Source organism: Sorex fumeus, unplaced genomic scaffold (genome assembly GCF_029834395.1).
Source record: "Sorex fumeus unplaced genomic scaffold, SorFum_2.1 ptg000028l, whole genome shotgun sequence".
Taxonomy (NCBI): domain Eukaryota; kingdom Metazoa; phylum Chordata; class Mammalia; order Eulipotyphla; family Soricidae; genus Sorex; species Sorex fumeus.
Window position 1 is genome coordinate 3,074,372 of NW_026606085.1, and position 132,843 is coordinate 3,207,214.

The window sequence follows — 132,843 nt, forward strand, 5'->3', positions numbered from 1 at the left end:
TTTCATTTTTATGGGTTTGGATGAGAGGGGCAGAAGCATACCTTGCAATACTCAGGTGAGTACACTCGTGATGGGTGTGGTGTTGGAATTACTTGCATGGGAAACCACCATTAACAGTATTGAATGTGAACATAAATAATTTTTAATAAGAATGGAAAAAAGAAATATGTAATTCAAAAAGGTATATATAGAAATCAGTTTTGCATCCCAAAATAAGAACACAAACACACTTGAGTTGGTCATGTGCTCAATATCTTTTTTTGGCAAAGTATATTATCAGTACAAGTCTAGTCAAAGCTATCCTCACTTTCATTACTGTCATAGGATTCTTCTCTAAATATGAATTTTTTAATGTTGTGATAAAGATTTGCCAAGGCCAGGGTTATGCATTTTCTGGAGTCAATTAAGTTATGTAATTAAAGGCCTCAACAACTAAGACATTTACAGGGCTTCTCTCCAATATGTTGACTAAACTCACGCTATGATGAAAGACTTTACTACATTCAATAAATTACATGGCTTCTCCCATGAGTAGACTCTGATGTAGAAAAAGATGTGGGCCTGGGGAAAGCCTTTCCTAGAGTCATAGTATTCAAAAGTCTTCTCTTCTGACATGAAGTGTCTGGACTGTAAAGACTGAATTACATCTGGGGCTGGAGGATTAGCACAGCGGGTAGGGCATTTGCCTTGCATGCGGCCAACCTGGGTTCGATTCCCAGCATCCCATATGGTCCCCTGAGCACCGCCAGGGGTAATTCCTGACTGCAGAGCCAGGAGTAACCCCTATGCATAACCAGGTGTGACCAAAAAAAAGGGAAAAAAAGACTGGATTACATCTAAATGTTTCCCACGCTCTTAATTAATAGATCTTTTCCAGTGTGAGCTTGTTGGTGACTGATGAGACCTACATTGTAGCTGAAGTTCTTTACACACTCTGTATACTTCCATGGGACTCAACCAAATGAATTTGCTGATTCTGAGCAATATATAAACTACTCCAGAAAGTTTTCCACATTTATTACATTCCTGTAGCATTTCTCCACTGTGAATTCTCTTGTATTGAACATGTTAATTACTACATAAAAAGTTTCACACATTACTTATATTCATAAAGATTTTTAAACTATGAATTCAATATCCAATAAATTCTAATTGCCCTTTGGAACTTCTCTGGTATTCATTATACTTATATCATTTTTCTCCAGTAAGAATTAGATATTACGTAAAAAAATTTTTTTGGTTTTGTTATCAAGGGGAGGAGGAGTGGAAGGCAGCACAAACCTGAGGTGCACAAGGCCTATTCCAAGCTCTGTGCTCAAGAGTAACCCAAGGTATTGCTCAGGTTACGCACCTAATATGTGGGTAGCCTGCGTGCAAGGTAAGTGGTCTTTCCTCCGGTAATATCTTCCCGGCCCCGTATGGCATATAAACTTTTTGTCACATGGCTCACATTTTCACTAGCCCCTTGGTCAAGATTTTTAAATTCAGGGTCAGAGAGACAGTACAAGAGGCAAAGGCATTACCTTACATGTGGTTGTGGCTGCAGCAAATGATTTGACGCTGGTGGTGGGAGGTATCCACTGGTGGAGGGGTGGGTGTTTGATCACTGTGTGACGGAAACCCAATCATGAACAGCTTTATAATGGTCTAGCTCAGTGAGAGTCAATAAAAATTAGATAATAAAATTAATTTGAGGCAGGAAAAAAGAAACAGTGATTTGAATACATGTATTGCATATGGTCCCACAGAGTCAGGTGTTCACTGCCAGGTGTCAACACCACACCACCTAGGGGGAGAAAAATTAATTGACAAAACTATTTTGGTGGAGAGGGTGGGGAAATGAGCACATGTTCGTTATTGAAGGAATGCAAATTGGCACAAATTCCTTGGAGGGAAAAATTTATCTAAATAAAAAATATGTACAACCTTCAAGTAATTTCACTTCTAAGATTTTATTGTGTGTAAAACTACAAGTATGCAAGGTTATTTATTGTAAATTATTCATAATAGCAAGTGATTAATAGCAATCTATATCAATTCATATGTAGTCATTAGACAAATAGATCTATTAAATGCAGCCATGAGAAATGTCTTTATGAACCAGTATGGAAGAATCTTTATTTTACCTTATTGCAATAATTTTTTTTTGATTTTTATTAGTGAAACACCATGAGGTACAGTTGTAGACTTACAAATTTTTGTGCTTGGGTTTCAATTATACAATGATCAAATGCCCATCCCTCCACCAGTGCCCATTTTCCACCACCACGGGTCCCAGTATCCCTCCCACCCCCCATTCCCCCATCCCACCCTGAGTATGGAAGAATCTTAAAAATAGAAACAAACTAAAAAAATTTTTTTTAAAAATAGAAGCAAACTTCACAATAGTGTTTATTGAACACTGCCAACTGCATAACAAAAAAAAAAACAGAGGAAGGAAAAGTCCACTTATTTGGTTGAATATACATGGACTGTCATTAGAAGGTATGCTGTCTTTAGAGAGGAAAACAGTACTAATAATCTTTGTCATTTTGGTTTTTTATACTACAAAATTATTTACTTTGAAAAATCAAAAATTAATTCATGGAATATTGAAAAGAGATCAATGAAGAATCATGAGTTTGGGCAGGTAAAATTGTTTCAATAGAGCAAGAAAGTTCAGAGAATGCATTATTTAAAACTATAATTTGGCAGCTGGAAAGATAATACAGGAGGAAAGAGGTAAGGCACTTGCCTTGCATGCAACTAACCAGGTTTTATCTCCAGCACACCACCATATTTCTCTTGAGCCTGCCAGGAGTGATCCCTGAGCACAGAGCCAAAAATAAGGCCTGAGCACCAGCAGGCATAACCTAGAAACCTGCACTGGGGCCAGAGATACAGTACAAGGGTTAAGGTATTTGCCTTGAATGTAGTAACCCCATGTTAACTCCCAACTCGACGTACAATTTTATGAGCACCACCAGGGTCACTTGTATACTGAGCCAGGAATAGCCCCTGAGTACCACTGTATGAGGCCCGAAGCCCCCAAATAAATAAAATGCAATCTGGAAGCTGTAGATCCGACTCAAGTGATAGAGCACTTGCCTCATGTGTGAAGCCCTGAATTTGACCCCTAACACTACATAGGGTAGTTACCACACCGGAGGGTATGGCTCTGTTGGCCTCCTTCATTAGAGAACATAGATCATAAGGCAAAGCATCGCCTCTCAATTTGATATGACAGGAGAACATAGAAAATCACAACACACTGGAGCAGATACCTGCATGGGTTTCTCAAGTTCCCATCCATTCTCAGGACAGGAAAACCTGAATTGAAATTGACAATTACTGGAGGCAGTTCTGAGAATGGGCAAAGCTGAGAGTTAAAAGTTCCCAAGAGGCCTGAACAATAGCATATTGTGCAGAGCTCTCTAGTCTTGCACAAGATCAACCTGCTACATGGAGTGTGCAAGCTCTGGCATACAGCCTAGTGTAAGGAAGTACTGTAATTTAAGGTTAGAGCCCTAAACTAAAAACTCTTAAGCGTCAAAACCATAAAGTGCAATCCCCAGTGTGAACATGTGTGAGCAATACAGCCACTCATGAAGAACACTACAACCAGGATGTGACCAAGTACCGAAACCAAGAGAGTGTGACATCCCACCCCCACCCAGCAGGCATATAGCAAATACCATCACCAAATGTGTGAGTATTGCAACTGAGTATGTGACCCCACTTATCATAACAAAGGGAAGAAAGAGGGGCTAGAATCTTTGAGCTATGGGGGAGGGGGGAGCAATAATTGTATTTCATTTTGACCACAGTGTTTCCGTGCTATTCCTGAATGGTATTGAAGACATTTCTAGCTAAAGACCGCTACACATCCTGTTTCCTTTTCCTAGAATGTTTTCCAGTGATTGTATAGCTCTCAACCCCTTCATGTCTTACTCGGAAGTCTGAACAGTCTGGCTAATATTTCTACAACCCACCTTCCTGCTTTCATACCCCGTATGTCTCCTTTTTCTGCTTTATTTTTCCTCAACAGTAATCACTATATATTTCAAGGCTGGAGAAACTGTACAGCTGATAAGGCACTTGCCTTGTATGCGGCTGATCTGGGTTCAATCCCCAGAATCCCATATGATCCCCTGAGTAATTCCTGAGAGGCAGGAGTAGCTCCTAAGCATCCCCAGGTGTGGCCCAAAATTACATGTGTGTGTACATACATACATACCAAATGTATGTCTGGTGCATTCAAGGCATGCATTTTATTGTTTTACTATTGAACCACATCCCTGGACCAAATAACTTTTTTTGGTGGGGGATATGTACATACATACATATACTTAAAAAAAATTTATAATTCTTTAAATTTTATTTTCATAAGGTTGTTCACTTTGATTAGATCCAATATTTCCACACCAATCCCACCACCATTACACCTTCCCACCACCATTATTTCAAATTTTCCCATCACCATTCAAGCCTGCCTGCCACAGGCAGATGTTAGTTTATTGTTTATTATGAATATCATGAGCAACTGCAAAGCCTCGAGAGCAGCCACGCACGCCTGGAATTCTAAAATTGTAAATGACTGGGGTCTGGAGACATCTTCATCGGGAGCTAATCCATTATGAGATTCGTTTGTGAGTCTCTAGATCAAGCTTTAATGCGCTTAAATGGTGCCCAGAGGTAGTTCGTGGGTGTAACAGCCAGGACCCCAAAGGGGCTGAGAGATGGGAAAGGAAGGTCCGTCCCCACCGCCACCATGTGGCCTGGAGTCTTCAGTCCCTGGTCCCAAGTACCTGGGTTCTGGACGTTTGTGGCCACCAGGGGTTCTTCTGGAGTGAGTGGAGAGAGGACACCTGCTCCATCTGAGGTATCTCAGTGAATTCGGCTCTGCACGGAGTCCGGAGAAATTTCTGGCAAGCGGCTGTCTTCTGAGATTCACTGCTGTATCTCACATCTGTCACTGTCACTGTCCTCCCGTTGTTCACCGATTTGCTCGAGCGGGCCCAGTAACGTCTCATTGTGACACTTGTTACTGTGTTTGGCATATCGAATACGTCACAGGGAGCTTGCCAGGCTCTGCCATGCGGGCAAGATACTCTCGGTAGCTTGCCAGGCTCTCCCAGAGGGACGGAGGAATCAAACTCAGGTCGGCCATGTTGGCTGTGTGCAAGGCAAACGCCCTACCGCTGTGCTATCACTCCAGCCTCTCACGTACATATACTTTTTAATTTACTTGTCTTTATTTTTGTTGTTTGTTCTTTCTCTTTCCAGTGCCAGGGTCTGGTGCATTCAAGGCATGCATTTTACTGTTTTACTATTGAACCACATCCCTGGACCAAATAACTTTTTGGTGGGGGAACCTACCATGGATCATACTCAGGATCTCATATATGCAAGATAAATCCTCTGTAGCTGAGACACATCCCAGCCCTGTTTTATTCATTTCATTATAGGTTTGTTGTTCATTTCTTCCCAAGAAAAATTGTTGCCTTTTTTTTTTCACTGTTATCCGAGGACCTAGAAGCATACTCTCTATTACACACTGTTATAAAGGATGAGTCTGCAGTGACGTGTAGAACTGAGTTGAGTACCAGGGAAGAGACAAATAAGAGTAATGTCTTCCTTGCCTGGTGGGTGATGGGGGTAGGGATAACAGACTAAGTAAAGGCCAAACATTGAGGAGCTCACATATCAAATAGAGCAGTACAGTGCCAAAATAATAAAAGGTAAAGGCCCTCCCGTTGATCATCGATTTGCTCGAGCGGGCCCAGTAACGTCTCCATTGGAGACTTTGTTGTTACTGTGTCTGGCATATCGAATACGTCACGGGGAGCTTGCCAGGCTCTGCCGTGTGGGCGAGATACTCCCGGTAGCTTGCCGGGCTCTCCGAGAGGGGCGGAGGAATCGAACTCGGGTCGGCCATGTTGGCTGCATGCAAGGCAAACGCCCTACCCGCTGTGCTATCGCTCCAGCCCAAAATAATAAAAGTAAAATTATAAGTAAATAGCAAAAGTCAAAGTAGAATAAAGTTAAAGTGCACCAAAAATAAAATTATAAGGTGAAAGAAACCAGACTGCACTGTGAAAGTGGGAGTCTGAGAATATGTTATGTATATATGTATATATATATAACATAATGTATATATGTGTGTAGATATATAGATATATATAGATATATATCTGAGAAGCAAGGAGTCAAAACTGACTTTGAGGTTGAGTCAGGGTGATTGGAAGGGCAGTGACACTACAAGGGAGAAAGTGGGGGTGGGAATGTGGATTAGAATTTGGTCATGTGGACACAACCAGTATTCCCTGAATTTTGTCTCTTCCTCCCAGTGAAGAACCACAAATCCAAACTACTCTCCAAGTATTTGTTGACGTTCTTAAAAGAGAACATGTCCCAATGTACAAGGCTAGTCATCTATGGGTGAACACCCATCATTTTCTGCACAATTCTTTCCACTGGGTACCAATTTTCCCAGCCCATGATTCCTTCTACTGGGTAACAATATGCCTGGCTCTGAATAACAAATAAATATCACTCTGTAACTGTCCAAGCCTTTTCAAAATTATAAAGAAACCGTTATTATAGAGTTATAAAATGCCACCAGGATAATTCAAAAAAGCATTGAATCTAAGACTCTTGCTTAGTAGTTACAGGAAATTAGGCACAAAAATTTCAACAGCTCAGGCAAGTTTCACAGCCAAGACCAGAACCCAGAGTCAAAACTGGTCTCCTGGTCCCCCTGGTTCCAATGAAATCCCCAAAGTTTTCTTAAATATGACTGCATTTACACTGTACTTTTTTCACATGACTCATAAGTGTTTCATCTTTAAAATTTTGAAGCTTTTTTTGAATGCTCAGGCATTCTCCTTTGAGAGGAGATAATGGAGGATAAATCACGATAACTATTTGGGAAAGAAAATTGTCAGTCACAGAGAGATAGAACAGCAGGTTAGATGCTTGCATACAGCCGACTGGAATTCTTATCTCTGGCACCCCTCTGGTCCCCTGAGCCCATCAAGATTGATTCCTGAGCACAAAATCAGGAGTAAACCCTGAGTGCCACTGGGGTTTTTGGGTGTGACCCAAAAACCATATTTTTTTAAAAGGGAGGGAAAAGAAATGTCTGTCTGAAAAAAACTTAAATATATCTATATCCATATATCCAATGACTCTATTTCTAAAAACTTTTCAAAAAGAAATAAAAATGTAATCAAAATCTGAAAATGTTTGTAATGGACCTTTGTTGTATTCAAAAGAAAAGTGTTTCTTTCCTTTTCTGATAAATGAATCCCTCTTTCAAATACCACTTTATAACAATAGGAATTGAGATTGTCACAAAATTAAGGTAAAGGTAAAGGTAAAGGCCCTCCTGTTGATCGTCGATTTGCTTGAGCGGGCCCAGTAACGTCTCCATTGGAGACTTTGTTGTTACTGTGTCTGGCATATCGAATACTCACAAAATTATAACCAACAAAATATTTGTAATATTTTTATTCTGATAAGTTAGAAAATTTACACACAGAAGACCCAACCTACCGGTACCAGATAAATACCTCACCGGCAGACCTCCATTACCTCCACTACCCAGCCGCTGCAATGCTCCAGGATACTTTCTGGAAGACACTTAATAACCATCTTCCAAGATTGGCCCTCCCGTTGATCATCGATTTGCTCGAGCAGGCCTAGTAACGTCTCCATTGGAGACTTTGTTGTTACTGTGTTTGGCATATCGAATACTCTCGGTAGCTTGCCGGGCTCTCCGAGAGGGGCGGAGGAATCGAACTCGGGTCGGCCATGTTGGCTGCGTGCAAGGCAAATGCCCTACCGCTGTGCTATCGCTCTAGCCCAGGATTACTGCACCATATTTGATAGGGTTCAAATATGGTTAGAACCATGGGAACACCTGCAAGGGCAATTAGAGGCTGCCCTAAAAGCCTCTATCCCACTCGAAGAGCCTGGGAAGCTACCGAGAATATCCCACCCGCACAGCAGAGCCTAGCAAGCTATCCGTGGCGTATTCTATATGCCAAAACCAGTAAATACAATAGGTCTCATTCCCCTGACCCTGAAAGGGCCACCAATACGGCAACGTTAAGAAGGATGAGGAAGGAGAGGCTGATAAAATCTCAAGGCCAAACTAGGCTGCCAAAACAAAGAAGGACAAAAACGACTGTCTGTACTTTCAATGCATATACACTGGCATCAGATGCATCCATCGAGGACTTGATGGTACAAGCGCAAGAGATCAAGTATGACATCATTGGTCTGACCTAGACAAGAAGGCATCAATCACATCACGCCATTTACGACACTGGAGAAGAACTGTTCCTCAGAACATGTGACAAAATAGGTGTTGGTGGTGTCGGTGTCCTTGTCAACACAAACTTGGCCATAAGCATTGATTCATTCAAATACCTAACAACCCAAATCAGACAATTACACTTGAATAGATGTGGCTCACTGCCGGCAGTTTCTATCTTTGTTGTCTACGCACCAACATCCAATTATGATGAAGGAGAAATTGAGAAGTTCTACATGGAGCTGGAGCCACACCTTCTACAAGATCATTGTCGGTGATTTTAATGCCAAGATAGGACCGATAAGATCAGCTTAAGAACTCCACATCGGGACCCATGATCCAAGACCATCCATGGTAACTCACAATTCCAGAATCCCAATTCTAAACGATGGACATGGGAGTTTCTCGGTGGACAGTTCCACAACAAAATTGACCACATCATATTCAATTGATGGTTTTGTCTGACCGATGTTGCTGTTGTTCCAAAATTCCAAACGGGATCAGACCACCGTCTCCTTTGTGCAAAACTCTACTTCACAGAAAGGGGAGAAAGGACTGCAAAGTTTAAGAAGATAACTCCAGAACGACCACCAACTGGGAGTTCTTTGGCACTATTGCGGCAACATGGGAAGATGCCGTCATTGAGAACATTGACGAGGAATACCATCGACTGGTTCAGCACCTCCATGATTGTGTGAGGAACGACAAGAGAGAGATAGCCACAAAAAGATGCCTGTCTTCGAAAACTCTCGAACTCATTCGCCAACGTGGCTTGGCGCAAGCCTCAGGCAACTGCAAGCGAACATCCAACCTCACAAAGCAGTGCAGAGAAGCTATCAAGGAAGACCTCAAAGAGAGAAGAGCAGCAGTGCTGACAGATGCGGCAGAAGCTGGGAAAAGCATTCACAACTTCGCCTGTCCTTCGCCAACTACAAGACCAAGATGACTGCCCTCCGACGTCCTGATGGATCTATCTCATCTTCCAGAAGGGCAATGGAGAAGATTATCCATGACTTCTACCATGATCTCTTTGATAGCCATGTCCACCTGCCCACATACCAAATTCTGCAGGATGGATATGTCATTCCCAACGTTCTCCCTTCTGAAATCCGACATGCTATTTCATCGGTAAAGAAGCGAACAGCACCTGGCCCAGACAAGGTCAGACCCGAAGAACCTGCTGTTAATACTCACCAATACACTGGCTTGGCTCTTCACATGCTGCCTGTCTGAATGCAAGGTTCCTTCCCAATGGAAAACCAGTAGGACTGTACTACTGTACAAGAAGGGAGTCATCCACAACATTGGGAACTATCGCCCAATCTGCCTGTTGTCTGTCGTCTACAAGCTGTTCACTCGAGTCATCCTGAATAGGATTGGCAGAACACTAGATGAAGGACAACCATTTGAGCAAGCCAGGTTCTGAAAATGATTCAGCACAATTGACCATATCCACACGATAGCCAAGCTCATTGAGGTTTCTCGGGAGTTCAAGATGCCGCTCTGTCTAACATTCATTGATTTAAAGAAGGCCTTTGGGGGCTGGAGCAATAGCTCAGCGGGTAGGGTATTTGCCTTGCATGCAACCGACCCGGGTTCGATTCCCAGCATCCCATATAGCCTCCTTAAGCACTGCCAGGAGTAATTCCTGAGTGCATGAGCCAGGAGTAACCGCTGTGCTTCGCTGGGTGTGACCCAAAAAGCAAAAAATATTAAAAATAAAAAATAAAGAAGGCCTTTGGTTCTGTTGAGATAGAAGCGGTCATCGAAGCCCTAGCTAAACAGGGCGTTCAAGTTTAATACATCAGGATCCTCCATGAGCTGTATTACGGATTCATTACCAGGATCTCACCATTCTACAAGGAAGTGATCATCGACGTCAAGAGAGGGGTTTGGCAGGGTGATACCATTTCATTGAAACTCTTCAGTGCCACCTTCGAGAACGTCATGCAATGACTAGAATGGGAAGGAATGGGAGTGTAGATAGACGATCGGCAACTACACCACCTCCACTTTGCTGATGACATCGTTCTAATAACACCAAACATTAGCCAAGTGGCACAAATGCTGGTCAACTTCAACCGTGAGTGTGGAAAGGTCGGACTACAGCTGAATCTCATGAATACAATATTTATGAGAAACGGTCTCGTTCCTGACATTCCATTCGCTCTCAATGGAACGAACATCTCCGAATGCAACAGTTATGTGTACCTAGGTTGAGAAGTCAACATGATGAATGACCTGGCACCTGAGTTGTGCAGGAGGAAGAGAGCGGCTTGGAACGCCATCAAGAGCGTCGAAAAAATAGCTAAGAGGATGAAGAACCTTTGGCTCTGGGCACATCACTTCAATTCCACTGTTCTTCCTGCATTAACATACGCCTCAGAGACCTGTGCCCTATGAAAACAGGATGAGAACGCTATTTGGGTCTCCCAAAGAGGAATTGAAAGAGCTATGCTTGGAGTTTCACGCTTCACTCAAATGAGAGAAAGAATCCGAAGTTCCGACCTCCATCAATGGTCAAGAAACAGGGACACTGTCTCGTTTGCCAAGGTGTCGAAAATCAGATGGGCTGGACACGTAATGAGATTTAGAGATGACCGCTGGACTAGAGCTTTTACCGACTAGACATCAAAAGACCGCGTGGCTGCCCACCTACGAGATGGTCAGACTTCTTCATCAAGACTCTGAACGATTGGTTTGAGGCTCTTCATGTTCCTAGAACGAGCAGTTGCCATTGGGCTACACTAGCACATGACAGGGACGAATGGAGATGTTACTGGCGCCCATTCGAGCAAATCAGTGAGTAAGGTGATGTCAAGCGATCAAGTGAAGTTAGAAAATGGTTTCTCACTGATGTTCCCATTTGTCTTTTTTTTTTTTGGATATAAAGTCAGGGAGAGCACTTTTCCATATATATATATATATATATATATACATATATATATAGTCAACTTATATACATATATATAGTCAACTTGTATTTCTCATCAGCATTATTTATTGACAAGTCCCTTCCATCCTTTCATCTCATTATCTTGTAACATTTATTTTTACATTATTTTTGTCTTCTCACATTACTCGGGCTGGAGCGATAGCACAGCATGTAGGGTGTTTGCCTTGCACGCAGCCAATCCGAGTTCAATTCCTCCACCCCTCTCAGAGAGCCCGGCAAGCTACCAAGAGTATCCCGCCTGCACAGCAGAGCCTGGTAAGCTACCCGTGATGTATTCGATATGCCAAAAACAGTAAAACAAGTCTCACAATTTGTTGCGAGATGTTACTGATGCCCACTTGAGCAAATCGATGAAGATGGGAGGACAGTGCTACACACATTACTCATTCTCACACTACCGGACTTTGCCTCTGAAGTATCTCTTTTCTCATACTAACTTCTGTACTTGCAGGAGTAGCATCTGAGTCAAGTCCTGATGGTAAGAATTTCCACAAAGAGGAAAGAAGAAAAAAAACCTGGCTACTTTGTAGGCACAGTGTAGAAGAGTTGTATTGATAAAGGGGATCCTCTAAATAATGTGGGTGTTCTAAACTTTTTTTTTCTTAATTTGCTTCTGGAATTAAACATAGAGCCTCATACGTGTAACACATGTACTCTGTCATATCGTCAGACTTTTTTTAGCATTTGATTTCATTTTTTTATTCTCATTGAATAACATAGTAAACTTTGTATTATAACCACTCTCATTATTACATGTCATACCCACTAAAAATAGCCTATGTAAGGAGAGATTAATTGAAATATTCCAAGATACATAATGAAGTCTCCTAAATAATACAACTGAAGTTTCCTTACCCATAATTTTAATTATTTCTTATTCTATCATATATTAATTTTATAAATAAAATTTTAAAAATCTGTGGTTAATTAAGTTTACTCTTTCCCAAACTGGTGTCTCAGCTGCCCTAAAATAACAACAAACAACAACAATAAATTGGAACATCTATACTAACTCTTTTGTTTTCTTTTTTTCCATATATATACTGAGGTCACACCTGGTGCTCATCAGGGGATCATGCAGTGTCAGGGACTGAACTCACAGCCTCCCACTCCATCTCTTGAACTATATCCCTGCCTCTCCCCAACTGTTTGTGGGAGGGTGTTTGGAGCATACTCAGCATTTACTCTGTGTGCCTGGCAGTGCTTGGGGGATCATATGCAGGGCCAGGGATCAAACTGAAGTTAGCCATGCAGAAGGCAAGTGCCTTAATCCCATACTATCTCTCTACCACCCCCAACCGTTTTATCTTAATTTTACTTTTCTTAAACTTGTCCATACTTGTATATTATAAAATACTACTTGAGGGGTCTGAGAGATAGAATAGGAAGTAAGGTACTTGCCTTACATGCTGCTGACCCCAGTTTGAATTACCAGCACCACCAGGGACTCCTGAATACAGTGCCAGAAATAACCCCTGAGCACCACCAAGTGCGGCACACAAAAAAATAAATAATCATGTAAAATAATACTTGGATTTTAAAAATAGGTGAATAGGGACCAGAGCAATAGTATGGCAGGTAGGATGCTTGCCTTGTATATGGCCAACCCAGATTCAGTCCCCAGCATCCCAAATGGTCCCGTGAGCACCTCCAGGAGTAATTTCTGAGCACAGAGCCAGGAGAAACCACTGAGCATTGCTGGGTGTGACCCCCAAATAAAACCAAAATAAGTCAGTGAATAAATACATAAATTGTCAACATCTGTGGACTTTTTACATTTCTATTGTTTTTTTTTAAGTTTTAAATACCCTTAACAGGAGGTAAAGGAAATAGCTCAAGTGGTAAATTTCATTTCTTGCATATGTGAGGTACTTAGTTCAGTTTCCAGCACCACATGACCCCCAAACAGCACCAAGTACAACCCTTATATAATAAATAAATAAATTTGGGGGGATTTGGGGGTTACCTCCAGTGTTGCTCAGGGCTTACTCCTGGCTCTGTGCTCAGGTGTCATTCCTTGCAGGACTTAGGGAACCATACAGGGTGCCAGGGACAAGTTCCTTGCATGCTATACTATGTCTGGCCCTGTAATAAAATATTTTAAGGATAATCAAATGCCCACAACAGAACCTCATATTCTTTTCATATTTCCCTGGCATTGCATACAACCTTTAGGTGGTCTGTTTTGCCATCATTCATTTTTCGTACTTTCATTCTTCACAGTATTTTTAGTTTTTTTTTATGTATTCGCTTTTTTGGTATGGGTTGGTTTAGTCTTTTTCTAAAGGTTCGCGAGGTTTGGGGACAGGCTGTTGTTATTCTTTCTATGGCCACACCCAATAGTGCTTTAAGGCTTACTCTTGGCTCTGTGTTCAGAGAAGGCTTGGGGAATGTTCAAAGGTCTATGGACAGTGCTGTTCAAAGGACTATGTACAGTGTTGGAAATCAAATCAGCATCTGCCCCATGCAAATCAAACTCCTTAACCCTGGTATAATCTCTCTAGCCATATTTTAGTTTCAAAAATCATTAAATTCATTATTATGGATAATTTCAAACACCTACCAAGATAGAGAGAATAATGTAATGATCTGCCCCCCAAACTCACCACATTTAACAAGCATCAACTTCATAATAAATCTAATGTTGGCTTTTTCTACTCTGGAGAGTCCAGGGTCTCTCTTGAACACCTATCTCTCTTTCTGTCTCTCCCCTCTTAAGTAAATTTTTTGTTTGTTTGTTTTTGGGTCACACCCAGTGATGCACAGGGGTCACTCCTGGCTCATGCACTCAGTAATTATCCCTGGCGGTGCTCAGGGGACCATATGAGATGCTGGGACTTGAACCTGGGTCGGCTACGTGCAAGGCAAATGCCCTACCCACTGTGCTACCACTCCAGCCCTCTTAAGTAAATTTTTTTAATTAAATAAAACTATTTTGCTTCACTTAAAAAAACACACAAATCTAATTTTATCCATTACATATCCTCAGAGGGGATATTTTTCTTTTTTCAGTGTATTTAGAATTAGAGCTTGTTGGGGGAGAGGTAGAACTAGAGGAGGGATCTTTTATTTTACAACCTTTTGGAGATATAATTCACACCCCACAAATTTCACCCCTGAAGCCAATGGTCTTGTTTTCAAAAAAATTTAGTACGCACTCGCAGTCACTCTCCTCCTTCACCAGCCCCAGCTCATCTACTCATCTACTTTCTCTCTCAAATTTGCCTGTCCTTAATATTTTGTATAAATAGGATCTTGCAATATGTTGAGGTAGTTTCTTCATGTCTCATAAACACAGGAACATACTCAGATATCATGATGGTTCATTAAGGCTTAAAATTTTTTTTAAAAAAAAGAGGGTCTGGAGAAATAGTATAATGAGTAAAGGACTTGCCTTGCACGTGGCCAACCCTGACTGACTCCCAGCATCCCATATGGTCCAAGAGCCGACAAGGAGTGATCCCTGAGTGCAGAGCCAAGAGTAAGCCTGAGCATCACTGATAGTGCCCCACTTAATAAAATAAAATAGATTTTTAAAAGATCTAATCTTGGTCAAAAGTGCTTAAGTCATTGTGAGATCAATAAACCTGCATATTAGTCTTAGGTTCTGACAGAAATGACATGCAATTATGCTGCCATTCTTAACTATCAGGACGTGACCTCAAAGTGCAGGATTTCTGCTGGGCAAATGGCTATAACTGAGTTAAGTAAGTCTCCTAGATTCTACAGAGTGGCTATGTAAGATAAAAAGGGAAACATTTAGTGATTATTTAAAACCTCAAAGAATAAAATGTTAACTCACCACTTGGGGAGAAAAAATGATCTATCTCTACCTCCTCTAGTCTCAACATTCCCCCACCAAAATGTGGCTTTTCAGGTGTTCCCTGGAGTTTGCACTTAGATCCTACAGCTCCTCGTCTGAATTCAGTTGTAGAGCACTGCCAATAATGATGGGGTATTGCAAAGCTCATTCAAAAGAAATATATATATAAATCTTATATATATAAATCTTATATATTTATCGTATATATAAATTTTATATATATGATATCTATATATAAATCTTACTCACAGACGCACAGTGAAGTTTTCTAAATCAATCTTTCCCCTTACCCCTCCCTGCCCCCTTACGAACCTGCACAGAAAATCAGAAATCAGGAATATGCCATACACCCTGCCTCCAAGCTCCTCTGATTGCCCAGTCCTCCATGGAAAATCTTATTATTTGTTTGTCAAACGAAATAAAACCAATGCCCTTAAAAGGAGACAGGCCGCAGCCGGAGGCCACTGCTAGCTGGGCTGCCTCATCCTCACCAGCTCCTGCTTACAGGGAGCAGCAGACGTGCTCTGCAGCTGCCGGCCGGCTGCCACGCCTACCGCCTACCGGGAAGACACGTGTCCCAAGATGGGAGTCTGGATTGTCCCCTCCTTTCAAGGAAGCAGCCTTGCGAAGGCTCCCTTTCCCTACAGACCTACCTCCGGTGCCAGAGGTGGGTACTGTGAAAACAAGGATAGCTCTAGCTCAGGGCCTTAAAATAGGAAAAGTTTGCAGAGGGTGCAGCTCAGCAGCAGAGCACTTGACCTGTGTGTGTGAGACCCTGGGAGAAAGGAAAGAAGGAAGGAAGAAAAAAGGGGAGGGAGGGAGGGGACGGGAGGGAAAGGAGGGAGAGAAAGAAAGAGAGAGAGAGAAAGAGAGAGCACAGAGAGAGACAAAGAGAAAGGGGAAGTATTTGTAGAGTAGGGCAGCAAATCTGGGTGGGTAGAGGACAAGATGTATTCAGCGTGGCAGTGTATACAACAGAGAATATGAACGAGAGTAATGGGCTTATTTTCCTGCCACCAGACGCAGCCCCCCTTTACTCCACAGGTGACTTACATCATATCTTCTGTCTTAAGCATCTCACTTCTTTCACCTGAAAATCCACCTTAGCGCCAGAGAAATAATATAGTGTAAAGTGTTTGCTTGCCTTGCACATGGCTGACCCAGGTTCAGTCCCTGGCACCCCAAGAATGACCCCTGAGCAAATCCAGGAGTGAACCCTGAGCAACAATAGATGTGGCCCAAAAACCCTCCAAAAGAAACCAAAAAATCCACCTCCCCATGTGGAACTAAAATATAGAAATCAAATATCTTTCATGCAGGGCCAGAAAGAGTACGAGGTTAAGGTGCTTGCCTTGAACATGGCCAACCCTGGTCTGATTTCCAGCACTACCACAAACACCCTTCATGCAGACGAAGTGCGTGTGAGTATGCAAAGCACTGGGCCACTGGGCAATGAGAAAGTGAGAGGAAAGTCAGAAAAGATTATATACTAGTAGCTATAAAATGTAGGTTAAATCTTTATTCTGTATCACGTCTTTCAAAGCCTGGGTTTGGTTATTTTCCATTTTCTAAAAGGCTCAAAGAATCTTTCATTAATATTAGAAGGATTGCTTCCACAATTCTAATTCTACACATTGTTTATGTGTAACCTTGAACCTTTGAGTGTTCTTCATTTAGAATCTAAATTTGTTGGTCTTTTGTTCACATTACGTTGTAAACTGCGTTAAGTCAACATGAGATGCTGACTTAACTCAGGCACTTGCTCACCATTAACTCTATTATATTACTGACCTATGTCTAAACAACTCAACCAATATAAAAGCATCTGTGAGAGGGCCAGTGAGATCATACAGCACATAGGGCATTTGCCTTGCATATGGGTGCCCCATGTTCAATCCCTAGGACCCCACAGGGTCCCCCAACCCCCACCAGGAATGATTTCTGAGTGAGAGCCAGGAGTAAGCCCTGAGCACCACCAGCCTTAAATAAATAAATAAATAAATAAATCTGTGTTTTCTAGAAACCAGGAATCTGTCTACCAGCATTCCTTCTATAAAAATAAAACAATGCAAATTACTAAGTAAATATCTACTGGAAAACACAAAGCAGAATCTTAACTTTTGAAGCTCATCTGTAAACTTCAAACCCAAAGAAATCCACAACAATATCCAAGCCAAAAGCTCCCTGGGAGGATTTCACAACTCACCAATGGTTTGATGACAGATGTGAAGATGAGGCCAGAGGCTGCTAAGTCACAGAAGAAAGAGATCTCATCATCTGACAGTGTTTCAATACTGATGACAACATTTAGGAGGGGTGGAAGAGAGGGGTTAAGTGCTCTCTGCTGTTTCAGCACCTAATGAGGTAAGCATTTTCACTCCCGTTTGCTGTTGGGAAAATGAATGCACAGAAAAGTTAAGTAACTTACCTAAAACCACAGGAATAATTAATGGCTCAGAGTTCTTGCCATTGGTCATAACACTTTATTTATAAGAGGGAGTTCATCTTCATTCAAAAACTCTTTAACTGTTTTCCATAAATTAGATGACCTAGTTGCTACCAGATAAATATGGTTATTGCTCTCGATGAAGGGAAAGTACAGGGTAGCTGAGTAGGAGAAACAGAAGTACAAAAGTAAACCACAGAGCAGAATCTAAGAAAGACACCTACATATTTCTATGGATGCTCAAAGGACAGAAAAGAAATTCTCACTTCATATCCAGGTAGGAACATGAAGGAAGCTTCAATCACGAATCAGATTTGAGTTGTATTTTATTTCTTTTGTTTGTTTCATATTTTTGCTTTTCGGGTCACACATGGAGATGCACAGGGGTTACTCCTGGCTTTGCCCTCAGGAATTACTCCTGGCGGTGCTCAGGGGACCATAAGGGATGCTGAAAACTGAACTCTATCTGAGCTGCCTTTTCCCCCAGCATTCGAGTCCGGCTTCTAAACTGTGGAGTGATCCTCCTGGTACTTATCTCTACTGTTCTTGGGTGTTAGTCTCCCATTCTGTTACTTTATATTCCACAAATGACTACAATATTTCTATGGCTGTCCCTCTCTTTTTGACTCATTTCACTTAACATGATACTTTCCATGTTGATCCACCTATATGCAAATTTCATGACTTCATCTTTTCTAACAGCTGCATAATATTCCATTGGACCATCTATCTTGATGGCTCTTGGTGGCTTCTCTCTCCTACTATATTGAAAATACTCATTAAAGGAAAGAAGGTCTAATTCACATGACAAATAAAGTTCAGTCCTTACCTCAAAGAGTCTAGATTCAAGGACTATAGCAAGCTAAAAATTCATGATTCCCTCACTGATAGAGAAATGCAATGATGAAGATGTGCCAGGATAAGAATGACAAGAAAAGAACCCTTAACACAGACAGGAGATCAAAGTTTGCTGAGACTCTAGCAGCAAAGCTTAATAAGACTCAGGTGAAGTCAGAGGCAGCCAGTGTGTGGTGGAGGCAGTGGTGAGGGGGAAGCAGAGCCACAAAAGTGAAAAGAGTGAACCTCCACAAATGTTGGGGGGGTTTTGGAGCCACACTATGTGGTGCTTGGGAGTTGTTCCCGTGGTGTTCAGTCAGATCAGACCTAGGGTTCGCACATGTTAAGTGTCACGAATCCCAACAAACTGGTTCTACAGATCTAAACAGCAGGGCTTGTCTTAGAGAACGAAACACACATATAAGGAGACAAATAAATTCTATCTATCCAAGCTTTAGGGTCACCTGGGCAACCATCAGTAGTCTCACAGGTTGGGCATTTATTCAATACAGCATGACTCCCCCACTCCACTGTTTAAGTTGACAGAGAACAGTAAGTATATCAACATATAATAGGTAAATATGGAGCTGTGCTGGGGTGTTTCACACAGCCAATCTGCTCTGCAGACATCCTTAAAGTAGAGAGGAAAGTCCTGATAGTTTCCTATTAAATTTTTGCCCATTCTGTACTCTATATCTAAAAGATCCGAAACTGTTTTTATTTATGCTTTCCTGCACATCCAGGTTTGCACAGTAAGCATGTATATGTCATCTATTCAAATCTTTTCTGCTGTTCTTTTTTGTTTGTTTGTTTGGATGGATGGTTGGTTGGTTTGGGGCCACACCAAGAGTGCTCAGGGATCACTCTCCTAGAGGGACTCGGGGGACCACATGAGATACTATCAGGGATTGAACCTTATGCTAGGTGAGCACCTACCTACTTGCCATACTATTTCATTGGCCCCTCTTTTCCGCTGATTGGCCCCTGTCTCCTAGGTGTACTTTTGCACACCCTTTATATTCTTTTTTTTTCTTTTTTTTTTTTAGTGAAACACCATGAGGTACAGTTACAGACTTACAAATTTTTGTGCTTGGGATTCAGTTATACAATGATCAAGTACCCATCCCTCCACCAGCGCCCATCCTCCACCACCACGGGTCCCAGCATCCCTCCCACCCCCGAGCCCCTCCATCCCACCTTGCCTCTGTGGCAGGGCATTCCCCCTTGTTCTCTCTCTCTCCTTTTGGGTCCTGTGGTTTGCAAGAGAGGCACTGAGTGGCAATCATGTTTGGTCTATAGTCTACTTTCAGCATGATTCTCCCACCCTGGGAGGATCCTCCCAACACCCTTTATTTGGTGCTCTCTTCTCTATCTGAGCTTCCTTTCCCCCTAGCACATGTGGCTGGCCTCCAAGTCATGGAGCAAAATTCCTGGTACTAATCTCAGTCATTCCTGGGTGTTAGTCTCCCATTTTGTTGCTTTATGTTCCCCAGATGAATGCAATCTTTCTGTGTCTATCCCGCTCTTTCTGACTCATTTCGCTTAACATGATACTTTCCATGTAGTACCACTTGTATGTAAATTTCATAACTTCATCTTTTCTAACAGCTTCATAGTACTCCATTGTGTAAATGTACCAAAGTTTCTTTAACCAGTCATCTGTTCTCGGGCACTCAGGTTTTTTCCAGATTCTGGCTATTGTAAAGAGTGCTGCAATGAACAAACAATTGCAGATGTCACACCCTTTATATTCTAAGACCTACTCTGTTTCACCCAGGGGAATACCACAACCTTGTGCTTTTTTTTGTTAGGGAGATGATTTCCCACAATAAAGCATGTACTCTAGGCCTTTTAAATCATCTGCCCGATCTAAACACCTTTTAAATGAAACAATGAGGGACTAGCAAGTTGGAGTTGAAGGCATATAGCCATCTCTGGTTCAAATCCCAGGAACAATATGTGGTCCCCTAAACACTATCAGGGTTCTCCTGAGCAAAGACTAGGGAGTAGCCCCTGAATATTGGAAGGTAGAAACCGAAAACAAACAAACAAAAAGAACATAAATAATTAAATTAAATCAAGAAAATGGTAAAACAATGAGATGCTATAGAACTGGGAAGATAACTCAAAGGGCTGAATGCAGGAGGCCCCAAGTTTGACACTTCCAAGTACCACAGAATATGGCCCTAAGTGTCCCCAGAATTGCCAGTTTGAGTATTTATCCATCTGACCTAGTAGGCTGAGTCTCTCAGGAAGTGGCCCCTGAACCCACGAGCACTATTTGGGAAGCCCTAAACAAATAAAATGATGGATTCATTCTTCTTCAAGTTCCTTGCCATCCTTTAAAGTCAGTGTAGCTATTAAAGGTATCTCAGAGATTTGAATTTCAAATATCCCAAGTTTCTAATGGGAGATTATCAAACCTCATGCTACAAATCATGCTAAGCTCCTCTGAGCCCCCAGGATTTTAAAGTTTGAACCTCTTTCAGCTGTTATAACTGAGACAATACCAGCCTGAAAGTGTGAGATCTGGTATCTGGATTCTAAGCAAGACAGTGAGCTTTCCTGGGCTTCATTTTCCTGGGCTGCATTTTCCAAAAGTATCAAAACTCTGATGGTGTTAAAAGTTTTGTATAAAATTGGATTAATTTGCATTATTATTTTGGTTATTATAAATAAAAACTTATGAGAAAAAAACTAAAATCAAAGAGTTGGGCAAAATAATTTTCCCAAATGTTCTCCAAGTATATTATTTTATTTCAATGCAAATTATATATAATTTACAATATAAATCTTATATCTACAGCTTCACTCTTCTGAGCTTTCTGTTTCATAATCTTAGTAAAGTGATTATGTGGTTTTAGCTAGGTATTTTCCCATAATGCATTGAAAATGCGCTCATTTGTACAAATTTCTAAAGATCCTGTATCCTGATAATCTTTTCCCTCCCTACACCAATCTAACAGGGCTAAATGTATAGTATAGGTAGGTATTCAACGAGCATTTTCAGGTAGCAGCACTGTATAACTGGGGTGAATTAATATGCATTATTTCAATTTTCTTTTTTTCCCTCTACTTGCCACCTTTCAAACAAACCTCAATTCAAAACATTTCTTACTCAGCATGGGGGCATCATTGCCCCTAATTTTGGTCCACTTCCTTAGCACAGTGCCTCTGTCAGAAAGCAATTAGCAAGTGTCCCTTTCTTCACTGCTTTTGTAACTCAAGAGCACCCAGAATGTAAAGAAATGGCAACCCTAAAGAGTCCAGCCATTCTGGAACACAAAGACAGAGGCTTATTATCTTAGGACCACAGCACGCCCTGGCTCATGGCCCTCCCTTGTCAGGTCCTGAGTCCCCGGACACCAATCCCAACCAGCAATTACCACCGGACTGGAACGCTGGACCTAGTGTTCTGACCCAACGTTCTGCGCATGCGCCCCCGCTCCAGGGTCTGTGCGCGCGCATGCGAAACCACAGCAAGGCAACCGGCTCCTTTTCTCCCCCTGGCGGAAAGTAGCGGAGTAACAGGGTCTGGAGGAGAGGCGTTGGTGAGTAGTGGCACCGACACCTCGAGCGCGGGTGACGGGGAGGGATGCTGAGGGATACACGGGATGCTGAGAATCGAACGTGGGTTGGACACGTGCAAGGCAAGCACCCTACCAAGACTACCAGGTACCAGACATTGTGGAAAGTTGAATTGAAGAACTTCGCCACCTTTAGGCACCTGACCTTGTTTTGTAGCACCTCCCTTCATTCCCGATGTTTCATTTCCCATTCAGAACAAAGGAAAAGGGACGGCGCCAACCCTAAGGCACAAATCCTGTGCTAGCCCCTTGGCATAAATTATCTCATCTAATCTTCACAACTCTTGGGTTATTAACCCTATGTTATAGAGAACACAGCAGCCCAGAAAAGCTGACTTAACCCTGAAAACAGTTAATTTGTGACCATGCTGGAAGCCAAGTCTGTGGCTCTAAAGTCTAACTGCAGTGATAGCCCACTGGGGAGAAAGCCCTGCACCTCGCCAATGAAAGGAGAAAGGAGGGGAAGGAGAGCTGCTTCTCTACAGCTGAAAAGCTTCTGCAAGAAAACCAGAGCAAGGCCAGACCAATAGTACAATAACCACTGTACTAACTCTCTGGTACACCCCAGTCATTCTAAAAGAGGTTTGCCACTCAGTGCCTCTTTTGCAAACCACAACACCCAAAAGGAGAGAGAGAACAAAATGGAATGCCCTGCCACAGAGGCAGGGTGGGATGGGGGGATGCGGGGTGGGGGGATACTGGGACCTGTGGTGGTGGAAAATGGGCACTGGTGGAGGGATGGGTATTTGATCATTGTATAGTTGAAACCCAAGCACAAAAATTTGTAAGTCTACAACTGTGCCTCATGGTGTTTCACTAATAAAAATTAAATTAAAATAATTTTTAAAAGAGGTTTAACATAAGGTTTAAGAACTTTTTGAGCTAGTTCATATGTTTTGAGTACCAGGCAGAAACCCAGTTACAGCCTAAGAGCTCAGTGTAAGATCTTCACAGGTATCTAAAAACATGGTTCTCCTCCAGGGGCCTAGAGGGGTGAGGGTGGAGGATGGAGGTTTCAGGGGAGTACCTCAAGAAAGAAACAGAAGGGCCAGAGTGATAGTACAGGGGGTAAGGCATTTCCCTTGCATGCGGTGGACCTGGGTTTGATCCCTGGCATCACATATCATCCCCAAACAGTACCAGGAGTAATTCCTATGTGCAGAGCCAGGAGTAACCCCTGAGCATTGCCAGGTGTGGCCTTTTGGCCAGGCTATGGGGAACACTGCAGGGATATATTAGTTCCTACATTGTGGAGTTCTTAAGGATAAAAACAGTGATTTCTGTAACAACCATCTGGTAACCAGATCCTTAGATGAGACATACCATCCAGAGGATGTCACAGTCACAGTACCCTCTGTCTTTCAGAGACAAGTGGGTGATAGGGATGAAAATTTCTGTAATAAAGCAGAGGACACCGCCAGCCTTTGACCTGAAGAGGAATAAACACTGAGCCAACCTTTGTAGGAAACCAGATATGTTCAAGGGCCAGAGAGATACTACAGCAGGTAGGGCTCTTGCCTTGCATGTGACTGACTGGCTTCTATTGCTGGCATCCCATATGGTCCCCCAAGCCCTACCAGGAGCGAATCCTGAACACAGAGCCAGGACTAACCCCTGAGTAATCTGGGTGTGGCCCAAAAAACAAAAAGACATGTTAATAGTACAGGGCCAGAGAGAGAGTGCAGTTTAAGTTGCTTGCCAGGCATATCAACCAAGTCCAATCCCAGCCATCAATAGTCCCCCAGGCATTAAAGCCAGTGGTAGCCCACAAACACCACCGGATGTGGCCCTAATGACCCCCCAAAATAAACACCTACTCAGCTATTTTTAAAGATAAGTCAGCACAGAGCACCAGGGTTATAGGCAAAGGCTGCGAGCCTTGTTGAGTAGGATGAAGTCAGCCTGCCTTGGATAGTGCTTCCTGAAACTCTACTGGTGCAGAGAGCTGGATCCCAGGGATACTCGGGGTTTCTAAGACTCCACATAGCAGAATCAGATGATGATCCAAGCAGTTTGTGCTTCTTCAGGAATAGTAAGTACATAGAACCTACTCACAGTCCACTGATACTGAATTATTTTTTGAAGGAAAAAAAAATCTCAACCCAAATTAGAAAGCCGGGAATTAGAATTTAAAAGCTAGAAGCAAGAAATGCAGAAATATACCCTTTTTAAAATCTTTTTAAAATCTAAGTATTGAGAGCTAGAAATAGTATAGGGAATGAGGTGCTTGGTTTGAATATGGGTAATCCCAATTTGATCTCTGGCACTTCATATGATCCTCCAAGTTCCACCAGGAATGATTCCTCAGCACAGAGCCGGAAATAAGCCATGAGCACAACCAGGTGTGGCCCAAAAAAGTAAAACAAACAAACAATTTGGATCTACAAATATGCTCAAGGTACAGGAGTTCCATGTAAAAGAATAATATATCTAAATGAATAATTAACCAAAGGAAAGAGGCCTCCAAAGAGAAAAATGAAGAAAAGTAAACTGAATTCCCAAGGACATAAACGGTAAAATTCTAATATCCCTGAAGTGAACTTAGGTGGGTCACTTCTGTTCATGGTTCTGCAGGCCTACAGTTCTCATTTCTTCACAAGCAACAGAAATTTAAAACAGACTCAAAAAAACACACAAGGGCTACATAGTATGTAAGGGCAAGGCACTTATCTTGCATGTGACTGGCCCTGATATGATCTCCAGCACTGCATACGGTCCCCTGAGCCCACCCAGTAGTGACTCCTGAGCACGGAGCCAGGAGAAAGCCCAGAGCACTGCTTGGTATGGCCCCAAAACAAAAATGAAACAAAACAGTGCACAAGAGAAAACGTAATGTGAGAAGGCAACTTGTTTTTCAGAGCGAAAGGTGAACTGTCATAAAGGCACAGAGTCAGGAACCCTAACTTTGCCTTTTAAGAATGTTGTGGGGCCAGAGTGATAGTACAGCGGGTAGGGCATGTGCCTTGCATATGACCCCCGCATCCCATATGGTCCCCCCAAGAAGCACCAAGAGTAATTCCTGAGTGCAGAGCTAGAAGTAACCCCTGAGCACCACTGGGTGTGACCCAAAAACAAATAAACAAAAACTAACAAACAAAAAGAACTCTGTGACTGTTAATCCATTCAGACTTCAGTCTTCTTACCTGAAAAATGAAATTAAAAAGACCTAGTAGCCCAGTAGTTTTAAAGGGTTAAGAGCATGTATGTGTGGAATGCTATCTAAGAGATTATCTCTCTAAGAGTAGGTACTTGTCTGAATAAAATCTACCCAAAGGTCCTCACATGTTTCAAGACAGATATGGAAGTGAACAAAAGAAGTAGTAGAGGGGTCAGGAAAATGCCTCAAATGGTAGAGGACAAGCCTTACAGTCTTCTGTGTGAGGCCCTGGGTGTAATCCTCAGCCCTGAATGGCCTTCCAAAGCACTACCAGCATCAAGGGAGCACCCCGGGCTCCCCATTCTCACTACAGGGAGTGGCCCAAAACAAAATAATACATTGGCAGTCTTATGTAAATAAGACTGAGAAAAATAATTTAACTGGGGACTTATCTTTCCCATCTCCCACAGCACTGTCCGTAACAAATTCAGCTTGCACCAACCTGCAGAATATTTTGCATTCTATTATTTTCTGGCTTCCATTTAAATCTCTACCAGATTATAAACTATTCAAACAAACACTGTCACCAGATTATCTATCACAAATCTTGGGTAACTGTCAACAGAATCCTGAAGACCTGGCAATCAAATATGCCAACTTTAGAAAGCAACAAAAACCCATAAATAAATCTCAAAAAAGATCAAAAGCCACAGTGAACCTCAGACCTGTGCAAAGCTGAACAGTCCTGGGTAAATTAGAGGGTGGTAGGTCAGCCTGGTACCTGCCCAGAGCCCCCAGCAGCTGCTTGCTCCCACAATCCAAAATTACCACCATGCCCCCGGCCTGACTCCACCATCTTGGTACAGACCTCACTGAGATATAATCTGCTGAAAATTCAGGTATGCAGGTTTTGACTGAAATCTCCAGGCTTTCTCGGGTCAGGATGTGCTACCTCTCCCCACCTTCCTATACTTCTGGTAGCCTCGGCAGTCACATCCACCCAAAGCTGCCACCCAGTTAAAAAAAGTGACCCCAGCCTTACCTTCCCAATAAAAATACTGAATGCCCTGGACAAACAAAATGACTTTAGTATCTGTATCGCAAACCATAATGCACAGAAGAGAGAAAGAAGAAAAGCGCCTGCCATAGAGGCTGTATGTGTGTGATTGGGGGGAGGAAGATGGGAGGGAAACATGGGACACTGGTGGTGGGAAATGTACACTGGTGGAGGGATGGGTGTTGGATCACTGTATGACCAAAACCCAATCATGAACAGCTTTGTAATGGTCTATCTCACAGATATTGAATTAAAAAATTAAAAAAGAAAATTTACCATGAAAAAGAAACACACACACACACACACACACACACAGAGCAACAGCATCAGGCACAGAACGCAAAAGGAAACCTATTCGTACATTTGCCCAGATCTGTGGTTTTGATTGCTGCAACCTGAAGACTTGACAGCTGCAGAGAAGCAGCTCAAACCTTCAGTGCAATAGAAACATTTTCTGAAAAATTGTGTTGTGTTTTCATAGTTTGCAAAGTGAAGACAGCAGGGATAAAAAAGTTCTCTGCAAAAATCTGCTGGGACTTTGTTCCTCCAAACCAAGCCAAGCAAGCAGGCAGCCTCTTTCTTAAATACTGTCCTGAGGGACATAAAGTCACTTAAGCATTAACAGGGGAAAGTGCCTGCCTTCCACACGTACTCCTTCACCCCCTGCCATAACACACATGGGACCCCATGCACCGCCAGGAGTGATCCCTCAGCACAGAATCAGAAGGAAGCCCTGAGCACTATTGAGTGTGGCCTAAAGACCAAAAAAGTAAGAACAAAAACAAAAATCCTCTTCTGAAACAAAAATAACACTAAGAATATTGCATGCACCTGCCAAAGGGCAAGAAATCAAGGATGAAAACAGTCAGGTAAGTGAAATAAACGTGATCAATTAAATCACTATTAAACACACCCATGACAGAGCAGGGAAATCAAAGCTAGTTTGGCGATCTTTCCATTACGTGATTCAATGAAGCAGAATCCTTCCTTGCTCCCCAAGTCCCCATTAGGAAGTTATTTGGGTATTAACAGGCTGTCACCCCTCTCATCCTTCTCTTTCCTTTCTTCAGGACAATGTCAGTGGAACAAGGGGCAGAAATGGGTATGCAAAATGAAAGCTGGGACTAAAGACCTAGCGCTCTGAAGAGAGGAGACACGATGCTCAAAATTCAAGAGAACAAGATGGAAATGTCCTATGTCCTGCTCTAGGTGGTGACTGTGTGTGTGCGTGCAAATGCAAAAATTCAACCATGCATAAAGATTTATGTTTTACTTATGTAATCTGCACCTTCATAAAACTAAAACCAAACCCAAGCAATCACAAGTCACAAGATCCCCGTGTTTGTTTGCTATTCTTTATTGAAGGGGTCCACATCCTTATGGGATCCCGACCACACCAATAAAACAGACAGGTCCCCCCAGTATAGCAGGAGGCCTGGAAGGGAAGGGGAATGATTTATGATCCCAGCACACCTCCCTGGAAACCAAAACCCACCACAGACAGACAGACAAGGGCAGGGAGAGCTTGCCTCACTCGGGTCCTCTCTCCTCTGCCCCTCTTGAAAAGTCAACACTGGCTATGCAGCACCCCAGCTCCCACCCCCTACCCACCCATAGCAGCGTATGTGGGACCCTCCCCCTGCCAGGGGCAGCCCCGAGGCAGCTTCAACTTTGCTCTTCCTTCACTTTGGTTTGTTCCTGGCAACTCCGTGCCCTCTTCCCTCCTGGAGCCTCCAGCCAGTCATCCCTGCATCTTCTATCACCTACTCGAACCTTCTTCCTCATCTCTAGGACCTGCAGATCCCAGGGCTCCTGGGGAAGCAGCGTCTCGGGCGTCTTCTCTCCTCCCAGCGTGGGCCCTCTCTGCCCAGGACCTGGGACTCACACAGCCGCCCCACTCTCCTTGAGGTCAGGAGCTGAGCGCTGACGTCTCATTCTCGGGGGAGTAGTGTATGGGGGATATCGGGGCCCTGGGGGACGTTGAGCTGGGTATGGCTGGGGCTGCTGGGGATAACAGTTGTGCTTCTTGGGCTGGAAATGCTGGGGCTCGGGCTGTGCGGAACCCCCTCCCCGGGACCGGCCTCCTCCATCCAGGGAGTTTCTGCGGGGACGGTGGGACCTGCGCGGGCTGGGGGGCCTACGCGGAGTGGGGGCCACTGGAGGGGTAACATCCTCAGAGGGCGGCGGGGGAACCGGAGCCTCCCCACCCGCCATCCCTGGCCAGGACTCCCGGTGCTGGGGGTTGCTCTTAAAAGGGAAGCGCAGCTTGCAGTCGTGAGGGGGCACGAAGCGGGCAGGGGGCCTGCGAAGCCCCCCACCCCGGCCCCCAGCACCCTGCAGTCCCTGCAGCCGCAGCTGCTCCTGCTTGAGCCAGCGCAGGCGGCCACGGCGGAAAGCAGGATCCTCTTCCATCAGCCGCGACACGCGCTCCCAGCTCGACGAGGGCGGTGACGAGGGCCGGGCTGAGGGGGCACCATCACTGGGGGCATCCTCCGCCACTGCCTCTGACCCTTGGGGCGTGGTCCAGGTGGCATCATCAGCTGCTTCATCCTCGTCCTCGTGATCCTTTGAGGGAAATGGGTGAGAGAAAGGGAGAATGGGTGTAAGGAAAGCAGAGTCCTGAGCCTGTGCAGATCTGGGAGACTTTCCAAGGTCTCAGGTTGGGGGGTGGTGATATATCAAAGGGTCTTAGAGGGCAGAAGCTGCAGGTTCCAGCCCTAGCATGGCACAATCCCCCAGCACTACAACAGCGGCCCCTGAGTACCACCATGGATGGGCCCTACAGATGGGCTGGATGTCAGTCCCGAGAGGGACTTAGAGATAAGGAGCCAGGAGAACAGGAGCCGGGCACTGGGAGTCAGGTGGGATGACCTCACTCCTCTTCCTAGCTGTGTGATCAGTATCTTTGCTTAAACTCTCTGTGCCTCAGTCTCCCCACAAAGATGAAACCAGAGGACAGAGCAATAGTACATCAGGAAGGGTATTTCCCTTGCACGAGGCCAAACCGGCATCCTATGTGGTCCCCCAGGGTCCCCCAGCACTGCCAGGGCTGGTCCTGAGTGCAGAGCCAGGAGTAAGCCCTGAGCACCACCAGGTGTGGCCCAAAAATCAAAAAAAAATAAAAAAATAAAGATAAAATCAATAACAATGCCAAGACCTGTGAGATGGCCCAACAGGTTAGAATGCAGGCTTTGCATGCAGGATCATCAGGTTTGGTCCCAGGTACCAAATGCTTTGCCAAGAACCAAGAGTGGCATCCAAATACTGGGCTGGGAATAGTCCCTAAATACACCCAGGTACACAATGTCCCCACCAAAAATATAAAAATATAGTAATACTGACTGTAAGGTATTTGGGGCCAGAGCTAGAGTACAGCAGGTAGGGCGTTTGCCTTGCCTGTGGCCAACCCAGGTTCAATCCGCAGCATCTCATATGGTACCTTGAGCCCACAGGAGTAAGTCCTGAGTGCAAAGCCAGGAGTAACCCCTGAGCAACAAAGGTGTGCCCCCCAAAGAAAGAAAAAAAATTACAGGAGTTAAACTGCTGCTTAGAGCAGTATACTCAGTACACCCTGAATATATATTCAGTAAATATATATTCGGTAAATATCTATTCAATATGTGATCTGCTCTGGGGCTATAGCAGCAAAAGGAAGAAAAAATACCTGCCATCATTGCAGTGAGGTGAAACAGATGACAAGCAAGAATATGCAGAAGGCGGAGCAATAGTACCACAGGTAGGCCGCTTGCCTAGCACACAGCTGAACCAGGTTGAAGCCCCAGAACCCCGCAAGGTCCTCCAAGACCCCCAGGAGTGACCCCTGACCAGGGCCAGAAGTAAGCCCTGAGCACCACCAGGTATGGTGCAAAAGCAAAAGCAGGGGCCAGAGCGATAGCACAGCGGGGAGGGCGCTGGCCTTGCACACAGCTGACTTAGGCTCAACCCCCAGCATCCCACAGGGTCCCCTAGCACTGCCAGGAGTGAGTCCTGAGTGCAGAGCCAGGAGCAACCCCTCAGCACCGCCAGATGCGGTCCAGAAGAGCCCCCCAAAAAATATGTACATATACATATACATACATACACATTATTATAGCAATATACTTCTAGAAAAGCTAAATCTAAGTATCATGTAATACCTGTAAGAAAATATCATTGCATAATATAGCAGATACCCTAATACACACCGATGGAGGAGAATAGAACAGGAAATAGGGAGAGGCATCCAGGTTCATGCGATGAATGGGCAGGAAAGGCTCACTGAAAAGTTATCATTTTAAGGCTGGAGCTATAGTACAGCTGGTAGGGCGTTTGCCTTGCATGTGGCTGACCCAGTTTCAATCACTCCCGGTGGTGATTAGTCCCCCAATCACCACCAGGAGTAATTCCTTAATGCTGAATCAGGAGTAAGCCCTGAACACCGCTGGGTGTGACCCAAAAACAAAAATAGAAAGAAAGAAAGAAAGAAAGAAAGAAAGAAAGAAAGAAAGAAAGAAGAAAGGAAGGTAGGTTATCATTTCAGTAAATAACTGAAGGAAATGAGGGGCAAATTATGAGGCGATTTGAGGGAGAGATGTTCCAGGCAACAAGAACAGCAAAGGCCCTGAGGTAGCCAGTAAATTTAAGAACAGTGGAACAATCAGAAGGGACAGTGGAGAGGGAGTATAGCTGCCTTCTACAACCTTCCATAATCCTATAACCTTCCACAACGAAGAGCTGTTGCAAGTGACAGTCTGCTGTCCTTCATTAGGAGGCAAACTGAAGTAGAGCAGAAATGGAGTCTGCTGTGTAACTAGCCCATGGCGAGCACAAAGACTGGCACCCGGAAGGCCCTCGGATAGTTTCTTGTTGAATAAATATATACAAGGCAGGACAGGTGATAACATTATCACTCACAGGGCCACAGTGAAAATCAAACACAGTGATAGAGAACAAGGGCTCAGTACAGCAGCTAGTACAGAGGAAACAGTCAGTCGGGGCAGGGGAGGTCAAGGTGAGCACGTGAGCTGTCACTGAGCAGTCACAAGCACCTTGCACTGTGTATCAGCACTCCTTCACTTTGTCTGCAGAAATACCCAGGTACAGATTCGACCCCAAAGACACTTCTTTAGTTGGTCTGGGTGGAAGTAAGGAAGCTGCCTTTTCTTTCTTGTTTTGGAGGGAGTTAGGGAATGGTACAGGGGAGGGGCACACCCAGTGGTGCTCAGAGCTTACTCCTGGCTCTGTGCTCAGATTTCAATCCTGGTGGGACTGGAGGTCCAAATGGATGCCAGGGATTGAACCCGGTCAGTGGCATGCAAAGCAAACACCTTACCTACTATACTACCCATCTGTTAACAAGAGACTGCCTTTTCTATCTTTTCTTTCATTTCTTTTCTTAAAATTTTTTTCCTTTTCAATTAGTGCCTTGCAAGGCAGCTGACTTACAAATTACATGAGACAAGCTGTTATACTTAAAATATGCTTAAGTAGACTATAGACCAAACATGATTGCCACTCAGTGCCTCTCTTGCAAACCACAGAACCCAAAGGGAGAGAGAGAACAAAAGGGAATGCCCTGCCACAGAGGCAGGGTGGGATGGGGGGATGGGGGGTGGGAGGGATGCTGGGACCCGTGGTGGTGGAGGATGGGCGCTGGTGGAGGGATGGGTACTTGATCATTGTATAACTGAAACCCAAGCACAAAAATTTGTAAGACTATAACTGTACCTCATGGTGTTTCACTAATAAATAAATAAATAAATATATATACACTTAAAATATGAAATATAAGAAGATATTTTAAAGGAAGGGGAGGGAGGTTGGAATCTGCAGGAGGAGGTTAGATCGCTGAAGAATAGAAGGGAAGGAGAGGGAAGGAATCGGCGGGGCTCCCTACCTGGGTCAGAGGGATGACCCTCTCCATGCGGAGCATGCGGTCCCTCAGGGCCTGCAGCTCCCGGTCCTTGCTGCTGTTCTGCAGCTTCACCTCCTGCAGAATCCCCGTGAGCTTGTCAATGTGAGCCCGGAGATCCTCCACCTCTGCCCCGCGGACTCCTTCCTCGCTGCCGCCTCCTCCACCTCCACCCTCCTCTTCACCCACTGTGTCCCAGACATCCCGGGCCACAGCCCTCCAGGCATCTCCGGGCCCCTCGGGTTTGCCGTAGGTGCGACACAGCTCCCGCATCTTCAGGGCAGCCAGGGCCTCGATCTCGGCTCGCCCGTGGCGGAAGTCAGCCAGGGCCACTTCGTAGCAGATCTCCTTCACTGCCTGCATCTTCAGATCAGCCATCGTGGCCCAGCGGGGGTCTTTGCCCTGCAGCCGCCGACGCTGGGGGATCTGGTACACCCTCCGAGGCGCCCTGCGCTTGCCACTGCTAGGCAGACCACAGCGCTTGACGATGGTCTGGACGGTAGTGGGGGGCAGCTGCTCCCGCAAGGAGGAGATGAGCCGCCAGCTCTCTTCACAGGAGCGCTTGTCAGAGTCATCCCCGCTGTCAGAGTCTGCATACTGAAGGGGGGGGGGGGGAGAGGGGGAAGAGGGCTAAGTAGTTCCCAGAGCCTCAACAACATCCCAAAACACCAGAACTGACTGCTCACCCTTGGACTCAACTGCTTAACCTTATCTTTCTACACGATGGAGAAAATGACAGAATCTCCTTCACATATTCTGAGGATTAACGTGCACATGTGTGGAACAGTGGCTGGCAAAGACAAGATGATCCACAGATACTACCTAGGATTTGTGCAAACTTATTATTGCTCAGAACGTGGCTAATGATTTAAAATAAGTCGAATTAAGAACCATCTGAAGTCATAGTACAAGGAGTCTGGAGAGAGGACTCAAGGTTGGCACACCTGTGTGAGCCCCCAACTTAGATCCCTGACTCCATATGGCCCCTGAGTGCCACCAGGTTTTACCCTGGTGGCCCCCAAGACTGCTGGCCCAAGCAGCATCCCATCACTGGGAACCAAACCACCAGACCTGAATCACTGGAGCAAGAGTTTCTGAGAGTGGCCCCCAGGCTTTTGTGCATCATCTAAGACGTTCCAAAAATAAGTAAGTAAATAAATAAGCAAATAATAGTAGGGGTGGTATCTGGATATGGACAGAACGACAGAGGCTGCACAAGCCAATTGGTATCCACAGAGCCCTGGTCCACTGGGAAGAACAGTTCCTGCATCCGAGCATTCCTGCCAGGGTCCCATCTCCTCCTGTCTCCTAAAGGCCAACATTACCCCTCATCTTTGTGCCATTTCTCACGCTAGCTCTGAAAGCATGAAACCAAGACAGAGTTTGGCTGAAGCCAGCCTGACTACCCATATGCCCATGTCATCCCCAGCCAAACTCTCACCAATCGCTGCTGCTCCAGGAGAAGATCTGCCTCCTCTTTTTCCTTCCGGTACTGATTCTCCAGATCCTGTAGCCTGGAAATGGGTAAAGGAGGAAAGAAGAGCTGAGTCAAGTTCTGGAGCCACCTCAGAGAGCATGTAAGAGGATGTTCGGGGTGGAGAGGGAGACCCCAGTGGGCCACAGGGCATGGTGCCCTGTCCTCACACCTCTTTTCCATCTCCAGCTTGATGTCAATGCCCTGCTGCTCCAGAAGTTCCTTCTGAGCAAAGTTCCAATCAACAGGCTCAGAGGGTGGTCCTGGAGGTGGAGGGACCCCTCGCTCCCGCTCCAGCCGTGCCTGTTCCGGGTGATTGAAGCGGAAAACGTGGTTCTTGCCCATCACAATCCTATTCCCTGGAGATGGGAGAAGGCAATAGTGAACCCACTTTTCCCTCCCAGCAGCACACGAGTCCCTACCCTCAAGGTGTACAGAGCTTTGCCCAAACATCCTAGTGGCCCTGATACCATCCCTCCCTTCACTCGAGTCTGAGGCAGACACAGTCGAGTCTTCTCCCATCCCAGACCACTTAAGGGAACTTTCTAATGCCCTAGAAAAAGAAAAGAACCCCAAACCTGAATCCTTATTTTCACTTCCCCACTCTTTCTTAATATCCCCAAGTGTTTCTTCTATTTCTGGGCCCTGCCTCAGGAATCACCCGGAAAGCTCTGTTCTGGGACTTCCTATGAACAGCCATGTCCAGAACCCTCACTTCACAGCTGACTCCAGCGGCCTCTACCTGACTTCAGCACAAGCGGCTCCGTCACCAGTTTCCCATTGACATAGGTCTCAGCTCCTTCACAAGGCTCCAGCGTGACCACCACTGAGGGAAGCAAAAAGGAAGGAAGTAAAAGGAAAATTAGGTCTTGGGGAGGGAAACTCTGGCCATAGATTCCCACCTTGCATTAACCCCCAAACCATACATGCACCCCCAGTACCTGTCGGGGTGCCATGGCCCCTCTGGTAGCAGGCAGCGCAGGAAAGGAAGAGCAGAAGGAGGGTTAGAGCCCCAGCTACAATTCCCAGGAGCCTCTTCTCAGGGCTCCCGACTTATCCACCACCCTCCTCCCACGCAAAGCCTGGCCAACAGTGGTTCTAAGGTTTCTTTTCTCATGCCCTCTCTCATCAGGACTTGCTACTTCTGCTCAAAGAAGTATATTTCTTCCTTTTCAACCAATGTTCCCAGAAAGGCCTGCAGTCCTCTAGGAGGTGCCTGGTCCACTTTTGCCTGAGGCACCTTGCAAACTGCCACCAGACTAATCTTGAAGCACAGGGTCTTCACAAGACAAGTTAAAGTCCACCCAATCCAAACATCAACCAAGACACTCCCCAATCCCCTGTGCTCATCATAGAGCTGGCTCCTTCCTGGGATACAAAGATACACAAGGCAGCAGCTTTCCTGGCCCCTAAGAGACGTGCCTCAGTGTCACAGAGGGATCCCTGTACCCCAAAGGTTCTGCAACTCCCTAGCTGGAAGGCACTGACCAAGTCACCTAATGTATGTAAGTTTCTTTCAAATGGGATAATAAAGTCTCTTTTTTTTTTGGACCACACTTGGAGTTTCTCAGGGGTCATTCCTACCAGGGCTCAGGGGACCATATGGGATGCCAGGGACCAAACCCAGGTCAGCCGCATGCAAGGCAAGTGCCCTGCCTGCTGTACTGTCTCTTAGGCCCTCTGAAGTCTTTCTCTACAGTGACTGAAATGCTCCGCTAAAGTGATATGTAAAAGTGAGTATTATTTATGCTAGAAATCATAAAGAAAACAAAGTGAACTGCAACAAGAGACAAAGAGAACTACTGATACTGAGAGTACGAAGAAAGCTTACAGCCAGAGGACTAGAAATGATTATGGGAATTTGGTAACTTCTGAGCCAAAGCTTGAAGGGAGACTTGAATTTCAAGGGACAGAAGTGAATGAGAAGCCAGTCTGATAGTTCAAAGGCAGGGATGCATACTTTGCATGTGGGAACCCTGGTTTCAATCCCAGAACTACAAGGTCCCCAAGCAATGCTAACGAGTGGCCAAAAAAATTAAAACAAACAAACAAACAAAAACCTCCAGCAACATCAAACGGGAAGAGGAAGAGGACAGAGAGAGCTAAAGCATCACTAACAGCAAAGGAGGGCAGCCAAGGAGAGGATGAAGTGGCTGTGCACAAGTCTATCGCCACCTCTGTTTGTCATCAGGTCCCCAATTCCATTTATCTGCTTCACAAACACTGTCTCTCTACTGTTTTCCAGGCAGTACTGTAGGCCCTGGAAAGGAAATAAAGCCCAAACCAGGGGACAGAGTGATAGTACCGTGGGTAGGGAGCTTACCTTGCACATGGCTGACCCAGGTTCAATCCCCAGCACCCCACATGATCCCCAGATTCCCACTGGAGTGCTCCATGAGTGCAGAGCCAGGAACAACCCCTAAGCATTACCAGGTGTGTCCCAACATTTAAAAAAAAAACAAATACTAAAACCACTACTTTCAAAGAGCTCATTCCCATCTGCTAATAAATAAGCCACCAGATAATAAAAAGTTCGGAAGAAACTGGTGCTACAGAGGGAAAATGGGGCCTTGCAAGGTGATCTTGCTCCAGTCTCAACAGACCAATCTCAGAGTCCATAAGAAACAGTCAGTGGCAGCCCAGCAGGGTGCACGGTCTGGAATCGGGAGCATTTGTTATTCTAGGGGCCTTGAGACAGACAGAATGGAAGCATTTTCCTGCTAACACAGAACCAAACAGAAGCCTAATAGCCTTAAACCTGAGCAAAAGTCATATGACAGTGTTTTTTCTTGTTAAAATTGTGCTGATGGGGCGAGGAAGTAGCTTAGAAGGCTAGAACACATGCTTTGCATAAAGGAACCGCAGATTTGATCCCCAACACCACAAGATAGCCATAGAACGACTATGTGGCCTCCACAAGTAATTAAAATCGTGTTGACTGTATTTGCCCCCCACTCCACCACGGATAACGAAACAAGGTACTCCCTCCACAGCTCTGAGAGCATAAGCTCTAGGGTAATGGAGGGCCTTTATGTGCCACTTCCTGCCTTCCTGCCCAACTTACTCCCCAGACAGCAAATTTCAACTGGGAACAATCTCAGTTGGATCCAACTGAACCAAAATCTATTTGATAAAGGAGAGACAGAAGAGACGGAGACAGAAGGAAACAGAGACAGAGAGAGACAGCAGCAAGGAAAATCATATCTAGGTAAAGGGACTTGGAAAGATGCAGGAAGGTAAAGAACGGACATAAAGAGAAGACAAAGCCACGCAGAGCACTGGACTGAAGAGGGGAAGAAAGAAAGGGTCAGAAAACGGGAAAATAGGCAAAGTGGGAGAGTATGAAAACAAAACATCATTAGACCTCAAATAAAAATCAGTTTGTTGGGGCTGGAAAGAGTATAGCAGGTAAGGTGCTTGCCTTGCAGGCACCAGATTTGGATTTGATCCCCAGCACCCTATGTCCAGCCCTGCCAGGAGTGATCCTGAGCACCAGTGGGTGGGGCCAAAAAACAACAACCAGATGCACTGGGCCGGAGAGCTATCACAAAAGGTGGAGCACCTGGTTTGACTCTGACCCAGCACCTTCAGGAGTAGCCCCCATCTCTCTGGGGTGCTGCCCTCCCAGATATATGCTCTAGGGGCTAAGGCTGTAGCTCAAAGTGATAGAACACATGCCAAGTCGTGTGAAATCCAGAGCTTGATTTTTGGCACTGCCTTCTGTCCCCAACTCAACAGCCACTGGGTGTGGTCCTGGTGGCCCCAGACAATTATTTTAAAAATTCAAAATCCACCTGCACGGAACGAGTGCTATTTTGTTGAGTGCTGTTTTGCTGTTATGTCAATGAACTAAACCTTCACCCTTAGGGCTTATAATTTTTAAAAGCTGTTGCTGCAGTCCTAGAAATAGTCTAGAGGCTTAAAACATTTGCCTTGCAGGCAGCTAATCTAACCCTGGATTGATCTCAACACTGCAGATACAGTCCCCCAAGTACCACCAGCGTGTGGCCCCAAACACCCAAAAATAAATAAGTAAAAGCCTTTGCTAATGTCCTATAAGGACTAAAAGTCTCTGAAGTTTTGGAATTAAAAGGAAACAGGTCTAATTCTCAGACACCTTTGCAATGGTAGCTGGATAGATAAATTTTCTAGAGAAAGTCACATACTCACTGAAAGACAGAGCAATAATACTAAGGGGGGGTGCTTGGCTTGCACGCGGCCAACTCGGGTTCAATCCTCAGAACCCTTTTTGGTTCCCTAAGCCCATTAGGAGTGATGCCTGGGTACAAAAAAAGGAGTATGCCCTGAGCACCACTGGGCATCCCCTCCGCCCCCCCAAAAAAAGTCTAGAAAAGCATAAACAAAAAAGCACAGGGTTGGGGGCCAGAGAGACAGAAAAAGTGCAAGATACTTGCCTTGCATGTGACCAACCCCAGTTCAATCCCCCCAGTTGTATATGGTCCCGAGCTGCCAAGACCATTGCCAGGAATAATCCCTGAACACTGAGACTAAGTTCTGAGCACCACAGCTATGAATGAAAACAAACTGACTGGGCTGAGAGCATGCTCTACTGTGGGAGACCTGGGTTCAATCTTTGGCATTATATCACTCCCTGAGCATCCCCAGAAGAAACCCCCAAGCAACAGAGCCAGGAATATCCCAAGCACTGCCAGGTGTGGCCTAAAAATTCCACAAACAAAAAAGATGACCAGAATGTACATTTATATTTGATCTTATATGACTGGAGGTAGGGTTTTTTCCAAGAGATTAAGCTGTCTAGGAGTCCTTCCAGTGATCCTTGACCAGGACAGTGGCTCAATGCAAAGCTTCAAGGGTCCAGTGCTTCTCAGGCCCTCTGGTGCTCAGGGACCATGTGGCGCTAGGAACAGAATCAGGGTCTGGGGGCTGGTGAAACAGTGAGACAGAGGGCTGGCCGGGCACTTGTTTTGCATGAGCTCAACCCCATAAGGTCCCCTAAGCCCTGCCAGGAGTGATCCCTGAGCATAGCTGGTGTGCCCCCCAAGGGGGGAAAAAGAAGAGAGAAAAGAATCAGAATCAGGTCTGGGATGTTAACCCACTGGTACAGCACATGCACAAAACCCAAAGCTCAATTCAACACTTCATGCCCCCCCACCCCCGCCAGCCCTCAGCCCTGCTGGGTATGGCTCTGGTAGCCCCCAAAGCACCGCCTGGCAAAGCAGCACTGTGGTCCAGGATCTGGGTCAGCCACAGAGTTCTGGTTCAGCCGAGGGGACCCTCACCACTCCCCACTCATTGCAACACTCTGCACTCGCACGGTGAGGGGACTGGGGTGGGAGTTGCAAACATTCAGACCCTTGGGACTCTCCCTGAATCACCATGACCATGAAGTCCTTTAGAGCGGGCACAACCCTTCAGGCCTCTGGTGTGTGGGGTGAAGCAAGGGAAATCTCTCTCCCCCGGTGTGGCCATTCAATTCTCGTCCCCAATACCTTCTCCATCCAACTGAGGGATACTCCGGAACAGACAGTGTTGCTCCCGAATAAACTGTCCTGTCAGCTTGATGTCCACATCCACCTGGCCAACCCTGGGGAAGCAATGGCCAACATTCATGAGCAGATGCCCAACATTCATGAAGCTCCTTTTCAACACCAGTTCATCCAACTAATGGGCCAAGCATGATCATTCCCATTTCACAGAATTAGCTGAGGCTCAAAGAGGTAAAGTAGCAGACCCCAGATCATGCAGCCTAGCAGCAGGAAAGCTAGGATGTAAGTGTAGATCTGCCTGACCCCAAAGTCCATGTCTTTAGTCACTGTGTCATGGAGCAAAGGGGAAAAGGGAACTTGGATCGGGATGGGCACTCTCAACTTTGGGTCACAATTACAATTAACCTCTAATGTAGATTATCCTGAGGGCTCACTTGTTACCCACGAAGATCACCCATATATAAATGTCTGCGGTGGGAGAGAAAGGGGAAACTTCACCTCTTTAACTTCAGAGAGTGACCTAAGAGGCACCATATAGCATTAACCAGGAATGCCCCTGCCCTTCAGCACCGAGGCTCAGGTGAACATGCCCCTCAATAATACGGGCTGGGGCCATAATTCCCACCTCCCCACCCCATAAGGAAAGATCCCACCAATGAATGCTAGGGACAAGGGTGCAATGGTATGTTCCACCAACTCTTCTACTCCAGTAAATCCCCACAAGCACTGGGTCAGCTGGTCCCAGGAGGTATCTGGCCCACACTCGAGTGGTGAGAAGAGATAGTTCTGCCACTGACCAGCTAGACTCAGCAGCTTCTCAGGAAGCTAAGGAGGCAGCTGTCCAAAGTGCTCAGTATCTCCAGTGAAGGTGAAGTCGACCCTCTACAACCATACCCCAAAAGGAGAGGCTGCCCCATAGGTCAATCAACGCTACCTGGTGATGCCATCTTTGATGTGGTAAAGCAGACATTCAGACATCAGGGGGTCTTCATTCAGGTTCACCAGGTGGGGAGTCTGAGGAGGGGAGGGGGAAGAATAAGAGTGGTCAGTAGACATCTTCCAGCAAGGCTGTTCTTTCCTTTTTCTTTTTTTTGATTTGTTTGTTTTGGGGCTACACCCGGCAGTGCTCAGGGCTTCCTCCTGATCCTGCACTCAGGAATTACTCCTGGTAGAGCTCGGGGGACCATATGAAACATAGGGGATCAAACAAAGTCAGCTGCATGCGAGGCAAGCACTCTACCAACTATACTGTATCTCCAGCCCCTTTAACCCACAATTCCCTTTTTTGGAGGGGTCACACCTGGCGATGCTCAGGGGTTAATCCTAGCTTTGCACTCAGAAATTACTTCTGGTAGTGTTTTGGGGACCATATGTGAAGCCGAGGATCAAACCTAGGCTGGTCACGTGCAAGGCAAATCCCCTACACACTCTACTATCGCCACGGCCCTCGCCCCCAGTTCTTAATGAACTCTCCCACCCTCCCAGATCCCACTTATTCAACTCACCTCCAAGGAAGTTTGGCCTTCGCTCTCCTTCCTCACAGGGGGCCGACAAAGCCCCTACCCACATGTCTCTCCCAGTTCAGCAACCCTTCCCTATGTCTTCAGAGGCCTAGCAGATTCCCTGACCCAGAACCTTGGAAAGTCTCTGCCCTCCTCTCTGCTTTCCTTGTGTCCCTCGCCATCATTTCTTCCCTCAATACGTATCTAGAGAGGAGCTGCAGAGACAGCTCACTGGGCTGGGTACACGCTTTGCACAAAGGCCTCGGTTCAATCAGTGCAGCTACATGATCTCCAACTACTGCCAGTGTGACCCAGAAACAAAACAAGCCAAAATGTTTCTGAAGAGTAAAAGAAGAGATTGGTTAGGGCGCTGATAGCTCCCACCCTTCATTCTAGCTTGAATTTCTATGCAGCAAAGATCACCTTTATAACTAACAAATTTTCAGTATCAGCTCAAAGGAAAATAACTCAGACGCCAGGGAGCTAGCCCAAGAGGCTCAACACATGCCGAGCATGCGCGAGGCACGAGTTTTTGCTTTGCTCTGTTTGGTTTTGGAGCCACACCCAGTAGCGCTCAGGGGCCACTTCCGGCTCGGTGCTCAGGCTCGCTTCCAGCAGTGTCCAGTGGACCATGCAGGCCTCTGGTGTGTGTTCCAGCCCTCTGATCTAGATCCCATGCCTCATATCCTGAGTCGGATCCTCTGCAACTCAGCCCTGCCCCAGCACCACTAGTAGAATAGCTCCGGGACCTAAAATCACCAGGTAGAACCCCTAAAAAGAGCAGCAAAAAATAAATCTATAAGAAATAAAGCAAACCCACATCTTCTAACAGGCCCCCCTTGCCCTTTCCTAATCACTGCTTGTCCACGGCCTCACCAGAACTTACCTGACCAATCCATCGCACAGACCTGATCCTTATTCTGCTCCGTGTTGAAAACACAGCCATTCCCTTCCCCCAAAGCACTTTTCCTGAGTTCTGTTTCTCCTGACACTCACGCCCACCCCAGGCATGTGGCACTGGCAGTACATGAGCCTTGCTCCCTCTCACTCCCTCTCACCCCGGCTGCCAAGCCCAGAGAAGTCTCCCTCCTGACCGGCTGTCGTCTCAGTACACATTTGTCTGTACCCTCTGCACCATCCTGCCACAGGCCTGCCTGGATTCCTGCCAACTCTGTTCATATCACACCATGGCTGACCTCCCATAACCATCTGACTTGACCTTGCCTCAAACGCTGGAGCCCCTGGCCCCTTCCAGGACAGGGAACGAAGCACCAATCCAAGCCCCTCTGTGGGTCCTGCTCTTCTCTTCTGTGGTAAAACGCCTAATAGTCGACTGAGTACGCATTCCAGAAGCAGACTTTTCACAGATCAGACTACCAGGGAGGGCCTGGAGTTGCTCTCCATGTTCTCTTGCCTGAAACAGTCTTATTTCTGGCCCCACCTCACCTCTACCTGTCAGAATCATTCACTTCCTTCACAGTCCTTACGTCTGTCTCAAATGCTACTTTTTTTTGGGGGGTGGGGGGGTGTCATGCCCAGTGATGCTCAGGGGTTGCTCCTGGCTCTGCACTCAGGAACTACCCCTGGCAGACCATATGGGATGCTGGGAATCGAACCCAGGTCGGCTGCATGCAAGGCAAACACCCTACCCGCTGTGCTATTGCTCCAGCCCCTCGAATGCTACTTCGTAAAATTTTCCTATGCCATCCAACCCAACAAAATATCCCCTGCCTACATTCTACAAGAATTTACTGTGGTATTTCTATGGTGAAGATCCTAGTAAGCTTATAGGCAGGACATAAACATGAGTTAAGAGACAGAGCATTAGTACAGCAGGTGCTTGATTCTGGGAATCATCTGGGTTTGATTCCCATTCCCCCATATGGTTCCCTGGGCACTTCCTGGAGTGATCCCTGAGTGCAGAGCCAGGAGTAAGTCCTGAGCACCACCAGTTGTGGCCCAAAAACCAAAACCAAAAACAAACCAAAAAAAGGAGTAAAAACAGATGCTGCGATGCTGTTAGAAAGATCAAAATCATCTTGAAGAGGTAAGAGTTCGTGCAGAGATAATCTTACAAGTGGCCGATAATGTTTCATAGTAGTCAGAGTAGATACTGATCTTTTCATACTCTTATTAGCTCATTCATTCATTCATTCATTCATTCATTCATTCCCAGGGAGCTGAATGCCACTGTGTCCTGGAAGGGCGCACACAGAGCTTTACATACATGGAGGTGTAGGTTTGATCTCTGGCACTGCTGGGACTGACCCTGACGTATGTGCCAGAAGTTGCCCCTGAGCAACACTAGAAGTGGCGCCCCCCAAAAATTAAAAATTTAGTGTCTCACACAAGCTAGTTGGTTTTTGAGGATGAGGAGGACATGGACATACCAAAGAACCTCAGTGGGGTAGGAAGACTCTATCAGAAAGTAATCTGAGGGGCCAGAGAGATAGTACAGTAGGTAGGACGTTTACCTTCCAGACAAACAACCCAGATTTGATCCCTGGCCCCCATATCGTCCTGCAAGCCCACCAGGAGTGATCCCTGAGCACAGAACCAGGAGTAAGCCCTCAGCACAATGGGGTGTGGGACAAAATCAACAATAAAAAAAAAGAGAAAAACAGCCTGAGAGCTAGTCTTTGAAGATGAGGATATGGACACACTGAAGAAAAACTATTACAGATGAAAGAAGACTGAATAAAAACAGAGGCATGAAAGCATGGAGTAACAGCTAGTATTTGAAGCCTTGTAATTCTCTGGGGGCCCCAAAAGTGACCCTTAAGTTATGTTTAAGATAGCATGAATACAGTGTGTATCCTCAATAATCACTGCTGCAACATTTCCTCTTTCCTGAGTGATGCTCATATCCCCTCTCTACAACTGAGGTATCAGACCTGCTCTGGGACTGGCAAACACTGATGGGCTCAGAAAGCTGAAAGCAATCTACCCCTAGAGAGAAGGGACATGATTCAGAGCAGTGTTTTGCTATCTCTGTTCAGTCCTAGAACCCTTTGTTCCAATGAAACTTTACCTACAAGCCTAATACGTCAAGCAGATAAGCTGAAAGCTCTTTAGGTCAAGGTTGGGGGAAGGGAACCCAGAGTTGATCTCTATCCCCATCCTCCCATCTCAAGACCTGTAAAGGAAGATCCAAGCAAAAAAAAAAAAAAGGCAATAATTTGGGAAGTCTTGCTGCCTTTCAGGATGGGAGGACGGTTAAGAATAAAAAAAAAATGGTGGGGCTCACACCTGGCTGTGCTCAGGGGTTAGTTCTGACTCTGTACTCAGGAATCACTCCTGGTCGTCTCAGTGGACCATATGGGATGCCGGGGATCAAACCTGGATTAGCCACATTCGAGGCAAGTGCCCAACCCACTATACTATCATTCTGGTCCCAACTGGTAAAAATTGTGCATACCTGCCATCTGACCCAAAGTTTTCACCTCTGGGAAGTTTCTCTACAAATAACAGACCGATCTAGAAGATTATCCGATTATCCATAGTGACGTTGTTTATATTAACAAAAAGTAATCTAAATGGACATCAGTAATAAATGGTAAGATATACCTAATAGATAAGAAACAGATAACAGCTATAAATAAACTGATAATGGTTCTAAATTACCCTACATCTTTGCAAGATTCTGATGCCATGAAAAACAGGCAGAACTCTGTTCTACATTATTACAAGCTGAAACTGACGGCATTCCGCCACTACTAGCCCTTTGTGTGCACGCATCTGGATAATTATACGTAACACATGCCTGCACAGGCAGACCACTTCGGGAGGAACAAATACAGCAGGAACTGATAACAGGCTTGTCTCTGGGAGTGGAAGCACAGGGTGAGAAGGGAAAAAATTTCCCCTATACCTCACACACCTTTTAAGTACTATTTTACTGTTTCCTAGCTTTACAAAAACAATTTAAAACCTCTTCCCATTGGTCCTTTATAGGTAGCATTCCTGGCAGTGTGAGGCCTCCAGAGAACAAACACCCACAACTACTAGTTTCTTCTGCCATTTCTCCAACTCTGTAACTACACTGCAAACACTTCATCATGTATACAACACCCCACAGCAACTGTAGGCCAAGCTGCAAGCCATCATTAGTCCCTCCCGTACAGGCAGGCCTCAGAATAATGCCAAAACCCTGGTACTGAGCTCCAGACCAGGCGCCTCACACACACACACACACACACACACACACACACACACACACACACACCACGCAAAACCTCTTGTTGCCTGCTGTGTCTCAGACAAGACAAATCCCTCTCTTCTTTTCAATCCTTTTTCAATGACCACTACTTGTTCAGACTCCCAGATGGCCCTGATCTCAGGGTATCGCAAGGCCCCTTCTTCTCATAACTCCATACCTCCAATAAACCACCCGCAGAGACCCTGTCAGGCCCTGGGCACAGCGTTTCTGACTAAGGACCTGATCCTATTGTGGTTTCTTTATATCATGAACCAAACGGGTGTGACAAGCTCCCTGGTGGAACTGGAAATTCCTGCCTTGCTCAAACTGGCTCCCATCATTCCTTCATCAGTACAAATGAAGCTGTACTGGCTGTCTACAGACAGCAGTCATTCTGATTAGCCAGTCCCTGGACCACGCTGGTTATTCGATTTTAGGCATCATAACTGTCTCCAACTGAGCCTGATCACTCTTGCATGCTTTCTCACCCAGCACCTACTACTCTTCCAGGTTGCAGGCACATGTCAGAGCTGGTGTGCCCACTCAGCTGCCACTGTCTAGTATTTCCTTGGCATACTGTTCTTCCTGTCCCTCTCTGGACTCCCCAAATCATGCCCATTTTACAATCTCAACCTTCCATCCCATTTTCAAGAGAAAACAGTTTCCATGTATCACCACCTCTTTAAACTTCTCAAAGCATTTATAATCAGCATCTTACAATATACAGACTCCTCCTCTGTTCCCTTTCTTCCTTTAGAATTTTGGGGGGAGGAGGGATTCTTGGGCCACAGCCAGCAATGCTCAAGGGTTACTATGGCTCTGCAATCAGGAATCACTGTGCTCAGGGTACACCATATGGGATGCCAGAGATCAAACCTGGGTTGGCTGCATACGAAGCAAGTGCTCTGCCTGCTCTACTATCACTCCAGTCCCCCTTTATAGTCTTGTCTTCCCAAATTACCCTTTAAAGTGTTTCTGAAAGTTATTTTTTGGTAAGTAATACATGCACAGGAGACAAAATTCATTTGACAGAAGACTATATACATAAGAACTCTCTATGCCAACTTCCCACTTCTTTATGACTGGCACAACGAGTTTCTAATAAATCCAAAGAGAAGCTCTATGTGCAACCTGCACGGAAGGATATATTTGCAAACACCAAGCTCTTAAAATTCTCAAGGGCAAAGAGCCTGTCATCCTGTGGCCCCTTGTCCTTGACGACCTTCATTTAATAAACACTCAGCTTTCTGACAGTAAGAGGCAGGGAAAAGGCAGAGAGAGGAAGTGGCAGAAATGATGATCATGGGACAATTCCGAGACCTCAGAGCCGAGGGTTGGAACTTATTACCTTGCCATACCCAACCCCCTTCTCTAAGCATCAGTCTCCTAAATGTCCCACCTGATCCCTCGCTCACCTTCTTCGGAGAAAAGACACCCACAGTTCCCCCATCCTCCCGAACGGCCACTCCCATCTCAGCCAGCAACGCTTCTCTGAGGACAAAGAAGAGGCATATATTGCTTTTATCATCCAGACCCATAAACTCTTTCTCCGTAGAGCCTGACCTTCTCTTGCAACCCTCACCCCCTCACATTCTACTGCCCCTCTGTACCTCTCCATCCTCAAGGCTTCCGTCTTGCGTAACTTCTCCTCCCAGGTCTCATTCAACTCAGCTATAATCTTCTCAGTCTCCTACAGGACAAAGATGGGCAAAGATCAGTAGTCTGAGACATTCACCGTGGGGTAACACTGCTCCCAGGATCCCTTCTTCCTCTTCAACCCTGGCTATGGAGAACTAAATTCCCAACAGCCCCAGACCTCAATCCTTGCCAGCTCCAACTTCCTACCTGCAGCCTCTCCATGGCCTCCTCAGGCCCAATCTGGGGTTCAGAGGTAGGAGATAATGATGGCTCCAGCTCCCCATTGTGTGCGGGGGGAGATGAGGGTAAAGCTGGGACAGCGGGAGATGATAGAGGAGACAAAGCACTTCCGGAACTCCCCTCATCCACCTTTAGGCCTAGGAGAGAGAAAGAGGTAAGAGAATAGGCAGACAGAATAGGAAGATGAAACTGCTTCAAGACAGAAGGACTTTAAAAGACATCTGGTCAATCTACACCAAGCATGGAGTCCTTTTACCGCAGCTTTGACAAACGGTACCTCGTCTCTGCTTGTTCCCTGAAAGGATGGGGAGTTCATGACTGAATGAGGCAGCCAGTTCCTTCCATTGTTGGATGACTTGCATCACTGAAAGTTCTAAGCCATATTGGGCTGAAATCTGCCCATGTCACATGTGCCTGCTATTTCTAGTTCTACCCTTTGGGATAAAAGAGACCTTAACGTTTTTTTCTCTTCCTTACCAATCTCTTCCCAGGAACTGAAACCTTTATTTCCTTCACTGTGCCCCTAAGGATTCCCTTACTGTCCTAAAAGGATGGACCCCAAGAGTGAATGCAGAGTTCACACCTCATGTAATCACCTTGGCTTAACATCTAACATAGATGCTGTTGCTATCAGTAAATATGAGCATATGTTAAAAAAAAAACCATTTTTTATTCTTTTGAAGCTGACAGTAACATTTGTCAAAGCAGGTGTCTTAACAGCCTGCACTTAATGATTTACCATTTGAACCTTAAATACATAACTTGCCATTTTCTAATATTTCAGTAGCTTCATGGGCCTGTCCAAGTTCTCTGAATTCTGACTCTCTTCCAGAGAATCAGTTCCCTCAAATTCGGAAACATCTGGGACTTACTAAGTCCCTCTCCTTAACTCTCTCTCTCTCTCTCTCTCTCTCTCTGTGCCTAGGATTTCATGACAGGTGATCCCTTCTCGGCCCAAACATTGAAAAAGGGATGAGGTGGGTCTGGGAGCACCCCTGAGATGCCCTTTCTTTGGAATCCTACCTCCCAGAGCAGAGGCTGAGAGCCCCTGAGCCATTAGCAATTCTCGTAACCGAGCCACTTCTTCCTGCAGTTCCCGGATCAATCTGGCATTAGGGTCCTCATTGATAATGGCATTGCAGCGGATCTGCTTGGTGCGGTCAGCGTATCTGGAAGAGATAGGAAAATAGGAATTATTTTTTATTTGTTTGGGGGCCCACATCTGGCTTTCCTCCAGAGTTACTCCTGGCTTTGTACTAAGGGTTTCTCATGGTGATTCTCAGAGGACCATGTATTGCTGAAAATTGTCTCACACTAAAACATGTGCTTTGGGGCTACAAAGTTAGTACAGCAGGTATGGTACTTGCCTTACACATGTTTGACCTGGGGTTGGTCGCGAGCACTGCTAGGAGTAATTCAGAGCCGGTAGTAACCCCTCAGCATTAACAGGTATGGCCCAAAAACAAATGAAGAAACCCAACACATGTGCTTTGCCTACTGAGTTCTGTCTAATCTGATGGACAGGAATTAGTGGATTTCAGGAACAAGTGACCCCTGGACTGCTACCTGGTTTCCTCTCTCCTTTCCAAGTTTTAAAACACTGGAGCTGAGGGTCAACTCTATCTATATGCGTACGATCCTGAGTTCCAGGTTCTTGGCACTTTTTATACATTGCACCAGATCTGCTAGAGCAGAAGGCCCACCTGAGGGTGCTGAGAGTCTCCTCATAATTGATGTCTGCAGGACTCAAGGCTGCAATCATTGCTGTACGTGAGTTCCCACCTATAAATTGACAGTAGACGCCAGCTTGAGTAGGGCTGATTCCAAAGGGTCAGGCTGGAGGTGGGGGGTGTGGGGGTAGAGGTGAATGGCGGGGTCTCAGTGATCCAGGGTCACTGTCTGAGGTACAGTGAAGCTAAGAGTTGTGGATTTAACTATGAAATCTAGTGTCAAAAGAAGCAAAGGCAAGATCACAGGAGAGCAGACTGACACTTATGGGGCAGTCAAGAATCATTGGGAGGAGGAAAAGTCATGAGCAGACAAGGATGAAAAAGGGGTCATGAGGAGCTAGATCAGAGAGATCCTTGGCTTAGCAGGTAGGGCATGGTCTTGATCACCATACCAGGACATCTTCAAAAATGCCCCGAGGTCAGGGGGGGAGACAATGGGCAGTCTAGGGGTAGCAAGGGGATTTGTCAGTCATACCAAAAGGGTCAGTGGAATGGTGTCAGGGTCAGCTAAGAGAGAGAAGGAGACCCTCACCCAAATTCTCCTTGAGTAGCCAGGTGAGCACTGAGTCCCTGTAAGGGATAAAATCCGACTTCCGCTTCTTTGATTGCTGGTGAATGGAAGGGGTAAGGAGGTCAAGTCAGGAAGTGTCACCGCCACCCCCCACACACACACCCTTGTCCTCTTCCCCAGAGTCCCTTCTCTTCCCACCACGAGGTCTCACCATATCTGCAAGGGCTGAGATGACCTTCCCTAGAGTAGTCAAGGACTTATTGATGTTGGCACCTTCCTAAAAAGAATGAGGAATGAGTCCCTCCTCATCCACTCACTCTAATCCACTTTCCCATCCTTCCATTAGCCAGATCCTGGTTATGATTAGAGACTATCACACATGGTCCCCAGTATTACCCCAGTCTATCCGTCCTAAGATTTCTCACCTTCAGACGCATGCCTCGGGCCCCTGAGGAATCAGCTCGCTCACTACCAGCGAGGTCCACCAAACTGATCTTACTAACCTAGGGTCACAGAAAGAGAGGCAGAAGGTGATGAAGATTAATGGGAACGAGGCAAGTCAATCTGCGGATACCCAGCAGTCAGCTGGTAAGGAACAGAGAAAGCCAGAATGGGCAGAAGGGGACAAGGGAAGGAAAGAGGAGGAAACAAGACATAAAAAGACAACAGTGAAGGTTGGCTATTCATCCACTGGCTCATTCATTTACAGGTATTTACTGTGCATCAAGACAAGGACAAAGTAGGATCCAGCCCTACCCTCAGAATTCTACTAGAACAAGCAAGTAAATAGGACGTTGCACTATACTGATAAGAGGGAAAACAGAGAGGGCTGTGGGCGTCCCAAGGAGGCAATCAAACCATCCCCAGCAAAAAGAAGGACCCTTTAAACACAGCACTGTCCTGTTACCATATGGGGGTAGGGGAAGTGGGGGAGCCTACCTTCTCTGAGTCCAATCCTGTGAGCTGGTCATGACAGCGCTGTGTAAAGACAATGGTGAAGACAGCATGGGACCGGCTGCTGGTCTCATTCATGTTGGTGGCAGCGACAGTCCTAGGTGGAGTGCAGGGGAGAGAGTCGTCACTGGGGCCCAACTTTCACCACACCCAACCCTGATTCCCTCTCCCACCACTGTCAGCCTGCCTCACCGCGCCTTATTTCCACAGTCCATGAGGTCAGCAATGTCTGCATAGGAAGTCACAGCCAGCTTAGACAGGTCCTGCACATAGGGACCCAGAATGGGGTGCTCCCGGACCCGTAGAGAGCCCCGACTCTTGGGGTTCAAGAGGTCTCGGACCCTCTCACAGTAGATCTCCATATAGCTCACCTAAGTAGGAGAAGCAAGTAAAAAGTAACAAGTTGGAGTACATAATTACATGCAGCAGGAGACCCAGGTTTGAGCCCCAGTATCAGATGGTCCCTTGAGTTCCTAGCTGAGAGTATTATTACTTGAGCATCACTAGGAGTGCCCCCAAATAAGCAAATGATCTTTTGAAGTGAAAAAGGACCAGAGAGATAGTACAGGAGGTAAGACACTTGCTTTGCACATGGCCTACCCCAGTTCAAACCCCAGCACCACATATGGTCCCCCAAATACCACTCCTAAGCACAGAGCCAGGAATATTCCCTGAGTATCACAGGATGTAGCTCCCAAACCAAAGTAAATAAACATGTAAAATAAAAAAGTAACAAAGTGAGTCATACTACTGAAAATCTTACCCTCAAAACCACTCTGAATATAATATAGATAATTACAACTAATATACATTAAGTATTTACTATTCCCTAGTCATGATGCTAAGTATCTTTTTTTGAGGGGTTATACCCAGTGATGTTCAGGGGTTACGCCTGGCTCTGCATGTAGGAATTACTCCTGGCAGTGCTCAGGGACCATATGGGATGCCGAGGATCAAACCTGGGTCAGTTGCATGTAAGGCAAATGCCCTACCTGCTGTACTATTGCTCTGGCCAGCTAAGCATCCTCTCTCCTCTCTCCTTCTCTCTCTCTCTCCCTTTCTCTCTCTCCCCTCCCCCCCCTTTTTTTTAAGTCTTTGGGCCACACCTGGCAGTTCTCAGTGCTAGGACTCCTAGGACTGTGCTCAGGATTCACTATTAGCTCTGTGCTTGGGGTTCGCTACTGCTGGGCTTGGAAAACCATATGGGGGTTGGGGATCAAAACCAGGTCAGACACACGCAAATACCTATCCCTGTACTATCTCTCTGGTACCAGTGCTAACCATCTTGTATGAATGAACCCACTGATCTAACGACTCTAGGAAGAGGATTCAATCACTAACAGTTCACAGATGATCATACTCAGGAGCTGAGATGAAATGATTCGCCCATAACTAGAGTTAGTACCCAGGCTGTCTGCTTAAAAGCTTGGGGGTCTCCTGCAGTGGTGTGCTCGGGACCATGTGATGCCACAGATAGAATTCAGCACGCAAAATAGGTTGCCAACCCATCAAACTATCTCTCCAGCCTTGTCTTTGGTCTTAATTACTCTGTTCTTCTTCCTGCCCAGAGATAGTGCTCCCTCCAACCCACATCCCCACTCCTACCCACATCTCCACCTCCACCAGGACCTGAACTTACCTCTACAGAATAGGATAGCTGAGCACTCTGGTTTTTGCTAACACGAGAAAAGAGATCCTCACAGAGCTGAAGGAAAACACAGAGAAGATGTTGTTCACAGTATTTTGGTGCCCAGCATAAAGTCTGGCCCTATCCCAAATGACCCTGATAGACCCTTATCCCAACCTGGAGAGAGGGCTGATCCCATTTTACAGACAAAAAATAACCTCAGAGAGGTTTGCACTTGCCCAGAGTCATAGGTTGTCATTCAGTGAGCTGAATGTCAGTTAAGGTTGCAAAAACAGCCACTGTCCAAGACTCTGATTTAACTACAGAACAAGTCAACTCTCAGTTATCCACAACAAGTTTTTCTACAAAAGTCAACATCTTGACTTATGAATCACAAGTCTGTTGGAGGACTATGTTCACAAGTAATTATAAGATGGGGCAAAATACTACTAAGTGGCAAAACTAGAGCTCAAAACCAAGAATCTCCGATGCCAAAGCATTCTGCTCAGTGAATATCATTTCTCTAGTGGGACAAAGACCCACAAAGGACCCTATATGTTCAAGTTGCCAATCCTTCTCCATCATATCCCCTATCACTAATGGCCTCAGAGAGTCAGGTTAAGGCTCAATCCCTGTCTCCCTCCTCTAGGGCCAGCTGAAGAGATATTCTGGAAGGTCCTGGGCTTGTACCTGGGGCACAATGCCCTGTTGTCCTGGCTCCTGCCGCCCCATCATGGTGTAAGATTTTCCAGCCCCAGTCTGCCCATAGGCAAAGATGCACACGTTGTAGCCTTCAAAGGCATGGAGTAGCATCTCTTCTCCAATGTCCCTATAGACCTGCTGCTGAGATGCAAACTGGGGGTCATCAGCCTAGATGAAAGAGAAGTAAAGAAAGAAGCAGAATCCTAAATCATTTTAGTCTTTGATGTCTAAGTCCCAAAAGCCTCGCCCCAATCACTGATCTTGTAGGCTCCATCAAAGACCCCACCAAAGGTCTTGTGGGTTCCCTACCCCCATCATGATCCTAACTGTCCCTAAGGATCCCAGTCTCCTGACCGTCCTAATTATACCAAGGACGTGGTACGTACATCCTGCCTCTCCCCATTTGATACTAGGCCAACCCCCCAAACTAAAGATTCTATCCATATCCACACAGGGATCCTGGAACCAAACTAATCCAAACCAGTCCTATTTCCCAGCTATGTCCCCTCCCAGGGACCTAAATATTCCATGTTCCTCACTGCTCAGCTCTCCCCCCAATCAATGACCTCACCGATGTGTGTGACCAGTAGGAGTAGTCGAAGGTGAAGCTTTTGGGGGCATCCTTGCTCTGTTTGGGATTTATGATGGCTGTAGAAGTTAAAAAAAAAAATAGAAAAGGGAAGAAAGGCCAAAATCAGTTACTTCCCACCTCTGCCAACTTCCCTACAAGCCCCCAGAATCAAGGCATCCCACTCCCCAACCTCTGTCCTAATTCATCTCTCCCTTTTAATAATCCCAACCCCCTCCTGCTACCAAGTCTAATTTTGGCTCCTAGGACCCGCCCCCTGGGCTTGCCTCCTGGATTGGGCAATGGAGGGCTCCAAGCCAACATTCCCCCTTCCCAGGGACTGGGAACACAGAAAGGCCAGTCTGCTCCAGCCCCCGCCCTCACAACCAGCACCTGCTCTATACCCACTGCAGCCCTCCTCCTAGTCCAGCCAGCAGGATGAGCCTGCATGGGGGGCCCAGAACGCCCGGCCCCGGGGATTCACTCACAGGTGGTGCTGCCTTGCATGCTGACCACACACTTGGCATCCTGGCTCGTCTCACGGGCATTGAAGGGACGAACCCTCACTGCCACTTTCACGGAGGCACCAGTCATAGCTCCAGATATGCCCACCCTCCTCAGCTGGAGCAAGGACAGAAGAGGTCAGAGGCATCAAGGAGAACCCAAAAACTGCCTCCCAGCTTCTCCCAGGAATTCGTCTCTCCACCCCAATTCCCCAGCTACCTGGTCCCTCAAAAACCCAACTTCGAGTCCCCTGGGCTTCCCGTAAGTGTCGCTCTTGTCAGGGACACCCAAAAGTGTTCCTGCCTCTCTCCCCAGCTATATCCCAGCTTGTAGGGACTGGGCGGTCATCCCAGAATTACCTGGTGTCCTGGCCCCAGACCTGGGGGCCTGTATCAGATCTGGCTGCCACCGGCCCTCGTAGGGGAAGCCCCATCCTACACTTGGGGCCTGGCCACACCAGCTGAGGCTGTGAGGGAAACCCTGGTTATGGGGAAAGAGTGGTTAGAAGACACCTGTGGCTCCAGAGTTGTGTCTGGGATTCCAAAGTTGGAGAGCAAGGGGCAGGGGATGTTAGGAAAGGTCCCAGGATTCAGCTCTCTGGAGCGGCTGAATGCAATGTGAATCCAAGGGCAGGGATGGAGATATTTTTATTCCTCGTCACTCACAAGTGTACTGAACGTTCAGATGAGGAGGGAGGGAGAGAGAGAGGGAGGGAGAGAGAGAGGGAGACAGAGAGTGAGAGAGAGAGAGAGAGAGAGAGAGAGAGAGAGAGACTGGGGGGAGCAGGCTGGGCACCAGGCAATTCAGAGAGTGGAACCCCTGGGCAGACACACGGACTAGAAAGGGGGAAAGAAAGGGTAGAAAAACACATAATCTAAGAAAAGAGGAGACAGGCGAAGGGTAAGACTCAAGTCATGCTCTGAAGGAAATAATGGGAAGAGGAAAGGAAGGAGAGACATAAGATGACAAACACAGAAGACAGGAAAGAGAGCTCTGTACAAATTGGTAGCCCAGGAGAAGATAAGAAGAGAAAAAGAATTCCCACACAAAACAAGCCCTAAAATCCCTCCCAGGAGGTCAGCTGGGAAGAGGAGCTCCTACCTTGGGCCCACAACATCCACACAGGAGGGAGGGATCGCTGCCGGGCAAAGTCCAAGGCCGGGAGGTACAGCCCAGGAGCGGGACCCACAGGGCGGCGTGGGCCTAAGCCCCTTGCCCTGTCCCCAGAACTTCCTCCTCAGGCTCCAGGACAATGGAGAGCAGAGGGTGGGGTCATCCTGTAACCACCGTGCCCCAGCAATCCCCAGAGCGCTTCCAGAGGGGGATCCAGAACACCCGAGTCTTTGTGGGGAGAACAGAAGAACCGGGGTCTCCCTCGGAAGGAGGGGAGAGAGCAAAGAGGTCCCAGTCCAGCCCGGGCCACTGCGCCGCGTCCGCCGCCCGGGGGAAGGTGCCAGGCTAGTCCAGGAATGCGGGTGATCGGGTGCCCACACCCTGCAAGGGGAGGCGAGCAGCCCACGCCCACGGACAGCAGGGCGGAGGGCTGCGAAGCGGAGCGGGACACCGGTGTCCCTTCCGCGGCTCCCACGGGCCGAGCCCGATCCCGCCGGCCTCGCCTCGCCAGGCTTCCTCGGCGGGGCGCGAGGCGAGAGGGGTCGGCCTGTCCCCGCACGGGAGGGGCGGCAGAAACCACAGAAGCTCGTCCCGGGAGAAACAGCCCTGGCCCCGGCCCTACCCAGCGGCGGGAAGGGGTTCTGGAAGAGGACACGAGGGTGACGCCGGCGGGACCAGAGCGTCGGGGGAGAAAGGGCTGTCCGAGCGCAGGGGCCCGCCCGCCGGAGCAGCGTCCAGGCGCTGGGACTCTGCGCGGGGCCGCGCCTGGGTCGCGGCGAACGAAGCGCAAAGGGGGCCGCCGGCGACTGCCACCCGCCCGCCGGCGTCCCTCCAGCGAGCCCGGCCCCGGCCCGTCTCCGGGCGGCTCGCGGACCCTTTCCCCCGGCCGCCGCCGGCCGCCCCCGGCCCGGCCCGTCTCTGCGCCGCGGGCGGCGAACGGCACGTGAGCCCGCCCCGGTCCGCCGGCCGCGCCGGGTCTCGCGACAGGGACCCGCCGCTCCCCCCAGCCCGGCACATTCCGGCGCGGGCGTCCTCCGCAGCTCCGCCCCCGCCCCCACCCGCTCCCCGGCTCTCACCTCGTCGCGGGGCTCCGAGCGCCGGGGACGAACTTTCGGGAGGCGAGAGGCGGGAGCGGGAGCTCCGGGACCAGCTGGGGCTGCCCCCGGCCCGCGCCGGGTCCCGGGGCGGCGGGCGGCGGACTCGCGCCCCGGGGCGGCAGCAGCTGCGGCGCCTGCGGCCGGCGCCCGCCCGGGCAGCTCGAGCTGGGGCGGGAGCCAGGGGAGGGGGGCGGCGGGGCCGCGCACGCGGGCGGCGGGCGCGCGCCGTCCCGAGGAGGGCCCGGGAGAGCCCTGGACCGCTCCCGTTAAAACGGCAATGCCGCTGGGACCGTGGGGCCCGCCGGGCCGGGCGGGGAGCCGAGGTGCGGGCGGAGAGGAGGGAGCAGGATGCCAGGATCTGGGAGGGTCAGTGACGCGCGGGGGCCAGGAAAGGTGAGGCCAGACCCCGCACGGGGACCGGGGCCCGGAGCCGGGCGCGTCGCCGCCGTCGGAGGCGCGCCCGGGGGCGGAGCCTCGTCCGAGCCCCGCCCAGGGTGGGCCGCTCCGGCCCCGCCCCCTGGCGCTCGGCGCCGCCAGCCCCGCCCTCGGCTCCCGTCGCGGCCGCTCGCTGCCCCGCCCGCCTCGCCTCGCCCCTCCGTTCTGGAACTCGCCGCGCGCTGCCTCAGGTGCCTCGTCCGACGCGGTCGGCAGCGGCGGAGCCACCGGGCGCTCTGCCCGGCCCTGCTGGCCGTCGGGTTCATCAGGATGAGTCGGCCGAGTCGCCGCCTCAGACCCGAGCTGGCGCCTCGGATCTGGGTGCCACCTCAGGCCCGGCCACCCTCCCTCTGATTCCGCTTTCTCCCCTCAGGCTGGTACCCTCCGCGTCCGACTCCTTTCGCCCCCACAAAGAGCGGGGAGAAGACTCCCCCTCTTCCCGAAAGTGCGACTGCTGCCCAGTCCGCGTACGGCCCGGCCCCGGCCCTCACGCCCAGGGCTTCACCCGCACCCCCATGGCCCGACCCCTCCGGACTGCCCCGTCAGCGCAGGCTGCTGCCCAGGGCCAACTGTCCGGGGGCCGCCCGGCTTCCTCCGGAGTTTATTCCTCCAGCCCGACCTCAGAGAGTTGAAGGGGGACAGTCCCCAACTGCCCCGGCTCACCCTTTCCGGCCCCGGAGCACCCTCTGGACACCCCCAACTGTCTTCGTTTTTTCTAGATTGTTCCTTTGCCACCCTAGGAAGACATGTTTCTCTCCTGCCCCTCCTCCCAACTTAACTGCCCCTTTTCCTGATTGGCCCTTGAATACGTTTTTCTCTTTCATTTTCAAGGGAGGGAGGGCTGGAGCAACGCTCAGTGCCTGGACTGCTGTTCGCTTAATTCCTGGGGAATAGCTCCCCGTGGTGCTTAGAGCACCTTGGGTTTATATTGGGGGGAGAGCCATATTTTTCGTTTTCTTCTTTTAGGAAGTGGGGGTGGGTTTTGGAGCCACACCCAACAGTATTACTCTTGGCTCTGCACTCAGGAATTTCGCCTAGCATGGCCCTGAGGACTGTATGGGATCTGGAAAAGAACCCAGGTCAACCTTGAGGGCACTTCGTTGTGCGGGCGTCAAACGAATCTTTCTACTTGAAAGATGAACTCTCCTATTTGAACTCTCTTTCCGTCACACACCTGCCCCTTTTTATTTTTAAGAGGGGGTCTCTTTTGAGGGAGAGGTCACACTCTGTGATGCTCAGGGGTTATTCCTGGCTCTGCACTCAGGAATTACACCTGGCGGTGCTGGGGAACCATATGGGATGCCTGTGATTGGTCATGTGCAAAGCAAATGACTTCTCCGTGTACTACCTCTCTGACCCCACCCCTGCCCCTTTTTAAACCTGCTTTCTCAAACCATTCTTAGTTGCCCTTGGATAAATACTTGTTAACTCGAAGTTTTCAGTTCAATTCCTGGTCCATCCTTCATTTTGCCTACTGTCAATCTCCTAACTTACCTAGCATTTTCTTTTTCTTTTTTTCCTTTTTGGGGGCTGGAGCGATAGCACAGCGGTAGGGCGTTCGCCTTACAAGCGGCCAACATGGCCGACCCGAGTTCGATTCCTCCGCCCCTCTCGGAGAGCCCGGCAAGCTACCGAGAGTATTCGATATGCCAGACACAGTAACAACAAAGTCTGCAGTGGAGACGTTACTGGGCCCGCTCGAGCAAATCGACGATCAACGGGAGGGCCTTTACCTTTACCTTTTTACCTTGGGTCACACCCAGCAATGCACAGGGGTCACTCCTGGCTCTGCACTCAGGAATTACCCCTGGCGGTAATCAGGGGACCATATGGGATGTTAGGACTCGAACCCGGGTCGGCCGCATGCAAGGCAAACGCCCTACCCGCTGTGCAATCACTCCAGCCGCTACCTAGCATTTTCTTATTTGGGACAATTTCCAGCTCAGTGTTCAGAGGTCAGTCCTTGTGTTGCTCAGTAGCCTGTGTGGTGCCAGGGATTGAACAAGGTTTGCGCTCCAACCCTTTGAGCTATCTCCTGAGCCAGGACCTAGAATTGTTTGTTTGTTCATTTGAGGGCCACACTCCACTGTGCTTAGGGCTTACTCCTGGCTTCCCACAAGGTTTGAGGGACCATATGTGGTGCCAGGGATAGAATAGGTCCACTGCATGCAGGACTAGCACCCTGCCTAATTTAACATCACTCCATGAAGTCATGAAATTTACATACAAGTGGTACTACATGGAAAGTATCATGCTAAGTGAAATGAGTCAGAAAGAGAGGGACAGACATAGAAAGATTGCATTCACCTGGGGAACATAAAATAACAAAATAGGAGACTAACACCCAAGCATAGCCGAGATAAGTACCAGGAGGTTTACTCCATGACTTGGAGGCCAGTCGCACGTGCTAGGGGAAAAGGCAGCACAGATAGAGAAGGGAACACCAAATAAAGGGTGTTGGGAGGATCCCCCCAAGATGGGAGATGCATAATGAAGTAGACTATAGACCAAACATGATTGCCACTCAATGCCTCTTGCAAACCATAGTACCCAAAAAGAGAACAAAAGGAATGCCCTGCCACAGAGGCGGGGTGGGATGGGGGGGAATGGGGTGGGTGGGAGGGATACTGGAATCATTGGTGGTGGAGAATGGGCACTGGTGGAGGGATGGGAACTCGATCATTGTATAACTGAAACCCAAGCACAAAAATTTGTAAGTCTACAACTGTACCTCATGGTGTTTCACTAATAAAAATTAAAAAAAAATTAGCATCACTCCAGCCCCTTACCTAGAATTTTTATCTAACTTTCTAACCACCCTGACTACTCTCAGTCATCTTGGGCTGTCCCTAATTCTGACCTTGTGAAACTTATCTCTCCTCACTGTTTTTTACCTAAAGACTTCCCTAACTACCCCTCTTTTCCCTGTCACCAATGGACCACTCTGTCCACACTTAACTTTCACTAGCCACTCATACCTGAATTATCAACCTCAATTCTGCCACTTCTGTTTCCAACTGCCAATTCCATATCAACTCCACAAATACCTCTATTCCATCTAGAGACTCCCCATCCTTTTTTAATCATCCCAGCCTTGTAACTGCCTTTAACTCCCTCTTTAAATTTATCTTACTTTATAAATTTGGCTTCAAAAATTTAATTTGATTTTCTTTACCTTTTTTCACATTTCTTGTGCTTGTCAGATTCACCCAGTGTGTACAGCAAATAGAAATGTCCCTTTCTGGGGCTGGAGCGATAGCACAGCGGGTAGGGGGTTTGCCTTGCACGCAGCCAACATGGCCGACACAGGTTCGATTCCCAGCATCCCATATGATCCCCCGAGCACCGCCAGGAGCAATTCCTGAGTGCATGAGCCAGGAGTAACCCCTGAGCATCACCGGGTGTGACCCAAAAAGCAAAAATAAATAAATAAAGTATTTACAAAAAAAAAAAAGAAATGTCCCTTTCTAACTAGAAGTCCCTTTTAAGCTCTTTTATCCTTCAATGGAAATTTATAAATGTATATATGTATACATGTATACATATATGTATACATGTATACATAAGTGTATACATGTATACATTTATAAGTGATAATTTTCACAAATATAATAGATTATAAGGTAATTAGGATGTAAACCTGATTGACAATCACAAATTTCACAATAGTATAAAGTTTGTCTACTAAATAGTTTTTAATTTATAAATTTATTTTTTCTTAATTTCTAGGACTGGAGCGATAGCACAGCGGGTAGGGCATTTGCCTTGCATGTAGCCAACCCGGGTTCGATTACTCTGTCCCTCTCATTGAGACCAGCAAGCTACCAAGAGTATCCCACCCACACGGCAGAGCCTGACAAGCTCAGGGGTTACTCTTGGTGGTGCTCAGGGACCATATGGAATGCTGGGAATCGAACCTGGGTCAGCCACTTGCAAGGCAAGCACCCTACCTGCTGTGCTATTGTTCCAGACCCCCTTAATTTCCATTTTCAAAGCATTGAAAGCATAGTTGATAAATCTCTACATTCTTGGTTTTATGGAGATTTGATTCATGACCCAGAGTGTGGTCTGTCATGGAGACTGTCCTATATGTACTGTAGAATAATGTGTACTTAACGTTTGGGGCTTGGAGAGCCATACATATGTATGGTAGATCCATCTATTTCATTTCTCCCATCAAGGTCAGTGTTTCCTTCTTGAGTTTTTGCTCTGTCTAACAGTGATAGATGCATATAAAAGTCTCTTACTACTATTTTTGCTGTCAATCTTTTCTTCATGTCTATTTGTTGTTTTGAATATTTTGACAATCCATAGTTATGAGAAAATATTGCATAGGAATATGAGCTCTGTTCTCTTTCAAGACCATCCTCTTTCTGATCTCTAAATCTACTACTGATCTCATCTCAATAGCCATTTTGTGAATGAGTGATTCGTTTTCCATTATCTTCCCAGCACAAATGAGGAGACTGAATCCAGATACCCAGCCCCATCCAAATATCCAGATGCAGGAAGATGAGGAAAACCTCATTCCCTTTGCCAAGTGAGTACTCCACACTCAGTTGGAAGGATGTGGACAGGGTGGAAAGAAGACTGCATGCCTAGACCTCCCCCAAGAAGTAGGAACAAGGGATAGCATTTCTGGTCTTAGGGGGTTGATAGAATCACACATTTATTTAACCAATACTTGAGAGATAATATAATGGGCAAGGTGTTTTTCTTGCATGCAGCCTATCTGGGTTCAATTCCCAACACCCATATTCACCCCTGGCAGGAATGATCCCTGAGAGCCACTGGGTATAGCCAAAAGACAAACAAGTTTTGAACAGTATTAGGTTCTGAGGAATCAACAGTTAGAAAGAAAGGAGTTTTACTCCTAGAGCTTATATTTTATTTATTTTGGTTTTGGGACCATATCCGGTGGTACTCTGTACTCTAGGATCACTCCTGACAGGGCTCTGGGGAACATATGTAGTACAGGGCATCAAACCCTGGCACAGCCCCATGCAAGGAAAGTTCCCTACCCTCTGTATTATCTCTGGTTCTATTAAGAGTATATTGAAGTGGGGCTGGAGCGATAGCACAGCAGGTAGGGCGTTTGCCTTGCACGCCGCCGACCCAGGTTCAATTCCCAGCATCCCATATGGTCCCCTGAGCACTGCCGGGGTAATTCCTGAGCGCAGAGCCAGGACTGACCCCTGTGCATTGCCGGGTGTAACCCAAAAATAAAAAAAAAAAAGAATATTTTGAAGTAAATCCCAACTTGTGTATAATTTTACGTGATCTTTTCATTGCAGTACAGAGTCAAACTCAAGTCTTCATATTTGCAAGGCAAGCACTGTATCACTGGGCCACATCCCAGCTAAATATATTTTTTGTCTACACCCACAGGAATAAGCCAGGCTTACTTGTGGCTTTTCACTCAGGGACCACTGCTGGTGAGCTTGGAAGACCATATGTGATACCAGGGATTGAAACCAGGTCGGCCATATGCAAGGCAAACACTGTGTACTATCACTCCAGCCCCTGGTCTTTTTTTCTTTTTTCCCCCTCTTTTTTTTTTTTTTTTTTGGTTGAGGGGCAATGTTTTTGGTCACACCTGATGGTGCTTAGGGATTATTCCTGGCACTGTGTTTAGGGGACACTTTTGGCAGTGCTCAGGGAACCATATGTATTACTGGAATTCTGAAGTAGAGTTGGCCACAGGCAAGGTACATGCCTTAACCCCAGGACTTTCTTTCTGGCCTTCATTTTTTGTGGTTGTTTTTTGGTCACACCTGGCGGTTCTCAGGGCTTACTCCTGGTTCTACACTCAGAAATCATTTCTAGCAGAGTCTAAGGGACCATGTGTGGTGTCAGGATTGAACCTGGGTCAGCCTCATATTAGGCAAGAGCCCTACCTACTGTACTATCTCTCTGGCCCATGAGTCCTCATATTAAAAGATTTTTCTCTTAAGACTGGGAAGATAGCTTTAGGGCTGATCATATACTTGGCATAAGAGGACCAGAGTTCAGTCCCTGGTTCCCTGAGTACCAGTCAGAAGGGAATAGCACCTGAGTACTGCCACATATGGCCCATAAAAAAAAAAAAAACAACCAGGTCCAAAGAAATAACTAATGGGCTGAGCACATGCTTTGCATGCAGAATCCCTGGCACCACATGGCCCGCAAGTACCACCTGTAGTGACTTTCAGCACAGAAGAAAGAATAACCCCTGAGTACCACAGGGTATGGCCAAAAAGAAAATCTTTTATAAAAGGATTATTCTCACTGATCTGTGCACAATAAATTGTTGGGGAAAGAATAAGAATGAACGTACGCACCCCTCAAAAATGAGGGCCCAACCCCAGGGGGGAAAGGGTGCTGTTCCTCCGCCTGCTCCCCCTAGGCAGCTCGGTGGCCGCCATCCTCCAAAGGTCACTGGACTGTCAGGTTTGGGCCCTCAGTGACGAGACACGTGGGGCCTCACGGGATGGGTGTGGAGCTGGCCCTTTCCTTCCTGTCCCAACAAGACCCCGAGTTGCCACCCATGAAGGGCCTTTCCTGCTCCTGATCAAGCTGCTCAACGGCCATGATCCCAGAGACTCAGGAACAAATCTCAGAACCCAGTAGGTTTTGGCAGAAATCCCTCCAGATTTAAGTGTTAAAATTTCGGAATTTCAAAATTGCACGGCCACTACTGCAGCCATGCGACATCATATGTTATTCTGAACCAGCAACAGACAACAAATTGTCTACTGTCGCCTTTTCAGCAGACCTGAATGTTGGGGTAAAGGTAAAGGTAAAGGTAAAGGCCCTCCCGTTGATCGTCGATTTGCTCGAGCGGGCCCAGTAACGTCTCCATTGGAGACTTTGTTGTTACTGTGTCTGGCATATCGAATACTCTGGGTAGCTTGCCGGGCTCTCCGAGAGGGGCGGAGGAATCGAACTCGGTTGGCCATGTTGGCCGCTTGTAAGGCGAACGTAAAATCCCAAATAATAATGGTGGGTCTGGTGTCAAAATATTGAATGTGATCAAAGTAGAGAGAGAGTAATGTGGAAATCATCTGCCCCACAGGTAGGGGGAGGGTGTGGGATGGGAGTATACTGGGGCTTTTGGTGGTGGAGAATGGGCACTGGTGAAAGGATGGGTGTTTCATTGTATGACCAAGACTTAAACCCAAAAGCTTTGTAACTGCTCTCACGGTGATTCAATAAATAAAATTATTAAAAAATGGGGGGGGGAAATGAGGGCCCAGAGAGATAGTACAAGGATTAAAGTGCTTGCTTGCTGGTGACCAACTCAGAATCAATTCCAGAACTGCATATGATCACCTGAGTATCACATGGTAGACACACATGGTATGTGTGTGTGTGTGTATACAAAAGCTGAATATATATACATATATATATATATATATATAGAAGTAAACCTGCAAGGAATAGTCAAATTTGGGTAGAATTAACAGAACTTACTGATAGATATGGGAAGAGAGGAAAAGTGAAGTATACCAGAGTTTCTTTTTTGGTAAACCAAGATAGTTTTAATTCAAACTTATTTAGAAAGGTGTGAGGAGAAAGAAAGAGATGTACATGTTCTAGAGAGAACACAGGCTTCTCCAGTGTGGAAATGGGCAAGCAAAGAAACATAGAGACAAGCAAGAGAGATACACGTTCATGGGAGAACACAGGCTTGAAGAGCAAGCTGGTATACCAACTTTTTGATACTAGAAACTTGGCATTTGGAGAGGGGGCTTTCACTGAGTTGGGGTAAGATAGGAAGGAGATATTGAGTGAGCATCTGAACATGAAAAATTTGAAGCCCAAGGGAGGAATGGAGGCTAGAAATAAAGATTTGGGAGTCTTCAGCACATTAGTAGTATTTGTTTATTTATTTATTTATTTATTTGGGGGTGGGGTGGAGAACCAAACCTGGTAATGATCTGGGAATACTCCTATCTTCAGAGACCCCTCTTGGTGGTGCCAAGGATCAAAACAAGGTCAGCCCCATGCAAAGCAAGCACTTTACCCACTATACTATCTCTCCAGGTCCCATTGGTAGTATTTTAAAGCAAGGATGAGATTTTCTAGGGGAGAAATAGGGAAAATTAAAGATCCATATCTGGGCTGGGGAGATAGCTCAAAGGGGTATTATGCATGCTGAAGGCCCAGGTTTGATCCCTGGCACCACAATGTCGCCTGAATACTGCCAGAAAAAACCCTAAAGAACAACTGTTCAAAGTTGTTCCTGAGCACTTGAAAGTGCTCCAAAACAAAAGCCCAAGTCTAAATCCCAGAATACTCTTCAAGAGATGAGAATGGTGATTATTCAATCTGAGGGTTTAAGAAGTCATAAGCATTATTCTAAAACAGCTCTGATAACCCTCCTGCCCTACAGGTGATAGTTCTTCTGAGATAGGGAAGACAAAGCAGGAATAAATAAATTCTGCTGAAATGGATCACAGAATTGCCCAAGAAATCCTGTCATATGACCTTATTTTCCAGGCCCTTCTTAACAATCTAGCTTGCAAAGCATATTATATTTTGGTGATGGAAAGATGTTTGAGACTCAGTGAGATCTGACATATTGAGGTGATACTGAAATATTGAGGGGAGTCAGTATCTCCCCTCACACCAGCACTCACATCCTTTTCAAATCAGAGATCTTATCACCTTTATCAGCTAAAATGGATTAGGGAACACAGCCTGAGTGAACCTGAGAGTCTGATGGAGAGACAAGGCCTCTGAATCTCTGGAATAAAGAATCAGAATTCACACTACGTCTTCATCTCAGGTATTCCAGGGTGGTCAGCCGAACACCACCCCCCAGCTTGCCTTCCCAGAGCCTCAGACTGACACCCAAGCGTTATGGAGATTTCTTCTGGGAGAACATAAGTAAAAGACCCAGGTGGGTAGAAATAGTTAAAAAAAAAAAAAAAAAGCTAACTAAAGGCACTTGGTGAGGCCCTACGGTTTATTTGGTTTGGGCTTTTCATTTGTTTGTTTTGGGGTCTTTGGGCCACACCTGACAGTACTTGGGGACAATTCCTAGTCCTGTGCTGCCAGCAATACTCAAAGGATCATGTAGTGCCAGTGATTGAACCAAGGTCAGTCACACACAAGGCAAGTGCCATAACCCCTGTGCTATCTCTCTGGCCCTATCTGATTGCTTCTGGTTTGTTTTTGAGATTTTATATTTTCATTGTTTTTTATTTTTTTATATTGGTAGGGGGCAGTGCAGGGATTCCAACCCAAGGCTTTATATAGCACAGTGGGTAGGGCGTTCGCCTTACAAGCGGCCAACATGGCTGACCCGAGTTCGATTCCTCCGCCCCTCTCGGAGAGCCCGGCAAGCTACCGAGAGTATCTCGCCCGCAAGGCAGAGCCTGGCAAGCTCCCCGTGACGTATTCGATATGCCAGACGCAGTAACAACAAAGTCTCCAATGGAGACGTTACTGGGCCCGCTCGAGCAAATATATATATATATATATTTGTGTCAAGTGCTCTGCCTATGAACTACATCCCAGACCAGAGTCTCTAAAATTTTTCATTTGTTTTTGGGGTCTTCAAGACCACATCAGATATGCTCGGGAGCAATTCCAACTTTCTGCTCAGGAATAGTTCTCGGGGACCATATGTGGTGCCAGAGATTGAACTGGGGCCAACTGAATGCACAGCAAGTATCTTACCCCTATGCTATCTCTCCAGACCCAGAGGATCTACAGTTTTTAACTATATAAGGACTTACAGAAATAAGCCCTAATCTAGGGATAATTGTCCCTACTGACTGGTAGATGTTATAGTCTCTAATGTCAAATAGGTACAGGGTTGGGAAAAACTCATTTAGAGGAAACAGAAATGATGATGGTGTCCTCTCTGCATTTAACTCCCTTTTATGCTTTATAGCCCCACCTGGATGGAGGAACAGTACTTCCCACCCCAACTGGTATGAAAAACTAAATGTGCTTCAACACTTCTCCTCTGTTAAAATAGTACTACTGCCGTCCTGTCCTCAGCTCTCCTGACTGCCACTTCCTTCTGTTATACCCCCAATAATGCACTGACCAGGCCTTCCTTTCCGTGAATTGATCATTATTATGCCTTTCACAGCACAGTTATGTTTTCATGATGTGGGTTTTCCAAGAGTTTTCATTATCTGTGTTAACCTGAGATCCCATGAGATACCCAGCTCTGTTATCTAGCTCTTTTTCCCATCCCCCGGAACAGAAAGTCTCTGCTAGGTCACAGCCTGACTTGTATCGCCCAGAAGGGCTCCCACCTCCTGAGATGCTTTGCAGAAGAAAAAGGAGATCACATTTGTCAGGGATGCAACGGGGAACTGGGGGCACCCCAGCCCGGGTGAGGGCTGTCACTTACCACCTGGAGGATCTAAGAAGGAGACAGAGAATCATCAATGAGTAAGGAGAGACTTCTGGGCACTGGGAACTAAGCAGGGTTGGGGGCTGGGGGAAGGATGATTTGAACCTAGAAGGGGTGGAGGGCTTTCCGGGAACTCAATAGTTTGAACCATGGACTTTATGTGATTGAAGCAGAATTTCCATAAAGTGGAAAGGAAAAGGGAACTCAGGGGTGAAGGATGAGCAACATAAACTGGAAGGAATGGAAACTGGATCACTGAAGATAGGAAAGCATTCCATAGAACTGGAAAATAGTGAGGTTACCTCTGAGTCCCAGAACTGAAAGGAGCAGTCTGAAGGGAGCGAAAAGTTTGGAGTAGGGTTCTGGAAATCACAGAACAATACCCCTGAGTCCCAATTGAAAATGTTTCATAGAAGAAAGACTGGAGGCAGTAAGCCTGGTCTCCAGGCATTTCCTTCCTAAGCCTAAAGTCTCCACAGTATGAAGGAGGCCCAGTGGGGCAGCTCTGCGGCTGCAGCTGCATCCGCTCCCCTGATGCTGGATGAAGGTGACTGTGGACTCCCCAGTGCCACCCAATGTCCTGATCTAGAAGAGGAGAGAGCACCTTATCCACTGGAACAAGATCATCATCTCACTCCTGGAAGGGCCCAGGTATGTTTAGAGAGGTGCTTAGTGGGGTGCTAGAAGGTGGTGCACATACCTGGGTCTTGTATTGAGAGAAAAAGTGAAGAACCTGGTTGGATAGATACGTTTCAAAGGAACAAAACTAAAGAGATGGTAGCCGGGACTGGAGTGATAGCATAGCAGGTAGGGCGTTTGCCTTGCACACGGCTGACCCCAGGTTCGATTCCCAGCATCTCATATGCTCCCTAGCATCGCCAGGAGTAATTCCTGAGTGCATGAGTCAGGAGTAACCCCTGAGCATTGCCGGGTGTGACCCAAAAAGCAAAATAATAATAATAATAATAATAATATAATCACTGTATCACTGTCATCCCGCTGTTCATCAATTTGCTCAAGCGGGCACCAGTAACATCCCCATTCACCCTAGCCCTGAGAATTTTTTTTTTAATTTTTATTAGTGAGACACCATGAAGTACAGTTGTAGACTTACAAATTTTTGTGCTTGGGTTTCAGTTATACAATGATCAAGTACCCATCCCTTCACCAGTGCCTATTTCCCACCACCATGGATCCCGGTATCCCTCCCACCCCCGATTCCTTCCATCCCACCCTGCCTCTGTGGCAGGGCATCCCCTTTAGTTCTCTCTCTCCTTTTGGGTGTTGTGGTTTGCAAAAGAGGCATTGAGTGGCAATCATGTTTGGTCTATAGTCTACTTTCAGCATGCTTCTCCCACCCTGGGAGGATCCTCCCAACACCCTTTATTTGGTGCTCCCTTCTCTATCTGAGCTTCCTTTTCCCCTAGCATGTGTAGCTGGCCTCCAAGCCATGGAGCAAAATTCCTGGTACTAACCTCGGCCATTCTTGGGTGTTAGTCTCCTACTTTGTTACTTTATGTTCCCCAGATGAATGCAATCTTTCTATGTCTATCCCTCTCTGACTCATTCCGCTTAACATGATACTTTCCACGAAGTACCACTTGTATGGGCTAGAGCGATAGCACAGCGGTAGGGCGTTAGCCTTGCACGCAGCCAACATGGTCGACCCGAGTTCGATTCCTCTGCCCCTCTCCGAGAGCCCGGCAAGCTACCGAGAGCATCTCGCCCGCACGGCAGAGCCTGGCAAGCTCCCTGTGACGTATTCGATATGCCAAACACAGTAACAACAAGTCTCACGATGGAGACATTACTGGGCCCGTTTGAGAAAATCGATGAACAACGGGAGGATAGTGATAGTGACCACTTGTATGTAAATTTCATGACTTCATCTTTTCTAACTGCTCCATTGTGTAGATGTACCAAAGTTTCTTTAACCAGTCATCTGTTCTCGGGCACTCAGGTTTTTTCCAGATTCTGGCTATTGTAAAGAGTGCTGCAATGAACAAACGAGTGCAGATGTCACTTCGACTATACATTTTTGCCTCTCTGGGATATATTCCCAGGAGTGGTATTGCTGGGTTAAATGGGAGCTCAATTTCTAATTTTTTGAGGATCGTCCATACTGTTTTCCAAAAGGGCTGAACCATTTGGCATTCCCACCAGAGTGAAGGAGGGTCCCTTTCTCGCCCATCTGCTTCCAGCACGGTTGCTTTTGTTCTTGTGGATGTAGCCCTGAGATTTTAGCGGCCTCTCTTACTTGTCCTTCCCAACCGTGCCTCATTGGAGGCTCTTTCAGGATCAGGAGAATGAGACCCATTATTGTTACTGTGTTTGGCATATCGAAAACGCCATGGGGAGCTTGCCAGGTTCCGCCGTGCGGGCAGGAAACTCTCGGTAGCTTGCCGAGAGTATATAATAATAATAATAATAATATAAAAAAAACAAAGCAGGTGATAGCCAAGGATTTGGAGATGCCTGGGCTTGGGAACTAGGAAATTTCAGAAAGATGTGTGTATTCATATATATATGATATATATATGTATATATACTCCAATTTTTTCCCCTCTTACAGCTGCTTTGGTCTCCCTGGACTCCCCTCGGCCGTAAGGGGTCTTATCTTTCCCGCTATCAGGCTTCCTGCAGCACTGGCACACCCCTTTACAGTCCCTGGGAGCCGGAGCTGCAGTCTGAGGAGTGAGAAGGACCCTCCAAGAGGCTTGTGCTGCCCCGGGAAGCCATGGCTTGGCCCCATCACTGGAATCGCCTCCATTTATGGCATCAGGCGTTTCCCTTTCCTTGGCCTTTCCCAACTTCCGCTCCCATTTAAATGGTCCCCGCGGTGTCCCACCTCAACCCAGCCCTCCTGCAGCTACGCCCCACCTCCTGTCGTCACCCACATCCCGCTGCCAGAGAGCTTCTTTTAAAAAAATAAATAAATGAGCAGAAATGAAGCTGAGCCCTGAGTCGTGGTCTTGGAGCAGGGCGGAGAGGCTCGGGGGGAAGCGGAGCTGCTTTCCCGGCTCCACGGCCGCTGCAAAGTAGACGCGCGTCTCCCCAGCTCAAAGCGGAGGGAAAGCCCCGCCGCAGGTCCAGCCTCGTCGCCCCGACCGGACGCCGCGCGAGCCCCTCCCCGGGGCGGCCCGTCAGTCGACCGAGCTGTCGCCTCCGCGCCTGGCGCCCGGACCCCTCGGCCCGGACCCGGCCGCCTAGACCTTCCGCCCCGCGCCCGCCGGCGCCCACGCGTGCGACCCCGGCTCCCTTCCCGAACCCCGGCCCCTTAACGGGAGGCCCCGCCCCGTGCGCGGTGGCGTCAGACGCCGCTGTCAGCGGGCGCCGGGGGGGGTCGGCGTGGGGGAGAATGGCCGCCGCCGCCGGCACCCGCGGGACCCCGGGAGGTAAGCGCCAGGGCCTCCCGCCCGCCTCTCCGCCCCGCGCCAGGGGGCGCAGCGCGGCCCAGCCCGGAAGCGGCGCGCCGCGCCGGGGACCACCGCTGCTCCTGCCCCAGCGCCCCCGTTTCCGTCCTCCTCCCCCGCGCCAGGGGGCGCCCCTCCGCCCACGGCCCCCTGCCGACCGTCGGCCGTGCCGGGACCGACCGGGACCCCGCAGCCCCGCACCCGCGTTGCCCTTCGCGCGTTGCGCGCCCGCGGACTCTGCTCCGCGCGGTCTCCAGAACATCCTTCCGGGCGGAAGGCGCCATCCTGCCACTTAAGCGCTCCTTTGGGGACCACCACCCCGTCGTGGGGGCCACCCCCGGGCCCGCTCCGCAGCTGACTGACCGCCCGTCCCTGGCTGCGCACCTGAGCCCTGGGGCGGAGTCGCCACCCCCTGGCCCCAGGGCACTGAGGGCCGCCCTCCTCCCCCCTACTGACGGAAGCCCTCCGGAGAGCCTCCTCCAGCTTCCAGCTGTTTCCCCAGGGGGCGGGGAGTCCACAGACAGTCGTAGATGGGGTCGTGGATGGGGCGAGACGGACCGAAGGCCAGGAGAGCAGAGGCGTCTGGAAGAGGTGCAGGAGCTGCGGGTGGCGCGAGCTCTCAGCTCTCTCGGGTGAAGGGGGGCTGTCTTGAGGCAGGAAGCCGGGTGTTTAGCCCAGGTTTTACCAGGCCTTGCCCAGCCTGGAGGAAAGGGAGGTTAGAATCGGTTATCACACCTGCCCTTCCCTTGGTGAAGTCAAATAAAGAACACAGGGTGTGTCTTCGAAGGTCCAGCTCTCCGCCCTTTAGATCTCCTGCCCTCCCCCCAACATCCTGGCTCTTTCTTTGCTAAACCATCCTCCAAGGATCCGATACCCTGGGTGCCCTCACCTAGCATCTAACCTCGCCTTAGCCTCAAGGGCTGCAAGCACCCATGCTGCGGGGCCTCTGTGGGCCAACCTGCCAGCTTTCTCCCCTCCCTGATCAGTTGGTTTCTTCCTGATTACTGTTAGCTAGTATCTCCCCACCTCTGTTGGATTCTGGCACTGGGTCTGAGTTGTCCCTCTTCTCCATTCCCTGACTGTACAAATTCAGAGTCCATCCCCTTCCTCTGTCTTCCTCGTCTTTCCCAGGTAGAGCAACCCAGTCTCCCACCTCCCGGATTAGCCTGGGTCTTCTGCTATGACCTTGTTCTCTCCCTTCCCAGCACAGACTCCCCCTCCCCCCGGCCCCTCAGGCCGGGGGTGACCTTGCCCCCTGGAGCCCTCACTATGAATACCAAGGACACCACCGAGGTTGCTGGTGAGTTCACAATCCAGGTTCCCGCTTTGGGTACAATCTTTTTCTTCCCTTTCTATAATGAATCCATCCTTGGATTCTTTCCCTGTCATTATTTCAGTTTCCCCAATGCTCTGGATGCCCTTTTTCTAATGCCCTTTCTCATGGGTTATCGGGATGTCAGGAGCATCAACTCTAAGCCTTCCCTTCTAATTCCCTCTAGAGAACAGCCACCACCTGAAGATCTTCCTCCCCAAGAAGCTGTTGGAGTGTCTTCCTCGCTGTCCACTGTTGCCTCCAGAGCGGCTTCGGTGGAATACAAATGAGGTTTTTTAGGGAGTCTGGGGGGTTAAGGCCTAGCAAGACCTGGTGGGCTGGAAGAGAGTAAATGAGGAGTTTTCTGTATCAGTTGATATTGTCAAGCATAGACTTCTGCTCTGGGTTCTTTGGGGATCTCACAGCCTGAATCTGCTTCTTGGCATAACCCCCGACTCAAAATAATGGCTATAACTTGCAAATTATTATTATGGTGGGGGGTGGCTGGACCACACCTAGCGGTACTTAGGGGCTATTCCTGGGTCTGCGCTCTGGGGACTGTGATTCTGGGGATCCAACCAGCATCTGCAAGGAAAGCACCTTAACCCCTATCCGATCTCTCTTGCTTTACGAAAACATTTTCATGAAAGTTTTATTTAGGAAATATGAGAGGAGAAAACGTGAAAGAATGAAAGAGAATTATACTCTCAAACTAGGATATGGGCAGCTAAAATGGAGTCCTGTACTTCATTTCTTAGAAACCAGGCTTTGTGTACTTGATCTGCACTATCTCATTTAGTCTTGTGTGCTGGAGAGGGGCAGAGCAACAGCAGAGCAGGTAGGGCTTTTGCCTTGTACGCGACCGGCCTGGGTTTGATCCCGGCATCCCATTTGGTCCCCCCAGCACCGCCAGGAGTGCAGAGCCAGGAGTAACCCCTGAGCATCTCTGGGTGTGACCCAAAAAGAAAAAAAAAAGTATGCACTGTCATTATCCTGTGGAAAAGGTGAGAAAACCAACTTCATGTAGATTCTCTAACGCACTCCAAACCACCACCTGATGCACTCCTTCTGGAGGGCCTGGACCTTGTGTCACACACTCCTTATCTTCCCATGTACATGCTTTGTATGTTCATGGTATGCAGTTATGTTGTGAACATGTGTAAGTGTTACAGAGTATTGGTTTGAAGCCTTTTTTACACTTGCAGACCTGTAATAATAGAAACATTTTGTGGAGTGGCAAAACAGTGCATGTGTACACACCACTGGTCATTTTCATTATCACTAGAAGTACATTCCACTCTGCTTTGCTATATGATCCAGGTGTGCCAGGAGTTAACTCTAGTCACTTTTTCAAAGACTCGCAGGAAATTTCTGCAGACTGACACTGGTTCGCAGATCAGCATTTTAGAACCACTGCTGTTAGAGCCTCTAGGAATGGTCAGGGCTTCACAGAGATCGGAAAGGGGATTTATGCTGCAGCAGTGTTTCCTTAAGTAGATAGTACTATCCTCTGAGGGGCATTGGAAAGATTGGGGGCAGGGGAGTAACTCTCATCACAATTGGGGTTGCTTTTTGTTTGCTTAAAGAAGGCAGATTTCTTGGATGCCAGAGATATAGTATAGTGGGTAGGGCACTTATCTTGCACACAGCTGACCCTGGTTCTCGGGCACCCCTTATGATTCCCAAACTCTGCCAGAAGTTATCTTTGAGCACAAAGCCAGGAGTAAAGGAGTAAGCCCTGAGGACCACTGGATATGACCAGAAACCAAACAGAAAAAAGAAGTTAGATTTCCAGGGAGATGCTGAGTGATTTTTTTTTTCTTCCTCTGAAAATAAATTTGGGAACCTCTAGTCTATAGGAGTTCCAGATTTTGAGAGATTTGCACATCCACAGAGAATACTAATATTTAGGAGGTAACTTCTAGAGTAAAGGTAAAGGCCCTCCCGTTGTTCGTCGATTTGCTCGAGCGGGCCCAGTAACGTCTCCATTGGAGACTTTGTTGTTACTGTGTCTGGCATATCGAATACTCTCGGTAGCTTGCCGGGCTCTCCGAGAGGGGCGGAGGAATCGAACTCGGGTCGGCCATGTTGGCCGCTTGTAAGGCGAACGCCCTAAGTTCAGGAAAGAATCTGAGCTGAAGCGATAGTACAGCAGGTAGGGCATTTGCCTTGCATGTGGCTGACCTGGGTTCAATTCTTGGCATCCCATATGGTCCGAGCACCACTGGGAGTGATTCCTGAGTGCAGAGCCAGGAGTAACCCCTGAGCATCTCTTGGTGTGATCCCCCCCCCCAAAAAAAAAAGGAATCAATGGATCAATGGACTGGTCTGTCAGGAAAGCTCGTATGGAAAAATAGTGGTGACCTGCCTTTATTACCGCTTTGAGAGAACCTTGGAGTCAAGCTAAGGAAACTTTCTGACAGTATGAAGCCTTGAAGATTTTTTTAGTTATAAAGTGGAAAATGGGGTCTTGACAAGAGCAAAATGAGCAAGACAACAGACAGTCTGTAGACTGGATGATGAAGATCTTGAATGTTAACCCCAAATTGAAAGTTCCGTTGGGAAGGAAGGAGGAAAGAAGTCAAACTCTAACCATTAGCCTTTTGTCGGAGGTAGGACTTAGGATTCTTAGAAGGGCAGAGACCTTGGGCCTGGAGAGAGTACAGCGGGTAGGACACTTGCCTTGCACCTGGCCAACCTGGGTTTGATCCCCAGCACCCCATCTGGTCCCCTGAGCTCTACCAGGAGTAATTCTTGAGTGCAGAGACAGAGCCAAGAATAAGAAAAAGCCCTGAGCACTTCTGGTATCCAAAAAGAAGAAGAAAGGCAGGGACCTTGCTGTATCCAGATACCTGGTAGCACCCTCAAGAATTCAGCAGACAGTGAGACAGAGGAGATAGCTCAGAGGCTGAGACCTGTCCCCTCAGCAGCATACCCACCCGAGTGCTTCCTTTCCTCCAGGAGATTGCATCCTACTTGATCACCTTTGAGAAGCATGATGAATGGCTTTCTTGTGCTCCAAAGACAAGGTGAGATCACTTGTGAAATTATGGAGTCACAGGGATTCTGGGTTCTGATCACAGAACTTGAGGCCAGTCTTTCCACCCTCAGGCCTCAGAATGGTTCCATTATCCTCTACAATCGCAAGAAGGTGAAATACCGGAAGGATGGTTACCTCTGGAAGAAACGGAAGGATGGCAAAACCACCCGAGAGGATCACATGAAGCTGAAGGTCCAAGGCATGGAGGTAAGCAACGCGTCCTACGCATCTACCCTGGTTTGCCTTCTCCACTGTTAGCTGGGTCCCAGTCCTGCCACCACCTACCTACCTCTGTGTCCCAGTCATTCTTTCCTTCTCACTCGCTTTGGATCATCCGGCTGATGGCTTAGCCCGCTCTCTGCTTCTCACTCCCCTCCATGACCCAACTCGCTAGACATTAAGCCAGACTTCCCACTGGGAATGCTAGTGCCCCTCCCTTTTCCTCTCACATTTTCTTCAGGGGTTCAAGAACTGAACCTCCAAGCACAGGTGCCCCCAAATCATTGCTTCTCATCTTAGATGCTTTCTTGCATTGCCCTCTTAATTTCTGGATACCTCAAATCTGGTCCCTGTTGGAAGGCCCTGATCCCACTGTTCTCTTTTCATACTTCTTATCGATGTCTGGGGGTACTGGAATTTGAAAGATGTGCGGAATAGGGGTGAGGGTGGTGAGGGTTGAAGAGGAACTGGTGGAAAGATGGGATTCCTGCAAAGGAACTGAACAGAAGAAGAGTTGGGGAGCAGACTAGCCCTCCCCCCACCCCAGCCTGTCTCCTGGCAGTGTCTCTATGGCTGCTACGTTCACTCTTCCATCGTCCCCACATTCCATCGGCGCTGCTACTGGCTGCTCCAGGTAAGGATGCAAGACCCCAAGGAGCTAGAGCTCTCTGGCTCTGCGGGAAGTGGGATCTAAAGCGTGGACGTGGATGCCTAGGTTCTGGGCCGGAAGAGGAACCTGGGAAGAAGAAAGAGGTGGGTGGGGAGGGAGAGCAGAATTGGGGAGGGGGTGTGGGGGACTGCCCAAGAAGAAAGTGAGAACTAGGAAGCTGAGCCCCTGGACTTCAGAGCCCCATAGCACTGGTCTGTGTGTGTGTGTGTGTACCTTTGTGCTCTCAGAACCCTGACATCGTCCTCGTGCACTACCTGAATGTCCCAGCCCTGGAGGATTGTGGAAAGGGCTGCAGCCCCATCTTTTGTTCCGTCAGCAGCGACCGTCGTGAATGGCTGAAGTGGTCCCGAGAGGAGCTGTTGGGACAGCTGAAGCCCATGTGTAAGCCTGCAGTGCTGGAACAATGCTCCAAGGGAAAGTGGCAAAAGAGCATTGAGAAGCCTATGGTGACCTGCAAGGCAGGAGGAGGCTTTCCTGGGTGGCAGGGGGTGGGGGATGGGGGAATGCTAGACTTCTGGTGCACACTGAGGTATCAGAATATGGAAGAGGGATGTAAGGCCACTGTGAGCTACATGTCCAAGGAGTCTTCAGCCTGCTGTCTCTGTTCACCTGGCCAGACATCTCTGGTCGGGTATCTCAGATACTTAGCGGCACTATCAACGTGCTTTGGGGATTTTGGGGGGGGGCTCTCACAACTCTTATCCCCAACTCTCCTCTAGTTCATGGCATCAAATGGAGCTACGGGAATGGGACAGAAGAGTTCTCTGTAGAGCAGCTGGTGCAGCAGATCCTGGACACTCACCAGACCAAGCCTGCACCCCGAACCCATGCCTGTCTTTGCAGTGGGGGCCTGGGTTAGTAACTCGGTTGCACTCTCTTCTCTTGCTTCTTCTAAAGCCAGGTTGGGGGGGGGGTAGCTGTGTTGCTTGGATTTGCATGTTGATGTACAAGTCTTTTGCATGAGCTCAGAAGATGGGTCGGATGATGAACATAGGCCTTCTCATCTGGGTGCTCACTGATCCAGTTCCTCTGATCTGGTCTTCACAGTCAGCGTTCTTTTACCTGCACCAGCACTACCACTTACACCAGCCTTAGCTTTATTCCTATTTTGTGTCCTTCTGGTCCTCCCCCCACACCCCCCACCTTCAGTCCTCCCCAGCCTTTAAGTTTAATTTGCAGAGGGGTGGTGGGGTGGGGTGGGAAGAGAAACATTTCTGCTGCCGCCCAGTGGCCAAATTCAGTATTGCACCTCTGGTCTCTAGCAAAATCAGAGGAAACATGTAAGCTGCGTTAAGAGCCGGAGAAAGATCTGTCTTACCCCTTTTCTTCTCCCCACCCTTTCCCTTTCTAGGTTCAGGCAGTCTTACCCACAAATGCAGCAGCACGAAACACCGCATCATCTCTCCGAAAGTGGAGCCCCGAGCTTTAACCCTGACCTCTATCCCTCGTCCCCACCCACCAGACCCCCCTCCACTGATAGCCCCGCTTCCCCCAGAGCTACCCAAGGCACATACCTCCCCATCTTCATCTTCTTCCTCTTCCTCTTCAGGGTTTGCAGAACCCCTAGAGATCAGACCTAGCCCTCCCACCTCTAGAGGAGGTCTGTCGAGAGGAGGCACCGCTATCCTCCTCCTGACAGGACTGGAACAGAGGCCTGGGTGCTTGACGCCCACCAGGCACTTGGCTCCTCAAGCCGATCCTCAACCTTCCATGAGCTTGACTGTGGTTGTAGGCTCGGAGTCCTCTGCCCCACCAGATCCTCCGAGTCCCGCCTTTGACCCTGATCGTTTTCTCAACAGCCCCCAGAGGGGCCAGACCTATGGAGGGGGCCAGGGGGTGAGTCCAGACTTCCCTGGGGCAGAGGCGGCCCATACCCCCTGTCCAGCCCTAGAGCCCGCTGCTGCCCTGGAGCCCCCAGTGTCTGCTCCGGGGCCTTCTCCACAGTCAGGAGCAGGTGGAAGTTGCTTTTTCATTCAAGATGATGACAGTGGGGAGGAGCTCAAGACCCAGGGTGCCACCCCACCTGTACCTTCACCTCCTCCATCACCTCCACCCTCACCTGCCCCCCTGGAGTCATCAGGCAGGGCAGGAAGAGGGGAAGCCTTGTTTGGAGGACCCGGTGGAGCCAACGAACTGGAGCCCTTCAGTCTTTCATCATTCCCAGACCTTATGGGAGAACTCATCAGTGACGAAACCCCCAATCTCCCCGCCCCAGCCTCCCAGCTCCCTTCTGCCCTTAGCACCATCACAGACTTCTCCCCAGAGTGGTCCTACCCAGAGGTGAGTCTCTGGCTTCTCTCCTTTTCTCTTCTGTCCCTCCTACTCCATTGTCTCAGCCTAGTTTCCCTCAGTTTTCATGGCTGCTTACTTCTCTTAATTCCTTGATTTGGGGGGGGGGGGGGCAAGGGTGGGCCATATCTGACTGTGCTCTGGGCTATGTGCTTAGGAATCACTCCTGGTGGGCTCCGGGAACCATATGGGGTGCCAGGGATGGAACCCGGTTGGCCATGTGCAAGGCACATGCCTTACCAACGGTACTATCTCTCTGGCCCCCCAGATTCTGTTTTTACAGAATGAAACATACTCATTATTTCCATAGTTTCTCTGACTAACCAAACCTTTTCTGAGTTTCTCAAATGCCCCCTCGGAGACTTTATTTCCTTGGTGTGTATTTCAGAGGGAGGGCACTAGGGTAACTCATCCTGAGAAAAGAAAATTGAGCTAAGAAATGATTTCAGATTTCAAAAGCTGAAAGACTTGGCATTGGATAATTTCTGTTTTATGTTGCCCTAGAGAAGGAAAACAGGAAATATTGGCGTGGGGGGGGGTGCCTGTGTGCAGAAGTGCCCTAAGAAAAGGGCTTCCTCCCCATGAACGCTATATGCAAATTACTTCTTGGAAGATGCAGTAGTTTCTTATTTCTAGCAGATATAGGGCAGACTATACTGGTGAAAGGGTGGTAGGGCAGACTACCCAACGCCATTGGGTCCTATCCAATCCTTGGGCTTCCTCATTCTAGAACAAGGCTTACTATATAGTAGATACGGTCACAGGATATGAATAAATGAATGAATGTTCCACAGAATTACGTTCATCTGGCTTTCTAACTTCTTTTGGCAGGGTGGGGTCAAGGTGCTCATCACGGGTCCTTGGACGGAGGCCGCTGAACACTACTCCTGTGTCTTTGATCACATCGCAGTGCCAGCCTCACTTGTTCAGCCGGGTGTCTTACGCTGCTATTGTCCCGGTATGGGGAATGGGGATGGGAGGGGAAGGGACTAACATATGGGCATTAAGACTTCCAGGAAGCACTGTGAACAAATGGGTCGGGTTGTTCCTGCGAGCATAAGGGTTCATCTAGTCCTAAGACTGAGCTGCATGCTCCCCAAGCAGGCAGAAGAGTCTGTCTTGGGTGCTTGAAGATCCAAGAAATCTACTTATTAACTAATTGGTAGCCTTGGATAGGATAAGTCTGCTCCATGATTTCTTTTTTTTTTTTTTTAGTTTTTTTTTTGGGGGGGGGGGCGCTCAAACCCCGAGGTGCTCAGGGCTTTCTCTTGACTCTCAGCTCAGGGATCATTCTTGGCACAGAACCAGGGAACATATTTGATGCTTGGGATCAAACCCAGTTTGCCTCAAGCAAGGCAAATGCCCTAACCCCTGTACTATCTTGCTGGTTCCTTATTTCTTTAGCCTTCCCTCCTGTAAGGCATTTGACCCACAGTAACTTCAGTTAAGGCCTCTAAGAGCCAGTGAGCTCTTGGGAGAATAAAAAGAGATGTTTATTTCCTGCAGCCTGTTTTGGAACTCAAAAATACTGGCTTCTCAAGCTGCAGAGGTAGTATGCTTGTATTAAGATGCTTGTGTTGCCAGCAGCAAGACCGCTTTGATCCCTAACACAGTATATGAGTCCCTGAACACAGAACCAGGAGTATGCACTGAGCACCGCACGGTATGGCCCCCAAACAAAAAACAAAACAAAAAGCCACATAAACAAAAAGGAGCTTCAGTATGGCGACCATTACCCATATGTGCTTATTAAAATTCACTGAAACTAAATAAAATCTGTTACTCAAGCACACTAATCACATTTTGAGTGCTCAGTAGCCACATGTAGCTGGTGCTACTGTACTAGACAGCAGAGAAATAGAACATTTCCATCACTGAGGGAAACTTTATTGGGCAGCCCTGGTCTAGACATCTCTGTCCCTTTGCCACGAACCTTGCCACTGGCACTACACTCAAGTCAGTCATACTGTGAGACTCCGAGGATCATTAGAATGACAGGTTTACAGCTTTGGTGTCTTTGAATGTGTGTGTTGTCCCCCCGCCACGTTCCCCACCCCACACACACACTTACACACACATACACACACACAATCTCAACTGCCCTGTTCAACTGCCATGGTGTAGAGAAGGAAAAGAGATGAGGCCAGGGAGGCTGGGGCCTGGGGTGAAGAGTATCATCCTCTGTTTTGGGGATCAGGGCCTGATGGTTTCGTTCTAAAGCCTATGGACATTGAGATCTTAGACACAGTTCTCACTAGACACTTTCGGCAAGCAGCAAGTCTCCTTAGTAATAGGGTTACTCCTGGCAATGCTCGGGGACCATATGGGATGCTGGGATTCGAACCCGGGCCGGCCGCATGCACGGCAAACTCCCTACCCACTGTGCTATCTTTTCAGCCCCAGTAATAGGTTCTTAATAATAGGGCGATGAACACTGGGCTCTGGTCTTGGTGAATAAGGAGTTTAACCACCATAAAACTGCTCAGGTGGGAGGGAGGAGTGATAGCACCTTAGATAGGGCTCTTGCCTTCATTTTTCTTTTTGTTTTCAGGCCATACCCAGCAGTGCTCAGGGGTTACTTCTAGCTCTCTGCTCAGGGATCATTCTTGGCCAGTTCAGAGGACCATATGTAGTGCTGGGGTTCAAACTCGGGTTGGCTGCGTGCAAGGCAAGTGCTCTACCTGCTGTATTATCGCTCTGGCCCCCCAATCTGGGTTTGATCTCCAGCACTACATATGGTCCCTAAGCACTGTTTGGGGACCCAAAAACAAACAGAACGTTTATAAGTATACTATCTCTTGACTTTCAACCTCTAAGCTTTAGTGCTGAATAACAAACTATACTTAACTATAAGATCTAAAATTCAAGAGATCTCTGGTTTACGATAGATGTTAGTTCTCAGACTAATGAAATTCCATTGCAGTATCAAGGCTCCTGAAGCCCAGGGCCTCTGGACCCACCAGAGTAGTAGAAGAAGTAAATATGAACTAGTCATCTGTGGTTGTGGCACACAGGTGGACAGCGCAGTGGGGAAAGCAAGCCCTTCTCACTGAGACTGCCCTCCCCAGCCCATGAGGTCGGGCTGGTTTCTTTGCAGGTGTCAGGGCGAGAGGGCCCCCTTTCTGCCTCTGTGCTTTTTGAGTATCGAGCCCGTCGGTTCCTGTCACTGCCCAGAACTCAGCTTGACTGGTTATCACTGGATGGTGAGTATCTAGCCCCAGGCCCCCAGTCTTAGACTTGAGCACAGCATGATCAGATGAATCCATGAAGCTTGAAGCCGAACTCTTGCCCTGTCTACTCCGTCCCTAAGCGTGAGAAGTAGGCAAGAGACCAAGAGGCCTGAATAGGAACAGAGTCTAGAACAAGAAATGGCTCTGTATGAGTATATGTCGGCTTGTACATGTTTTTAAATTCTCATTGTTTTTCCCCTCCAATTATTAAGATATGTGTTTATTAGAAATTACAGAAAAGCACAAACTAGAAAATGAAAATTGCCTCTATATCATTTGGAGAAATCTTCTGCCTTCCTTAGCATAGTCTAGTATCGTACAAACACACAGAGGCACACAGACATATGCATATGTGTGTGTATAACTCTAGAACCATGTTCCTTTTACTTCTTGGCTTTAGAATTGGTTTCTCTCTGCACGTTTCTTTCTTCGGATTTGCTTCTCTGTCCTCTCTGAGGAATCTCCGTTGTTTCTTGGCTTCTCCTCTTCGTTGTCTTTGTTTCCTGTCTCTTCTCATCCCTCGCTCTCTAGCACTGGCTCTTACCCCGGGCTTTTCCACCCTCCTGGAGCTGCTCTTCTCACAAAGCCCAAGTATGTGTGTTGGGCTGCCCAAGTCCGCCCACCTGGGATCTTGCCAGCTCCCTGTTCTGTCTGTCCTGCTCTGTGACTGTTCCTCACCGTATTTTTCTGTCCCAGCCAATCTGTTTTACATCCTTTCCCCGTGTCTTCCCTAACCTCCTCTTTCATTTCCATTTCTTCCTTTCACCTGCCTTACCGCCTCCTTTCCCCGAGTGGTATCTTCACCCCCTCCTTTCCTCTTCTGTATTCTTGGGCATGTTCCCTACTCCTTTTTGCGCGTTCTTTCTTCCCTTCACCTTGTTTATCTCTCCCACTCCCGCTGCTTAGAGGTGGGTTTCTACTCATTCCCCTCCTCTCTACCATCGTGTCTAAGCTTTCATCCCTTTCTCTCCTGTTAGAACACCCCCAACCTCCACCCTGCTTTTCCTTGGCTCTGATCCCCTCCGGCCTCCCCTCCTTGTCCTTATGTGATCTCAGGAGGGGACAGATATAGCTTAGGGTGTGTGTGTGTGTGTGTGTGTGCGTGTGTGTGTGTGTCTGTATCTGTGTGTGTGTCTGCGCGTGCGTCCATGTGCTTGCATGTATATTTGTGCATGAGATGGGAGGAGGAGGAGAAATGGACATGGCTATCTATCTCTGTCACTTTCCCTCCCTGCCTTCCTCTTCGTGGACAGCTGCAGGGGGCCGGGAGGAGGGGTGGTGCTTTTCAAATCACAGTCCCTAGCTCTTTGGGGCAGAGGTTTACAGAGAGCAGGGACCCTGGAGTCCTTCAGTTCCAGCATGGGGGACAAAGGTAATTGATGAAACAGTCCACACAAGAGAGGCCTGGGGAGGGAGGGGGGTGTGTTTGTTTGATGGGGGCAGCTGAGGGCTGGGCGGCTGTTTGGGAATTTCTGTGTCTTAAAGGACACAGTCTGGTTTTGGATTCTGGTCTTAGGTCCTGATATAAAGACTAAGTCCTGTTGGGTTGTACTTACAAAGCAGGTAGGGAAGCCAGAGAGATAACTCAGAGGGCTGGAGCGTATAGCTGGCACCAGAGATCCTGGGTTCGATTCCCAGCACTGCACAATTTTCTGAGCACCACAGGGGTGACCCTGGTTGTGCCCAGCATTGCTGACCCAACTAGCACATGCTGAGTATCAGGGGGAGTGTACTGCTCACACCCTCACCCCAAATCAAAGCCCACAGAAGGAGGTGGAAAAAGAGAATATGTTTTGAAGAGGAAACAATATGATTTTCACCCTCCCCGATCCTAAGAGAGGTCTAATTTTGGTACCCAGGGCATCACCTAGACCCTGCCCACTCAGCCTCCCGTGCCCATTCCCCCTCAGACAACCAGTTCCGCATGTCCATACTCGAGCGGCTGGAGCAGATGGAGAAGAGGATGGCAGAGATTGCAGCAGCTGGGCAGACTCCTTGCCACGGTCCCGAAGCACCTCCAATTCAGGTATTTCCATGAGGAGGACGGTCTACCCTGGGGAACTGGAGGAGGACCTTCTTTAAGAAAATGGCTTGTGTATGACTTTCTTGTCCCCAGCCTCCTCGGCCAGTCCTTCTCCTTTTCCCTGACATCACCCTGCTCCTACCCCCACCCCGTGGCAAGAGTAGCTATTCTGGGCACCCTCTTGGCATGCCAGGCCTCGGACTATTTCTGGTCTGAAGAAGGGTATATGTGAAGGAGAGGGTGGAGGAGGGGCTCTGTGCTCCTGGAGTCCAAGTCTCTGAAGGAAGAAGACTAGGAAGACGTAGTTCTGAGGTGGGGAGGCCATCTGTCGTGTGGCTCACTGACCTGACTGAGCTCACTGAAGGCACAATATAAGCAAAGGTATATTAAATCAGGCTGCCAGAGGGGCTGGATGGGGCTGGAGCGATAGCACCGTGGGTAGGGCGTTTGCCTTGCCCGCGGCCGACCCAGGTTTGATTCCCAGCATCCCATATGGTCCCCCGAGTACCGCCAGGAGTAATTCCCGAGTGCATGAGCCAGGAGTAACCCCTGTGCATCGCCAGGTGTGACCCAAAAAGAAAAACAGAAAATAATAATACCAAAAAAACGGAGGGGCTGGAGGAAGTTGGCTATGGGATTGAGGGTTCCAGGTTCCCAGAACCCAGAATTCTGAAGGACTCCATACCTCCCAGTCACACGGGAACTTGAACTGGGAGGCATGAAGACCTTCAGAGATCTGGGTGCTGGGAACCTGGAGCGGGAATGTGGGAAGAGACAGATTAGACATTAAGAGGACAGGTGTGGGTGGCTAAGACCATCCCAAGTCAAGGGACCAGATGCTCAGGTCTCTACATAAAGGTATGTTTACCGCAGGATGAAGGCCAAGGGCCCGGGTTCGAGGCACGGGTGGTAGTCTTGGTAGAGAGCATGATTCCACGCTCCACCTGGAGGGGTCCTGAACGTCTGGCCCACGGAAGCCCCTTCCGGGGCATGAGCCTTCTACACCTGGCTGCTGCCCAGGGCTATGCCCGCCTCATCGAGACCCTGAGCCAGTGGCGGTGAGCAGGGGCAGCAAGGAGGAGGGTTGGGATGCCCCTGGGAAAGAAGCGTCTGGGGACTGAGGAGGAACTGGAGGACCTGGAGTTGGGGGGTCCCTGTGGGAAGGGAGGGGGACTAGAAGAGAACTTGCAGTGGGAGTTTTAATATCCTCTGGGTTAGGATGCCAACCTTTTTTTAACCTCTTCACACTTCGTTTCTTTGCCGCCCTCGCCCCACTTCAGTGCTCTAGACGGCTTGCTTCGCAGTCCCTGTTTTCCTACCCTTTCCACTTGCCCCCTGACTGGTCTATTACTCCTCTCCCAAACATACCAGGAGTGTGAAGACCAGAAGTTTGGACTTAGAGCAAGAGGCTGACCCTCTCAATGTGGATCATTTCTCTTGTACCCCTCTGGTGAGATGCTGGGTTCCTGAGTGCACGTGGGGAGTGGGGCTATTGGACAGCACTGCAAGGGGAAGCCCCTGGGAGGGATGCAGGGATTAGAGAACAAAAGACTTTTGCCCAGAGGCAGGCTTTCAGCACGACCTCCACCCCCTTGCTCCCTCTCCTGCCCTCTCCTCAGATGTGGGCTTGTGCCCTGGGTCACCTGGAAGCTGCTGTGCTCCTTTTTCGATGGAACCGACAGGCACTGAATATTCCCGACTCTCTGGGCCGTCTCCCCTTGTCTGTGGCTCATTCCCGGGGTCATGTGCGCCTCGCCCGCTGCCTGGAGGAGCTGCAGAGACAGGAAGCTTCAGCTGAGCCCCAACTTGCCCTATCACCACCTTCTTCCAGCCCAGATACTGGTGAGGGTTCCCCCCTAATGTTTTTTTAGATTAAGATTTAGTGTTTATAAGATGTGGCAAGGGGAAAATCAAAAGACAAAAGTGTCTGAAAGGAGTAAAACCGCATAGGCAGAGGGCTGGAGCCATAGCACAGCGGGGAGGGCGTTTACCTTGCATGTGGCCGACCCGGGTTCAATTCCCAGCATCCCATATGGTCCCCCGAGCACCGCCAGGAGTGATTCCTGAGTGCGTGAGTCAGGAGGAACCCCTGTGCATCGCCGGGTGTGACCCCCCGCCAAAAAAATCAACGGAATAGGAAGAGATGGGGAGCTAACAATCGCAAGAAGATTCAGGGAGACGGAGATCGGGGATGGGGACAGGAAGACAACTCGAGGGTCAGCAGGAGAATCTCCACCTCACCTTCTGTTACCTCGTAGGTCTGAGCAGTGTCTCCTCACCTTCAGAGCTGTCAGATGGCACTTTCTCGGTCACATCAGCTTATTCTAGTGCCCCAGATGGGAGTCCTCCCCCTGCTCTACTACCAGCCTCTGAGATTACTATGGAAGAGATGGCCCCAGGCCAGCTGTCCTCTGGCGCCCAGGAGGCCCCCCTCAACCTCATGGACTATGAAACCACAAACTCCAGAGAGCTCCCACCCTCATCACCTCCTCTCCCAGATGGTGGGGCTACGCCAGAGGAAGCTGACCATCCATCAGCTGTGGATGTGATCCCGGTACTGCTTCCCGTGATGGAACCATGAGTGCTAGAAACAGAATAGAGTACGGGAGTGGGGTGCGGCTGACTATCCCATGAAACAGAGTCTGAAACGACTTCAGTTTGAGAAGAAGGAATCATTTGTCCTCAACTGGGGATAGACACAAGGAGAGTTTTGCTTTGCTCCTGTCAGAGCTTGTGACTCAAAAGTCACGAAGCATCAAAAGTTAATTCCGGGGAGGTGGGGCTGGAGAGATAGTATAGTGGGTGGAGTGCTTGCCTTGTCACACAGCTGACCTTAGTTCAGTTACTGGTACCACGTATGGTCCCCTGAGCCCCCAAAAGGAGTGAGCCCTGAACACCGCAGGATGTGGCCCATAACAACAAACATTCTCGGAAGGGCCAGTGAGACAGTATGGAGACTACGGCATTTGCCTTGCATGTGAATAATTCCAGTTTTATCCCCATCACTGTAGACGGTCCCCCCAAGCACTGGCAGGAGTGACCACTAAACACAGAGTCAAGAATAAGCCCTGAGCACTGTGGCGTATGGTCCAACCCCACAACAAAAGGGACTGGGGAGCTAGTACAACAGTTAGGACACATGTCCAGTACGTACCTGATCCAGTTGGACTCCTGGCAGTACATGGTCCACTAAGCATCTCAGTGTGTCGCCAGGAGCCTCCCAGCATTGCAGGGTCTGAGTCACATTGAACTGTTGGTCCGGTAGCAAGAAATCACTGACAGCCCCAGGCCTCAGTAACCCCTCAAAAATATTGGGGAGGATCAGGGAGATAGCTCAGAGCTAAAGCATGTGTTATATGCAGGAGCCCCCGGTTTATACAGTACCCCGCAGCCAGGTATGGTTCAAAAAGAAAAGAAAACAATGCAAAGCCACCAGGAAAAAATCTAGGGAAAATCTTTTGTTGTTTTATTGTTTTTTGGCCATGCCTGGCAGTACTCAGGGCTGACTCTGCACTCAGGAATTACTCCTGCAGTGCTTGGGAGACCATATGGGATGCCAAGGATTGAAGCAAGGTCAGCCAGGTGCAAAGCAAATGCCCTACCTGCTGTACTATCACTCCAGCCCTGAGAATGATTGTAGAAGTTTATAGGGTGTGTCTCTAGGCAATTGTAGAGGTTCCCTGCTGATTCATAGACCAGATCTTGGTCAACCCGAGTGATGGAGGGAAGTCAGGAGATGTATGGAAGAGGTGGAGGTATTTGGCAGTGATGTAGGAAGACGGCACATGATAAAGAAGTTTTATCAAGTGAGAATGGATCTTATAGCAGCATACTTCCCTGCCAAAACTTGGGGACAAATCTACTTTAGAGAGGCTAATGGATTAAGTACAAAATTTCCAAGGTAGGTTCTAGCATGTGACCAGGATATATTGCAGGCTTCAGGCAGGAGCAAAAGTTAAGACTAACGCCATTTTTCTCAGTAAAGTGTTGCAGCATCTGCAAGTACTGAACTGGTTCCTGGACAACTCAGGGGGCTGGGATGGTGAACGCGGTGAGTGAGGCTGAGGGGAGGAAGTGCTAGTCATCAGGCACGAAGTAGCACAGTGAGCAGTGGGCCCAGAAAGGTTAAGTCCTTTATTTGCTCAGCTCCTGCATTCTCATTTGGAGGACATCCTTTCCTATGTTCTCCTTTATGTATAAACACAGAGGGCTTCAGGTGGGAAACCACTAAGTATAAATGGATCAATCGATCTGAATCATGGGACCTGGAGAGACGGGGTTCGCAGGTGGAGCCATCCCTGAGGCCTCATCATTTGCTGGCACGAGCAGCAACAAGAAAGGAAGTGGACTGAGGCTACAGCTTTGGTAGGGCAGGAACTGGCAGGAGTCGAGGCCCTTCATGACTCACTTCTCTTTCATCCAGGTGGATATGATCTCACTCGCCAAGCAGATCATCGAAGCCACACCAGAGCGGATTAAACGAGAGGACTTCGTAAGGCTGCCTGAGGCTGGAGCCCCAGTGCGGGAACGAACAGGGACCCTGGGGCTCAGTGAGACCATGTCCTGGCTGGCCAGCTACCTAGAGAATGTGGACCATTTCCCCAGCTCAGCCTCTCCCAGGTGATCACTCTAGAATTCCTCAGGCCAGAGATATGAAGGGTAACCCCTTGCATATGGTCCCTTGAGAGCAGAGCCAGGAGTAGCCCCCTAGAATGGCTGAGTGTAGGTCAAAACTTCCTCCATCACCACCTCCCCCCCAAAACAATTTTGCAAACTCCAGATGCATCTTCAAAGGAAGACAGGAGAGAGGAACAGGGCTTCTCTACAGTAAATGCTCCATTCTGATGGAGGCACCAAAGCCTTTAAGAAGGGAACTGGTAGAGCTGGAGAGAGAGTGCAGTGGGTATGCGCCTGCCTTGCATGTGGCTGACCTGGGTTTGATTCCCTGGCACCCTACGTGATCCCCTAAGCCCACCAGGAGTGATCCTGGAGTGCAGAACTGAGCACTGCTGGGTGTGCTGCCCCCACACACAAAAGAGGTAACGAACTGGCTAATATCTCTAGTCATTCTCTTCAGGCTCCGTTGCTGCAGGGCTCCCTTTACAGTAATCCCCAGCAGAGACACTCCGATGCTCCCTGATAACCCTTCTCCCTATCCCCTACAGTGAACTGTCCTTTGAGCGGGGCCGCCTGGCCATCCCTCCAGCACCTTCCTGGGCAGAGTTTCTCTCTGCCTCCACCAGTGGCAAGATGGAGAGTGATTTTGCCTTGCTGACACTGTCAGATCACGAGCAGCGGGAACTGTACGAAGCAGCCCGAGTCATCCAGACCGCCTTCCGGAAGTACAAGGTCGGGGGCTGGGGGGTGAGGGCTCTCAGGAGTGAGTCACAGTTTTGAGTGAGAGGGAGAGCAGTCACCTAGACATCTCTCAAGCAGGGTGAAGGGTCAGGGCAGTCCAGACAGGCTGCAAGAGCAGGTTGGACATCCAGCGAAAGACCAGACGCTCCCTCTCCCTCTCCCTCTCCAGGGCCGGAGGCTGAAGGAGCAGCAGGAAGTGGCAGCAGCCGTGATCCAGCGCTGCTACCGGAAGTACAAGCAGGTGAGGCCCTTCTCTCTGCAGAGCTGCCTAGCGCCCCGCGCCTGCCCACCCCGTTCTCTCCCGGAGCATTCCGAATGCTGCCCGGGTCCTAACCCCCCTGTTCTCTCCGCAAGCTGACCTGGATTGCACTTAAGGTATCGGGCACGGGATCTGGATGCGAGGTTGTCTGTGATGAATGGGCTTCCCGCGGGTGTGTGTATTGGAGAAGGAGGCTCGCCTCAGATGAACTGGGGGAGGAGGGGGCCACTTTTGGGGTCGCACCTGCGCCCTTCCGTTTCAGCCCCTTCCCCCCTCCCCCCGCAGTTCGCACTGTATAAGAAGATGACCCAGGCGGCCATCTTGATCCAGAGCAAGTTCCGGAGCTACTACGAGCAGAAGCGGTTTCAGCAGAGCCGCAGGGCGGCCGTGCTCATCCAGCAGCACTACCGCTCCTACCGCGGGCGGCCCGGGCCTGCCCACAGGCCCGCGGGCAACCTGCCTTCCCGGAACAAGTATGGCCCAGTCCTGGCCCCAAAAGCCACTGCCCAGAGACGGCAACGCCTCACCCTGCCCGGGGTGGGTGCCTAACTACCCTTTCTCCCACCCAGAGGCTCCTTTCTCACCAAGAAGCAGGACCAGGCGGCCAGGAAGATCATGCGCTTCCTGCGGCGCTGCAGACACAGGTACTGGCCCTTTTCTGGCCGGATTTTGCTCTGCCGCCTCCAGAGCTGGTCTGACTCCTTCCGTGCCTCTCTGCAGGATGCGGGAACTGAAACAGAACCAGGAGCTGGACGGGCTTCCCCGACCTGGACTGGCCACCTGACCTTCCCGTCGCCTTTCTCACCGCCCAGGGGCCGCTTCTTGCAGTCTTAGCGGGGAGAGGGCCTTGGGGGGAAGGGGCCCTGCTGGCAGCTCTACCACTTCTTGGAGCCCTTCCTGGGGCTCCTCCCTCTCCGAAGTGCTGAACCCCAGCCCTGCCCCTCGCTCCCTCCAGGTCGAGCCCCTCCGGGCCCTGGCTGCGAAGACCGTGCCCCACGTGCTCGCACCTTCGGCGCGACCCACGCGGCCCTCCCCGACCTGCCTTATTTATTTGTTCGACGCGTCTCTGAATGTATCGCCTCGGCCCCTCCCCCGCCGCGCGCCTGCGTGTCTCCTCCGCTTCCGCCCCCCCTTCCCCAGCACCCGACTCTGGCGGCGTGTCTCGGGGCCGAAGCGTGCGGGAGGGCGAGGCACGCGCTGCGGAGTGCCGCCCGTCCCGGGGGAAGGGGCTTGTACATAATGTGACATACAGAATCCAGGGAAGAATCTATCGAAGGCGCCGGGGGAGGGTGCCCGGCCGGGCTCGCGGTTCTCGGGCGCGGCTCCTCCCGGCCCCACTAGCACTTTCGACTTGCGCACGGGCTTGATTTCTACGAACTGCCATTAAACGCCGCTACACCAACCAGCCAGCCTCCGGCCTCTGTCTGAGGGGGTCCGGGGAGCCCGGGCGGGGCGCCAGCCGCCGGTCGCCAGGACCGGGGCGGGGCCGGAGCGCGGTTTTCTGTCGCCGACGTGTTTCCGGCCTTAAAGGCATTTCGCCCTCGCCTTTAAGACGCGCCGCCCCCCTCTCAGTCACTCCCAAGATGGCGGACCTACTGGGCTCCATCCTGAGCTCCATGGAGAAGCCGCCCAGCCTCGGGGACCAGGAGACTCGGCGCAAGGCCCGAGGTGAGGACCCCAAATTCGCAACCGCTTTTTTCCACCTGGTTCTCAAGACCACATTCTTCCTCCTTTGGACGATACCGTCTCCGCAACCTTGAAGACCCCTACAGGCTCCTTCGGAGACCCCCGCAGTCCCTAAAAGGGCTGTCGGCCCGCCCGCTCCTCTTAGCAAGCGGTGATTGGCTGCCCCAAGTCTAGCGCCGGCCTCCCTTCTTATCCCTGCTTGGCCTTCCGCAATCCTCGTTCCCGATTAGCCGCTGCGCCCGCCTGTCCGCTGCTGGCGGGCTCTGATTGGTAGGCTTCTGCTCCCGGGGTGGGCCCGGCGCCCCGGCCTCCCTTCGGATTGGAGGAGGGCGTGCTCTGCCGCGGGGCTTCGCCCGCCCTCCGCGGCGCGCGGCACCCTGTTTCTATTCCGATTGGGTCCGGGACACGTCTATCTGCAGCTCTTCCGCCTCTGTTGGCCAGCTCGACGTAAAGGGCTGACTATTAAGTTTTGTTGGGTCTTCTCTAGCCCACCCCACCTTCAGCACTTCCGATTGGCTCCTGGGCCCTTTGGGTACCCTTATGCCCCTCCTCCTCGCTTGAACCGCTCTGCTTTGGGCTCTACTCCAATCGTTCGCTCATCGTAGCCTTAAATTCCTGAACTGCCCAGGCGGATCGCGACGTTGATTGGAGGGATAGACATGCCCTTGCCCGGCTGATTGGCTGCAGTCCCCCGCCTGTGTTCTCGAGTAACTTCGCTGCAGGCGTACTCAAGTTCCGCTGCCAAGCTAGGGCGCGGCCCCGCCGACTGGGGCAGATTTCTTGGGTTGTTCACGCTGCGGCTTGTAAAATGAGTCAGGCGGAATGATTGCCTTGGTGGAAGGACCCCAGCTCTCGACCCTCGAGGAGCGGTAGAGCTGGCTGGAGGTCTTCAGCTTGCTCATGTGGTGTTTACTGAACTGAGCTAGATGCTAGCAGTATCCTCAAGAAGTCTGGAACACTGATGAAATACACAACGACTAAATGGTCTCAGAAGTTTAATAACCAACTTGATTACGTGCTCTGAAGGAAAAATAATTGTTATGAGAATACTGACCTATGGGCTTTAACATAGTCCGTAGTGAATTGAGATCTGAAAATGCATAATTCCCCAAGTAGTAGAGCTACCGTTAGAAGTGGATTTGTGTTATTTGAAAACTCTAATAAAGGAGGGACCACAATGGAACTGGGCGTTGGAATTGGTCACCATGATTGATTTACGCAGTCATGGTGAGTTCACTGCTAGCAGTTGACAGAACCAGCTAGAACTTTTAAGCCTATATTCTTGGGAGGAGTGAGGAAGGAGGGCATTGGGGCCACACCTCGTGGTGCTACAGCAGAGGCTACTCTAGGCTCTGCTTAGGGGTCACCCCTGCCTGTGTTACTGGGGTTGACCATATGCAAGGTAGGCGCCTTAACCCTTGCAAACTCTCGCTCTCTCCCATTAAGCCTATGTTCTTAACTATAATCTTGAAACCACCTCCTCAGATGCAGAGAGAAGATTCACAAACCAGATAGAAAACAGCCGGTGGCCAAGATGGAATGCTCTGATGGTCAGAGTCCTTAAGCTTACACAGATGAGAGCTCCTCAGCTGTCAGGCCCTGGGCCATGGAAAATAACTGGATAGGAGATAAGCAGGGTCTGTGAGCTCAGAGTTTGAAAGGGGAGACAAATTAAAAATTTTACATTATGTTAGTTCTCAGCACATGCTATAGTGGGAGTCGAACCAAATGTGCTTGGGACCCAGAGGAAGAAGTGATTTACTGACTCATTCTAGATCTCAGAGTTTGCAAGAGGAAAAGCATTCTAAACAAAAGGAACAATATGTGCAAAGACGTGGGTGATTAGGAAAATGGGAAAAGGTTCAGTTCAGTTGGAAGGATTCAGATGCTGTGGAAAAAATGGAGGCTATAAAGGAATTTCTTAATAGCCTGAGAGAGGAGGTGTTGCCTTAATATCCAAGAGTGGCGAGTTTCTTTGCAGCTAACCTTGGAAACTCCCAAATAATGACGCTCTCTCAGCTTCATTCTGTCTGTAGAAGTGAGATGCAGGGGATATTACAAAATATAGGAAGTTAAACAATTTCCACTTTCCTCTGTAGACAATCAGTTGATAAAGTCTCTGAAGTCAGGACTGGTCTCACTCACCAGGTTCCTTATAGTTCTTTGTATGTTGCAAGTATTAAATATTTTTCCCTTGTTTTCCCCAGTGAGATTGGGAAATTGGGTTAAGTATAATGCTAATCTTTGTTACTCGCACTAACCTGAACTCTTGAATGGCAAAGCTATGTCCTTTTTGTTTGTTTTGGTACCTGGATTGAACCCAGGGCCTCATGCATGCTCAGCATGCATTCTACCCACTGAGCTACCTCCCCCGTCCTACGTCTTAATCAGCTTTGTCCTCCAGGGCCTAGCGCACAGCTAGGTATCCGGTAGATATCCATAAATGCTTGGTGAGCGAACAGTAATCCTCCCTACCTGACACGTCCCAGAGGAGATCAGACCTCCTTTGCAGCCTTAGAAACTCTCCTCACCCGTGCTCTCATTTCTCACCCCCAGAGCAGGCTGCCCGCCTGAAGAAACTACAGGAGCAAGAGAAACAACAGAAAGTGGAGTTTCGTAAAAGGGTGAGAACAATTGCAGAGCTCAAAGGCAGCCTCAGGGGGGACTTCCAGTGAGTCAGAATTGGAAAGATACGGATTCCGTTTCTTTGAAAATGAAGAGAGGTGGTCTGGAAGCCAGTGACATAGAGGCTGGGAAAGGTGTGGGGAGGTAAAGGCCTGTTGGCCAGCTGGGGAGAGGGATATTGGGATGGAACCATCATCTCATATTTTCTTCCCTTTTCTCTCTCCCAAGATGGAGAAAGAGGTGTCAGATTTCATCCAGGACAGTGGGCAGATCAAGAAAAAATTTCAGCCAATGAACAAGATAGAGAGGAGTATACTGTAAGTGTATGGGGGGGGGGGTCAAAAACTAAGTTTCCAACGTGGGGTGGTAGGCACGCAAGGGCCAGAAAAGAATCCTTGAGTGGAGGGGATTACGATCCTCGTGCCTCTACTTACTCTTCCTTTCTGCCTTCCCTTCCCAGACATGATGTAGTAGAAGTGGCTGGCCTGACATCCTTCTCCTTTGGTGAAGATGATGAGTGTCGCTACGTCATGATCTTCAAAAAGGTGAGGCCCGATTTCCTCATTCTCTCCTTTCTCATTTTCAGCCTTTTCAGGAGAGGAATGAAGAAACCATGTTTTTGGAACCTTGATCTCATCATTTCCTTCTTCCCCAGGAGTTTGCACCCTCAGATGAAGAGCTAGACTCCTATCGCCGTGGTGAGGAGTGGGATTCCCAGAAGGCTGAAGAGAAACGGAAGCTAAAAGTGAGTTATTCCTGAAAGTTCCCAGGCCCTTGCCCTAGGAAGGGCTGGGGCCAGGCGCTTGAGCACGTGTCCAACATCTATGCCTCTAGGAGCTGGCCCAGCGACAAGAGGAGGAGACAGCTCAGCAGGGACCTGTTGTGGTGAGCCCTGCCAGTGACTACAAGGACAAGTACAGCCACCTTATTGGCAAGGGGGCAGCCAAGGACGCAGCCCACATGCTACAGGCCAACAAGACCTACGGCTGTGGTGAGGCCACAGTGGGAAGCCGGGGAGGTTAAGGGAGAGGAGTGTAGAGCGTGGGGAGGGAAGGGGAGGTTACAGCACAGGGCTCCTAGGCCCTCCCCACCCTCCCCTCTGCCCCCAGTGCCTGTGGCCAACAAGAGGGACACACGCTCCATTGAAGAGGCCATGAACGAGATCCGAGCCAAGAAGCGTCTGCGGCAGAGTGGGGAAGAATTGCCTCCTACCTCCTGAGCACCCCGGCTCCTTTTGACCCCCTGGGGATAGAGCTGCTGCTATTAGAACCCATCCTGAAGCCCCACCTCTGAACCGCCTTCTGACAGTGGTCGCTCGGGCTGGGAGAAGCAAATGTTTGGTTTGTCACTGCTGGAGTGAGTGTGTGTGTGTGTGTGTGTGTGTGTGTGTGTGTGTGTGTGTGTGTGTAAGCACAGGTGGGTATTTAATCTGTATTATTCTCAGTTCTCCTTGGAATTTTCTTCCTTGTGAGGCTGGGGCTACTTTACATTCAATAAACAGTTGAACCCAATGACTCGGCTTATTTGAACAGAGAAAGATAGGTCATAGGAAGAAAAATGACTGCTGGTTAAATAGTGTAAAATTGTTTGAATAGGTCTGGGGGCTGGAGTATAGCACAGCGGGTAGGGCATTTGCCTTGCACGCGGCTGACCCGGGTTCGAGTCCCAACATCCCATATGGTCCCCCGAGCACCGCCAGGAGTAATTCCTGAGTGCAGAGACAGGAGTAACCCCTGAGCATTGCCGGGTGTGACCTAAAAAACTTAAAAAAAAAAAGTTTGTATAGGTCTAAACCCTTTAGATTTTGAAAGTACAGTCACTGAGCTAGAGTGATAGTATAGCAGGTAGGACACTTGTGTTGCATATGTGAGGCCCTGGATTTTGATCTCTGGTATCCAGTGTGGTCCCCTGAGCACCTCCACAAGTGATTCCTGAGCATACAGTCAGGAATAAGCCCAGAGTACCGCTGGATGTGACCCAGATGTCCCCCCACCCCCACACATACAAACAAAATACAATTACTGGAGCTAAGTGGGTCTTTGAATCCTAGTTTTACCAGTCACAAATTGTTTTTTTGATTTTTTTTTTTTTTTGCTTTTTGGGTCACACCCAGCGAAGCACAGGGGTTACTCCTGGCTCATGTACTACTCAGGAGTTACTCCTTATGGTGCTCCAGGGACCAGATGGGATGTTGGGAATTGAACCCAGGTCACCTGCATGCAAGGCAAATGCCCTACCCACTGGGCTATCGCTCCAGCCCCCCAGTCACTAGTTTTGATATCTGATTGTTTAAAATATTTAGGTAACATTTGAATAGATCAAATATCTGTGAAGAGCAAGTATCCATGAAAGTGGTAGCTACTCCTTTTATCATTCATTCTCTTTGTTTTTGGTGAGAGGGAACTGATTTGGGCCATAGCTGGTGATGCTCAGGGGGTACTCCTGGCTCTGCACACAGGAATCGTTTCTGGTGGTGATGGAGGGACCGTATGGGATGCTAGGGATGAACCTGGATTGGCTGCGTGCGAGGCAAGTCCCGTACCCTGCCGTACTCTGGTCTGTATCACTCATCCTCTGAACCTTCTGGGATTGCTAAAGTCGTCCTCCACGATCTAGGAATTTGTTGACTTTTAGGAGGAACAAGATCCAGGTGACCCAGTTATCCTTGTCAAAGGGTGGGTTCTTGAAGATCCCGGTGGGGGATGGGGGATCAAGTTAAAGGTCAAAAGGGCCTCATGGAGAATTACAGACCGGAAGAGATTGGATGAGTACTGTTAGGGCACACTCATTCACAAGCACTCAGATTGGACATTGAGTGCACTGTGTTGGCAGTATACTTCATCTTGTCAGATCGCGCTTCCCTTCATGGTGTGTCATACCCCTGATCTACTACCCTCCTTCCCTTCTAGCACTGTGTTCTTTATTCCATCAGTACTTCTTCAGCTTCATTTCACATGGCCCTTGCTTACTCCAAACTCCTTCTAAAATGTGAACTTTGGGCTGGAGTGATAGCACAGCGGGTAGGCGTTTTGCCTTGCATGCGGCCAACCCAGATTTGATTCCCAGCACCCCATACGGTCCCCCAAGCACCGCCAGGAGTAATACCTGAGTGAATGAACCAGGAGTAACCCCTGTGCATCGCCAGGTATGACCCAAAAAGCCATAAATAAATAAATAAAATGTGAACTTTGTTAATCTTGCTCCAGTCCAGTTTCCTTTTTATCAGTCCCTTTCTTCCTCCTTGTCCCAGCAGGTTACAGGTGTGCTCTCTTCCTCCTGTCTCTTATCTAACACAGTCCAGAGGCCAGCATCTCCTCCCCCAAAGAAACAGAGTACTCATGTTTGGCACCAGTGTTTATTTCAGAAAGAAGGGCTTGAAGGCCTGGGTCTGTCCAAAGATGTCCGGGTCCTGCAGCTTCTCACTTGGCCTTTGGGTTACGGAACTTACGTCCAGCAAAAACAGCCTTGTCCCCAAGAGCCTCCTCAATCCTAGAAGGCAGACAAAAATCACAGCTGCTGCCTTCTGAACAGCCCTTAGAGCTCCACCTGCCCAAGCCCACTGTACTCACTATACCTCATGAGTTGGTTGTACTTGGCTAAACGCTCTGAGCGGCAAGGGGCACCAGTTTTAATCTGAGGAGGAAAGAGAAATTTTAAGGGTCGGTTGTGGCTCCCTGAGCCACATGATAGCATAGAGCAAGAGGCTAGGACCCCAAGAAAATATGGTCAGACACTCGGCAGAGTAGAGCTATCAATACCTGTCCTGTGCAGAGCCCCACTACAAGGTCAGCAATAAATGTATCTTCAGTTTCACCAGAGCGGTGGCTCACCATCACTCCCCAACCATTAGACTGAGCCAGTTTGCAGCTGTGGAGAGAGAACACATAATGAAGCCTACGGACGTCCTCTGTGGGACAGCCAGGGGGAAGAGAGAGGCATTTCCTTATTGGTACAGTGGGGATTTTATTTGGGGTGGAGGGTTGTAATAACTAATCTATTTGGGAATTAAGGGAACAGAAGATGATTCCTGATCTTGGATTGGCTTCTGAGCTGCAGCCGGGAAGGACTGATCTGGGGGAGAAGACTGGCAAGAGATAGGGGCGGGGTCAGCAGGGCGACAATGGCAGAGCTCTTGGAATAAGGTCTTGCAAGGTATAGTCACAACCTTGAGTTTAAGAGAGTGGGGTAGGTAAGGAATCAAGTCAGGAAGACTTGCAGTTCTTGGGCAGGACTGTTGCTGGAATGGGCAGAGCAGGTAGAGAGGGAGGCTACCGGGAGGGTAAGGGGGTGAGGAGGTACTCACGCCTGGATGGATTCAGTCACTGAACCAATCTGGTTCACCTTCAACAGCAGGCAGTTGCAGGCCTTTTTTTCAATGGCTTGGGCAATCCTCTTGGGATTGGTGACTGTGAGGTCATCCCCCACAATCTGGATGTCAACCCCCGAGAGAAAAGAAGTCCAGGTGGCCCAGTCATCTTGGTCAAAGGGGTCCTCAATGGAGACCACTGGTCGGGGATAGAGGGAGAGTCAGGTTAAAGTTCAGAAGGGTTCGTAAGGGGTGGCAGATCAGATGCATTTATAAGGGAACTACCATGGGGCTAAGAGTTGATGGCAAAGTAGGTACTGGACTCAGTGTTGGGCAGTTCCAGGATGTGGACAGGAGCAGTGAGACATCTGTGGGATCTCACCAGGATAGTTCTTGATGAAGCTCTTGTACAGGTCTCCCAGCTTCTCCCCAGTGATGTGCCGAGCAGGGTCATCAGGTGACTTAAAGTCAAGATCATACTTCCCATTGCGGAAGAACTCAGATGCTGCCACATCCATGCCAATCACCACCTTGTCAGGGTAACCAGCTTCCTGGATGGCCGTCTTCAGCAGCTCCAAGGCTGGGACAAAGGCAAGAGAGAACCTCAGTGAGACTCCACAGCCCCCTTTTCTGTGAAAACCCAGGAATTCTGCCCCCATCATTCTCAGCACTGACCCTCATTGTTCTCCAGGATGTTGGGTGCGAAGCCGCCCTCGTCACCCACATTGGTGGCATCCTTCCCATACTTTGCCTTGATGACTCCCTTGAGGTGATGGTAGACCTCGGCACCAATGCGCATGGCTTCCTTGAAGGAGCTGGCTCCCACAGGCAGAATCATGAACTCCTGCATGGCCAGCTTGTTTCCAGCATGGGAACCCCCATTGATCACATTGAAGGCCTGAGGTGAGGAGAGGGTGCTCAGACCTGGTCCGGGACATAAGGGATCAAGAAGGAATGCTGGGTAGGGAAGGGCAGAATCCTGACATCTCCACTTACTACTGAGTGATCTAGGATGTGTCATTTTACTTCTCAGAGCCTCCTTCCTCATTTTTATAAAATGGGGATACCATCTGCTTACTTGTGAATCTTATTCTGAAAATGAGAGAAACTGAATGCAAAGTTTTTAGCATGTACTTGGTAGGTAACAGCTAACATTTATAGGGCAATTACTATGGGCCACGCACTATTCTAATGCTTGTCATATGTTCTATTAGTGGATCGGAGAGACAGTACAGAGATTAAGTGCTCATCTAACATATGCCTGTAATTGTGAACCTAGTTCAAATTCCCAGTTCTGCCAGGCATGGTCCCTGAACACCAACATTTCTCCCCATCAAAAAAAAAAAAAATCAAGCATATATTCTATCAGCTATTTTTATATGGCAGAGGGGATTGGGCACAACCAGAGGTGCTCTGGGCTACTCCTGATACATGAGGAAACATATGGTGCCAGGAATCAAGAACAAGGCTCCGTAAGCAAAGTATGCACTTCATACTTTAAGGCAGCGCCCAGACCCCACTCACTTAATTCTGAAAACAACTCAATGAACTAGGGATTGTTATGTCCATTTTACAGATGACAAAATTAAAGCATAGAGAATTTAAATTATTTGTCTAAGATCCCAATACTAGTAAACTGCAAAACCAGGATTTGGACCCAGCAATTGATTGCTGACCTCATGCTTTAAAACTATCTGCCTAGTAATTAATAATTAATGGTAACAATACCAATGAGATTAAATTCAAAGGGTTTCTATTAAGTGGTTAATGAGGATAAAAGAAAATACAGAGAAATGCCAAGAACCTTGCTACAAGGAGGCTCTGGAGCTGATTTGGGTGTTGGGGTACAGGGCAGATGGAGAAGCTATTATTACTGAGCCTAGGCCTGGAATGTGAAGGAACCCGGTTACGTCAAGGGAAAGCAGCCGCGGAGAGGCTTAAGGGAAGGTTTGGATTTGTGGGGAAAAGGGAGGGGTTGGACCACAGTAGGAAAGGTTCCATTTCAGAAAACTTTCTTTGGAGCTGAGTTTGGAAGGTGGAATTTTCAAGGGACTGCAGGCCTCACTGGGAGGGGTACCTCTGTCACTGGGCTCAGACAGGGACAGCTGCACTCACAGGGACTGGGAGGACCAGATCCGGATTCCCTGCCAGATCTGCGATGTGTCTGTAGAGTGGGACCCCTTTCTCAGCTGCTCCAGCCTTGCACACGGCCAGGGACACGCCTAGGATCGCATTAGCTCCAAATTTAGCTAAAGTAGAAAGCACAAAGAAAAGGTGAGAGCTCTGCCCCCAGAGTTTGAGGTCAGCTCCTCAATGTCCAACTCTGGTCACCTCAGGAAGAAGCCAGAACTCCATATTCCTGGGCTAAGAGCTTATTAACATCTCTCCCCAGTAGCTCTGGGAGCCCCCACCCCAAGGGTCTCTGTCGGTTTGTGTCTGTGTTCACAGTTTGGCCAGGCCTGGCAGCAGGCAGATCAGGAAATGCCTGTGGAATGAATTAAAATCTGTCCAGCTACAATGTGCCCCAAAATGTGGGACACAAATCATCCTAACCAGCCCTCTGCCATGTGTCCTTTCCAACCCCTCCTGCACTGCCTCCCTTTCCCTATGACTTTTTTTTTTTTTTGGACTTTTTGGGTCACACCCGGCAATGCACAGGGGTTATTCCTCGCTCTTCACGCAGGAATTACTCCTGGCGGTGCACAGGGGACCATATGGGATGCTGGGAATCGAACCCGGGTTGGTGGTCACATGCAAGGCAAATGCCCTACCCACTGTACTATCACTCCAGCCCCCCTATTCTCTTTACTCACACTTGTTCTCAGTTCCATCCAGCTCAATCATAAATTTGTCAACTTTTTCTTGATCCACTACACTTAGTTTCTGGAAGATTAGGTTTCAGGAGAGGAGAGCAGAGTCAGGCATACTCTAGAAGCAGCAGAAAGGAAGCAATTTGGGGGAAGACAAAATATTGTTGGCCTGTGGGTGAACAGACTCCTTCACTTGCCTTATCCAGCAGAGCAGGACCAAGAGTCTTGTTGATGTGTTCCACAGCCTTTAGGACCCCTAGAGAGGCCAGAGGAGGGGGTTCACATAGGCTACTCAATCAGATCTCTTTTTGTGAAGAACTGGGAAGAGACCTAGTTCCTTAAGAATTTTGGGTTTCAGCTCGCGCTCTCTCTCTCTCTCTCACACACACACACTTTCACTCACCCCCAACCCACAACACACAGAGGATTGGTCTTTCCTCACCTTTCCCCAGATAGCGAGCTTTGTCTCCATCTCTTAATTCCAGAGCTTCATAGATACCTGTGGAAGCTCCACTCGGCACAGCTGCCCGGAATCGACCTGGGGTGGGAGAGATTGGAGTATCAGAGTCTCATCTACCCAAAATGGGCCGAGGTATCCTCTACGAGACAGGAGGCAGTACAGAGGCAACTGCTTCTTCCGGCTGGGAAACAGATGGGAAAAAGGCCTGGGTAGAAGACTGGAAAAGGGAATTCCAGAGAGAGGATATAGCACAGAGCTAAGGGGCAAAGACCGAGGGGGTTGGAGGAAACCAAGGCAAAGCACTAAGTGAGCCCATGATTACCCTTGGCTGTATACAGGTCGACTTCCACCGTGGGGTTGCCTCTGGAGTCCAAGATTTCCCGAGCAAAGATTTTCTGCATGGCCATGGCTGCGAGACAGGGTGTGAACGAGTACAGACAGACAGCTGATCCCCAAAGGAACCCGAAATCCCTTGCCCTTTAGAAGTGTTCCCTACCCAGGAAGGCAGGTGCTGGAGCTAAAAATAGCTCACAGAAAGGTCACAGACCAAAGAGGGAGGCACAGGCCCCCTCCCCCACTCAGAACAGCTCCTGAGCAGCTTCCCTCCCTAAGAACCAGGGCCTCCTCTCACTCCACCACTCCCTGAACCCCCATCTCCTGAAAGCAGCACCCTTATGCCTCTTCCCTTCCCGCTTCTGGTCAAGCAATCTGTTTTCCACGGCTCCCTGGCTCTCAAATTCTCTCCTGTTCTTCTGGTTCTCATTCTCCTGCTCCTCAGTCTCCAAATCCTCAGTCGCCCCAAATCCCCCACTTGGCTCCAACTCAAAGTTCCCTGCCCCTTTACAGCTTCCTAATGTCTCTATCCTTGAATACTTGCTGGAACTTTTCCACCCAAGCAGCCCCCAGTCTCAGAAGGCTCTAAAAGGGATACTGCCCCCAACTTCTCCAAGTCAATACCACCCTCCCCCTTTACCATCCCGATCCATTCCTGGTGGGGGTTAGATGTTTCACCAGACCTGTGGTGTCTCCGTGGGACGTTTGGGGTGAGCTCTGAGTCTGGGAGGCAGCTGGGACAGTGTCAGATCACCCCCGAGGCTGGGCATTTATCCCTCAGCCACCAGTCTCCCAGCCAGCCCCGCCTGCCTCCCTCCCTCTCCCTCCCTCCCTCCCTCCCTCCAGCCACCCTCCTCTCCACCTTAGGCTGTCAGCCAAATGCCCACTACAGCTTAAAGCACAAGTCTTCGGCCCTGGGCACCCGGCCCCCTTCTCAAAGGACAATGACTACTACTCCACTGTCTCTGTCCCCCAATCAAAGTCCCTACTTTCATTTCCATCCCTGGGAAGCTATAAGGGAAGGCTTCAGACTGGGGGTTCCCTCTCCTTCCCAGGATTATGTTCCCCTTTTGCAAAGGCTAAAGAGGAACCAATGCCCTTTGAGAACGGCCAGAGGTAACAAGAGCCCCGCGGGGCTGGGCAGGGACCTCGGGAGAGGGGCGGCGGGAACCTCCACAGAAGTTCAGCTCTGGAGGCGGGGCGGGGAGCTGCCCTGCCTCGTGGGGCCGGGGCCGGCCCCGGAGAAGCTCTGAGAATCGCAGCGGAGCAGCTACAGAAGGCTGGGTCTCACCTCTCAGGGTCCGCATAACGGCCTCTCTGGGCTCCGCCCAACCTTAGCCTTGCGGCCGGGCTAGGGGAGGGGCCGGACGCGAATGCGCAGCCGGGGGAGCCGGCGCGTCCCTCCCTGCCCTTCGCGGGCCTGTCAGCCGGACCCTTTTCCCTCACGACCGCGGACGCTTCAGGGCGCGGCCCCGTCGCCTCAATGAACGGTGCAGAATCCTGCGAGGAAAATGAATGGACTGGGGCGGGGACGGGGGCGCTTTGTGAGGATCTGAGCGTCTCAGGCCAGTCCGACGGCCCGCTGCTTGCACTGCAAGTGCTGCAGGCGGGATCTGCAGGGCCCAGCCCAAGTGCAGCCGGAGGCGACCGGGGGCCGCTCCCGTTCTCCGCGGGTCGCCAAGGGTCACGAGGTCCCCCTGGCCGGCGCCGCAGCGGCCCGCGCCCCGTGACTCACGCTCCCCGAGCTCCCGGCCCTGCCCGCCCCGCCAGTCCCGGGCCGTCCGGGATCCCGACTTCGCGGCTCGCCCTCCTCCTTCATCTCCGGCCGCTCCTTCCGGGGTTTTCCCGCTTTGGGGGTCACAGGGGTGCAGTCGAGAGACGCTGGGCGGGGAGCGCCGCCACGTGCGGCCCCGCCCGAGACAGCCATTGACTCAGCCGGGAGGCTGCCGGGGAAGGGCGGGGGCGTCGGGTGCCCAGTGAGGGACCCGCGCCCCGCTCGGCGGACCGAGAAAGGGGCGAAACCCCTTCCCGCCCCGCCGGCTCCCCTCCCCCCACAGGGGACCGGAAACGGCCCAGCCCCTCGGGGGCCAGCGCCGCGCGGACCGGACTAGTTCGCCCGAGTCCGCGGCTAGTCCTGCCCCACCCCCTTTCCAGTTGGCGGCAAGCTAACTAACCGCACAGTTCTTTCAAGTTTTACTGCAGAGGGGGAAAAACTGCCACGGTCGCGAAGTAGAAGGAACTTTCCCCATCTTAAAAAAGTTGCAAATCTGTACCCTATTCGTGTTCCTCCGCCTTGAAAAAAAGTCCCGCTTTCTAGCCCTGCGGGCGCCTCATGAGCTGGGAAGAGACTGGCCAAGGGGTACGGCCCAAGACCCAAACTGCTGGACAGGCGGAGCTGAGACGTGGGGATTAGGCCTCCAGCAGGAGGAGAAAGAAAAACCTTGAAGTGGGACGCGGGCTCTAATAGTGAGCACAACTTGAGCCACCTGGGCAATTACTGTCCCCTGGGTGCTTTCAACGCTAGGAACGAGCCGGGTATTTTCTCAAATTCTTTGCACTCTTCCTGAATGACAAAGTCGTGAATGGAGAGGCAGCAACTCACCAGCCGTGCCTTCGCCCCTCCTGCCAGACTAAGAGACACGTCCCCCGTACGCCTCTGCAAGGGGTCCAAATTGGCCCGGCCCGGCGGGCGCCGGCCCCAACCGCCCCACGCGCTTCAGCTTCTGGCCCCGGCGCAGGCGCGGGCGCACGCGCCGCTGCTGCCCGCCGTTCCTTCCCTCCGGCGGAGGTGGGGGAAGGGGGGTAGTCGTTCCGTTTAACTCTGCGTTCTCCGAGTACTCTTTAATTTACGCAGTTTGCAGCCTGCTAATACGCCCTTTCACTTTCCGTCCCTCTTCTAACTTGACTCTCCTCCCTGCACCAAATGCAGTTTACATATTCTGTGTGAAGTGGAGCGAGCCTTAACCCGAACCTCCCTCAAACCGCCCCCCCTTTTATTTTTACACAGCTTTTCATCGAACTCAGTCAGTTTTGCAATCGGGGGAGGGATATTTTTAATTGCATTTGCAAAGTTCAGTATCTGGGCAAGCGGGGGGCTGGTGGTGGTGGGCGGGAATGGGAAGCAGGCCCCGCCCCGGCCGCCCTTTGCAAATAAAAATCGAGGGGGGAGGAGGAGCAGGAAGTGGCGGTGCGAGGGCTGCTGCACAGCTCGCAGACCCGCGGTCCGGACGGCAGCGCGTGCCCGAGCTCTCCGCCTCCCCCCGCCCGCAGAGCCGAGGCAGCTCGAGCCCCGCGCGCGGTCCCAGAGCAGCGCCGAGAGCAGCCCCAGCAGCAGCGTCATGGCCGGGTGGAACGCCTACATCGACAACCTCATGGCGGACGGGACCTGTCAGGACGCGGCCATCGTGGGCTACAAGGACTCGCCCTCCGTCTGGGCCGCCGTCCCCGGGAAGACCTTCCTCAACATCACGGTATCGCGAGGCCGGCGCGGTTCGGGCGCGCCGAGGGGCTGGGCCGTGAGAGGGCCGGGGGGCGGCGCGGTCCGCAGAGGCGGCGAGAGGCCGTGCCCGGGGGGGCGGCGCGAACGGCGGCTGCACGGGCGCGGGGCCCTCCGGTGCCCCTCCGTCGTCCGCCGGGCGGCAGCCCCCACGCCGCCCGCCGCCCCGCTCCGCGACGGGGCGTTACATCCGGGGCACCGGGCGGGGAGGGGCGCGGCGCCCGGTGCGGCGGGCCACTTCCGCCTCCTCCAGGGCGGGGCGGGCACGCGCCGCGGTTACGCCGGGGCCTGGGCTCGAGAAGGGGCCGGGACAGCCCGGCCCCCGGCCCCACTTCCGGCCCTCCGCGCGCCCCTTCCCCATTGTTGCCCCTCCGGAGAGGGGGCCCCGGGCGCGTGCTCGGAGCCCCTGGCCGTCCTCCGTGGGACCCGCGCCCCGCCGACCCCGTTAGAGGGCGAGGCCGCCCCGCGCCCTCCCCCACCTCCGAGTGGCACGTCGGACCTAGCATTCCTGCGAGACCGACCCGGAAGTCCCCTCGCCCTCCCTTCCCGCCATCCGGCGGGGCCCGGGTCAGGGAAACTTTGAGAACTTCTAAGGCTGCAGAAGTGAAAGACATGGGGATGACTGCTGCTGTCCCCACCACCACCCCCCTGACCACAGTGCCCGGAAGTGGGGAGGGGGACGGAAGTTTGAAAGGGGGGAAGGGGATTTCCGGGCGGGAGGGCACCGGATGTGGGGATTTGGGGCGTAAGAGTGGAGGGGGAATGTTCCCGGTCTCCTCCAAAAGTTTTCCAACTTCACCGGAAAGCCCCCGGGAAGCTGCCGCCTCTTGTTGGGACTTGGATACCTGGACGCAGACTCTAGGCTACTTGGAGACCCAGGCGTCCGGGCCCGTAACTCTCCTGCAGAACCTTTGACCAAATAAGGGCAAAGTTGCTTCTCTTGCTAGCCCGCCCCCTCCCTTCCCCTCTCTGCTTCTGCTTTTCCTGAGGGAGAGTTCTGAGCATCCAGAGGCTCCCCATTCCACTCCATTCCTAACTGACGTGGACCACCCCCAGTTCGTGGGACTGGTTTTCTTAATGAATGAGCTCTAGATTCTCGACAGGATTATGTCAGCCATTACCATGCTCAGGGGGTGAGAACTGCGAACCTTCAGTGCAGTGACTTGTAGATCTAAAAGTACCACAAATTTCATGGATGTGTACCAAATACAATTCTTTTCCTTAGAGGTCTAGCTCCTGAAAAACGGAGGGCAGGTGTGGGTTCTTGGAGTCGGAAATCCTGATGTACTGACAATGTTTGGTTCACCTTGCAGCCAGCTGAGGTTGGTGTCCTGGTTGGCAAAGACCGGTCAAGTTTTTTCGTGAATGGGCTGACACTTGGGGGCCAGAAATGTTCTGTGATCCGGGACTCACTGCTGCAGGACGGGGAATTTACCATGGATCTTCGTACCAAGAGCACTGGCGGAGCCCCCACCTTCAACATTACTGTCACCATGACTGCCAAGAGTGAGTTCTGTGTCTTACCCTTTCTTAACTTAGAGATCCCCAACATATTTTCAGCGATCTCTTAGGCTCTTATGTGACTCCAAGTGTGAAGGAAATTGTAATAGCTTTCTTCTCCGAGTCTGCTGGATGCTAGGGCATTGGACAGCCCAACCAGTTTAGTTCCTCATCTTGTAATATGAAGAAGTTAAACCTGACCTGTTAATTCCTTCCTGCCCTAAGCCTTTTCAGAGGAGTCTCCTGATTTTCTGGGAGGAAATAGACGAATGGATGTCAAGTCAGTCCTAAACGCTTGCCTTTTGAGCTCCTCTGTTGATTCTTGGGAGGTGGCAGGCTCATATACAGTCATTTCTAGCCTGAATATGAGTCAGTAGTCTTCTGTGGGCCTTAAGCCCTAAATTTTAGTGTTTCATATCTGGGTATTTATGCTTAATTCCCCACCCCTTCTGAAAAGCCCTTTTGTTTGAGAGTGACTGACAGCCTGCCTGCATGTTGAGAAGGGGGGAGGGGGACTTGGGAGAGATGAGCTTGGATTACAACCCCCTGGGCTGACAGCTGCTGAACAGCTGGGTGGGGGGGAGGGTGACACCTGGATCCTAGCCTCCTTTCTCTTTCCTCCAGCGCTAGTCCTGCTGATGGGCAAAGAAGGTGTCCACGGTGGTATGATCAACAAGAAATGTTATGAAATGGCCTCCCACCTGCGACGCGCCCAGTACTGACCTTGTCTCCCCCCCATCACTCCCCACTGCTTTTGCACCCCTCTCCCTCCCATACACACATACACCATTTTTGTTTTGGGGCCATTACCCCACACCCCTTATTGCTGCCAAAACCACATGGGCTAGGGGCTGGGGCTGGATGGACAGACACCTACCCCTACCTGTACCCCTCCTGTGTGTGGTTGGAAAATTTTTTGTTTTTTGGGTTTTTTTTTTTCTGAATAAAAAAAGATTCTAACAAGTTGCTGTGTGGTTTTAGCTGGGTGTCAGGATAGAGACCCAAGTCACCAGGGCCAATTCCCTTTAGAAATTGTAGGAAATTTGATTGATGCACTAATAGGAATAATCTATGGTTTCCATGTCCTTGAGTGTGTACCTGGCCAGGTTCCCCATCCAAGCCCTTCACAGTAGCATTCATTTCTAGATTGTCCTAAGAATGCTATCTTAGAGTTGGCAGATAATGGAAAGAGCCATTCAGACCAGAGAATGGGTCCAGACCTGTGGGCAAGGCAGTGCCAGTTGAGTCATTCTCATGTGTAGGTGGGGCTCCCACCACCCCCTTTGAGTCACAACAATTGTCTGCTAGGGCTATCCCTGTGATAACAGGTTAGCAGCACCTGGGACTCCCTTGCCCCTTTATGGCCAAAAAAGGAATAGTCTCCCACAACAGGAATTCTATGTGAGAATAATCTCACCCCCCTTCTTTAATCCACAAAAGACAATTTTATTTACTCGGGAAGTAAAGATTTAGTCCCTTTACACCCCCCTCCAATTCCCTCAAAGGATGGGGTGGAAGAAGTCCTGCTATTCCTCACTCAACATACAAGACTAGGGGAAAGAACAGGGATTGTGCAAATTGGTTGCCAGAGGTGGTGGTAGGGGAGAACACGACCATCAGACCAGGATGGTAGATGTGGTAGATGAAGAGGGAGAGGGCGGTGGATCTGCTGAAGACCCAGGAAAAACAACAGGGGCTGAGGCTAAGGAGCCAAAGGAGGTGGGGAGTGTGGGACTAGAACCAAGAAGTGGGGTCCGTTCTGAGGCAGGGTGATCCCTCGGTTCCCCTTCCTCATCACCCTCTTGCCCCCGAGTTTCGTCATCCTGCTCCTCATCCCTAGGACCCCTATGAACCAGCTGCTTGCAGATGGGGCAGGTCTTCCGCGTCTGAGTAAGCCAAGGGTCTACACAGCGGCTGTGGTAGGCTGTGGAGAGGAATTCAGATCAAGCACTCAGTGCCTGTGATGGCTCAGGCACAGGCATAGGCACATAAAATAAGGACCTCACCATGAGCACAGGGGAGGATTCTTAACTTGTCCCCATCTTCATATTCGTCCAGACAGATGACACAGACATCATACTGATCTCCTAGGGGGGGAAACAAATCATTTACTGAAACACTGACCATGGTCCACCAGACTACCCATAAACTTTTGGGTGGTCTAAGATGGAGATAAAACATGCAAAAATGACTTTCCTTGACTGGATTTAGAACCACTTAAGACTGGTAGAATAAAGCCAAGGCAGAAAATGAAAAACAAGCAAAGAGAAGTGGAGGTAAGAGGGGGGAGGGTGCGGAAGGGAAGGGGGGATATATATGGGTGTGTGGCAGGGTTAGAGAGCGGGAGGAACAGGAAGTGGTTGGGGGGGGCAGGGCTTCTGCTATGGCCTTATATGGGCACTAGAGGCTGTAGAACCTAAAGACCCAGCCCCTCACCTGTTTGAACCTCCTCAGACTATATCCTCTCTTTCCATTTTTCCTGCTGGTTTCCATTTTCTTCCCCTCATCCAGTATTCCATTTAATGACAGTACCAGGGACAGAATCTCAGGAAACTCATACATGCAAAGCAGATGCTCTACCACTGAGTCACATGCCAGGCCTTTCATCTTTGCCTTTCCTCCCCTTTTCTGGCTACTCTACTCTTTCCCCGTCTTCCCTGTATACATGGGTAAAAAGAAGTACAAGGAGCTTCTCATCTACAAGCCATCTTTTTTTGCTCCTTATCTCCTGAGTTCAAATTCTTCCAAAACAGCTCAACTGTGGGAAAGGTCCTTTTCCCCTTCCCTCTCACCCTTCCGATAGTCATGGGTAGGAATCTGTTTCAGTTGCTCTTTGGTCAATCGATTCCTCTGAAGCCGTTTTCGGTGCTGGATACAACGAACCATCTGAGGGAGGAAGAGTATAAATGGTTTAGGGAACATACAAAATATCCCCATCTGCCAACCTCAAATCCAGTCTGGCTTTAAAGGCCTCATTATCATGCTCCCTGGGCTACTTACCATTACTGCTCCCATAGCCAAAACCAGAAGTCCTACAATCCCTGTGAAAGGGATGAGGTAATAGCCTAAAGGGAAACTACTGTCCGGGACCAGAAGCACCTGGGCCCTAGGAAAAGAAAAACCAGAAAGGTTAAGGAGCATTAAGAAAAGCAAAGGGATAAAGTCTGAATAAGGCACATGAATAGGGAAAAGGGCAGGAAGAAAGTTAATAGGCTGAATAGTTGGGACACAGAGGACCAGCCTAGGTTGGGATGTGTGGGGCTGGGGAGATAGCTCAAAGGGCTGGAGCACATGCAAAGCATGCTGGACGCCTGAGTTTGATCCAGGCATTGCCTGCATGACCTCTGCCTGCAACCCCTACCCCAGCCAGAAAAGGGAATAGGAAGCAGCATACATCCTACCCCTTGTCGTAAACAAAGAGGGTGCGCAGGTACTCGGAACTCCTCTCCCCAATAAACACAGATGGGATCCAGATCTGTTGCTGGATTTCCTCTGTAGGGATCAGAACATTATATCAGGAACCCAATCTTCCATTCCTAAAATCCTTTAATAATCCTGGCATTTGACTTCTCCTTGCATCCTCCCTAAGGGTTGGCTCTTAAACTTTCAGCCTCTTCACTCCCCCATCTCAATCTCAGCATTAATTTGAAATCCAGCTCTGAAGGTATTTCAACCTTACCGCTATTCCACACCATATTCAGAAGTTCATTGGAATTCACATTATGTACCACAGCTGCACCATACCCAGCCTTCTGAGCATTTAGGACCTAGGGAGACAAGGCAGGGGATAAGGAAGCATCATAGGCCTTGCCTCCCTTTGGTCCTGGTGTTCATTTTACCCTCAGATTCCCTGCTCCCATTCCATGTTCAGCAACCTTGAGGTCAAAACTGCAGTCATATCTTCGAAGCAGCGCAATGAAGACTGACCCATTGGCTGGGGCTGGGGGGGGTGGGGCAATGGGACTGCAGGCATTGGCTGGGTGAGCCTCCACAAGGAACCCCTAAGGAAGAGAAGCAAACAAGTTGGTTTTCATCTCAAGTTCACTTCCCTCAAGACCCGTCGAGCATTCTGGCTTACAAATACTGTACACCTCCTATCCCTCCCTTCTGAGCATCCAACCCATGTGATCCTAAAATTCCTGAAGACATATATACCTCCAAGCACACAGAGTAAGGTAAGGTAAAGGCCCTCCCGTTGATCGTCGATTTGCTCGAGCGGGCCCAGCAACGTCTCCATTGGAGACCTTGTTGTTACTGTGTCTGGCATATCGAATACTCTCGGTAGCTTGCCGGGCTCTCCGGGAGGGGCGGAGGAATCGAACTCGGGTCGGCCATGTTGGCTGCGTGCAAGGCAGACGCCCAACCGCTGTTCTAGTAGCTCCCTTAAATACCACCAAGCGAGCCCTCAAGTCTCATTTTTGAAGGTGGTTGGGCCCACACCTGGCTTGTTCAGGGCTTACTCTTACTCCTGGTGGGGACTGGGGGACCATATGTGGTGCCAGGAACAAACAGGCAAGTGCATGATCAAGCACAGTTGACTGAGTGCAAGACAAGTGCTCCTCCTGCTGTACTATCTCTCTGGCCCCCAAAACTTCATCTTAGAGTCAAAGTTGGCAGTGCTCAGGGGTTACTCCTGACTCTGCTTCTGGAACCACTCCTGGAGGTGCTGGGTGGGGGGGATACCACATGGGATGCTGGGGATCGAACCCAGGTTGGCTGCATGCAAGAGAAGCACTTTACCCACTGTACTATGGCTCCACCCGCCACCCACAAACTTTTTAAATAAAAAGTATAATGCGGATACTACCAAATCCAATATGTGCTATCTCTTACTATAAAGATCCACAATAAACTTTAATTTTTAAGTTAGGCACAATAAAAATTTTAAAAAGTAATTAATGGACCAACATACTGTAATGAATATGTGGTCTCTTTCAAAACAGCTTTATTTGGGGGCTGGAGAGATAATACCAAGTGGGTTTGATCTTCAGCACTGCATATGGTCTTCCACCAGGAGTGATCGGGGTGTGGTTTTAAAAAAAAAACCATAAACCCCAAAACCAAATAGACTTATTTATGTTTTAGCGGGCCCACCAGTTAATCTCAGCCTAACTGGGCCAGCAGTTTAATGCAAGAGCCGGAAGATATAAAACCATGCTGCTTGGGCCCTGAGTAGCCCACAGACCCTAGCAGTCAGGAGGTCCAAATAAATTTTCAGAGGCCAGATCAATAGTATAGTTAGGCTGCTTGCCTTGCATGCAGCCAACCCATGTTCCATCTCCAGCACTACCTGGTCGCCCCAAGCCTGGCCAGGAGTGATCACTGAGAGGAGAGCAGAGTCAGGAATAAAGTCCTGAGCATCCCTGATGTGATCCAAAATACCAAAAAAAAAAAGAGTGCTCTTAATGGTTTGGTTTTTTTGTTTGCTTTTTTTTTTTTTGGCTGGGGGGGGGTCACACCTGATGATGCTCAGGGGTTACCTTGGCTCTGCACTCAGGAATTACTCCTGGCACTGCTCAGAGGGCCATATGAGATGCCAGGGATTGAACCTAGGCTGGCTGCGTGCAAGGCAAACGCCCTATCCACTGTACTATCCTCTCCAGCCCCTCTTAATAATAAATTTTGTTTCTGGGCCACCAGTGGTGCTCAGGAAAGACTTCTGGCAGGGCTCAGGGGAATTTATGGGGTGCTGGGGATCGAACCCAGGTCAGCAATGTGCAAGGCAAGCACCTTACCCGCTATCCCATCGCTTCTGCCCAAAACCTTCTAATAATTTCTAACCTGATCAAGGGTACCTAAATCTAGTGACTATGGATAAGGGGGACTACTGTACTCAAACGTCCCTTTACAATCCCTTGCTGTCCTACTCCCTGCCCCTGATAACTTCCACATCCAAAGCAAGTCAGAAAAATTCTTCCAGTTTTCCAGACTGCAGTTCATTTCCCAGTCACTTTCTCTGAAGCTGTTTCCTATTTCCCTCTCCAGCACATACCTACAGGATACACTGCCTTCACTTTTCCGTTAACCGTATCACAGCTTATCTGACTATGGCCTTGGCATGTGCCCGACACTGGGATGAAGGACTGCATGGCTGCTTATCTAATTCAAGGCTCACAATACCTGGGCTCGTTTCTGTTCCATTCTGTGTTACAAATAATCAAGGCTCAGAGAGAGCGGGCTCGTACCAGGCGGTAAAACCCAAGAGACCGCACTGACCCTTGGCCCTGCCCGCTTCCCTCCGAGGCTTCGGGGCCGGGGTACACCCTCGGTCTTCTCCCTCCAGGTTCCAGATTCCATTTCGCGGGCACGCGCTTTGCGCTCGGTTCCTCAAACGACGCTCCCTCCCTCCCTCCCTCCCTCCCTCCCTCCAGCGTCACCCAAGGCAAGGCCCCCCAACCCCGAGCCGGAGGTGTAGGAATCCGAAGGAAAGGAAGTCACCTGAAGTCCCTCCTGGCTCAGGGCAGCCCCGAAGAGAGCCGGAAGATCTGCAAAGTCCATGCTGGCATTGCGGTCCGAGGTCTGCGGACAAACCATCGCCCTTCGTCCCGCGACCTCCCTCGGCAACCCCCGACCCGCCGGGAGGCCCCCGACTCACCGCGCGGATGAGCCCCCGGACGGGCGCTGCTCCCCACAGCACAGCGGCCACGACCACAGGAAGCGGGAAGGCCGCAGGGTGCATGACAGCGAGGGCGGAGCCGGAGGGGCGAGCCGCAGGGGCCAGTCGGGGTTCCGCGCCCGCTCCGCCTCTTCGGGATCCCAGGGGTCCGAGCACCCCCAGGCCCCGCTTCCCAGCTACATGGGGGGCCGCCGGGAAGGAGCCCCGCTCTTCGGGAGCGAGGTACCCGACCCGTTCAGTGGGCTCGCGGAAAGAGACACTCAACGTGTCCTTTGCTGGCACGGCACAAAACGGTGAAGGGGGTCGGACGCGCGGGGCGAGGGAAACTTCAGCAGGGTGGGGGAACCGAGGAGGCGGGACTTCCGGCCAGTGGGGCCGTCTTCCCAGCCCCGCGGAGAGCTTCCGGCAAGGCGAACCGGAGCGCTCCCACGCCGGCCGCTGAGGATGGACTTCCGGTCCCGAAAGGCCGTTCGGAGAAAGGTGGAAGCGGAGGGAGCGCCGAGGCCCCGAAGAAGACCCGGCCGGTGCCTCCCTGCTGCCCGGAATACCAGAAAGAGCCGGTCACAAACCCTCCTCCCGCCGCCGCCGCGACCGCCACGGTGCCCCAAGTCTCGCGAGAACCTCGACATCACTCCCACTAGCCGACACCTGCTCGTCTATCGCGAGAGACTTCCGTACCTGGGTGGGCGAGCTCACTTAATCTCGCGAGATCTGCAGACCATTTCTTCCCTCGTTTCCCGCGATTCCAATTTGATGAGACAGCGCTACGTTTGCGTCCTCGGCCAGCCGCACCTCTTCCCTTCAGCCGTTCTTCAAGTTCCGCCCTCTGCTCCGCCTCGCTCCCGGTCGCCTTTGCGCCGGCACGTCTGCGCCTGCGCAAGCTTCCAGCTGGTGCTAGACCTGAGCGCTGGAGGGGCGTGCGCGCGCGCCCTCGCCCCGTTTGCGCGCGCGGTGTCACCTTGGGCGCAAGCCGGGCCGCGCGCATCGGGGACCGGGACCTGAGGGCCATTGAGAGCCATGGCGGCGACGGCGAGTCCCGGGGCCGGCGGGATGGACGGAAAACCCCGTACCTCCCCTAAGTCCGTCAAGTTCCTGTTTGGGGGCCTGGCCGGGTAAGCTCAGGCCCCAGGAATGGGAAAGGAGGAGGAAGGGACGGGTGCAAGGAAACGGGCCCGGTTCGTCTCTGGATCTTTTTCAGTGAACCGAGCCGAGACGGGATAAACGGGCTCCCTGGCGTATTGCAAGGTTCTTGATGGCTATTGCAAGGCCCCTACTGTTGCATGTAGGGTTATTGCACTGTCCCCTCAGGGCTACCTGTGTTTCCTAATCCGTTGGCTCCGCTGAGCTTCTGTTTAGGATTTCAGGTCACTGCATGATTTTCGACAACTACATACAGTCCCAGGTCATTAATGTTTCCACCTTCCCTTTTGTCAGCCTGCATTTTTGTCAACCTGCAGCCCCAGGTCACTTGCTTGACCCCCAGGGAGCTGCTTGGAACGCTTTTGTTGCATGGCCCCTGCTGAGTTACCGAACCCATTGCACAGAGAGAATCATACACATAATCACCAGTCTTCTGAACAATCACATGGCAGACCCAGCCCTTCTAACACCTTGCTGCTAACTCCAGCGATCATTGGTGGATTTGGACTGCTCCTATTGACTACGCTTCCCTCGTCTCCAGGATGGGAGCTACAGTGTTTGTGCAGCCTCTGGACCTGGTGAAGAACCGGATGCAGCTGAGCGGGGAAGGGGCCAAGACCCGAGAATATAAAACCAGCTTCCATGCCCTTACCAGCATCCTGAAGACAGAAGGACTAAAGGGCATTTACACCGGGTATTGGGATCACAGCAAGTAGGGGTAGGTTGTGGGATGGTAACTCCATATCTTGGCCTGATGCACTGATCCCTTCTTTCTCAGGCTATCAGCTGGACTCCTCCGCCAGGCCACCTACACAACTACTCGCCTTGGCATCTATACTGTGCTGTTTGAGCGCCTGACTGGGGCTGACGGTACGCCCCCTGGCTTCCTACTCAAGGCCCTGATTGGCATGACAGCAGGTGCAACTGGTGCCTTTGTAGGAACACCAGCCGAGGTGGCTCTTATCCGCATGACTGCCGACGGCCGGTGAGTGCCGGGTCTGAGCCTGCCTCCACAGCCCCATTCCCTGAAATCTAGAATAAAAGAACTGACTTCTTTTTGTTTGGCAGTTATATGTGTCAGTGCTCAAGAACTGCTGCCAGTGTAGCCCAGGGTTTCTCCCAGCAATGCTGAGGAATCGCGTGGTACTAGGACTCAACTAGGCCTCTTACCTTCAAAGCGTGCTCTCCAGTCATTGTGCCCCTTCCCTGGCCCAGGACTAGTTTCTTCCTACTCTAGAGCCTGGCCTTTGCCTGTTCCAGCCTCCTTTTCTTTGCCCCTATGGGACAGGGTTGTCTATCCTGAGTCTTTCATCTCCTTCCTACCTTTTCACCAGACTCCCACCTGACCAGCGCCGTGGCTACAAAAATGTTTTTAACGCCTTGATTAGAATCGCCCAGGAAGAGGGGGTCCCTACACTGTGGAGGGTGAGTAAAGGGGTAGAGACTTGGGGACCCGGAGCCAGGTCATGAGCATTTCTGACTCTTTTCTCTCACCCCAGGGCTGTATTCCTACCATGGCACGGGCTGTTGTTGTCAACGCTGCCCAACTTGCTTCCTACTCCCAATCCAAACAGTTCTTACTGGACTCAGGTGAGATCCAGAGCTAGGCGCTCTGCTCCTCAGCTTCTAGATTGGCATGTGCCAGCCCTGAGCTGACTGCCATCCCCTGCTCCCCTCCCTCAGGCTACTTCTCTGACAATATCCTTTGCCACTTCTGTGCCAGCATGATCAGCGGCCTGGTCACCACTGCCGCTTCCATGCCTGTGGACATTGTCAAAACTCGGTAAGTGAGCAATCGAGGGCCTGGAGAGGTGGGGGAGAGCACCAGTGACATCATTCATGGCCCTCCCGTCTCCCTCTAGGATCCAGAACATGCGAATGATTGATGGGAAGCCAGAATACAAGAATGGGCTGGTGAGAAGTTGGGCTGGTGGCTTGGGCTGGAGGTCTGGATGTTCTGGAAGGGCCATGAGGGTAACTGGTGAGTGGGACAAGTTCTAGCCCCAGCATCCTGCCTACCTATCTAGGATGTGCTGATGAAGGTCGTCCGCTATGAGGGCTTCTTCAGCCTGTGGAAGGGCTTTACACCGTACTATGCTCGCCTGGGTCCCCACACCGTCCTCACCTTCATCTTCTTGGAGCAGATGAACAAGGCCTACAAGCGTCTCTTCCTCAGTGGCTGACATGGGTGAGGGTTCGGAGCTGGTGTGTCGGAGCTCCCACTCACCCACTGCTCCTACAGTCAGTGTGCCCCTGGGGGGCCTGGACTCTGCTGCCCTGGGCCCCTCTATTTATTCCCTCCACTGTGTGGCTCCCTCCTCCACAGTAAAGGACTTTGATCTGTCCTCTTCTTGCTCCAGCTTGCCCTGCTTGACCTGTCCTCCGTCTCTCTGTCCCTGGCTGTGGCTTGGTGGCGGGGGAGCTGGGAAATGAGGATTTCTGGCCTCTTCTTGATGTTAGCTTCAAGGCATCTAGGACAGCAGAAGACCATCGTTCTCAGTGGGAAACCAAGGCCACGCTGGGCACTGGAGGGGACAGAAGCTCTCCCGTTGGTCTGAAGGTCTACAGCGGGAGAATGTGACCTTCCTCTACCTCACTGAAGATGTAATCAATAAATCGGGTTGATACCACCCCCAAATTTGGAGACTGGAGGGAGGGTCAGTGTGTGGGGAGGTGTTTGGTCAAAGAGGCCAGTGTTCCTGAAGAGCAGGAAATGGAATTTTCAAGAAAAAATTATTAAACGGAAAGCACCCAGGGGGTAGAGAGAGAATATAGAGGGTAAGGTGCTTGCTTTGCACGTGACTGAACTGGATTCAGTCCCTGGTGCCCCATATGGTACCCCGAGCCCTGCCAGTAGTGATCCCTTAGCACCTCTGGGTATGGCCAGGAACCAAAAAGCACCCTCCAATTTTATGCAAGTACTGTGTAAGTCAGTTTTGTTGTAGCAGCTGAGGGTTTGAGGAAATCCAACACTCCAGGCACCAGTGCTGTCTCCCAGCCCCTCACCAAGGAATGCAACAGATGCACAAGTCTGAGCAGTTTTATATAATTCCCAAGAAAAGCATTTGGGTTTGGTGACTGCTTTTGTAGTCCAAAATAGAGAGAATAAAGAGTCTGTAAGAGGAGAAGACTGACTATCTAGGCGGGGGTGGGGCAAGGGGCTTTCAGGATTTAGCGTGGAGGTAATATAGGTCCTCCAAACCTAGAGTCTTAAGAAAGACTTAAGACACTGGCCAGTACCCCAGGCCAGGAAGAACAGTTTTGTCCATTTATTTTTTTTTTTAGAAGGGAGGCATGTTCTTCCCAAGCTCTTCTTGAGGCTTGGAAAGGTCAGTTAAAAGGAGGGCTGGTAGTGAGAAGCTTAAGGGCTTCGTGCCAGGTCAGGGATAGGCAGGCAGCAGGTGGGAGCTCCCCCTGGGCAGAACCTTCTCCATAGAAGAAGACTCAGCAGTCTGGCACCCCATCTGGGCGCTCTTCCTCTCTTAACCTTTTATGCACATGCTGGCCTGGACCAGAGTGGCACCTTTGAAACTCCTGGGACCCGCACCTTGTCTATTAGGAGTTCCAGATCCAGAGGAGAATCTGACACACAAGCGGCCAGGAAAGCAGGGGTATTGTCGATGACTTGGAGTACCTGGCCTGGTGTGGGGGAGGAGAGACCTGTCGCATTAGCAGTTCACTGGTCAGAGAACAGGGTCAGGGAAGTATTTGTCAGGAACGAGGAAGCTGACAGATGGAGTCAAGGACACAGAAATCCTTGATTGCCAGGCAACTCAAGAGTGTGTCCTCAGGCTGGCGTGGTAGTGCATTTGCATACAGCCAACCTGGGTTTGAACCCTGGCACCACGCATGATTCCCCAAGCCCTGCCAGGAGTGAGCCCTGAGCACTGCCAGGTGTAGCTCAGAATACGGAAGAGTTTGTCTTCTCTTCAGGCAAGAATTCAAAATTGAAGAGAGATATAGTCAGGTTTTCAGATTTCATAGATTGTTCTAGCATAATTTGGAGCAGGGGTCTCCTGGAGCCAGAAGAACTCAGCCTTCGTTCCCATTCTCTGGGTGCCAGAACATATTTGGGCTGGAAGCAAGACTGGATCTAAGAAGGCCCCACCCAGAAAATAGTAAGGAGAATGGTTGCACCAGCGGAGCATAAGGAGTGGATTCCCTTTACCTAGTTTGAGAGCAAGAAATAACCAGAGGCAATTAGGTAAAGTGTACCAAGATGGCGCATACTGACCGGCCATGTCCTGCTGACCTGGGCTATTCAGGAGTGCTGCCTTTCTGGGCCTGCAGGGGCAAGTAGGTACTACCTCCATTCCAGGTATTGCAAGGCTGTGAGCAAGAAGGCCTGAAAACTCAATAAGCTCCAGAGAATCTTACTAAGTTAGAATCAGTGCCTGGGTAGCCTGGTACATGCTCATTTGGGAGTGCGGGGGTGTGGTGGGAGAGGAGCCCCAGCCAGGGAAAGTGCAAGCAGGTTTAGTGAGCAAGGCGAGAGTCGAGTGAGAATGCTAGTGATAAGTACCCCAGTCATTCCTAGGAAAGTAAGAATGTTTTTAACGCCTTCATTATACAAACAATGTATCACAGTGGAAGACTAGACATGCTAAGCAGTGGAAAAGATGATCAGACCATCTACATTTATTTATACCACCCAGAGGCAGTTGGGACCAGAATCTTGATAAATCTCACCATGTTTTCTGTAACAGCATAGCTATGTGAGGTATCCATGTTCCTTGTTACGATTTCCTAAAGCTGATTCCCAAAGTAAGGTAGTCACCTGATGATCTGGGAAATTGTCATTACCTATCTCAGAGCAACATAGGCAACTTGGTTCTTTGATCTGTGCAATTCCATTCTTACAGCTCTCATGATTTGTTGGGACAGGTGATATGAAGTGAAGATACTCAACAGTAAGAAGTAATCGAGGGCTGGAGAGATAGAGTACAATGGGTAAGGCACTTGCCTTGCATGTGCCTGACCTGGGTTCAATCCCCAGCACCACATCCTATCCTCGATCACAGAGCCAAATTGCCCGAGCAAATCTGGGTATGACCCAAAAGAGAAAAGAAAAAAGAAGAACAACCTTCCCTGACTCTTGTTTCTTACCCATCGTCCCCCCCCAGCTAGTTCTCAGTAGGAGAACCCGTCACATTCTCCGCCATCAGAGGCTATGGCCAGAGTACCTGATACCCACTGTACCCAGTAAGTCATGGCCACGGCCTACACTCAAGGCCGAGGGTCTCCGTCCTGCTACCAGAGGTCCCACACGCCCACTAGACCGTATCCACAGAAAGAGGCTGGAGCGGAAAACAGGGAGTGGCTCTTGAAGGAATAGCAGCCAGGCCTGGGGCACGGGCACTTGCCTTTCCCTCTGGAGCTCCAGATGTGTAGTATATGTGGATGTGGCCAGGGCAATTGGCTGATTGAAGTCTAGGGCCCGTGGTTTCACGTGCCGGATCCAAACCAGCAGCAGGATGAGGATCACAGAGGCAAACAGAAGCCAAAGGAGACCCAAGATATAGAAGCCCATGGGGAGGAGACAGCAAATGTCTGAGTTGAGAAAAGGGTGATCTCTAGAGTAGTCCAAAGTTCCTTGAGCTATCCCACGCACATTTGAGAAATTGATGAGTTCAAAGAGAAGTGTGGTAGATTCTAAGGTGGTAGGGAGTGAGGTGGGTTTGGTGGTTAAGAATGTGGTTAATTCTGAGGTGGCCTGAGTTGTACTAGACTCCAGAGTAGTTGGACTTACGGTTTCTGGACTGGTTTGGGTTGTGGGTTCAGGAGTGGTGCTGGTTGTGGTGGGCTCGGGGGTGGTGCTGGTTGTGGTGGGCTCCGGGGTGGTGCTGGTTGTGGTGGGCTCGGGGGGGGTGCTGGTTGTGGTGGGCTCGGGGGGGGTGCTGGTTGTGGTGGGCTCGGGGGGGGTGCTGGTTGTGGTGGGCTCGGGGGGGGTGCTGGTTGTGGTGGGCTCGGGGGGGGTGCTGGTTGTGGTGGGTTCTGGGGTGGTATGGGCTGTGGTGGGTTCTGAGGTGGTGGGTGCCATAGGCTCAGGGGTGGTGTGAATTGTGGTGGGTTCACTATTATCTTTTTGAGTTTGGGAAACTATAGTGGATCCTGTGGTTATTTGGAGTGTGGTCTGATTCTCAGTAAATTCTGGGGTTAAAGGCAGGTGGGGCATCAGTTTGTGTAGAAAAGCAGTTGTTGCGGACCGGAGTGAGCCCAGATGGGTTGTGTGGGCTTCGGTATTGGTGGAGAACCTGACCACAGCCCTTGTCACGGGTACCTTAGCTGCTTCATGCTCCTCTTCGTAGTTATCATAGACGTCTGCATCATCCCCATCACCAAGGGTGGGACAGCCCTTCCCTGGGAATGTGTAGACTGGAACTTTGGGCAAATTGACACATTGCACACTTTTTACATTGGGGGTCATAGCCTTGACATCCACACCCTCCTTCCATAAGTAAACATTATTGACATTGTCCTGCAGCCAACGACTGAAATAGAGGATTTCACAGTCACAGTACCAGGGGTTGCTATGAAGAAAAGCAAAAGGCAGAAGGAGGTGCCCAAAGAAGCCCTTTGGTATTGTGCGCAGCCAGTTCCCTTGGAGGTACAGTGTGTCGAGTTCCTCCAGCCCGTCCAGGAGCCCAGGGGGCAGCTCTTCCAACTTATTGTCAGCCAAGTTGAGCTTCTTCAGGTAGGCTGTGGGCACCAGGAGCCCAGGGGGCAGAGTCTTCAATTTATTGCCACGCAGGTAGAGCTCATGGAGTTGGCTCAGGCCATCCAGCGCCCCAGGGGACAACAAGGCCAGCTGGTTGAAGGAGACATCCAGGGTTGTGAGTGCCGGCAGAGATCGTCCAAGCGAGGGTAGGCTTTTCAGCCTATTGTGGGATATATCCAGGGTCTCCAGCTGTGGTAGCGTCCCGTCAGTCTGCAGACTGGCCAGCTGACTGTCACCCAAGTGCAGCTGAGAAAGGCGTGTCAGGTACACCACAGAAGCCAAGGAGAAAGTGCCCAGGGGGTTCTCACCCAGGCGGAGGATGGCTGTCTCTGCTGCCAGGCCTGGAGGCACTATCTTCAGCCCCCGCTTCTCACAGTTTGTTTCTATCTGGTTGGCCACTTCAGAGACCTCACAGATGGATTGGGAAGTGCTTGGCAGCAGGAGCAACAAGAAGAGAAGAGGCATGGGGACCTGTGGGTGAGGGGAGTTTGAGTGGACACCCTACAGCTGGCTGGAATTATTTTCCTGGCCCCAAACCCCAGCTGCAGCCTCCAGGATCCTGTCCTCTCCCTCACCTCCCATCCTGTCCATGCCTTTCCTCTCTTGTCTCTTCCCCCCGCCCCCATCCTAAATACACTGACAGCTCCTAAACCGTTTGCCTCTCAGCCCTTGTCCTTCCCCAGCACCAAGCCCCGGCTTACAGGCAGGCAGCAAGACCTCCAAGAACACAGCTTCATTCAGGGTGACAGGGTCCTTCTCTCTTCCAGCTCCAGGGAGCGTCTGATCAAGGGCAGGAAGGGGGCAGGCATGGGGAGGAAATGCCAGCCTGATAGGGGCTCCTGTGACTCTAGGAACAGGGTCTCTCCAGGACATGGGTCTTTATCATCTCCTTCCACAACTTTCCCCAAACCCTCCCTTTGGCCGTCCTCTCTCCCACTTTCCTCCTACACTGGGGAGATTGGGAGAGGACCACAACCACCAGCCTCACCCAACTTCTATAAACCTCTCCAACTGCTGCTCTCACTTCCCCTTCATAGCTGCATTCTTAGAGTTGCTAAATTTAACCCTCCCATGCCTCCCTGCCTGCCTTCTCGTTCCACCCTTCCCTTGACTCAGTGCTTGCACAGAGCCCCCAGTCCTCAGCTCTGCTGACCACACCTTCATGATGACCTTCCATGTTTTCCATAGCCTGCATAGCCATGGTCACAACCAACTCCACCTTTCGCTCTAAGATCTTTCTTTTTCCCTTTGCCAAGATTCTCTTCTCAGAAGCCAGAGAGATAGTACACCCTGTAGGGTGCTTGCCTTGCACATGGCTAACCTGGTTTAATTGTTGGCACTTTGTATGGTCCCCAGAGGACTGTGAGAAGTGATCCCCGGCATCATGGGTGTGGCCCCCCTCCAAGTCCAAAAAGATTTTCTTCTCATTCTGTATCCCTTTCTGCCTAATACCTAACTCTTGCTTACCTGGAAAATTCCAGTTCATAATTTATTCCTCTGAAAAACGTTTTGATCTTCCCCACACCAGATTAGGTGCTGATTTCAAAACATCAACAGGGGGCCGAAAAGATAGCTACAGAGGGTAAGGTGCTTGCCTTGCACGTGGCTGACCTGTGTTCAATCCACAGCATCCCTCATGGTCCCCAAGCCTGCCAGGAGTAAGTACTGAACTAAGTGTAGCTCAAAACCAAAAACAGGAAAGGCAACCACATGTCTGTTGGCTTATTGTCCCTTCTGATGACAAAAATGTCTCCCAAAAGGGAGACTATAACTGCGTGAACTTGCTCATATCTGCTTACCATTGGTGACTGGGGAAAGGGGAGATATTTGAATCAAATGCAGTTAACCTGTACACTTTTATTTTGGTGGCATTTTGGGTCACACTCAGTGTTGCTCAGGGGTTACTCCGGACTCTGCACTCAGGGATTACTCCTGGCGTTGCTTGGGGGACCATATGGGATGTTGGGGATAGACCCTGGGTCTGCCATGTACAAGGCAAACGCCCACCCAGCTGTACTATCACTCTGGCCCAACCTGTACGCTTTTTAATTTGTAAACAGAAAATGTCCCTTTGGCAGGATGGGGGCGGACGGTAGAAGTTGGGACCATACATGGTGATGCTCAGGGTTTTTTGGTTTTTTCTTCCTTTCCCCTTCCTGTTGTGGCCCACATTCAGTGGTACTCAGGGCTTATTCCTGGCTCTGTATTTAGGGATCACTCCTGGAAGGGCTCAGGGTGCCAGGGATCAAACCCAGGTCAGCCACGTGCAAGTCAAGCACACTGTATTATTCTCTGCAACCCTCAGGGGCTGTTCTTGGCTCTGGACTCAGGATTTACTTCTGGTGGTCCTTAGGGACAATATGTGCATTCAGGGATTGAATCAGGGTTGGCTGCATGTAAGGCAAACTCATTAACTACTATCTCTTCAGCCCAGAAAATGTTTTAATTTAGGCTGACAAGAAATTTTATGAAAAATACATTAGCTAGGCTCAGACCAAAAGTACAAAGAGTGAGGCATTTGCCTTGCATGTAGCAGTAGTTGTCATCCTGGTCAAGTCCTGGCACCACATATGGTCCCCCAAGCACCACACAATCTCTGAGCACCACCAGGTGTGCCCCACCCCAAATAAAAATACAGTGGCAAGAATATAGTCACAAGTTCAAATCTCTTATGTTCCCAATGTGCCAAGCACGAGCCTGGCAGCGTGGTTGTCTAATCACCAGGTTGTATAAGCACCATAAAAGGGTGCAAGCGCCACCACTAAAAATGCCTGCAAGCACTGTGACTGGGCAGCACAGCCCAGTGAGCGCCATGACTATGATGTGTGTCAAGTAAGCATGCTGGCTCTGAAGAGCACATGGAAGCACCACAACTCAAGGAGTGCAAACCTTGGCACGCACCATGGCCTAGCGTGGGTGTAAGCACCACATCCTAATACACAACCCCCAGTAAATACCACCGTGTCATTTACAGTTGCAAATGCACTAACACCACAGCCACACATGTGTGCAATGTCTAGTTATCACACCACCACCAACAAAACAAAGGGAGGTAGAGGGAATTACACACATACACACACACACACACACTTTGGGGTGGGATAGGGTGAGGTACACAGTGATGTTAGAACAGGTAGGGATCTTGCCTTGTGGTCAACCCAAGTTTGATCCCTGATACCCTATATGGTCCCCTGAGCCCTGCCAGGAGTGGGTATTGAGCATGGCTGGGTGTGACCAAAGGAAAAAGAAAAAAGTTCTGAAAGGAAAGTTCATGGGCTCCTTTGCTGACTTCTTAGTGAGGTCTCTAGAGAACCAGACTTGGAACTAGGTAGCCAGAAACAGTGCCCAGAGCCAAGCTGCAAAACCAGTTGGGTGAGCCAAGCTCTGCTCCCGCTGCAAGACCAGGTGGGGCACTGCCGCCTGACCTGCACTGCTCCAGCTGCTGAGCCAGCACTGGTGCTTCCTTGCCTCCCTGCCACCAGAGAATTGGCCCCATTCTTGGTTCCGTGTGACACCAGCTCCTGACTCAAAGTCAGGGTAGAAGGCTGGTTAGCCATGTGCCTGACACCCAGCTTGCAAAGGAGTCTGGAAAAGCAGGTCTCTGGAAAGCTGGTCTTTTATTCAACAGGTTCTGCTCCTCCAGACATCCCTAAATTGACAGATTTTGCAAGCATTGGGGAAAAAGGCAACTGCTTTGGCACCTGCTGAAATAATCCTATATATTGGAGCTCATGCCTTTGCATATGTGAGGCGCTGAGTTTGATCCCTGCCACACATCGTCCCCTGTAGGTGCAGTAGGTGTAGCCCTGATGGTCCTGAGCACTGGTGGTGTTAGTGGTCCCCAGTAATACCAGTGGGCCTGAGCAGCACCGTATCACAAGCCTCGGTAAAGGTGGGCCCAGTACTGCAAGGAATGGCCTCCAGAGCTTCTGAGTAATACTTAGGTTCCCGCAAAATAAATAAAAATAATTCTATGAAAAATAATCCTATAATTTATTTTCTTTTAATGTTTATGTATCAATTTATGTTGTTACTGCTATCAGTTTTGCATATTTGAATGCTTGCACTTCAGTTATTTAAAGTTATTTACTTTCGTTTTGGGACCACACCCAGCTATGCTCAGGGATTATTCCTGGATCTGCAATCAGGAATCACTCCTGGCAGTGCTCTGGGTCCCATATGGGATGCTGGGGAATCGAACCAGGGTCAGCCATGTACAAGGCAAACATCATACCCCCTGTACTATCTCTCGGCGACCTAAGATTATTATTCTTATATAATTCTTGTTTGGCTTGCTCGTATTTTGTTTAGAACCTTTACAAATAAATTAGAAAATAGGGTAATCTGTAGATTTTTTAAAGGGCATTGTCTGTTTTTTTGTTACTAGTCTTGTAGAATAAGTTGTAAACTTTTATATTCTCTGGAAGAGTTATAGATCACAAGAATTTCCTTTTCTATGTAGATTTTATGGAATTCACCTATAAAACTCCGGACCTGCTGCCATTAGTAAGGGAGGGGGCAGGAATAGCTCCTTGAACACTTTTTCAATTACTGCTGTAATTATTGGTTTTTGAAATTTCTACCTCTTTAGTCTTTTTTTTTAACTTTTTTGGGGTCACACCGGTGATGCAGAGGTTACTCCTGGCTTTGCACTCAGGAATTACTCCTGGCAGTGCTCAGGGGACCAAAAACCAAAGGAAAAAAAAAAGAGTCAGTTGTTTTTATTGTGGAGGAGAGGGCATTTCTGTGGTGGGTCCAGTTGTTCTTGGAGGGGTCATACAGTGCAAGGATCAAATTTAGGGTCTTGTACCTATAAGACATGTCATTGGACATCTACCACTGCCCCAAAATAATCAATTCTATTGGTTTATGCCAGTCTTATCAATTAATATCAATTATTGGCATTGCCTGTAATTGAGCTTAGAGCCTCATATATGCAAGACAAGTGTTCTACCACTGGGTTCTAAACCCACATCTACTTTTTTTAAAATTAATTAACTAATTTATTTATTTTTTTAAATTTTTATTAGTGCAACACCATGCGGTACAGTTGTAGACTTACAAATTTTTGTGCTTTGGTTTCAGTTATACAATGATCCAGTACCCATCCCTCCACCAGTGCCCATTCTCTATCATTTACATTTTTTTAAAAATTTTTGTTAGTGAAACACCATGAGGTATAGTTGTAGACTTACAAATTTTTGTGCTTGGGTTTCAATTGTACAATGATCAATTGTACACCTATCCCTCCACCAGTGCCCATTTTCCACCATCACGGGTCCCAAAAATGTTATGGAGCCAGAGAGATAGCACAGCAGGTAAGCTACTTTTATTGCATGCAGCTAAATCCTTAGCACCAAAAGTTGTGATACCCTCCCCCAACAACACACACACACACACATACAAAACCCAAACAACCATCAGATTTATTTGATGATAACTATATACTTTTATAATTTTTCATCTTTGGCTGGTTTTCTTTTCTACCTCTTTGAGTTAGATCTTAGTTTATTTATTGTCCTCTTTGTAATTTGGGTCACACCCAATGGTGGTCAGGACTTAATCCTGGCTGTGCACTCAGGTATCACTCCTGGCATGGGTCAAGGGATCATGTGGGGTGCTAGAATCAAACTCAGGTCAGCCATGTTCAAGGCAAGCACCTATGGAATGCTGGGGATTGAACCCAGGTCAGCTGTATGCAAGGCATATGCCCTACCTGTTGTACTATGACTCCAGGCCTCATTTTTTTTTCTTTCATTTAGATATTTTCTATTTAGTAAGGGGTTTTAATTTAAAAGTTAATTTTAGATGTTGGGGACTGGAATCATAGCGCAGCGGGTAGGGCATTTGCGTTGCATGCGGCCGACCCGGGTTCGATTCCCAGCACCCCATATGGTCCCCTGAGCACCTCCAGGAGTAATTCCTGAGTGCAGAGCCAGGAGTAACCCCTGTGCAACGCCAGGTGTGACCCAAAAAACAAAAAAAAACCGAAAAAGTTCATTTAGGTGTTATCTTGCAGTTGTGTACTGCTTTGTGCCATCTCATATGTTTATCATGTAAGACCTAAGGTTAATATTTGTAATGTTTTATTTATTTTTTAATTTTTTTAATTTATTTTTTTTTTTGCTTTTTGGGTCACACCCGGCAATGCACAGGGTTCCTCCTGGCTCTGCACTCAGGAGTTACTCCTGGCGATGCTCAGGGATGCTGGGAATCGAACCTGGGTCGGCCGTGTGCAAGGCAAACGCCCTACCCGCTGTGCTATCTCTCCAGCCCCTGTAATGTTTTATTGAGCACCTATTCCTCTTGGATAAGAGCACTCCAAGGGAAATTACACATTCCCCAAACAAACTTAATGGCACTATTAAAGTAGGTGCACTGCTCTCTCATTTGGAAGCCAAAATGTTTTTGGAAGATTTTTTTCACTAGATTATTCCTGTTACCACTGGCGTTCAGTAGGATTAGGAATGTGACCTAATCCTACTCCTAGGATTTCAAAAGGCAAATGAGGTAGCAGAAGAAAAAATAGAACTGGACTTTATTCATTTCAACAAAGTGCACAGTAAAAGCTATATATGGACCAGCTCCTGCTACTTAGGCCCCCAAATCAGTTTAAATTCTGATAGGTTTGACGTGATGTCTGACTATCATTTTAATTTGTGCTTTGTTTATGGGTTATGAATTAATGTTCTTAAAATTCTATTTTAGGCATCTGTAGTTTACAACACTGTTACTGATAGGGTTTCATGCATAGCACAGTCCTTCACCACAATCTCCCCCAGCGTCCAATTCCCTCCACCATTGCCAGGGTCTCCCCTTACTTTAACCCCCCACCTTCCTTTCCTTGTATTATACTCCAATTATATCTCTTTATAATATCCCACATATGGCAGAAATTCTTGTGTCTCTCATGCCCCTTCTGACTAACTCAGCAATATGCTCTCCAGATTCATCCATATAGCAGCAGCTTCATGGTTTCATCTTTTCTTATAGTTGATTAGTTTTACATTGTATATATGGACTATCATTTATCAGTCATCTGTTCTTGGGCCCTTGGATAGTTTGCAGATTTAGGATATCATGAACTGTGCTGCAGTGATCATAGGCATGGAAATGTCTTTTCTGACTTGAAGTGTTTTTGCTTTGGGGATAGATGCCAAGAAGTGGGGCTGTTGGTTCATATGGGAACTCAATTCCTAGGTTTTTGAAGAATGTCCATATGATGGGCTGGAGTGATAGCACAGCGGTAGGGCGTTTGCCTTGCACGCAGCCAACATGGCCGACCTGAGTTCGATTCCTCTGCCCCTCTCGGAGAGCCCGGCAAGCTACTGAGAGTATCTCGCCCGCACGAGCCTGGCAAGCTACCCGTGACATATTCGATATGCCAGACACAGTAACAACAAAGTCTCCAATGGAGACGTTACTGGGCCCGCTCGAGCAAATTGATGAACAACGGGAGGACAGTGACAGTGACAGCCCATATGATTTTCCAGAAAGACTGAACCAGTTGACATTCCCACCAGCAATGTATAAGTGTCCCTTTTCCTCCCACAGTCACACCAGAACAGGTTGTTTTTGTATTTTGTGATGTATGCCAATACCACTGGTGTGAGGTGATATCTCATTGTTTTGATTTGCATTTCTTTGATGATAAGTGATGCAGAGCAATTTTTTCCTACACATTTTGACCTCTTGTATGTCTTCTTTGGGGAAGTTTCTATTCCTTTCCCCTCCCTCATTTAAATTTTTTGTTTGTTTTGGGCTACACCTAGCTGTGCTCGGGGCTTACTCCTGGCTCTTCACTCAGGTATGACTCCTGGTGGACTTGGTGGACCATTTCTGGTGCTGGGGATTGAAACCTGGTCAACCACATGCAAGTCTAGCACCTTACCAGTTCTACTCTCTCTCCAGCCCTGGTTCTTTTTGTAAAGTTTTGCTAGTACTTTATATATCTTGGATATTAACCCTTTATCCAGTGGTGATGGGTAAATATCCTCTCCCATTATATAGGGTGTCTTTTTATTTTGGTCCTTTTTTTTTTTTTGCATTGCTAAAGCTTCTTAGTTTAATGTAGTTCTCTTTATCTTTGCTTCTGTTTGCTTGGCCGTAGTGTTGAGTCATTGAAGAGACCTCTTCCATGTAATGGAGTGTTCTATCTATGTTTTCTTTGTTATAATTTATGGATTAGGTCTGATATCAAGATCTTTAATCGATTTTGATTTGACTTTTGTGCATGCATTGCACATTTTTGCATGTATTAACTTTTTTTTGTTTTGGGGCCCACACCCAGTGATGCTCAGGGGTTACTCCTGGCTCTGCGCTCAAAAATTACTCCTGGCGGTTCTTGGGAGATCATATAGAGTGCTGGGGATTAAAGCCAAGTTGGCAGTTTGCAAGGCAATCACCCTACCCTCTGTACTATCACTCTGGCCTTTCTGTATTCCTTCTTTGGTAAAGTGTCCCTAGGTCTTTGTTTATGTTTTAACTATTTTCTTCTTAAAATTTTATGTGGATGGGGCTGGAGAGATAGAACAGCGGGTAGGGCATTTGCCTTGCATGCGGCCGACCCGGGTTCGATTCCCAGCATCCCATGTGGTCCCCTGAGCACCGCCAGGAGTAACTCCTGAGTGCAGAGCCAAGAGTAACCCCTGTGCATCGCCAGGTGTGAACCAAAAAAGCAAAAAAAAAAAGTTTATGTAGAGAGTTATTGACATAGTGTGGATACTAATTCTTTGGGGGAGGGGACACACTGGGATATGGCCTGGCTTGGGATCATATCCTACCAATAGTGTGTGTATGTATGTGTGTGGGTGGGGGAGGGGATGTGATATCAGGGATTGAACCTAGGGTCTTATCATTCCGATTTGTTTATTTGTTATATGAATTTCTAATTTAAATGTACATCCCTTGGATATTCTATGTAGCCAATCAAGTGAGATGCAAATAGAAATAGTTTTAATTATTTCTATTAAAATTATTAAAATTTAATTTTATCTAAATAATAGTTACACCATCATTTTCTTGCCCTTTGCAGTCATTAAATCCTCAAGCACTGTGTTGAATATGATTAGTGGGATCAGATTTTTTTTTGGAGGGGGGTCCACGTCTGGCGATGCTCAGGCATTCCTCCTTGCTCTGACCCAGGGATAATTCCTGGCGGGGCTCCGGGGACCATATACGGTGCTGGGGATCCCAGGTCAGCCGCAATCTTACCCATTGTACCCATTGTACTATCTTTACAGCCCCAAGAACAGATTTTTGGCTAGCTCCTGATTTTAGGAGGAAAGCACTCAGCTTTTCATCATTAACTATGATACTATAGGATTTTTTTGTGAATACTCTATCTCGTTTCAATTCAATTCTATTATTATTTTTCTGTGCGCACTTAAACAGACTGTGTACAGGAGAACGTCTAGCGTGTTCTCGGGCTGCAGACAAGAACGCGGATGGGGTGGGTGGGACCTGTGAGCTGGATCCTGGTTCCTAGGAGGATTCGCCCTAGCTCCGCCCCTTCCCTACAAGATTTAAAGGGGAAGACTCACGGTGGCCAAAAGTGCTGATCCTTAAAGTGAGAAGCTGGAAACTGACAACTGGATAAAGAAACTATGTTGTCAAGTTACAACTAAGCGAAGAAAAAGAAATTGCCTGCAGCAAATACCTAGTTTTTTTTTTCCACTGCAGAATACTACTAAAAGAAAAGAGATGAAGAGAAGAAATAGAATTTTCAAAAGCATCCTTTATCGGGGCTGGAGAGATAGCACAGCGGGTAGGGCATCTGCCTTGCACGCGACCGACCCGGGTTCAATTCCCAGCATCCCATATGGTCCCCTGAGCACCGCCAGGAGTAACTTCTGAGTGCAGAGCCAGGAGTAACCCCTGTGCATCGCCAGGTGTGACCCAAAAAGCAAAATATAAATAAATAAAAAAGCATCCTTTATCTAAATGTGATTCCCACCCCCCGCCCCCACACTTCGGCCCCCAAATGAAACTTTTCTTTTGTTTTATAACTATGTGAAATAAAGATGTAAAGAGATCTGAAAACAATAATAAACATATTGTGTATACTGCTTTTGAGGGTGGAGTATACTGTCAATGTTGATCAGATCATGTTGATTGATAGTATTTTTCAGTTCTTAGGACATCCTTGCTGGGATCCCATCTAAGTTGTACTATAATTGTTGATAGAATGTTATTGAAACTTCAACTACAATTGTGTATTTGTACATTTTTTGTTGTAGTTCTATAAATTTTAGCTTACATGTTTTGCGGCTCTGTTACTTGGTACATCATTTAGGATTGCTACATCAATAGCAGGTTGACCCTTTTATTGATATTTCTCTAGTAATTTGGTTATTATTTTTGCTCCGAAGTCTACTTAATCTAATATTAAGATTAAATACCTCTCTCCTTGAATATTTGCCTAGAGACGCTAGCAGGCATAGCGTTGTCCTGAGCCAGGCTTGACACTGGGCACCAAATGGCCTCCAGAGCTTCACCACATCCCCAGCACCACAGGACCACAGCATCGCATTCTCGGGCCTTAACATTTAACTGCCTGTCCATTTGGCTGAGTCTAGCTGGGAGGGAGCTGTGATCCCTGAGCACTGCTTGTGAGGCCCTTCAAAAATATTTGCCTGGTGGGGCCAGAACAATAGTACAGTGGGTAAGGTGCTTGCATTGCATGCTGCTGACCCCAGTTCAATCCCCAGCTTCTCATATGGTCCCCTAAGCACTGCCAGGAATGATTTCTTTTCTTTTTTTTTCCTTTGCTTTTTGGGTCACACCCAGCGGTGCACATGGGTCATTCCTGGCTCATGCACTCAGGAATTACTCCTGGCCATGCTCGGGAGACCATATGGGATGCTGGGAATAGACTCTGGGTCGGCCGCATGCAAGGCAAATGCCCCACCCGCTGTGCTATCACTCCAGCCCCTGCGAGAAATGATTTCTAAGTGCCGAGCCAGGAATAACCCCTGAACATCGCCAGGTATGGCCAAAAAACAACAACAAAAAATATTTGCCCGATGCATATTTTTTCATGTTTTTAATTTCAATCTTTCTCAGGGCCAGAGAGCACAGATGTATGCTGGGGCCTGAGTTTGATCCCCGGATCCCCAGCACTACATGGTCTCCTAAGTACCACCAAGAGCACATAACTGGAGTGGTTCCAGAGAATCTACTGGTATGTCTAAAAAAAAAAAAGAATAAAGTTTAGAACAGGAAACTTAGGCTGAATGCATGCTTTGCATGCGGGAGACCAGGGTTTGATTCCTGCATCAGGAACAATTCTTTAGCACAGTGCCAGGAGTAGTCCCTGACCACCACCAGGTGTGGGCCCCCAAACCAAAATAATAATAATAATTCTGCCTGCTTATTTTGTATGTTTTATTTGTTTTTTTTCCCTTAGAGGGTGGAGTTTGAGCCACATCTGGTATGCTTACCCCTTACTCTATGCTCAGTTGTCATTCCTGGCAGTGTTGTGGGACCATAGGGGATGCTGGGGATTGAACTGGGTTGACTGCATGCAAGGTAAGCACCTGACCTGCCATACTGTACCTGCTACACTGTATCTGTTGTTATATGTGAAATATATAACATATTTAATGGGGTTCAAGTATGGTTTGAACTATGGGAACACCTACAAGGGCAATTAGAGGCTGCCCTACAAGCTTCTGTCCCTCTCAGAGAGCCTGGCAAGCTATTGAAAGTATTCTGTCCATGGAGCAGAGCCTGGCAAGCTATCCGTGGTGTATTAAATATGCCAAAAACAGTAAATACAATGAGTCTCATTCCCCTGACCCTGAAAGAGCCACCAATACAGCGGCATTATTGATGAGGAAGGAGAGGCTGATAAACTATCAAGGCCAAACTAGGCTACCAAAACAAACAAGGATAAAAATGACTGTCTGTACTTTCAATGCACGTACACTGGCATCGGATGCATCCATCGAGGACCTGATGGTGTGAGCGCGAAAGATCAAGTATCACATCATTGGTCTGACTGAGATGAGAAGGCATCAACCACATCACGCCATTTTCGACACTGGAGAAGAACTGTTCCTCGGAACATATGACACAAGGGGCATTGGTGGTGTTGGTGTCCTTGTCAACATGAACTTGGCCATGAGCATTGATTCATTCAAATACCTAACAACCCGCATCGGACGACTGCACTTGAATAGATGTGGCTCACTGCCGACAGTTTCTATCTTCGTTGTCTACGCACCAACATCCAATTATGATGAAGAAGAAATTGAGAAGTTCTACATGGAGCTGGAGAAGTTCTATAAAGAAGACCACACCTTCTACAAGATCGTTGTTGGTGATTTTAATGCCAAGATAGGACCGAGAAGATCAGTCAAAGAACTCCACATCGGGACCCATGGCCTAGAATGGAACAAACAAGGTGAGAGACTGAGTTCATCATGTCGACCAAGACCATCCATGGTAACTTACAATTCCAGAAGCCTAATTCTAAACGTTGGACATGGGAGTCTCCCGGTGGACGTTTTCACAATGAAATTGACCATACCATATTCAATCGACAGTTTTGCCTGACTGATGTCGCTTTTGTTCCAAAATCCCAAACAAGATTGGACCACCATCTCCTTTGTGAAAATTTCTACTTCACAGAGTGGGGGAAAGGGCTGCAAAGTTTAAGAAGATAACTCCAGAACGACCACCAACTGGGAGCTCTTTGGCACTATTGCTGCAACATGGGAAGATGCCATCGTGGACAACATTGACAAAGAAGACGATTGACTGGTTCAGCACCTCTATGATTGTGTGAGGAACGCCGAGAGAGAGATAGCCATAAAAAGACACCTGTCTTCAAAAACTCTTGAGCTCATTCTCCAACGTGGCTTGGTGCAAGCCTTAGGCAACTGCAAGCAAACGTCCGACCTCGAAAAGCAATGCAGAGAAGCGATCAAGGAAGACCTCAGAGAGAGAAGAGCAGCAGTGCTGGCAGATGTGGCAGAAGCCAGGAAAAGCATTTGCAATGCCCGCCTGTCCTTTTCCAACTACAAGACCAAGATGACTGCCCTCCGACATCCCGATGTATCTATCACATCTTCCAGAAGGGCAATGGAGAAGATTATCCATGACTTCTACTTGGATCTCTTTGATAGCCACGTCCACCTGCCCACATACCAAATCTCGCAGGATAGATATGTCGTTCCCAACGTTCTCCCTTCCAAAATCCAACATGCCATTTCATCGGTAAAGAAG

General features: G+C 49.1%; 9 protein-coding genes and 1 pseudogene across 20 annotated transcripts; 6 read left to right on the forward strand and 4 right to left on the reverse strand.

Annotated features, from left to right (window-relative positions):
- Window positions 1-14,739: 14,739 nt before the first annotated feature.
- LOC130024521 (uncharacterized) lies at window positions 14,740-14,932 on the forward strand (annotated as a pseudogene).
- Window positions 14,933-27,438: 12,506 nt separating this feature from the next.
- KIF1C (kinesin family member 1C) lies at window positions 27,439-55,448 on the reverse strand. Of its 2 annotated transcripts, XM_056114926.1 has the most exons (23): window positions 55,298-55,448; window positions 53,468-53,588; window positions 53,093-53,225; window positions 52,608-52,684; window positions 52,025-52,204; window positions 51,347-51,412; window positions 49,900-50,078; window positions 49,693-49,804; window positions 49,179-49,256; window positions 48,965-49,030; window positions 48,775-48,850; window positions 48,216-48,294; window positions 47,536-47,681; window positions 46,480-46,649; window positions 46,245-46,324; window positions 46,050-46,125; window positions 39,869-39,948; window positions 38,938-39,032; window positions 34,209-34,292; window positions 33,639-33,825; window positions 33,434-33,506; window positions 31,978-32,589; window positions 27,439-28,667 (listed from the first exon to the last, which is right to left on the reverse strand). In XM_056114926.1, the coding sequence occupies exons 3-23, from the start codon at window positions 53,196-53,198 to the stop codon at window positions 27,984-27,986; spliced, it is 3,306 nt and encodes a 1,101-aa protein (XP_055970901.1). In that variant the 5' UTR covers window positions 53,199-53,225; window positions 53,468-53,588; window positions 55,298-55,448; the 3' UTR covers window positions 27,439-27,983. The 2 variants fall into 2 exon arrangements, with proteins under 2 accessions (XP_055970901.1, XP_055970900.1); XM_056114925.1 differs by lacking the exon at window positions 53,468-53,588.
- Window positions 55,449-59,949: 4,501 nt separating this feature from the next.
- On the forward strand, window positions 59,950-69,009 carry INCA1 (inhibitor of CDK, cyclin A1 interacting protein 1). Its single transcript, XM_056115169.1, has 6 exons — window positions 59,950-60,293; window positions 64,524-64,637; window positions 65,637-65,676; window positions 65,958-66,148; window positions 66,590-66,761; window positions 68,683-69,009. The coding sequence occupies exons 1-6, from the start codon at window positions 60,175-60,177 to the stop codon at window positions 68,806-68,808; spliced, it is 762 nt and encodes a 253-aa protein (XP_055971144.1). The 5' UTR covers window positions 59,950-60,174; the 3' UTR covers window positions 68,809-69,009.
- A 416-nt stretch (window positions 69,010-69,425) lies between these two features.
- Window positions 69,426-88,769, forward strand: CAMTA2 (calmodulin binding transcription activator 2). 8 transcript variants are annotated; one of them, XM_056114840.1, is made up of 23 exons: window positions 69,426-69,505; window positions 70,729-70,823; window positions 71,023-71,126; window positions 73,797-73,864; window positions 73,947-74,082; window positions 74,642-74,728; window positions 74,992-75,145; window positions 75,484-75,618; window positions 76,116-77,044; window positions 77,885-78,011; window positions 80,122-80,256; window positions 82,194-82,309; window positions 83,180-83,364; window positions 83,678-83,756; window positions 83,926-84,148; window positions 84,565-84,860; window positions 86,730-86,926; window positions 87,472-87,655; window positions 87,834-87,905; window positions 88,019-88,039; window positions 88,209-88,396; window positions 88,493-88,567; window positions 88,644-88,769. In XM_056114840.1, the coding sequence occupies exons 2-23, from the start codon at window positions 70,793-70,795 to the stop codon at window positions 88,705-88,707; spliced, it is 3,606 nt and encodes a 1,201-aa protein (XP_055970815.1). In that variant the 5' UTR covers window positions 69,426-69,505; window positions 70,729-70,792; the 3' UTR covers window positions 88,708-88,769. The 8 variants fall into 8 exon arrangements, with proteins under 8 accessions (XP_055970815.1, XP_055970817.1, XP_055970818.1 ...); XM_056114842.1 differs by having other exon boundaries at window positions 74,657-74,728; XM_056114841.1 differs by having other exon boundaries at window positions 69,454-69,505; window positions 70,655-70,823.
- Window positions 88,770-89,458: 689 nt separating this feature from the next.
- Window positions 89,459-93,745, forward strand: SPAG7 (sperm associated antigen 7). The gene is made up of 7 exons (XM_056114848.1): window positions 89,459-89,591; window positions 92,166-92,233; window positions 92,463-92,551; window positions 92,695-92,779; window positions 92,890-92,979; window positions 93,069-93,225; window positions 93,344-93,745. The coding sequence occupies exons 1-7, from the start codon at window positions 89,507-89,509 to the stop codon at window positions 93,451-93,453; spliced, it is 684 nt and encodes a 227-aa protein (XP_055970823.1). The 5' UTR covers window positions 89,459-89,506; the 3' UTR covers window positions 93,454-93,745.
- A 1,828-nt stretch (window positions 93,746-95,573) lies between these two features.
- On the reverse strand, window positions 95,574-101,467 carry ENO3 (enolase 3). Of its 2 annotated transcripts, none has more exons than XM_056115008.1 (12): window positions 101,435-101,467; window positions 100,133-100,219; window positions 99,793-99,888; window positions 99,548-99,606; window positions 99,354-99,423; window positions 98,656-98,789; window positions 97,216-97,438; window positions 96,923-97,120; window positions 96,538-96,739; window positions 95,993-96,101; window positions 95,809-95,867; window positions 95,574-95,723 (listed from the first exon to the last, which is right to left on the reverse strand). In XM_056115008.1, exons 1-12 carry the CDS (start codon window positions 101,448-101,450, stop codon window positions 95,654-95,656), a joined length of 1,323 nt encoding a protein of 440 aa, XP_055970983.1. In that variant the 5' UTR covers window positions 101,451-101,467; the 3' UTR covers window positions 95,574-95,653. The 2 variants fall into 2 exon arrangements, with proteins under 2 accessions (XP_055970983.1, XP_055970984.1); XM_056115009.1 differs by lacking the exon at window positions 101,435-101,467 and adding an exon at window positions 100,827-100,929.
- A 1,834-nt stretch (window positions 101,468-103,301) lies between these two features.
- Window positions 103,302-106,102, forward strand: PFN1 (profilin 1). The gene is made up of 3 exons (XM_056115047.1): window positions 103,302-103,613; window positions 104,953-105,145; window positions 105,764-106,102. The coding sequence occupies exons 1-3, from the start codon at window positions 103,482-103,484 to the stop codon at window positions 105,859-105,861; spliced, it is 423 nt and encodes a 140-aa protein (XP_055971022.1). The 5' UTR covers window positions 103,302-103,481; the 3' UTR covers window positions 105,862-106,102.
- A 437-nt stretch (window positions 106,103-106,539) lies between these two features.
- Window positions 106,540-112,316, reverse strand: RNF167 (ring finger protein 167). 3 transcript variants are annotated; one of them, XM_056115058.1, is made up of 9 exons: window positions 111,735-112,316; window positions 111,578-111,658; window positions 108,979-109,140; window positions 108,819-108,906; window positions 108,541-108,631; window positions 108,140-108,245; window positions 107,932-108,025; window positions 107,146-107,226; window positions 106,540-107,063 (listed from the first exon to the last, which is right to left on the reverse strand). In XM_056115058.1, exons 1-9 carry the CDS (start codon window positions 111,816-111,818, stop codon window positions 106,756-106,758), a joined length of 1,095 nt encoding a protein of 364 aa, XP_055971033.1. In that variant the 5' UTR covers window positions 111,819-112,316; the 3' UTR covers window positions 106,540-106,755. The 3 variants fall into 3 exon arrangements, with proteins under 3 accessions (XP_055971033.1, XP_055971034.1, XP_055971035.1); XM_056115059.1 differs by having other exon boundaries at window positions 109,015-109,140; window positions 111,735-112,311; XM_056115060.1 differs by lacking the exon at window positions 108,979-109,140 and having other exon boundaries at window positions 111,735-112,312.
- Window positions 112,317-112,624: 308 nt separating this feature from the next.
- Window positions 112,625-115,240, forward strand: SLC25A11 (solute carrier family 25 member 11). Its single transcript, XM_056115062.1, has 8 exons — window positions 112,625-112,867; window positions 113,437-113,589; window positions 113,674-113,880; window positions 114,230-114,320; window positions 114,395-114,485; window positions 114,579-114,678; window positions 114,758-114,809; window positions 114,923-115,240. The coding sequence occupies exons 1-8, from the start codon at window positions 112,773-112,775 to the stop codon at window positions 115,076-115,078; spliced, it is 945 nt and encodes a 314-aa protein (XP_055971037.1). The 5' UTR covers window positions 112,625-112,772; the 3' UTR covers window positions 115,079-115,240.
- A 2,816-nt stretch (window positions 115,241-118,056) lies between these two features.
- GP1BA (glycoprotein Ib platelet subunit alpha) lies at window positions 118,057-120,165 on the reverse strand. Its single transcript, XM_056115195.1, has one exon. The coding sequence runs from the start codon at window positions 120,076-120,078 to the stop codon at window positions 118,057-118,059; it is 2,022 nt and encodes a 673-aa protein (XP_055971170.1). The 5' UTR covers window positions 120,079-120,165.
- Window positions 120,166-132,843: the final 12,678 nt, after the last annotated feature.

Excerpts from the sequence above, each read along its gene's own strand:
- KIF1C (XM_056114925.1), bottom strand. The coding sequence starts at position 53,198 with ATGACTGGTGCCTCCGTGAAAGTGGCAGTGAGGGTTCGTCCCTTCAAT. Across the intron at positions 46,650-47,535 it reads CTCAGCCTCTGCTCTGGGAG|GCCTAAAGGTGGATGAGGGG; the intron begins GTAGGATTCCAA and ends TCTCTCTCCTAG. Across the intron at positions 39,949-46,049 it reads GTGTCTTTTCTCCGAAGAAG|ACTCCCCACCTGGTGAACCT; the intron begins GTGAGCGAGGGA and ends TCCCCTCCTCAG.
- INCA1 (XM_056115169.1), top strand. The coding sequence starts at position 60,175 with ATGAGTGATTCGTTTTCCATTATCTTCCCAGCACAAATGAGGAGACTG. Across the intron at positions 66,149-66,589 it reads AGACAGAGAATCATCAATGA|TATGAAGGAGGCCCAGTGGG; the intron begins GTAAGGAGAGAC and ends AAGTCTCCACAG. Across the intron at positions 66,762-68,682 it reads TCACTCCTGGAAGGGCCCAG|CTGCTTTGGTCTCCCTGGAC; the intron begins GTATGTTTAGAG and ends CCCCTCTTACAG.
- CAMTA2 (XM_056114840.1), top strand. The coding sequence starts at position 70,793 with ATGAATACCAAGGACACCACCGAGGTTGCTG. Across the intron at positions 83,365-83,677 it reads GAGACCCTGAGCCAGTGGCG|GAGTGTGAAGACCAGAAGTT; the intron begins GTGAGCAGGGGC and ends CAAACATACCAG. Across the intron at positions 88,568-88,643 it reads CTGCGGCGCTGCAGACACAG|GATGCGGGAACTGAAACAGA; the intron begins GTACTGGCCCTT and ends GCCTCTCTGCAG.
- SPAG7 (XM_056114848.1), top strand. The coding sequence starts at position 89,507 with ATGGCGGACCTACTGGGCTCCATCCTGAGCTCCATGGAGAAGCCGCCC. Across the intron at positions 92,234-92,462 it reads AAGTGGAGTTTCGTAAAAGG|ATGGAGAAAGAGGTGTCAGA; the intron begins GTGAGAACAATT and ends CTCTCTCCCAAG. Across the intron at positions 92,552-92,694 it reads AAGATAGAGAGGAGTATACT|ACATGATGTAGTAGAAGTGG; the intron begins GTAAGTGTATGG and ends TTCCCTTCCCAG.
- ENO3 (XM_056115008.1), bottom strand. Across the intron at positions 99,607-99,792 it reads AGCTCGCTATCTGGGGAAAG|GGGTCCTAAAGGCTGTGGAA; the intron begins GTGAGGAAAGAC and ends TGGCCTCTCTAG. Across the intron at positions 98,790-99,353 it reads GGATGGAACTGAGAACAAGT|CTAAATTTGGAGCTAATGCG; the intron begins GTGAGTAAAGAG and ends TTTCTACTTTAG.
- PFN1 (XM_056115047.1), top strand. The coding sequence starts at position 103,482 with ATGGCCGGGTGGAACGCCTACATCGACAACCTCATGGCGGACGGGACC. Across the intron at positions 103,614-104,952 it reads AGACCTTCCTCAACATCACG|CCAGCTGAGGTTGGTGTCCT; the intron begins GTATCGCGAGGC and ends TTCACCTTGCAG. Across the intron at positions 105,146-105,763 it reads TGTCACCATGACTGCCAAGA|CGCTAGTCCTGCTGATGGGC; the intron begins GTGAGTTCTGTG and ends TCTTTCCTCCAG.
- RNF167 (XM_056115058.1), bottom strand. The coding sequence starts at position 111,818 with ATGCACCCTGCGGCCTTCCCGCTTCCTGTGGTCGTGGCCGCTGTGCTG. Across the intron at positions 111,659-111,734 it reads TCCGGGGGCTCATCCGCGCG|ACCTCGGACCGCAATGCCAG; the intron begins GTGAGTCGGGGG and ends GTTTGTCCGCAG. Across the intron at positions 108,246-108,540 it reads CTCTTTGTTTACGACAAGGG|GGCCCAGGTGCTTCTGGTCC; the intron begins GTAGGATGTATG and ends TTCTTTTCCTAG.
- SLC25A11 (XM_056115062.1), top strand. The coding sequence starts at position 112,773 with ATGGCGGCGACGGCGAGTCCCGGGGCCGGCGGGATGGACGGAAAACCC. Across the intron at positions 114,679-114,757 it reads GTGGACATTGTCAAAACTCG|GATCCAGAACATGCGAATGA; the intron begins GTAAGTGAGCAA and ends GTCTCCCTCTAG. Across the intron at positions 114,810-114,922 it reads CAGAATACAAGAATGGGCTG|GATGTGCTGATGAAGGTCGT; the intron begins GTGAGAAGTTGG and ends CTACCTATCTAG.
- GP1BA (XM_056115195.1), bottom strand. The coding sequence starts at position 120,078 with ATGCCTCTTCTCTTCTTGTTGCTCCTGCTGCCAAGCACTTCCCAATCC.